At 33.0% G+C, this 144,179-nt stretch overlaps 2 protein-coding genes and 1 non-coding gene across 3 annotated transcripts; all 3 read right to left on the reverse strand.

The window, feature by feature from the left end:
* Positions 1-1,797: 1,797 nt before the first annotated feature.
* On the reverse strand, positions 1,798-55,541 carry LOC111055039 (solute carrier organic anion transporter family member 74D). Its single transcript, XM_039419634.1, has 13 exons — positions 54,654-55,541; positions 32,064-32,280; positions 29,455-29,688; positions 24,488-24,694; positions 21,032-21,172; positions 18,901-19,116; positions 15,839-16,003; positions 14,697-14,895; positions 10,023-10,170; positions 7,508-7,740; positions 5,269-5,372; positions 4,143-4,244; positions 1,798-2,178 (listed from the first exon to the last, which is right to left on the reverse strand). Exons 2-13 carry the CDS (start codon positions 32,254-32,256, stop codon positions 2,069-2,071), a joined length of 2,052 nt encoding a protein of 683 aa, XP_039275568.1. The 5' UTR covers positions 32,257-32,280; positions 54,654-55,541; the 3' UTR covers positions 1,798-2,068.
* On the reverse strand, positions 16,144-16,229 carry LOC120349540. The gene has a single exon (XR_005570380.1). It is a non-coding gene; the product is annotated as a small nucleolar RNA snoR27 (small nucleolar RNA).
* Positions 55,542-70,044: 14,503 nt separating the features above from the next.
* Positions 70,045-99,091, reverse strand: LOC111062458 (solute carrier organic anion transporter family member 74D). Its single transcript, XM_039419635.1, has 13 exons — positions 98,703-99,091; positions 93,864-94,777; positions 89,362-89,589; positions 87,754-87,945; positions 86,111-86,251; positions 83,709-83,879; positions 82,151-82,315; positions 80,714-80,909; positions 79,047-79,189; positions 76,005-76,242; positions 75,410-75,513; positions 73,181-73,282; positions 70,045-70,281 (listed from the first exon to the last, which is right to left on the reverse strand). The coding sequence occupies exons 2-13, from the start codon at positions 94,189-94,191 to the stop codon at positions 70,157-70,159; spliced, it is 2,133 nt and encodes a 710-aa protein (XP_039275569.1). The 5' UTR covers positions 94,192-94,777; positions 98,703-99,091; the 3' UTR covers positions 70,045-70,156.
* Between the last annotated feature and the right edge of the window lie 45,088 nt (positions 99,092-144,179).

Genomic DNA, 144,179 nt, shown 5'->3' on the forward strand with positions numbered 1-144,179 from the left:
CATTAGTCTCCGATTTATTTATCATATTCATGAACTAGGAACCAAAGCTGGTAGTTAAGTATTGTTCGTTAGTTCCTAAACCATAAGTTACAAGTCATCTACATTATCCAAGCCAATCTATTATACTGACTCCTATAGAATATACAGTAGACTTCTATAGACAGCTATGGCGAGTCTCACTGCAGATTGTCAGCATTGATTGGATAGGACACCTCTATTTTTTTATTACAATGGATGCTATCAAGATGGTAGGTAGATAGTTATTGAAAATCACTGCAGACAATTTGCAGGTTCCTCGACGAATGTTAAATTTCCATTTTCAACACTCAGTGTTTTTAAGTGGTTCTTGTGGCTGTAATGATGTTTTTTTCTGATTGAACTGAGAAAGATTTAACTAGGAAAAATGCTAAAGTTAATTTGAATGATGTATGATGATTGATGATGTTTATTCATTATAGGGATTCTATCATGTAGGATTGTTGAGCTTGGATTGTAATATGTTTTTCCTACAGTTACCTTGAAAAGTGGCCATTCCTGCACTGATTACAGAACGCAAAGAATAACTTTTCCGCTCTAGTGTGGGAAAAATTTTTTCTGCACTCCAGATTTGCAACATGGTAACGCAAAATAGTTAGTAGGTTATATGGAGCACCAGTGCAGCAAAATCAAAATGAAGTTGGTAACAGTGACTGTGGTATAGTGAGGTCCACGTTATAATAATATTGAGGACACCGAGTTCGTTGTCCACCACATCAGTGACAGCCGCCCCTTCATTCAAACACTACTACATTATTCTATTTGACGATAAATTAAGGTTTTTATTAATAACAACATCACACACACACAAACATTTGATAAATTTCAGGCAATTTTACCCATAATTACCCACTTTCCATATTCAATGGTAACTGTAGGAAAAATTTAATGTGAAATACGTGCGCAAAGTTCCTCTGCTGCGCTCAAGAAACCATTCCGCTTCCGTTTCTTTCGGTGCAGCAAACTGTCACTTTGCGCACTAGTTGCACAAATAACTATTGACATATCTTCTTAAAATAATATTGAATGAAATCAGGGCTACTCATTTTTATTTATAAAAAAGAATAATAGTACGGTACGGTACCCTGTTTTTGAAAATAATAAAATAATAGATTGAGAGTTCAAATTTTAACAACTGGTTTCAGTGTTCACACCATCTTCAGGTTTATATTTCAAATAAACGTTTTACTAATAGTTTATAACATGTATATAAGAAGCATGATATCATAACCTTAACTTTTGGAAAACATTAACATTTCATCAAAATCTTTGGAGAGAAATAGTACAGGCTCAGCCTAGTTTTTTCTCCAATGTCATAATTGTATTATGATTATAGTGTTTTATACAATAAATGAATAAATCTTGTAATTCAATAGATGAGAAAATTTTTAGATTTGTTTGAAATTGAAATTTTTTTCGTGTTAAATTTCTTCAGCTGTAATTCTTGAAAGAAGAATAAAATCTATCTTCCTTAGAATTTAAAGCAATCTGTTTATCTTTAGTTGTGGCTTAAGCTGGGTTTACACCAGAGTTATACAAAATGTTAATAACTTAATCCTTATAGATTCTATTAAATTGAACGGAACTTGACAAACACATAAGTTATGTTCATCATGTGTATGATAAGTTATGTTCAATCTAATAGAATCTATAAGGATTGAGTTATTAACATTCTGTTTATTGTTGGTGTAAACGCAGCTTCAGCCACCCAATTAACTAATGATTTTGTAGAATTCAGGATTAAATGGAGTGTCACACATCTTTGATAAATTAAATATATTTCATTACATATTGCAAACATTTTTCAAATCGGATCACACATATCCAAAGTGCCGTATGGTCTAATGTTAGATAATAAAACGATTATAACTATACACGATTTGATCATAAAACGATCAATCACTTAAAATTATCACTCATCACACAGAGTTGTTGTCATATCGCTTGTGAGGTAGCACACACAAGAGAAAGTTTCTTAAAATAAGATAGTTCTTGTACTATTGATGTTTATTTGAACTGCCTCGGATTTCTGTCACGTCTTGGCTTCAGGTTTTTGTTCAGCGTTGGCTTCTGTGTAGAGATCCAAATCTTTACCAAGATAGCAGACGACTCCATCAAGAACTGCTCCAATGAATGTCAATGCTGTGAATAAAATGAAATATTTTTGAGATAGTGTATGAATTATAGAGACAAATACATTTTTCAGGAAGGACGGCTTGAAATTGAAATGTTCAGAATTAAATTCTTGGTTGGTAACCTTGCCAATGAATATTATATTTTAGTGTTTATTTTTGGAGATAGTGTTTAAATCACAGAGACAAATGAATTTTTTAGAAAGGACTGTTTTTAATAGAAATTTTCAGAATTAAATTCTTGGTTGGGAACATTGGCAATGAATATTATATTTTTGTGTTTATTTTTGTGTTTATTTTTGGAGATATAGTGTTTAAATCACAGAGACAAATGAATTTTTTAGAAAGGACTGTTTTTAATAGAAATTTTCAGAATTAAATTCTTGGTTGGGAACCTTGCCAATGAATATTATAACTTTGTGTTTATTTTCGCAGTAGAATTACAGGAAACCTACTAGTTACATGAATTTAAAAACCTAAATCATGAAAATAATTGAGCTACAGTAAGGAAATATCAAGATCACATTAGTTCTGTGCTCTAGATTTAGTGGCCCTATATTTATTACCATACTTTTCCAGTGAAGACTAAATAACTAACAATAACAACAATAATCACGACATTGATCGTCCGTTCGTATTTTAATATGTGGATATTTCCTATTTTAGTGATAATAATTTGAAATATTTCTTTTATGTTTGGTTTTGAAGCATCTAAATTTAAAATTCACTTTGTGAAAATAATTAAAGACTGAAAATTTTGTGAAGTGAACAAATACAAGACGTACAGTAGGTATCCTATTTTGGACTAATGTGTAACCTTAGCCTATATAAATTTGGGAGAGGAATAGCACAAGGTTACCTTATTATTTTTTCTATTCCTATCATTTTGATGATGTACTTATTGTAAGAATTAATGAAATAAATGAAATAAAGCTTAAAAAACGAAGTCGTCAATCACAAAATTTATACTCTACTCTATAGTCTACTCTAATTTTAATATTCTATGTGATTTTGAGAAGCAGTCTTTACCATAGGTACATACCAAAAAATCCACAGAATTATTTATTCTATTAAATTTTATGTTAGTAAATTATGATTGATTATAGAAACTAGTCGTGTTTCATATAAAGACTATGTGAAACCTTATATAAATTTGGGAGAGGATTGCACAAGGTTACTTTATTTTTTCTCTTCCTATCATCTTGAAGATGTACGTATTGTAAGAATTAATGAAATCAATGAAATGAAGCTTGAAAAACGAAGTCGTCAATCAGAAAATTCATACTCTATAGTCTACTCTAATTTTAATATCCTCTGTGATTTTGAGAAGCAGTCTTCACCATAGGTACATACCAAAAAATCCATAGAATTATTTATTCTATTAAATTTAATGTTAGTGAATTGTGATTAATTATTATAGAAACTAGTCGTGTTTCATATAAAACAAGATAAAAAGGACTAGTGATTTTCTATGATAATTATAAAGATCCAAGTAGCCCTATTTGAATAATTAGGTTGATTAAATTGTGATATGCTTCCACCATCCATCATTGTAACAACTGAATTCTAACATTTAATTTTTTTGGAGCTTGAAAATGCATCATCCAATGTAAGCTTAATGCTAAATTCACTGCTCCATAGTGTTTTTCTAATCTTGAAGAAAATAAAGAACCTCAAACTTTTTTAGTGATTGAAATTCTCTAAAATTTTTAGTGATTGAATTTCTCACATATCAAATATGATTTAAGTTACAATTAATAAAAATATTAAGATAGCCCTACACAGGAACCCTTATTTTTAGTGGAGGCCTGTAAATAGATTACACATAGAACTATAAAGAGTATTAATAGTCCTACAGTAATACAGCAATTTGTTGGATTAGACATATACTGTTCTCGAATCCATCATTGAATATACTTGTTTCAAAAAATGACAATTTTCTATCTATAAATGTATACTTTGAATATCTCTTACCTGCAGCTGTGATATTGACTCTAAATCTAAAATCTTCCCTGTTGTACAACCAACAGTTGCCTCTCTCTCCACAGGTTTCATCCCATATAGTGCACGTTGAATCTGGAAATAAGAAAAGGTAGATTATCAGAAGTATAGATCACAGATAGATAGATAGATAGATGGGAAATAGATTTAACGAAATAATATAATATAGAGAGAATCTATTGCGAATGATGCCTATGAGAAATATGATTGACTTTAGAAGTAGCCACGCCCCCTCTGCCTTTCTTGCACATGCAACAGGTGGTTTTGTGAAAACAGATTTTTGATTTTAGCTTTGTCCACCTGGACCTTATTCTACTCTTGTATGATGGGATACTTTATACTTTATGTCTAGAATACCAGAGATATCTGTATTCTAGATAGCTTGCTTGATGCTAATCTAGCTCTATCTTTTGAGATGCTGACCATAACCAAAAATCATACCAGTTAAATTTTACAGGTGTTTTTATGAGAATCAGATATTTGTTTTTAGCCCCGCTTCCATTATGATTTTTTGCCTGTTCAAGTACACATAGGTTCAAAGATTACTCTTTATTGACCGAGCGAAGAGAGGTCTAAGATTCAAGTCGACGGTTTGGCATTACTCTCAATGTTTAAATGTTGCGCATTTACGGCGAAACGCGGTGATAGATTTTCATGAAACTTGACAGGTATGTTCCTTTTTTAATTGCGCGTCGACGTATATACAAGGCTTTTTAGAAATTTTGCATTTCAAGGATAATATAGAAGGAAAAAGGAGCCTCCTTCATACGCCAATATTAGAGTAAAAATCAGACTATAGAATTATTCATCATAAATCAGCTGACAAGTGATTACACAGATGTGTGGAGAAGCCAGTCTATTGCTGTATTTCCATAAGGTCTATAGTTTCAATCAGGTACTTGACGTGGATGAGAATACTGCGTGAGGTCCACTGTTCACAGAACTACTAGTGAATTCGCTCTAGATTTTACCCTTGAAAATCGTTATTCGATCTTGAAATTTATCCTATTCTAGATCAACACTTTAACAATATTTATCAATTCAATGAAAAATTTCAGGTTCATCATTCCGATTTGTAATTGAAAATTATGGTACTCACCTATGATGTAGCCATACAAAATGGGTCCAGGAATGAATGCCAGTAAGCTGATAAGTAGAAGTGATAAGCCTTGAGCAAAGGATTTATCCAACTCATCGACACATCTGTAAATTTAGATTTCAAATAAATGACAGGCTTCGAAACTGTGATACAGTAAAGTTTTTGAGTCGACCCCATTACATTACCTCAAGCAATAAACGCTCATTGAAAATAAATTGAAATTTAATTGAAAAATTCGTTATGAGGCGGAGTTAGGACTTTAAAATCCTCTCTACCACTCAGCCTTAATTCATTCAAATGTACAAGATCCTTTTCAAATTTCAAAGAAGAAAGGTGTATCAAAATAACTTTATTTTTGGAAATGAATTATTCATGATTCAAGTTCTCCAATAATTTATATTATTCAATTCAGTACATGATATGAGAGTGGCTGTTATTTTAGGGTACGAATTCATGTTTTAGGCTTGAATGGATAATATAAACCAATAGAATACCTACTATGAATGCTATTGTACTGCCTCTTTCAAGGAACTTCAATAGTTATTAGATAATAAATTCATATTATCTTACAGAATGTAAATAAGCGTATTGTAATAATTGAAGTAGAAGACGATAATTCAGCTTGAAGTAAGATGACGATGATTATAATTCAACTCAAATTTGGTTAACAAGAAATCAAAGTGTAGAGTTCTTCCAAGCCAAAATGTATTTCAAATTAGCTTGAAGAATGGAATGATTCAACATACAGTAGGCCTATATATACAGATACTTTCATCTAGAACCAGGAATATTACAGATTAATTTATTCTTGTTGATAATGGTGGAGCATTTTGAATTGAATATCACCTTTTTTTATAAGGGGTAAATGGTGCTTGCTATAAATAAATTTTAGCTCCTACAGCATGTGCTTGTCTTGATAAATTTTGATACTATATGCATCTATATATATAAAAGCGAAATGGCACTCACTGACTGACTGACTGACTGACTGACTCACTCACTCACTCACTCACTCACTCACTCACTCACTCGCATAACTAAAAATCTACCGGACCAAAAACGTTCAAATTTGGTAGGTATGTTCAGTTGGCCCTTTAGAGGCGCACTAAGAAATCTTTTGGCAATATTTTAACTCTAAGGGTTGTTCTTAAGGGTTTAAAGTTCGTCTTTTAACATGTATATTCTTCTTCTCCCAATCGCTTAATTATAATTGAAATTTCCATATCATATGTTACTATATAACTATAATCTAGATAGAGTACCTCTTCGAAACAGTTGTTAACTGGCAACTAAATTAATAATTTTGTCAGGTTGGCATTAAGTTGAGTTGACTTTGTTAGGTTGGCATCAAGTTGAAGATTTAAATACATTTATCGCGGAAAAATTGATTGGGCACTGCTACTTCAATCCTGGGAATATTATATTACTAGCCGTTAGGCTCGCTTCGCTCGCCATATCCGTTTAGCCAGACGTTTAGTCTGGACCTCCGACTGGATTGTCCTAACATATGATAAAAATGCTCAAATGAAAAATGCAGGCGAGCGAAGCGAGCCTGCTGATCTCATTCTTGGACGATCCAGTCGGGTGTCCAGGGGGCGAAGCCCCCTGGCTAGACGGATATGGCGAGCGAAGCGAGCCTGACGGCTAGTGATCTAATAACAACGAGAATAGAAAAAAGTTTTTCACATTCAATAACAGAAAGTTACTCAAATAAAAAATAAAAAACTGAAAAGAAATTTGCAACTTTTGGCAGATATTCCATTCTACTAGAAATCTATTATAATAAAATCAAGTTTTATTCAATGACAACATCTACATAACAAATTTCATTATACAAGTGATATTACATATAATTGAATACAATATTGTCTGAGAAAATTCTTGTCTAGTTAATCAAGGCTCCATTTTGATTAATTTCTGTATACACTCATGCCAGTACGTTGCACAAAAAAGCCAGTTAAATTTTTATCGTGATCAAATTTCTTGTAAATAAATCAGAGAAGCACTCTCTTCAAATAAGTCGAATTCAATCACGATTAAAGCTCAACAGGTTTTTGTGCAACCGGGCCTCACTCTATGTTCGATAACGCATAATCTCATCTTGAACTGTCATTTTAGCTCGAATGGGAGGAGTCCATGTTATTTGATAGGATTTCTGCCAGTTTGAAATGAATAAATAAATAAATTAAATTCAAATAAATTTAATAAATTAAATATTTTTAATAAATTAAATTCTCACCTGTAATTGACTAGAATGTTGCCAATCCTACCAGAGCTTCCCAGAAAGTGCATAATGCAAGTTATCGAAATGAAAATGACAAAACTTTTGTAGCAGTCATTATTGCACGGCCCGTTTTCCAGCGTGATGGTGGGGTCAACATTGCCGTGATAGACGTTGTTATCATTCACGTCTTTTTTCATCCCGTCAAATTCGAAGATTTCCTCATTGATGCAGCTACAGTTTCTGTATGTCTGAGAATAAAATATGTAATTGGAAAAAATTAGAATAGTTTTTAGATAGTGTCTCAATAGCTGAGATAAAGATAACATGAGGTGAGAGCAAGAAATATATAACATATAAGCACAGCCAAGGCTTCATGAGCAGTTTGGAATTGTAAAAGCCTGAGGCTAAACTTAAGCCAACATTTTGATTTATACTATAAAATATCGGGGCACCGAGCTTCGCTCGTTATTTATCTAATGACTTTTGATAAACCGAACACAATTCTTTAAAATGATTGGGGAAGTACTAAAAGGCAAAGCCCAAAACTGTTTCTTTCCCGAATTACACTATACACTATAAATAGTCCAGAAAGTACAGTAGGTTATGTTCCATACACTTGAATTCAGGTTCAATGTTTTGTTCAAACATTTGAAAACAAAAAAATTATAATTTAGATTATATACAAACCAAAGTGAATAACAAAATAACACTCACTAATCACTTAAAATTGTCAAATAATGATCAACTTTGAAAATTATGATAAATACTCCAGTCTAGGAGGATTATCATGTCATGTCAACAAATCAGATTATGTTGATCAAATCGATTAAAAATTGTCTAGCTAGATAAAATTTCTCGCTGATTGATTATGATTACACAGCTGGAAATAATTCTGTCTCTCTCCCACACAGGCACACGCATCTTCTGTTATCGAGAGACGACGAAATTATCATCTGTTTCCCAAGGATGAATTATCCTTTTAATGTTGTTCAGCGAGTTTACCAAAGAATGAGACATTGTGCAATCGAATCTTTATATCATAACCCTACTATGTTCCAAATTTCGTGAAAATTGTTAGAGCAGTTTTCGAGATCCGTAAAACATAAATAACCAGATATAAAAATAGCCAGTTATAAAAATAACCAGATATATACAGAAATTGCTATAATAGGATAAATCATAATGTTGGTATCATATTAAAAGAGTATTATGTTTGTTGTAAGGTATACATTTTTAAATCTGAACGTTTATCAGGCGGCCTGAGCTAAAAATGTGAACTTCTCATCCCAGTGTTACTTATGAGTAGCACTCGACATAAAATTGGCTACCATATACAATTTTAAAATATCATATATAATACCCATTTTTCATCATCATATTTTGTCCAGATACATAATATCTTGAGCATTTATATTCTCAATACTTATCCAATCCTCAGAAATGATATGAAAGGCTAAAATATAGTCAATACTCATCCAATTCTTAGGAATGATATGAATGAAAGGCTGAATCACCGAGGAAAGAACCTTATTCTTTTCTTCTGTGGCTGAATATAGGTACTCAATATTCATCCAACTCTAAAAAAGATATAAAATGCTAACTGCTTATTTAAGTGAGAATCGATTCTCACTTATTCATCCTCCTGGTACACACATACACTACTTTTCAAATGAATAGTTCTAGATTAGTCCATTTTGGCTGTTTTCACAGCAGTAAAAGGAACCTATCGATTTATTATTATTATTCATTTACATTACCAATGCACAAATCAATAAATAAATGATTAGAAAAGGACCAACAGGCCTAGCCCAAAACTGTTCCCTTTCCAAATTTTGATTTGATCCTGTTATTGATTGTTCTTCCTAGAAACTAAAATCATCACTGTGTATCTACGATTTATAATTTATTTATTTTTCACTTAGATTAAAAAGCACCAGCCAATTCCAACTCATTCTCACACTTTTATTTTTCGTATGAGATAAATAAATTTGAAAAAAAAACAAAGTGTAATATATTATCTGTTAGACTACTGTTGAATAATGTGACAAATCTTACGATTTTTCATATTTATTTAATTCTCCATTTGTAAAAACAACTTGTCATTTTATTATCTTATCAAAAGTGATGAAGAAATTTGAAAAAAAAAACAAAGTGTAATATCTGTTAGACTACTGCTGAATAATGTGACAAATCTTACGAATTTTCATATTTATTTAATTCTCCATTTGTAAAAACAACTTGTCATTTTATTATCTTATCAAACAGAATAGAGTGTCAAATAGAAATGCCTTTTTATTAATTTGAAAAACAAGGTCTACTACTCTCGGATACTGTCGAGAACAGCTCGTATATTTTCTTGTGAGGGGGATGCTTCAAGGCTTGTGCGTGGGTAATGAGATGGATGATGATGAGAGATGAGTTCTGTTACTGTTGAACCTTTAAAATCTGAAGATATTATCTAATTATTATATTATTGATTTGTAAAAAACAGTTATTATTCACTACTAAGCAGAGCAGAGTGATAACTTACCAACTTTTTGTGTTCATTGTTCTCAGCTAACGTACACCCTGCGTGACAAGCGCTGTAGAATGTGGTGCCCTGCTCCGGGAGGCACACCGGACTGTACTTGACTCCTTCACAGCCGCAATTCCTGTTGCACTCGTTTATGATTTGTATCCTGTAATTCGCATGATTTAAAATAGTATACACCGTACTAATTGTAGAATAGAGCCTTGAATACTTATAAATGTATTCTTGATGTTGCTTTCCATGACGAAACACTATATAATAACTCTGTTGTAGTTCAGACAGTGTGTTACTTGTAAATATTTTGAAAAAAAAACACTCTCTTTTCTTGGAGTATTGAGGAATGCATTTCACTCCTGAAGAAGAGCTTCATCAGCCTGACACCAGGGGCGCTTGCTCTTATGGGTTGGACTGTGTGGCCAAAATGTGGGAAAATATTACATTTGATTTGAAGTTAAGTTGATCATTTAATAAGTTAGATTTGTAATTTTTGAGGTGTTTAAAAATTTTGTATTGTTCTAGTGTGTTAAATCTCTGGCTTCTTTGAAGAATGTGTAGGATTTCAGTATCTGTTTGTATGTTTTTGTGAGTGTGTCCTGTGGCTATTAAATGTTCTGCATGATGTGGATTCTGAATTTGAAATTCAAAAATTTCCTCCCGTATTACTGCACTCTACTCCTTCCGTATTCCACACTCCTTCGTATTCAGGGGTAGCTAGTTTAAAGAAAAAGTGAGTGTAATAATTTGATTGTATGGTGAGATATGTTGTGGTAATTCGCCATATTTGAATTTCAAATTCAGAATCCACATATGCAGAACATTTAATAGCCACAGGACACACTCACAAAAAACATACAAACCGATATTGAAATCCTACACATTCTTCAAAAAAGCCAGAGACTTAACATACTAGAACAATACAAAATTTTCAAACACCTAAAAAATGGCAAATCCAATTTAATAAATGATCAGATAAACTTCAAATCAAATGTAATATTTTCCCACATTTTGGCCACACAGTCCAACCCATAAGAGCAAGCGCCCCTGGTGTCAGGCTGATGAAGCTCCTCTTCAGGAGTGAAATGCATTCCTCAATACTCCAACAAAAGTAAGTGTTTTTTCAAATATTTTTTAATATAGTAGCTTCGTCTATATTGAAAACGAATTTTTCCGAGAAATAAACCACTCAAACCCATAGAGGAAAGATGGACTGGCAAATATCTTCATGATAGATGGATTCTCATAATGTAGACTTAATTCTGAAAATTTTGTAGAAATATAGAAGACATAAGTTAACCTCATTTCGGACTTTTAATGTTATTACCTAAATTTGGGAGAGAAAAAGTACAAGATATTCTTAGTTGAATGAAAAAGACTAAGAAATTGTCAAAAAACCACTGATTTATTGATAATTAGAAAGACCGGTTTCGGTTATTACACCATTGTCAATCTCTGATAAACTAAAACTAGATAAAAGAGCAGCAGAATTTATACTAGTAGGCGAGTACTGCTATTGGTCGAGGGCATGAACGCCTGCCATTGGCCTAGCTAGACAGTCTCCTCCCACTCAACGGTGTGACAAAATGGCGGCTTAAGCATTATCAATAAATCAGTGGTTTTTTGACAATTTCTTAGTCTTTTTCATTCAATATGAATAATTAACACAATATCAACTTCTCAACTACACAAAAAATATTCTTAGTTTTTCTTTCCCGATCTGTGCTTCATTGTGAAAAGGAATTGATAAAGAATAAAATAATAAGACTCATGATCAGTATTCTAATATGAATAGGCTTCATTATTAAAAGGTGAAATATTTGAATTTCATCGTTGATTTGATTATTATAAAAATAAATACATTCTACCCTTTTTCAAATCTTGTTATCTAAAAAAGTCTATACTAGTTGTTCTGTGAACAGTAGACCTCACGCAGTATTCTCATCCACAAGTACCTGATTGAAACTATAGACCTTATGGAAATACAGCAATAGACTTGCTTCTCCACACATCTGTGTAATCACTTGTCAGCTGATTTATGATGAATAATTTTATAGTCTGATATTTACTCTAATATTGAAGTATGAAGGAGGCTCCTTTTTCCTTTTATATTATCCTTGAAATGAAAAATTTTCAAAAACCTTCTATTTACGTCGACGCGCAATTAAAAAAGGAACATACCTGTCAAATTTCATGAAAATCTATTAGCGCGTTTCGCCGTAAATGCGCAACATATAAACATTTAAGCAATTAAACATTTAAAAATTTAAACATTAAGAGGAATGCCAAACCGTAGACTTGAATCTTAGACCTCACTTCGCTCGGTCAATAAATCTATAATGTAGATTCATAGTTAGTATTCTAATATGAATAGGCTTCATAATTGAAAAGTGAATTATTTGAATTTCATCATTGATTTGATTATTATAAAAATAAATACATTATACCCTTTCCCAAATCTTGTTATCTAAAAACGTCTATATAAACACTACTAGTTTCAGCTTTCAAGACTTTTTTATATATAATTGTATATGTTGATTGAAGAGTTGAAAAACCTCTACTGAAATACATTGAACGTTGAAAGTGGAATAGAACGTGTAAACGATCTAATTAAAATCGTATCTTGATATTACATTGATCTTCCTTTTGTCCTTTTGATGTACCACAAAGTTATATGAGGATGTAATATTTTTGTGTTTTTGCACTTTGGAAACCCAAATCGAATGATCTTATCAAACCTCTCTTTGGAGTAATTCAATAGGAAAGAAATCCTGGAAATTCCAGTAGCCTACGATATTGTAAAGTATTTCAATCCACAAGAAGTCTTTTGAATGAGAATTTGTTTTTCGTCCCACTTGGATGTAATGAGCTGGTTTACGTGCGTCATATGGAGGCCGAAAGTGATTGTTTTCTGACCAGGCCGGTAAAATTTTTACGGCCCTAGGGCTGTAAAATAACCTTGAAGTCAGCTGATTCTGATTTGATGTGAACGTGTTTACAAAATAGTTTATGAAACGGAATCAGTTTATGCTTCTAGAATTGAATAAAGTATTTTGTAATAAGATACTATCATTCTATTTGGATAAATGAAATACAAATAAGATATTATAAACTATTCAAATTCAATTTTCAGAGTATAATAGAATCTAACCTCAAACCTCCTACTAAAGCGTTTATCACGGAACATGGTTGATAAACGGAATCATTTTATGCTTCTAGAATTCAATAAAGTATTCTGTAATAATATAGGCCTTCTATCATTTTATTTAAATGAATAAAATACAGATAAGATATATATTATCAACTATTCAAATAATTCGATTTTCAGAGAGGATAGAACTTCTAACCTAAACTTCCATTGACATTCAGATCACATCAAATTTGCCAAATTTAAAGTGTGCTAAAACAGCTGATCAAAAACTTTTTCAAGTGTGATAAACCAGCTGATCAAAAACTTTTCATTATTTGTGTTTATCATTCAATAATTAAAACATTTATAATAATATCATCTTATTGTCATTTGGAAGAATAAAAAGTATAAACTCAACCTCTTACATAATTGAACATAATCTTTTAGGTTATTTAGACAAATCAGAATAAAAAATAAAAATACTTGGACAATTTCTTGATATTCAGATTACCTCAGATTTGCTAGAGCTATGACCTTCCACTTTTGCTTTCGGAAGTGCTTATAATAGACAACGAGAATAATTATTATTCTCATAAATATATTGTTTATTTTTCTGTGTGGCGAAAAATAACGTTCTCACCATGGGCAAAAATGTTTTTCCGGCTCTCCGAGGCCTACGGCCTCGGACTTGAAAACCGATTTCGAGCCAGAAAAGTCTCATTTTCGGCCCTAGGTGCGAAATATACTATTTCGTCCCACTTGGATGTAATGAGCTGGTTTACGTGCATCATATGGAGGCCGAAAGTGAAAACGGCTCTAGGGCTGTAAAATAACCTTGAAGTCAGCTGATTCTGATTTGATGTGAACATGTTTACAAAATAGTTTATGAAACGGAATCAGTTTATGCTTCTGAATAAAGTATTTTGAAATAAGATACTATCATTTTATTTGGATGAATGAAATACAAATAAGATATTATAAACTATTCAAATTCGATTTTCAGAGTAGGATAGAACTTCTAACCTAAACTTCCCAAGTCGATGACAACAAGCATTGTTGACGATGATATTCAGATTGGCCAAATTTCAAGTGTGCTAAAACAGCTGATCAAACAACTTTTCATTATTTGTGTTTATTATTCAATAGGTCTAATTAAAACATTTATAATAATATCATCTTATTGTCATTTGAAAGAATAAAAAAGTATAAACTCAACCTCTCACATTATTGAACATAATCTTTTAGGTTATTTAGACAAATCAGAATAAAAAATAAAAATACTTGGACAATTTACTGATATTCAGATTACCTCAGATTTGCTAGAGCTATGACCTTCCACTTTTGCTTTCGGAAGTACTTGATGAATAATAATTCTCATATATATATTGTTTATTTTTCTGTGTGGCGAAAAATAGCGTTCGTACCACGGGCAAAAATGTTTTTCTGGCTCTCAATCTTTTCTAGTCCTCGGCATACGGCCTCGGACTTGAAAACCGATTTCGAGCCGGAAAAGTCTCATTTTCGGCCCTAGGTGCGAAATATACTATTACCTGTTTATATTGCTGCTGTCATATCCCATCAGACTGCTACTTTTACAGCTAATAAAAATGAATGCCAACTCGCCAATCACAAAGGAGATGCCGACAACAACATTCCATGACAAAAGGAAAACGGGCCTCGGTCTGAATTTCGATATGAGGAAGCCAGATCCTAGGAACGCTATTGTCATTGACAGAATTGTGGTTGGACCTGTAATAGAGAATTGTAATTTTTTTATCTTTTTTTCAAAAAGAGAATTAACATCTTACATGAAAACACATCCTTGAATACAGTAATTGTGAAATTGTAATATATTTGTGACTATTCAATTGATTCCATTCAATTTAAAAATATTAAACTCTATTACTTGCTCTATTTCTTCATTATTATCATCATCATCATCATCATAATTGAAAAAAATTCATAATTCTATCAATAAGGCCAAGAAAATTGATATTTTTTTTGCTTTTTATGTATGGAATAGAATAAATTATAGTACCTTTTTTCAAATTAATAAAATAATAGGTTACAAATACAAACCTTTAACAACTAGTTTCAGTGATCCACACCATCTTCAGGTTTAAAATTTATTAAAAAAAAATCACTAAAACTAGTTGTTAAAATTAGTATTTTCAATCTATTGTTTTATTGATTTCAAAAAAAGGTAGGCCTACTATGATTATATTATATAAATAAGAATAAGTAGCCCTGAATTCATAAATTTTAAGAAGATATTATTTTTTCTGTTCATTAAATAATTAGTTCTTCTAAAAAAATGTGGATAGGGTAATTTTACTGCTCATCAACATATTTCTATCATAGTGTTTTATTCTAAAAAGGGGTTCATTTCTTTCAAAACTTGAATATTAGTAATGAGCTACAGTACAAAAATGAAATTTATATAATAATTATAGACATGTATGCATATTGTTTTGAAGGAAAAAATAAACTATTGATTGTTTGATTGATTGAACGGTATACTAAATCAAAGAGATTATAATTTGCTTCCATAATACCATTGTAATGATATCTTACTGTTCAAAATAAAATACATTTATCACGGAATAATCTTCCTCCAGTTATAAAGCTTAGTGACTGAAGAAAAGTCTTTATTAGCTTACTTGTAAATTGAAAGTATTTATATTTTACTAACCAATAATGAAGCTAGCGTCGGCAGCAGAAATTTGGAATTGGATTTCTAAGTACTTGGTAATGTAAGTTATGTAGCCTGAGCCTCCAAGGATGTAGAAAACACCAGAGAAAATATTTATTATCAGTAACTTGTTCTTCAGTAATCGTGCTAAAGCGGCTGGGAAATCTGAAACGAAAAAACACTTGCTATAAAATAGCCCAGTGACAATAAAAAACCAATAATCTATCATTGATGAGACAATTCATGAGTCATTTCACTTATTCAATGACCTTTTTCATAGCTGATTCCTTTCTATTCATTATTAAATTGAATCTCATTCTCCTTTATTGTGATTTATAACTTCTACTTGGATATTTCAGAAAGAAAACGCCACAGAGATCCTGGATTCAAAATGTCTAAAAAGGAAATGCTTATATTTTCCTGGAGCCGGAATCCGTTACAAGTATTTTATATCAATAATTGAGTATTTTGATTGAAGATTGATCAATAAAATTGATTTCACTTACCGAAATTAAATTATTTATTATTTGAGTGTTGACAATACGCCTACTCATCTGCCGTTGAATTTTAATGAGTATAAAGTAGTAGTTACATATCTATGTAGGTGAAAAGAGAACTTTTTTTAATTAACACTATATAGGGGATACAAATAACTGGAAAGTATTAGGCACCTAACCCTTCTGCAATATATTAACCATTATTATCGTATTGTATAACCGTTTTTATTGTATTGTTTTCAATTTGATGAAATTTATTTGATTTTGATTATTGATCAATAATTTTTTTCAATTGAAACATTTCATTATTACAATATTATTGAAACATATAATTATTTCATCAATTGTAAATGTAGCTGGATTCGAACTGCCAAGACGGACGTGGGCGGCCCTCAACAGGGTTAGGACTGGCCACGGGAGATGCTGGGCTTTTCTTAATGACTGGGGCAGTTTACCTTCCCCTGTTTGTGATTGTAGAGAGGCTAGACAGACGATGAAGCACATCATCAGAGATTGTAATATACGTGCCTACCAAGGCGATTTGAATGATTTTATCTCGGCTTCTCCACAATCACAACACTACATTGACAACCTCGACATCAAAATGTAGTATATTTACTATATTTTATAACCTATGACAACGGTCTCATGACAGTGAAACACTAGTGTTTGTGTGCGTCTATACACATAGACGTCTATGTATATATGTGCCATACGCTAATAATATAATAATAATAATAATAATAATAATAATAATATAATAATAATAATAATAATAATATAATAATAATAATAATAATAATAATAATATAATAATAATAATAATAATAATATATAATAATAATAATAATAATAATAATTTTTCCTTTCCTTTTCCTTTTTCCTTCGTCCTGGTACCCCAGAAGAAGGGAGTTTATTATAGAAAATATAACAAACAAAAATGAAAAATACACTTATAAAAGAAATCTTACAACAAAACAAATGAAGAATAATAAAAAAAAGCAAGAATGACAAAAGATAAGAAGATTCCCTTTCAGTAGAACATTTCAAATATTATAAACCAGACGAATTATAAATTCTCCAAAACCTTCTAAAGAAGGTTTGACTGGAGGAGTCAAGTTTTACATTATATTAATATAATAATAATAATAATAATAATAATAATAATATATAATATAATAATAATAATATAATAATAATATAATAATAATAATAATAATAATAATAATAATAGAATAATATACAATGAAATATCCTTAGATTATTGAATTTTCCACTCTTTTATAATTTAATTGTAAATGTTTGCTCAGTAAATTAGATACAAATTTTATAAAGTGGAAAATATTAAATTCTTTCTGGACTAGTATATGAATCAAAATTCGGGGGAGAGCAGTTTTGAGCTGTGCCTGTTGGTCCTCCCCAATTATTAAAATGGATAATTACGTATCTTGAATCAATAAATGAATTATAAATTCTATCTTGATCTTCTCCTTAGTGTGTAGCTTCTATAGTCAGGTCCACACTATAATGGTAGTGTTTAATTAGCAATGGTATTACTATCCTTGTCTATCATTCAACAAAGCGGATAGCGCTATCTCTTTCTCGCTTAAATTTATATTAAATACTTAAATTTATTCTATATCAATACCTCCCTGAAAAAAATCCATTTTTAAAAATTTGTACACAATTACAGTTCGCCGAGTGCATGATGAGGTCCACGTTATAATGGCAGTGTTTGATTAGCAATGGCATTTCTATCCTTGTCTACCATTGATCAAAACGGATAGCGCTATCTCTTTCTCGCTTTGCAATGTTACCAGATCGTGTTTTAAGAATGTACATTTAATAATATATTAACAAAATATTTTATCTTAATTATGGAAATGCATTATCAAATTATTGAAAAATATAATAATTTCTTGATTAATAAAATATAATTGTTTATTTTAAACGAGAATTAACAGTAAATATTACATCAATAAACCTGTATCAGCTACCGTCTATAGAAGGCATCGACAAGACAGAGGATCGGCAACGTTGCTCTGCTATCTTTCTTCACTGCCATTATAACGTGGACCTCACTATAGAGTTTTTGGTAGAGGCAAGAGATTTGTGATACATTAAAATATCGATATCTGACAAATGAATACCGTTACACAAAAGGTTTATTCATTTTCCAATTTCACCTAGATACTTTCCAATTTGAATAAAAATATTTATTATTAATATTGTGCTGTCTTTACCAGCATATCAAACATTACAGAGGTGAATAATATACAGTTAATGATCCTCTATTGTTAAAGTATTGGAACGTACAATATATGTTTATTAATTTGAACTAATATACTGTAGGCCACATAATGTAGGCTATATATACTGTATAATATGCTATTATATAATATGCAATTGGTAATTTAATCGTTATTAAGCCTGAATGTTGGGAGAGGAAAATTGAAACGTGGTAGCTTTTACTGCATTTTAGATTTTGAAAAAATTAATCCTCCAAATATCAAGAACACGGTGATACAGCTTGGAATTTTTAGGATTGATTTTGAAAACTGTTACCTTTCAACTTTGGAGCCTTCTGTTTTTCCTCGGTTATTTGAAAGGCTTCAACAGGATCCAAATTTGGAACAGTTTTCTCTTGGTCCAGTGAAATCTTCTGATTTTTAACATTATTCACAGCAACTCCCACTTGCGTCTTCTTGGGTGGCAGCTTCTTAGGGAAGCAGGAGATCAGGATTGAGAATAACAACATCACTGATCCAAGAATCATCCAACCTGAAATTCAAAAGTAGAGAATTAGAAAGTTTTGTCCACTTTATAATTTGTCATATTGCCCAAATTATCCACCAAAAATATGAAAAAATGGATCCCAGTAATTAGGCTACTGCTCTTACTTTTAATGGATCATTCTTCCTCAACATTCAACTCTTACCGTCTGCAAATTTATCTATTGGTATGATTTTTTGTGAATTTATATTGACTCGTTTCTCAATAATGATTTATAATGATATCGATCAATAGAAATATGTATCATTTTCCGTAGGCCTATATTATGAGTGAAAGGACCAACGTTTCTATCTATTAATGCTGTCATAAAAACGTAAAAAATCTAGTTCCGTTTGATCTGATAGAATTCATAATGACGGTAATATCGTACGAATAAAGATCGATGTGTCTGTGTACTGGGTCTTTAACTGTAGTTTTGCTGGGAATTTTGAAGCGTTTTTGAGAGTGGTGGCACATTATAATAAATGCAAATTTTTATCTTTAAGTGATTGTAGATTTTAGATTAGCTTTGAATTTAGAAGGTGCATATGGTCATTAAGATTGATTTCATCTACTGACCTGTATAGTTTTGCTGGGAATGTTGAAGCGTTTTCTAGGAGTTTTCTATAGGAGTCATTATACTAAATGTGAACATATCAGTTTTAAAGTAATTGTAGATTATTAGATTAGCTTCAAACTTGGAAGATGCCTTCTGATCATTTAGTTTGACTATATCTGACCATTAGTTTTGAAGAAATGGATTTGAAACATTTCCTGCTTTAACATTAAATAGATCAATGTTTCTCAACATTCAAAATCTCTTTCTGACTAAAAATTCATTTATTGGTATGTATTTTTGTGTGAATTTGTATTGCATGATTCCCCAATGATGATTCATAATGATATCAATAGAAATATGTCTCATTTTCCGTCAATTATGAGTGGAAGAACCATAACGTTTCTATCTATTAATGCTGTCATAAAAACGTAAAAATTTGATCTCATAAATTTGATGGAAAGCATGCATTGATTCAGTTTAAGAGAGAAATAATCTACTTATATTTCGATTTGGTGCTTTACAGTTTACTTTCTGGTAAAAAATGTGGTTGATTACTTACGGTACTTTTTCAAAAAATACATGGTCAACTACTGAATTAAAAACTTGATATTTTGTTAAAATATTTCAAATGTTTATACTTGAATAAATTAATTCATTTAGTCGTATGGTCCAACGCCAACACTAGCCTTGAAATTCTTCTCAGGAAATAAAATAAATAATCAGGTCTTAGACCCTCGTCTCCAAAACATAAAATATCAGTTTCAGGCCTAGCCTGAAAATTAAAATATTCGGTTCTTCTTCCAGAGTCACTCACAGTTCTATTGTTAGCTGCTTTAACCAGTCTACAGCTCTGTTTGTGGCTTCATGCAGCTCTCTTAGGTCTCCCTCAAAATAATGGATTGAGCATTCAGCAGTTATGTGGCTCATGGTTTGTGTTTGGCCACACTCACACAAATCTTGAATAAATTGAAATGATTACTAGGCTTTTTTATCTCTTGAACCGAATATTCTAATGTATTTCCTGGGGTATTCGATGATTCCCTGAAAGTTGATGTGTGCATTCAGTGAATTAATAATGATTATTCTTTAGGGCTACTCTCCAATTATGCCATTTTATGGCCGAAGCATGTCTTGATTAAATAGTTCTAAAAAGGGTACTCAGATTCATATTTTCATTTTCATCTATATTCATTATATTTATCATAATACGGGCTCTCAAGTGGTCAGCTATCTTAGTAGGTGCTTAAGGTGTGGGCCTATAATAATATGATTTCCAAGGAATTTAACATATGAAATCAGCAGTCATAAAATGATGAAATCTTTCAGATAACTTAGTTTTGTGAAAATTAAAAACAAAATGATTACCTAGCCACCAAGCTCCAAGCCAGCGAGGATCTTTCTGATCAATGATCGGAGTCAAAGTTGGGTCGATGTACAGCTTCAAGCACAAATATCCAACAACAAATCCAAAAGCTGGGCCAATCGTTCTCAAAGATAGAGTAAGGCCTGAAAAAGAAGATATGAGAGAATCTATCATACATAATATTTGAATACCAGTGCGAATTGAAATTGAAAGGATTTTTTTAAAGGTGTTTAAGATAGTCTATAGAGATTTTAGATTTTGGATGTGAATTAGCATTCTCTTCAACAATTATTATAATTGAAATTATCATGATTGATCAATGATGTAGAATTATTGATTTTTCTCTTCAAATTGTTTCAATTCAACACTAACGAAATTATGCTACTAGCCTACAGAATAGCTACAGAGTTGCTACTATAGACAGACAGACAAACAAAAGTTTATTTGTTGTTGGTTATCCATCTTGTTTCCACTATTATTATCACTATTAAATTTTATAAAACTTTAAAGTGAAAAAGCACTCACATTAATTGATGTGGCGACGTCCGTTTCGTGCTGGTATTGCACATTTTCAAGCCAAACAGGAACTCAGGAACAGGAGTTCCTGTTTGGCTTGAAAATGTGCAATACCAGCACGAAACGGACGTCGCCACATCAAATAATCTGAGTGGCTTTTCACTTTAAAGTTTCATAAAATTTAATAGTAAAAGTTTATTTATTTCAAAAAATAAAACATACTGTGCTCATTCATTGTAATACAAAAAGAAACTTAATAACCATTGTGTTCCAACATCATCCTAGAACCCAAATTATTTAAAAATAAATTTTAAGTAAAGTGTCTAAAATAAATGAAAGTATTGATTTAAATTTCAAATTTGAGTTTTATAAATCTTAATGTGGCTTAGGTTTCAAGGAAAACGATGAGAAACATAATTATACACACTTTTTTTTATGTATTTGAAACGACATGCAGTCGTTTCCGAGAAAATCTCGAAAAACCCTGTTTTTGACAACATTTTCGCCATTTTAGCCGCCATCTTGAATTGCATTTGATCGAAATTGTTCGTGTCGGATCCTTATAGTGAAAGGACCTTAAGTTCCAAATTTCAAATCATTCCGTTAATTGAGAGATGAGATATCGTGTACACAGACGCACATACACTCATACACACACACACACACACACACCACACACACACACACACACACACACACACACACCACACACACACACACACCACACACACACACACACACACACCACACACACACACACACATACAGACCAATACCCAAAAACCAGTTTTTTGGACTCAGGGACCTTGAAACGTATAGAAATATAGAAAATGGGGTACCTACCTTAATTTTTTTCGGAAAGCAATACTTTCCTTACCTATGGTAATAGGGCAAGGAAAGTATTAAATTTCAAGTAAAGTGTCTAAAATGAAATGAAAGTATTGATTTAAATTTCAAATTTGAGTTTATAAATCTTAATGTGGCTTAGGTTTCAAGGAAAACGATGAGAAACATAATTATATTTAAGGAAATGAGCACAATGAATAATATGAAAATGGTCTGCATGGGCTAGATGCCTGTGCGCAGACCAGAGTTAATAAAACATGTTTTTATAGGGAGAGAATATAGTATCAGAAAAATTTAGAATTTATATTTTTTATTTATAATATTTTCCTTCCTTTCGTTACTAAATAAGCTAACTTTAATAAAAGAATGAAACTGCAGATAGTAGGTAGGTTCCCTTCAGCACAAAAAAAATCATCAGTGTTAGTTTTGATGGTGACTATTGTAATTAGTTGAAATAATATTTTCTGATTCATCTATTCCTAATTGTAGTAAGAAAATCTTTAATTTTAATTTGAAATCTGTTTTGAAATTAATAGTGCCACTGTAACTTCCAGTAGTTAAACAATTTTCACAATAGCAATCTTCACAACCAATTAGCCTATCATTTGTAAACTAAAATAATTTTAAGAATATACAATAATATTTCCCTGATTATTGTGTATTTCACATTACACATTACATTTTAGTGAGAAAAATGCGTTAGACTTAGTGAAATTTGAAACTTTTGTTCTAAAAATTCTGTTATTCAAGTGTGTAATGAGGAAGCAGATCATGTTGAAATATAAACTATTGAATATATATTTTCTTTCATTGATTTCCCTACAGGATTTGCTTTCTCATGACTATAATGTCCAGAATAAAATGTCGATAGTTCACTGAATTTGGAGCTTACTAAAATGTGGATTCGAATGAATAGAAATCTTCAACGCTGTTCTCCATCACGAACTGCTTATTATTAAATCACTTTTTGCTATTAGAAAAAACGACTAGCAGTCAGATATTTTACAATAAATGAATTAATCACTCACTGTGACAACGAGATCTTTCGGCAGGTCCGCCATCTTCTTGGTTGTACTCATAGACAAGTAGAAGGATAGGATGGCAATTTTTAGTGTGCTGTTGGTTGTCTATTGGTATCAATTTGATTACCTTCTCAGCCACAATAAACCCAATAAAAAAATACAGACACTAATTCAATATACACCAATAGCACACTAAAAATTGCCATCCTATCTTTCTACTTGTCTATGAGAACAACCAAGAAGATGGCGGACCTGCCAAAAGATCTCGTTGTCAAAGTGAGTGATTAATTCATTTATTGTAAAATATCTGACTGCTAGTCGTTTTTTCTAATAGCAAAAAGTGATTGAATAGAAATCTCCACATTCATTATAAATTGAAGTTAGATTGATGTTTTGAATCGTGATCATCTTATAAAATGTTGAAAAATAACAATTCCAATGCTACTGTGAATTCTATAGAAATTTCTCCACTTCAATTGAAGTTAGAACTAGCATTATTCGAATTATTTCTCGAGTATTCCTCCTCTTGAATTGTTGAACGTGATAGCTGGAATATTCTTTGTCGTTTCTCCTAGAAATGTTCTCAAAAATATCTCTCCAACTCCTGATTATAAATATAAATTATAAATATTGTCTCAATATAAATTAATATGGGCAAAGATGAAAAATTACATAGAGAATGCATTTATTCAAATGCTAATTAATATATAATTATTATTGAACGAAAATCCTAAATAAATGCTGCAAATCACCCGAAGACCTCTGCTACTGCAGACATTGACAACAGGGCTAACATCTAGATGGAAATTCGATGAGAACTACTATCCAAAAATTATCCCGGGCTGGCAACTAATTTTTGGATAGTAGTTCTCATCGAATTTCCATCTAGCTGTTAGCTCTGTTGTCAATGTCTGCAGTAGCAGAGGTCTTCGGGGTGATTTGCAGCATTTATTTAGGATTTTCGTTCAATAATAATTATATATTATTTAATATGGGCAAGTTTTGTAATCGTGGATCTTCCATGATATTCTCTATAAAAATAATAATCTCTAACCAAACAAAACGTTCACCTACCAAGCAGCATGGGTGTATTTTTCTTCTTAGTATTGTCGTCAATGTACGTCTGACCCAGCGAATAGTATAACGTTGTGCCAATTCCAAGGAAAAACTGCGAGAAGAAAACTAGAAGCGGAGGAACTGATGAGAATTCGCCAACACTGTCATTGACTTTGCAGTGTGACTCCTCCCTGTTCTCACTAGAGCACAATAATGCGTCATCCTCTTGGCACATGCAACAAAAAGACATATCAAACTGAAAAATATTGTCAAAATTCAATTTACAGAACAATAAATTCAACAAGAAATATGTAGCTGAAAGGTATTAGGTGTTGCAGAACAATATTCACTTTACAAAACATTGTATGAGACAATATCAGCTGTGCTGAATAGTTAGTTGTGTTTTTTCTGGCTCTAAATTTTGTAAAATTATTCAAAAAATTTCCAATTAATGGTGATTTGAATGTGATATTTTTGTTTTTTATTTCATTTTCAACCGTCAAAATTTAAAAATCTTAGTTTTTGTTGTTTTTGAGAGAAAATGGACTAAATTTTAGTAAAGTGAAATCATAACCCTATTTTGGACTTTTAAAATGTTATCTAAATTTGGGAGAGAAATAGTACAAGGAGTATCCTTAGTTTTTTTCTCCCAATCAGTGTTTCTTTGTAAAAAATAAATATCTATGAATTTTGGGAATCTATCTCATCTTAATATTTATCATCAAACTGAAAAATATTGTCAAAATTCAATTTACAGAACAATAAATGCAACAAGAAATATGGAACTGAAAGGTATCAGGAGTATCATCACAATATTCACTTTACAAAACCATGTATGAAACAGTAGAAGATACGAATTTTGGAAATCTATCTCATCATAATATTTACTCCATGAAACACTTTGGAACAAGACATACAAAACTGAAAAATAAATACTTTATTAAAATGAACTCCATAGAACAATAAATTAATGAGACAAAACTTACAGTACGGAACTGATGAATAAGCTTATTCATTGGTTTTCCAGTTCATCCAGAAATCCAAAACACTATATTCACTCCAAGAATGGCATGATTTAAGTATGGAGAGCCTTTCTCACGGTATATAGAAGAAGAATTTTGATCTAAATACCGTGGCCTTTCTTGTCTATGATTTATTCCACTGTTTAAATATATTCATAGGATATATCTATAAATGTATCATTTATGTATAGAACTCATTTTTTGTTGAAGTTTATTGTGACGTGTGTTCCGACTCCATATTAACTTCTGTGAAACGCTTTATTTTGTATTTTTCTGTGTGACTATTGTATGTTTTATGTTTACTGATGACTATGTCTATTGCACTGTGTGTTTAATGACAATAAAGAATTCTATTTTATCCTATTCCATCACAACATTCTCTTTATATTTGGCCATCACTTCATATTACACCATTGAGAAAAAACTATAATTCAAACTGAAAATATTGTCAGATTCATCAGAATTTACTTCATAAAAACTTTGCGGCAAAGCATTGTCAAACTGAAAAAAGTTACTTGAAAAAATTGTCTCAAATCTTGCTGTACGATTTGATTTTTGATTCAAATTCAAAATTTCTAGTTTATTTATTTCTGGACTGGAAAGCGGACTCAAATCAATTCAAGTGGATAGCATGACCTATAATTTTTATTCATTCATAACTCTACCTTCATTGTATTATCATTCATCCCATCATCATCACCTCGGCTTAAAATACTTCTAGAAAGTCGCCTTTATGAAATAATAAATAATAAATTTAGATGAGACTTTCACGCATTTCAATAGAGTGAAATAGAAATTAATACTGTTTGTCAAATAACAATAATAACAATTTTTCATAAAAAATGGTACTGTACTGTTTGGTACACAAAATTTCAATATAATATGATATGTATTTTTGTATAACAGCATTCATAGAGTTCCTTCCAGATATGAGATATTATTGCGAAAAATTTGAACTTTCTAAGTTTTTAGGATAAGTTATCCAGTGTAATTCAATCTGAACTGTTAGCATTGATCAAATGAGAAGATCTGTGGGTGAGTATAAATTGAGTCAGATAATATTAAGACTATTGGACTATATAGTCTCGTGAAGTCTCGTATAGTCTCGTATAGTCTCGTGTATTAATTAATATATAATACTATAGTATTAATATAAGACTATATTAATATTAAGACTATTAGACTGTATATTGGGATTAGTTCAAAATCTTTCTTTTTATAAGATTGAAACAATCTTTAAAAGATCACTTATCACATTTTTCTTTGAATGCTAATAAAAGTAATAGGGCATGGTACAGTACAAGACTGACATGATGAATCTCTCATTTGAATTGAATGCAATTTTCGGGAAAAGTTAAATTGTGCACAATGCTTTCAATTATGGGCGTTTTCTTGAATTAAATAGAATGGGCTGTTGTTGGTATAGTCTTCTGATTTTCTATAAGTTTCCTCACATCATTATATACTCTTGCGTTTAAATGGAATGGCATTAGTGTCCGAGACAAAATAATTTAAAAGTGTACTGAGATTTTTTCTATAAGAGAGTTTCTAGGGTCTGCAGCAGCTCCTCCATGCGTACAAGGAAGCTTCCCTTGCATGAGAGTATTTATTGTCAAGAGAATTAATATTTATATTTTTATTTATATTAAAAGTAGCAAAGGCAACTCTTGCGTTTGTTTCTAGTCTAGATTGGAAACTAGATTTTGCTATACTAGATGACTGGATATTATAAAAAATATTGTTTGAATTTTTAAAAATTATCCTTATAGCCTACTACATTCAGGAGAACGTTGACAAATTGCCAATAAAGTGGGGAGCTATTCAAGTGGACTGGTAGATGAATTAATGTTTTGAAGAAGTTGAAATAAAGTAATTGGTGAGAAACAATCAATCAATCAATCAATTAATTCATTTATTTCACAAACAAACATAATACAGAATAAAAAAGAAAGATTTTTCTCTTTAAACAATTTTTTCTCTCCATCCTGCGAAATCTGTTGAGTCTGATATTAAGTATTCTTCTATGAATGATGTTTTTATAATGATCCTATAGATGGTAGTTTTGGAATTATTAAGCTGGTGTTACTGCTGTTCATCCTACTTACTAACTGTGTCTCACACACAGAAAACTTGTGTTTCACCACTCATACAGCTTGAACTTCTAGTTCTATAAACTATGAAGTATTTGAACAATTCACATAGCTACCGTATCAAAAATTCATTATAATCTCGAAATATTATTGAACGAATAGGAATTACAGTAAACCACTTCACTTATTTGTGAAATTGAGTAGACTACTTTTTTACTTTCCTGCCCTATTACCATAGGTAAGAAAAGTATTGCTTTCCGAAAAAAGTTAAGGTACCCAATTTCTAAATTTCTATACGTTTCAAGGCTCCCTGAGTCCAAAAAAGTGGTTTTTGGGTATTGGTCTGTATGTGTATGAGTGTATGTGCGTCTGTGTACACGATATATCTCATCTCTCAATCAACGGAATAACTCGAAATTTGGAACTTAAGGCCCTTACAATATAAGGATCCGACACGAACAATTTCGATCTAATGCAATTCAAGAAGGCGGATAAAATTGCGAAAATGATGTCAGAAACAGGTTTTTTTCGCGATTTTCTCGAAAACGGCTCCAATGATTTTGATCAAATTTATACCTAAAATAGACATTGATAAGCTCTATCAACTGCTACAAGTCCCATATCTGTAAACATTTCAGGAGCTCCGCCACATCTATGCAAAGTTTGATTTTAGATTTCCAATTATCAGACTCCACATACAATTTAAACAAAAAATTTCATGTGGAAAATATTGAGACTGAATATCTCTACAATAATTGTTCAGTAACTTTTTTACCTAAAATTTAAAATAAGCTCGAAATTCGAGAAAATATTATTATTTCAATTGCGAACTGTTGGCAACTGTTGATTCTATTAAATCATTCACTATGAAGAGATAGCAGACTTCGTGTGTCTCCAGCGTTATTGTCCTGTCACCAGCTGGCTTGGATTTTTGAATAGTAGACTTGAGATGCACGTGAACACTAGCGTCAGGTGATACATTTTCATAACGGCAAGGAAAGTTGTGTGAGTGCACCACACCAGATTTTTTCTTGAAGCTCTCTAATCTTGTTTGTCATTTACAATAGCTGCTGAGACAATGCAAAGCCGAAAGTAACTCAAGTGAGATTTTAATGTGCCAGCATTGCTTGTAAGGGAATAATTGATGCTATCTATATAATAAGAGAGAGTAGGGTTGTGTTTGTTCGCATCAAAACATGTCAACTTGTGGATTGCATACCGGAAAAACGGGAATGATTTAGATTTCCGAATTTTGCACATAGATTCTAAAAATATCAATCTCGTGCACCTGGAAGCCCAAATTTTTATTTTCCTTTTAGATTTTTCAGAATTAATGTTTAAATTTCATTAATGGTACATTCGATTTCATTAAAAAATCACCAAATCATATGGTCGAAATTAAAAAAAGGTACATCTGTTTCTATATTGCTTTCTACCTGAAAAACATAGTTTTGAAACTTCGTTTTCCTGATGCAATGTTTAGGCCTACACGTGGCATGGATTATTAATTTTTCAGCTAGAACAATTTTTGAGACAAATGCAAAATAAACGTCTACAGTTTGATCAATGCTGTATCGGCAATATGTAAACGCATGCAATATGTCTTTCAATGAAGGTGTTGTTATTTACATAAAGAAATTATATTCTTCCAGTTTTATTCAATTAAAATTTCAAAATTATTCGAGCCCTGATAGAATGACTGACTCACTGTACATAGGCCTATTTTGAATTCTTCTAGATTTCATTACGTCAAGTTTTAAGAAAGACCCTTGCGAAGCACGGGTTACCTGCTAGTTGTTTATAAGGATTGAAGTGATTTTGAAGTGAATCTTCAATAGTATAAGATATGATAATGAATAAATTCTCCTCTTACTGTTGAACTTGGTGGAGTTCATATCAGGATGACTGGTGAGGAACTCCTTGGTGAGCGAGAGAGCGGTGCTCCCTGGGCCATACAGGAAGTGCGGCACGGCTAATATGAAGCAAGAGGCAGCCGAGAAGGCGACGCCCCACGCGATCCACAGCGGTCGGTTCCTCTGACCGCCGTAATAGGTCAGCAGCAGTGATAAAAGCACCTGACTTACCTCGTTACCGCTCATCATGAAACCTGCAAACAAGAAAAAATCATTTACACATATAAAAAAATTAATATAATTTTATTGCCGCTCAACATTACAATAGTTATGGACAACGAATAATATAGTGAGTTCCACGTTGTAATGAGAGTGGAGAAAGAGAGAAAGATAAGAGAGCAGCGTTGCCGATTCTCTCCCTTGCCTTCTATTAAAGCTAACACCGATAATATATCTGATGAAATATCAATTTTCATTCTTGTTGAAAATGATAAATTATATTTTATTCGGCAAGAAAATTATTTTGCAATGATCTAATAATAGATTTTTATAATTGAGATTGGAAATTCAATTTACAAAGAATGGCCAAAAATAACTCAACAAAAAGTTATTTTTGGTTATATTTAGTAAATTTGAAAACTTCCTCGAAAATTGATATTTTTAGAAAATTTTTGTTTTATTCAATCAACAATACCATGAAGAATTTATCATCTGAGTTTCATTGTGTTATCTCTTACCGAATTTGAAATGTTCTATCTCAAAAATTTAAACTTTAGGCGCTCATATCTCAAAAAGTAATAATCGAAAAATGTTTTCCTGAGAAAACTTTTTCATTTTGATAGCTTGATGATATACAAATCCGAAAATATAACAATATTTGAAATAGGCCTATATCACATATTAAAATGAAATAATATATCAATAATTGATATATTATTTCATTTGTGATATATTTATTGTGATATATATTTCAAATATTGATATATTTTCGGATTTGTATATCATCAAGCTATCAAAATGAAAAAGTTTTCTCAGGAAATTGATATATTTGAAATATATCACCAGTAGTAAGTTCATTTTTAGACTTTGCACAGCTTTAGTTGTATTTCTACATTGTTAAAAAGCTGATCTGGCAACGTTTCGGGCTAGAAAAGGATAGCGCTCTGTCAAGGGTAAAAAACCAATGTTGATCAAATACTGCTATTATAATTTGGACCTCACTATACAATTTTAGCTTAGACTAGCCACTATCAAAGACATGTGTGCACACACAAATGTTCATCATGCAATCACACATGTTCGCTGGCATGTTTTTCATTAGCGACAGGCTTCTAAAATCAACCAATAACAATACATAAACCACTGCAAAATTACAAATTACAATAATTGTAACCTCAAAAAAAGTAGTGAAGACAGAATAAACAACAAAACATGGAAGATTCAAACACCTTATATCAAAAACCTCGAATCCCATCTCCAATGACACAGATAGTATGACGAACATGTGTGTTCACAAATGTTCAACACACTTTTCCCTACGACATGGCCACCATGTGCGTAGATCCTGGGGGGGGGGGCACGGGGGACGGTTCCCCCCCAATATTTTTTGGTATAGGTTATGTCCCCCGGAAAAATTAATTGTTTTTAATTATGAAAACAAATTTTCATTAGTACATTTTTTTGCACAAGAATTTAGTATGATCATCTCATTTAAGGGGTTCCTCTATTATGTTACAGTTTTACCTAAGTATTTTGTATCTGAAACTCTCTTCAAACAAGGAAAGTTACAAGAGTTACAATCAGAGAGATTTAAGACTTTGTTTTGAAAAATGTAATTACTCATGAGAATTAATGTTGATCTTTCTAACACAGTTTTAGCTATTAAGTATAAATTAAAGCTTTGTATGGTTTGTGAGAGGTGAACATTTCTATGGTTATTCAGCTACCCTGCTTTGGTTGGTAATTAAAACAAACAATACAACTAATGCTGTTTTTTCGTAAATAATTTGTATTTAGTAAAACTTAAAACAATTAACTCAGAATTTTATTTACCACTGCCAAATAAGAGGATTTAAAACAGATAAGAAGTGGAATATGCTTCAAAAACAATCATTTTATTGAGCTATTTTTCAAAAAATCCAATGGGGCCTCCCACACCCCCCTCGACTGAGGGGCAAGCCCCCCACATCCCCTGTACGTAACCCCAATGTCAAACAGCTATCTACGCCAATGGTGGCCGTAGGAATTGGACTTCTATAGACATTAATAGTAAAAATTTACCGAACCTGAGCCAAAATTAAGCTGTAGTTTTTCTGGGAATCTTCAATGTTTCTCGAGAGTGGTGACACATTATAATAAACCCGGAAATATCTCAAAGTAATGTTTGTTTATTAGATTTAGTTTAAACATTGGATTAGGTTTGAACTTAGAAGGTTCATATGGCTATTAGTTTGACTACATCTAACCAGTAGTTTTGCTGGGAATCATGAATTGTTTCTCAAGAGTAGTGTCACATTATAATAAATGGGAACATGTCTTTACTTCATATCTTCTACACATCTTTACTTCAAGTGATTGTAGATTTTAGATTGGCTTTGAACTTAGTAGGTGCATATTAATTACATCTGACCTGTAGTTTTGCTAGGAATCTTGAACCGTTTCTCGAGCGTGGTGAGAGTGGAGACGAAGTAGATGAACGCCATGGACTGAATGGTGCCCAGTAGACCGTAGACGACCAGGAAGCAGCGCGCAGTCGCAAACCGCTGCAGCCATGTCGGCCGGAACAGCGATCCAAAGCCACATGAGCTGCTACTGATACTCATTGCATCGGGTGCGGTCAATCAACACTGCAAACGATAAAGTATTTAAATAATTCTTATACAATTTTTTGCTCAGTGGGATTACTAAGGACTATTTCGTTGGGAGTAATCTGCTACTGATTGTCCTAATTATAGAGTAGAATAATAAACTTAGGCTATCCATTCTTATAAAATGCTGTTCAGAACAGTAGCCTACTGCTGCCTATTGGCTGCAATCAGTCAACACCGCAAATGATGAATCATTGTAAAACTGTATACAAAAGTATCAGATAATCCTTTTATTCATTAGACTACTGAACCAGACTAGATACTTGATTCTTTCCCTTATCATATACCGTACTCTTATTTCTCTATCATATTCTTCAGCTTTATATTTTTTCTTCTGTTCCTTCTTATCTTCTTACCTTTTCATCTTCTTCTTATTCTTGATCTTGTTCCTGGTGTTGTTCGTGTTCTTGTTCTTCTTCCACTCCACCAATATTCTTCTTATCCTCAAGTCTTCTTCTTCTTCTTCTTCTCCTTCTCCTCTCCACCACCCCTCATCGCTGATTGGTTGACAGTATTCGAATTTCATGTAGGCTACAGCTGGTAGCTCTACTTGATTCTGCCACGAGGTGGCAGCTGCTATTGGGTTTCAACTATTGGCATTGCTATTGGCATTTCAACTCCGCCCACTCTCTCTGCTGATTGGTCAACGATTCTCAGTTCTGAGTATAGCCTATGCCAGTGGTTCTCAAACTTTTTACTTCAAGCCCCCCCCCTGCATAATTCAGCTGTAAGCCGGACCCCCTACATGTATAAGCATAGGCTACTATACATGTTGTACGTATACGTACGTATATACCTACATATTTTACACTCAATATTTATTTAGTTGAGTTTTGCACATTCTATACATAACCCAATGTTGCAATAGTTTCAATCACATATTAAAACAACAAATTCTAAACAAACAATAAATTATCATTTATTCAGGGACTACAGCTACTATAGTACATAGTTGTTATTTTTGTTCCTCATAAAAATTAACAATACAAAGAGCGACAGTGTAAAGGATGAGCTTGTTTTTTTCGCACAGAGTTTGTTGAGACGATGTGTCAGCTCCGATAACGCTACTCTAAGTTCCTGGGTCACATCCAGTCTTGGTCTATATTCACTTTTCATGGTAGCTAGAGCAGAAAACCCAGTTTCACACGGATAAATTGTAGCAAATGGAGTCTATATCTTCAATGCCTTTTTACTCAAAATTGGGTGTTCCTTTTGCACATCAATCCAGAAGGATGTAAGAGAATATTCTTCAAACTTCATTTTAAGCGCAAAGTCACCTTGGAGATCAATGAGGTTTTATTTTTCTATCATGTTGAGGGAGCACTTATTGATTGAGAATTTGAATTTGTCAATATAAATATTTTATGAGTAAAATTACTCACATGTAATTTTGAAAATAGAACGATTGCTTATCGTAATTATTTTAGAAGTAAATTAAAAACATTCTTCAACTAAGCTTTGCGCCCCCAACACTTTGAGAGCCACTGGCCTAAGCAATTCTGTTTTCAGAAACTAGGTGGCAGCTGTTATCCAATCTGTAGTTTTTTTTTTTTTTAATTCTGATACATTGTTGTTCACTATTATATTACATTTATTCTGGTTGGTGAGTAGCTCACCAAGAAGAAAAAGAAGAACATAGAACAAGGAGATGATGATGATGATGATGAAGAAAATAAGAATAAAACTAGAAAAAGACGATGACATTTCATTTTCAATATGCAATAATTCTATTACATTGTACTCTCACTTATTTAAAATAAAAGGCAGTCATTCTATTCTATTTAATTGCCAATTTTCTAATCAATTATTAATATATAATGAACTTACTATTTCTGCACTCTGACGAAATTCGAGCTACTTTTAATCAATGATTTGATCAATTTCAGATCGAACACATTGTCTCAATATTCTAATGTTTTGACTTTTCATTTTTGAACTTCTTTCAATGACGAAGACAATGTGGGTGATAGATAAAGATATATTTTTTGAAAACTTGAAACCTTGAAACACTAATAACTTTGAACCTCCGTCACTCAACCAAGAAAACATATCACCACTGTTCTTATCCTCACTCATGGTGACAGCCTTTAGATCTCTAATAAAAATTGAGATCTCTTTTTATAATTATAGATATAACACATATTGTTACGATAACTCGAGCTTACGCACAGGCCTTTGTTGCCTATGTAAGCTCTTTCCTATCTGATACAAGAATTTTATACATGAATAAAATTGTGATAGCTCAAGAGTTCTATTGTTTAGTATAGTTCTATATTTTGTTGTTTGTTTTTAGTAAGTATATTATATCATTTCTTGAATTGTATAAACTCTATTGCTCAAGATTCTATGTAACTGCTTTGAATTGTATTCAGAAGGAAAAAAATAAATTGAATGGAATTGAATTGGAAGAGTCACTATGTGCTAATTTTCGGAAAGTTGACGGGGTGGTGGGGTTATGACAAACCGGGGGATTTCCGGTTCAACATACTATCAGAGCTGGAACTTCAATGTATTCATGATTCCAAGATTCATCACTAGTTGAGATAAATCAATGGAACACTTTCAGAGTCGAAAAGGAAGGAATGATAGTTATAAAGCAGATAGTTGACCGAACGAAGTGAGGTCTAAGATTCAAGTCGACGGTTTGGCATTTCTCTTAATGTTTAAATGTTTATATGTTGCGTATTTACGGCGAAACGCGGTTATAGATTTTAATGAAATTTGACAGGTATGTTCCTTTTTTAATTGCGCGTCGACGTATATACAAGGTTTTTGGAAATTTTGCATTTCAAGGATAATATAAAGGAGAAAGGAACCTCCCTCATACGCCAATATTGGAGTAAAAATCAGACTATAGAATAATAATTATTCACCATAAATCAGCTGACAAGTGATTACACAGGTGTGTACAGAAGCCAGTCTATTGCTGTATTTCCATAAGGTCGATAGTTTCAATCAGTTACTTGTGGATGAGAATACTGCGTGAGGTCTACTGTTCACAGAGCTACTAGTTATCAGAAAGTATATACCGTTATCTCTTCGACAGAGAGAGCGGGATAAATAATGTGACTAGCAGTGATGACGTCACTACGTAAACAGTGTACGCTGGGCACAATCCATGTGACCATGGGCGCAATCCATGTATGTTTCCATTTGACCGCTGGGCGCAATCCGTGTATGTCCTGCACCACATGCAGCTTTGAACTTGAAGAGAGCGAAAATCATTTGTTTAGATTGGTCGGTCAGTGGGTGGAGAGGTAGTGGAGGTGAGGAGGGGAGGTGTGACAAAATGCAGTAATGAGGCGGAAGTAGGTCATAGAGATGCTGATAGTGTTCACTCTGACCGTTCTATGACCTCTCACTCTTCTACACTAGAAGACTAGACAACCAAATGCAACCTCTTCAACTCTACTGACTACTATTCTGATTTCACCGCATACTGTTATCAAGCTCTCTATCTCTAATACAATGGGGATTCTGTCACAGCCACTTATCACAGTCTCATATAGGCTACAATTCTAAAATAACTGGTTGCTTTTTGAATGAGACAATATCTTATTTCGCAATTCTGTGATTTAGTTGTAAGATCTTACACAATATTTGTAGCAGCTATCAATCTTCTAGTTTATTTGTGTTGAAAGAGATTCAACTTTTCCTAGACAGAAGTGATACGAACAGTTTAGTTTTAGGCTAGGCGCACACCAGTCAGTCAAGACAAGACAAGATATGATCAGACACGTTTAGTAACAATACTTCACATAGTTGCTTATGAAGACATGTCTAATTGCAATGACTTATCAGTGTCAGTTGCAAAATAAGCAAAAAAAAGAAGTCAATTCAATTCAATTCATTATTTTCTTCCTCAAAAAAAATCATACACATATCAGTTATACAAAATAACTAATAACAATAACAGTTATACAAAAACAAATCAAGGAAATATATTTCCCCACTTAGACTATAAATCCGTGTGTGGGGAGAGAATTCCTATCTAGAGAAGCCTTAAGAAATACAGGATAATCGAAATCATTTCTTGAAAAACTTTTAAATTTTACTTTTTTTTAAACAAAAAATAAACTTTAATTAAACAATAACTTCAAATGTAGAAAATAAAATAGGTTAAATCTATTACTGATATAGGTTGGTGCTATAAGGTCGGAAGAGTTAATAGAGCGCTGCATCAAAAACAAGAAACTAAACACAAGCAAGAAGAGAGAGAAAAAAAGGAAAAATAACGAAACACGGAAAAACTAATGGCTTATAACAAAATGAAAAATTGGAATATATGTAGACGAATATCTAAGACGAAACCTAGGTGTACGGTGAATTGAGAAGGGCCTCCGAAGCATCCCTGCCAATGTTGAATAGCCATTGGACTATTTTTCTTTTGTAAACAGGTACACTGCGCCCCTCAGCCTCCTGAATTGATCCAGGCAAATCTCGGTAGAGGAGGTGCACAATGTGGAATGAGGTGTTATTTGCTGGAGCTCTAGGAGTACCAAATCTGAAATTTAATCTATGTCTAGTTTGGTAATTGTGTGGTGATTCAGTAAATATTTCTGCTTTGTAGGATTTGGTAAAGGAGAGGAGGGTTTTTATGTATATTTGTCTGATATTAAGGACATGGAATTCGGAAAAAAGTTGTTGTGTAGGGTTTATTTGGAATTATTTTTATTAGGGTTCTCTGAGTGACAGTAAGAGGCCGCAACAACGCCGCCGAGACTCCACCACACGCCAACACACCGTGATTCAGAAAGAATACCACAACTTTGAAAATTGATAACTCTGCAAAGAATAAACGGAGAGTGGAGCACTATCCGTCATCGATTCGAGGAAGCTCTAAAGTTTTTTAGTTCCTCATTTGGAACACCATCCAATTGGCACTCATCTGCACATGCCTATTTGAATGAAAACTATCCGAGGCAATGGATCGGCCGCCAAGCAGCTCGAGACAGAGCACTTCATCACTGACCTCCAAGAAGCCCTGACCTCAACTCCTGCGATTTTCTCTATGGGGGTACGTTGAAGATAAGGTGTATCGACCGCCTCTACCAGCTAACATTGAGGAGCTCAAACAAGAAATAACAGCAGCTATACAAACTGTTACGCCCGATATGCTACTGAGGGTTTTGCAACGAGTTCGAGTATCGTATTGATATCACTCGAGTGTCTGGAGGGGGTCATATTGAACATTTGTGAACTTTTTGTGTAGTTGAGAAGTTGATATTGTGGTAATTATTCATATTGAATGAAAAAAGACTAAGAAATTGTCCGATAATCCAGTTTATCAGAGATTGACAATGGTGTAATAACCGAAACCGGTTTTTCTAATTATCAATAAATCAGTGGTTTTTTGACAATTTCTTAGACTTTTTCATTCAATTTGTGAACTTGTTTTCTAGTGGGGAAAACTTATTTTAATACTCTTCATTTTGATTTACAACCCAAGTTTCTATCATGTTTCCTTGATTGAATACAGATTTTCAAAGTTGTGGTATTCTTTTTGAATCACGGTGTATTGTGACTAAACATTTCTTGTCTTGTCTTCACTAACTGGTTTGCGCCTAGCCTTATTCTTAAACGCACACATCAATAGATGGACGAATCAAGGTAGATAATAGTTAATTTTGAATGTGACAATATCCTATTTCGCAATTCTGTGAGTTAGTTGTAACATCTTATACAATATCTTTCAACTATCAACCTTCCAATTGATTTGTGTTGAAAGAGATTCAAATTTTTTTTAGACAGAAGTGGTGAGAACAAATTGGTATTTTATTCTAGTCAAAAGAACACAGCAACAGATGCACGTATTCAGGCAGACGGAGGAAAAATCCCTCCACAGTTGTTTGAATGATACGACGCACAAAGACGTCTGTCTGTCTACATTGAATCTACTTGCATTTGGATGGAGATGTTTGATTTTTCTTCGTTTGTCTGCAGAAACGTCTGTCTGTTACTGATTGTGGTGGATTTGTAATGGGAAATCTGGACTCTGGAAATTTTTCTACTTGGTAAAAGTACTATCATTGTGTTGCAGTTTAGTTAGATTGTGATGTGATGCAAATATGAAAAAGGAGGGAAATGTAAATTATCTTCACATACTGTACCTATTCTGTTCAAGAATTTTTTATTGGTTTTCATTGGTTAAACATATATTATCTCTCATTGATGTTACACACAAAGAAAACATATACGTACTTCAAGAAGTTTATTCAAGTATTGGAAATTATTGATTGGAACGTAAAATAAATATATTTTTCTTCGAACCTAATTCTTCATACAATTGACTGGACAACACATAGTATACAATGATGAATGATATGAGCATATCTGATTTCTCTCAGTTTCAAATTAATAACGTAACGAACGCTCAGTACTTGAGATGGACGGAAGACCACTTGAAGCCAACTCGACCAATTATCATTTGAGTTGTGAGTTTTAAAGTCATTTCCTAAATCTGTAGGTGTAGGTCAATTTTTCTCTCATCAACATGATAGCTTCTATTTCCAAGCAAAAAAGCCTTTGGCTTCCGTAGAGATCACGCTCGGCAAAAAAATAATAAAGAATCTGGTGTGGCGCACTCACACAACTTTCCTTCAGTCCAGGCGCTGGCTTACATTGAGCATACATGAGAGAGGCAGATAATTTGACTTCGGATTATTGTTAGGGGGTCTTTAGTGTTTATGGAACTCGATGTCGTCACGTCCCAGGGTGGTCGACAGGTTGGGGGGAGGGGGTAAGTTGTAAAAAATGCGCGCTTATAAAATATCACCTGTCCTGCAGTTACTATTCATAGTACAGCTTTGACTTCTTCTGAATATTATCTAAATATAACTGGCTTTCAATATGGTCCTCTACATTTCTACGATAAACCGCATAGTTTTTCCGTGAAAAATAAAATATCTCGAAAAATGTATTTTTCATTATGGACTTTTTTATTTCTCGAATATTTGAATCGTTAGTCGACTTAGAGGAGAAGGTTCCCCATAAACGTTGTAGGCCGTTTCTTCCTGAATCCAATGATGTATATAGTTTAGGGGTTATGGTCATAGATACGGCGGTGGGAGGGGGATAAGTAGCACTGTTAAGCTGCGGCGCGGCCCACCCCTTTGATTAATGCCCGAAGCGGCCTGCCTATCGCATCGCTCCTACTAGTCTATGCATTCAAAATATGTATTTCAGGAACGCTGTCTTATGTATTTTCGGTCGCTGAACACGATTTTTCAACTCTCAAGCCTCAATAATTGATAACTCTCATCATATTCTACAAATTATGGTCAATATTACAATATTACATACTTGCCGTTATATGTGTCTCCAGCCTGAGAGTCGAGTTTTCGGAAATATAATTTAAAATTGATCAGCTGATGAGATCAATTCTGCTATCTCTTCCAGTGAAGTGGATGAATGATTTGATAGAATCAACCAAGGTACCAATGTATTCTAGATACATTGGAATCAACAGTTGCCTTTCACATTAAGTTTGCATTTGAAACAAATTTGCATCACATTCTCTCGAATTTCGAGCTTACTCTCAATTTTAGGTGAAAATGTTACGGAATAATATTATTGTAGAGATTTTCAGTCTCAATATTTTCCACATGGGATTTTTCGATTAAATTATATCTGAATTGGAAATCTAAAATGAAAGTTTGCATAGATGTGGCGGAGCTCCTGAAATTTTCACAGATATGGGACTTGTAGCAGTTGATAGAGTTTATCAATGACTATTTTAGGAATAAATTTGATCAAAATCGTTGGAGCCGTTTTTGAGAAAATCGCGAAAAAAATGTTTTTGACATAATTTTCGCCATTTTAGCCGCCTTCTTGACTGCATTTGAACGGAATAATTGTTCGTGTCGGATCCTTATACTGTAAGGACCTTATGAGTTCCAAATTTCAAATCATTTTGTTAATTGGGAGATGAGATATCGCTTACACAGACATAGACTCATACACACTTCAGACCAATGCCTAAAAACCGCTTTTTGGACTCAGGGGACATTGAAACTTATAGAAATTTGAAAATTGGGGTACCTTGATTTTTTTGTAAAAAAATACGTTCCTTACCTATGGTAATAGGGCAAGGGAAGTAAAACTCATATGAATTTATAGACCAATGCCCAAAAACCACTTTTTGGACTCAGGGGACATTGAAACGTATAGAAATTTGAAAATTGGGGTAAATTTTTTTTGAAAACAATACGTTCCTTACCTATGGTAATAGGGCAAGGGAATTAAAACTTATATGAATTTATAGACCAATGTCAAAAAACCACTTTTTGGACTCAGGGGACATTAAAACGTATAGAAATTTGAAAATTGGGGTACCTTAATTTTTTTTTTAGAAAACAGAACGTTCCTTACCTATGGTAATAGGGCAAGGGAAGTAAAACTTATATGACTTTATAACAATTACATGTTCTTGGATCGTAGACATATTTTAATAGTGCTGATAATGATTAATCGTCAGGAATGTAAAGATTGAATAACAATAAAGCCATATAATGGATGATAATTTAGCAATAAAATTCACATAATGACTCATGAATTTTTACTTTGACATTTTCAACTATGACCTTCATGGTATCCACACATTACAATAATTTATATTGATTGGATTGAATGATTACGGAGTATGGGTCATATAATGACAATGGTAAATTAATGAATACATTATTGATAAAGACGATTACATACAACTGTGATTGGTTAAATACATGTCGATTCGTGACTTTCTCCTACGAGATGAAACTGTTCTCTCACTCAGCTGAAATTGTAAACATTGAAGAACATTATACATATTTTACAATGAAAAGTTCATTAGTCCTCTTCAAAATTAATATTCTAGAATTAAATGCCCGCTACAGAAACAGCGATTACATTTACAAATTTACAGTTAACATTAAAATGGACAGCAATTCTAGAAAATGTACTCTCATATAATATTATTTTTCAACTTTTCTGCTTTTCGAACTGATATTTGGACCCTCAATTGAGTATCAGCTCTCTTGTATTCATGGTTGATGAACAATTTTTGGAAGTGCCTAAGGAATTTAGGCACTAAAAATGTAAAAGATAGGCACGAAACGAGTAAATCTAGGCATGAATTTAGGCACGAAAATTATTAATTTCTTTATATCATCAAACTCATATTTGGAACCTCAATGTTCTCAACTGAGTGTCAGCTCTTTTGTACTCATGGTTGACGAACACATTTTGGAAAAAATGTAAAAGATAAGCACGAAAATAAGTAAATTCAGGCATGAATTTAGGGATGAAAACTATTAATTTCTTTATAAACTGATATTTGGAACCTCAATGTCCTCAATTAAGTGTGAGATCTTTTGTATTCATGGTTGACGAACAAATTTTGGAAAAACATGTAAAAGATAGGCACGAAACAAGTAAATTCAGGCACGAAAATTATTAATTTCTTTATTTCATCAAACTCATATTTGGAAACTCAAAGTCCTCAATTGAGTATCAGCTCTTCTGTATTCATGGTTGATGAACACATTTTGGAAGTGCCTGAGAAATTTTGTATGATTATATTTTCTTAGTGCTGCATACCCTCTAGCTGAACTAATAACCCGTATGTTGAATAATATCTGTCTATGTTGAAACTCTAGTGCAAGTATTGTATTGTAAAAACGTTCACTAGTGTACGTAACGGTCTATTAGAATAGTTCTCATGAATGGACTCCAATAGTTTTTCATCCATTCCTTTACGAAATTTAAATGCTAGAAATTCATTCTTTCCCATACAATTTTCAATCTTATTGAAACACAACAATAGAACGGTATGTTATCTGCTTTTTTGCAAGAGTTAGAAAACAAATAATGTACTGGTGAACAATCGACTTTAACAATAACAATTTATCGACGATTGCGGTGCTGTTCTGTATTGGATCTTGAAGTCATATCACACGATAATGTCGATACTTGAGCACGATTCACAGGAATAATTATTGATTGCATGTTGGCTATAAAAGGCTACTAAGAGCCTATCTAACTAAGCTAACTTACAACTGTATGATTTATCATGAAATTGAGAAAAATACAACGGAATCAAATTTCATTTCTTCAATCAGAACTGGTATACTATTCATATAGTAATATAGCTTCTTCTTCTTCTTCTTCTTCTCTTCTTCTTCTTCTTCTTCTTCTTCTTCTTCTTCTTCTTCTTCTTCTTCTTCTTCTTCTTCTTCTTCTTCTTCCCTCCTCACCTCCTCAACTGATTAGTTGACAATATTCCAATTTCATGTAGCCTCCACCTGGCAAATCTCTCATTAGGTGGCAGCTGCTACTAGGTAGTGACATTTCAACTCCGCCCACTCTCTCTCCTGATTGGTCGACGATTCGAAGTTTCTCTTTTCACTTTTCAGCAACTAGGTGGCAGCACATACTGGGTCATAAGTTACAGTTCTTCTTCTTCCCAGGATTAGGCGTACACACCTGTTCCGTTTCAAAGTATATAACTACTTATTTTACCATCTTTAATTTCATCATTATCTCACCAATTTGAAGCTGTTGCGACTATAAAGAGAAGAAAATTGCAATATTTGGGCCATGTAATGAGGGGTGGAAATTATGAGCTGTTGAGACTTATATTGCAAGGAAGGATCATGGGAAAGAGGAGTGTGGGAAGAAGAAGGATATCCAGGCTGCTTAATTTAAGAGAATGGTATGGCTGCAACTCAAGGCAACTATTCAAGGCTGCAATCAATAAAGTGAAAATTGCCGTGATGATTTCCAACCTCCGATAGGAGAAGGAACCAGAAGAAGAAGAAGATCTCACCACCAATGAATATCTGTGAAATCAATTAAATAAATTAATTTCAGAAGAATCTAAAGGTGCGTACAGATTTACGCGCCGCGAACATGAGCAATTCACTTTTAATCAGCTGATGCCGAGCTTTTCATATCTGTATCTTACCGCTTCTGTAAAAAATACGAATATAGTCAGCTGATTAAAAGTGAATTGCTAATGTTCGCAGTGCGTATATCTGTACGCATCTTAAGAATTAACAATATATTATGGGGAATGGTGGTGAAGCTATTCCGCTAATAGCTGGTCATGGGTTCGAATTCCACCGGGTTTATCTCATGATATCACCCACGCACCTCCCATCAACCATGTACAAACTGTCATGAGAAATTGTTCTAAAAGTAGACTAAGGTGGTGGTGTAGTAGAGGAGAAAGAGGAGAGTGGGCGAATGAAGAGAGCAAAGGAGAGGAAAAATCATGTGGAAAATATAATGATAGATTTTCTTTTCTTGTAGACGTTTGGTGGGTGGAAGAGAGGGAGGGAAATTATGTAGTAGGAACGAACAAAAAAAGCAGAGGAAACAGTGACGCCATTTCACCAAGCTGCTGGGGGGGGGGCAAAAACCAAGATGTATGAGGGGGGGAAGGAATACCCCCAAAGGACAGAGGGTCCTGGGTTTTTCCCCATAAATGTTACATTTGAAGATGTTATTATATTCTTCATTTTTTCCTGTTTTATACAAACGTGGTTGAAGTATCAATACAAACATATACATTATTAGTTATTAAATAATGAAATATTCATTAGAAGTATAGGCCTACAGAGAAATATAGCCCTAAAGTAGGAATACACTGGAACAGATTTCTTAAAAATCATGAAAACAGATAAATTTTTCTTTTACAATGACAATTTCAACTATTTCTTTGGGATCATATTCTAACTGGAAAATAACTTTCAGTTAGAAAGCTGAAGAAACATTATGCTGTTCCCATAATTCTCACCAACTCTGTACATACATTTTTGATTGTCTGATTGTGCTTTTTTTTTGCGTTCACTGTGACATCTTGCAACTTGTTAATTTTCACGTTGAAATTTATGCCCCCTGCCCCCCGTAAATGGCGCCCTGAGAGGGGAGGAAAAACCATGTGGAAAATATAATGATAGAGTTTTCCTTCTTGTAGGTGGTTGGGAGTACCTGTTGTAACGTACGGTTGTGAATCTTGGACGTTAACAAAAGAAGACAAAAACCATTTAGGTATTTTTGAAAGGAAAATCCTAAGAAAGATTCATGGTCCAGTTAAAGAAGGAGAGGAGTGGAGGAGAAGAACTAATTCAGAGCTCGAGGCATTGATGAAAGGCCGAAATATTGTAAAATCTATAAAGGCACTGCGGCTTAGATGGTTTGGACATATCTGTAGAATGAACGAAAACAGAATGCCTAAAATAATATTCAAGGAGAGGCTACATTCAAGAAGAAAGATAGGAAGGCCGAGAATAAGATGGGAAGATGAAGTGAGAGACGATCTCCAAAAAATGGGATATAGATGATGGAGACAATTAACAGAGGACCGAGAAGCGTGGAGAGCTGTAGTGGAGGCGGCCAAAGCTCATATTGGGCTGTAGTGCTGAAGAAAAAAAAGGTGGTTGTGAGTAGAAGAGGGAGAGGAAAATGAAGTAGCAAAAAAGAGGTAGAAAAGATAAAAATAGATTTCCTTTTTGTGAAGAGAATGTTATACGAGTAGTTTAATAGATAGTTACCATCATAGAAAGAAGAATACACTTATATATTTTCTGTATAGGGCTACTTGTAATAAAAATAGAAAGAAAAATAAAAATATCAGTACCCTTTTTGAATTATTTAATCACAACATGATTCAACATTGATGCCATTTTCAAGAATACACTTAGCCTATATATTTCATAATATATAATTTATTTTGTGTTACCATTTAGAATCAAGATTTATCAGACACTTCTTGCACTGCATACGGCACTCAGTTCAATGAACTCGATTTCTATGCAGGTGAAAAAAGCCGACACAATAGTAGGCTACTTTGGTTCCTGCCTCTTGCAGTTGACATGCTAGCTCATACCTCCTCTTCATTAATGTAGCCTTTTCTCTACTAGATCGCTTGCAGGAATATGTCCTTAGTTCGGACTATTATCCTCCGTCAAAAGCCTTTGTTTAGGATCTCTCTTGAATGAAAGTATATACGCGCAATCGCGATATCCTTCCTATAACAATGCTACAGTTCTCTATTGTCAAAGCCATAGATAACGAGGATAAAGTGTTTTAGCATGTTGGGAGAAGTGGAGAATGAATTTTGGTTTCAATCACCATAAAAAAGTTGAATTAAATTTTCTCTTAACACCGAGTGCAACAAATGAGTGAGAGAATACGATAAAACAAAGATGAATCATACATGAAATTTATTATAAAAAGGCACTACTGGCAAGAGTGGAACTTATTTGCCAGCAGTGAGTGCGATTCAAATGTAGAAAATATTATAAGATGGAGCAAGACCAAAAGTAATCATATATATAATACCTTAAATTTAAGGTATACCCTATAAATTTATTTATTTAATTTAAAGTAATAAATACTTTAAATTCGGTACTTAATTGACCGAACGTGGTGAGGTCTATGTTTCAACTCAATTTGCTTTTGTCTGTCTGTATGCAACGCGATTACGGCCAAACGCGTTGATAAAATTCTATGAGATTTGGCAGGATTATTCCTTTTTCAACTGCGCGTCGATTTATGCACAAGGTTTTTTTGAAATTTTGCATTTTAAGGATAATATGAAAAGAAAAGGAATTCCTCCATAATCTGATACCACTATATATATCATTTTACTTCGAAGATAGGATCAATCAGACTATAGAATTATTCATAATCAATCAGTTGACAAATGGATTATTCAATTCATGCATTACTCAGATGTCTGGCCGTGTCTATTTCTATAAGGTGGGGTTTCAATATTTTCTATGAAGCGTGCCCATCAGTATCAATATTCTCACATTTGAAAAACAAATTTAATAGGTGATTCAAAATAAAATAAAAAAATATTCAATAAACTGAATAATGCAGAAGAAATTATAATATTCTTGATTGAAAAAAAAATTAAAATAGTTGAGAAATATTTTTATCAGATGGGAAGATTATTACGAAACTGGATAAATCATCATGTGGGATACAAATTCAAACGTGAACTGAGTTTATTAACATAAGTGGGTTTTTGATCTTGGAGAAAACAAATAACAGTTTTTAAGAGTTAATTATGATTCAACTGTGAATTGTGATTCAACTGAATCAACTAGGACAGGTGGCATCAGATACGTGTGGATGAGAAAACTGCGTGAGGTCTACTGTTCACAGAACTACTGGTACAAATTGTAACATATCACTAAGTAGGTGAGGTATTATGATAAATTGAATAATAAAATTGTTCTCATAGATAATATATTTCGATTTTTCATCGAGTTTACATGTTTCGATTTTTCAATTTCGTATTCCCATCAATAGACACTCCTATATTCTAGTTTCGTAAATATTGAGTCTCTTTCTCTCATAATCAGGAAAACCATTTTTTTAATCAACTTCCATTTGTGATCATTCTAATAAAATCGACAAGAATCATATAAATCATGTCCAATAAACTTTTATTTAGAAGCTCTGAATCACTTGAACGTTCTAATTGTAGGCATGAGTGTTCGAAGTTGTTATATCCACTTTAATATTTGTAAATACGTGACAAACGGTAATATGAGCGGAAAAATGAGAAATCCTATAAATGCAAATTGTGCTTCATATGAAAAAATGAGAAATCCAATCAATGCAATTTAAGCTTTATATGATAGAAAGCACAATTATTATTAAATTGTAAATCTATAGTTTCGAGGAACTTGGTTCCTCAACTTTACATTTGGAATAACAACTCCACAGTCACATATTGAATAGAATCTTGTTATCCTATACTATTAAACGAGAAATTTCTGTTTAGATGTTTATTTGTTTGTATTTTACCAGATCTCGAAAACGGCTCTAACGATTCTCACGAAATTCAGAGCATAGTAGGTTTATAATATAAAAATTCGATTGCACTAGGTCTCATCCCTGGGAAACCTCGCTAAAGGACATACGGATAATTACTATTATCCATCTTTGGAAAACAGCTGATAATAATTATTTCGTCGTCTGTTGGTGATGGAAGTGAGTGAGCGAGTTCAAGTGTATATTATGGGACTGTGTCAAAATTATGACTCAGCTGTTGAACTTTTGTAATCATTCAATCAGGTACTTGGTGCCGGTTGCAAAAAACCGGGTTATTTTCAATCCTGATTAATTCCAGTAGATCCATCTTTTTGAAATGTTCTTCTCTGATTTGGTTCACGTGAAATTAATCAGGATTATTAAAATAAAACCGGCTTTTGTACAACCGGGCCTTTGTGAGGAACATTTTTGCATTCCTCTGGAAATTAATCTCAATTCACTGTGATCAGATAGAACATTTCTGTATGAACTATGAATATTATTATAATTTCTTCTTTCGTAATATTTTTTTATGCTTTTGTACACCAGAGCGAAGCTCGGTCCCCGATATTTCGCATTATGTCTGAATCATAGCACATAGTTTAATCGAAGCATTTCTGCCATAATAGGAATTTCCAGTTGTGTCTGAGGATTCTGTACCCCATGTTGAATGCATTCCAATAACACATAAACTATGATATGCCTTGTTCAAGAATGGGATAACCTTCAGTAGATCATTATTTGGCAAGCTTCGTCTTGCAAAAGGGACAGCAAAAGAAACCTTCACCATGGAGAAGTCTACCAGAAATGGTTAGATGAGTATACAGGTATTCATGAGTTACATGTTGCTGGTCTCAGCATGGGACTCATCTTTTTGCCCTAAGCTTTTTGCAAACTCATTATTGCCCTTGAACTTTTTCCAAGTGGTTTTTAGTCTAGTCTTTTTATCCACATCCACTTGAACTTTTCTTGTATGTTGCCAAAACTGGTTTCAGGTGCAAATCTTCTACCCTGATTTAAATGTTTTGCTTTTGGCAGAGAGGAAATGTAGTTTAGTTCTCTCAACACTAGTCAGAGATCTGGGAATATTTAAATTCAATTTCAGCATATACGAAAGTTAGATCATCACTATTTATTGCGATTGGCGAATTTTTGACAACCGATAAATCGAGATATCTTAAGCTGGATTTTCCTTTGTGCGTAAATGCCGTCGTTGACCACGACAGGGCGAGGATCTCAGATTGGGTAGATTTCAATTTTTCTAAATAACCTGAAAGATTATGTTTTATTTTAATGGAAGAGGTTGAGTATATACTCTATACGTTCTAATACACGTTCTAAATGGCAATATGTTGATATTATTAGAAATGTTTGATTCTTGAATAATAAACACAAATAATGAAAAGTTATTTGATCAGCTGTTTTAGCGCACTTGAAATTTGAACAATATGAATGTTTACAATGCTTGTCGTCGTCGACTGCGGAAATTCACGCAGAAACGAAAATGCACCTTTATGGTGGGATGCGTTATTCTCATCATATAAAGTGAGGTCCACGTTATAATGGCAGTATTTGATTAACATTGGTGTTGCTATCCTTGTCTCTTATTCGACAAAGCAGGTAGCGCTATCTTTTCTTAGCTCCGCAACGTTTTCAGATCTTCTCTTAACAATGTAGAAATAAAATAAAATATATGTGTCTAAATATATTTTAGAGCTGTGAATAACAAATAGTGAGTAGGTTTTTGATTTTGTATTCGAATTTTTTAAATATGTGCAATATTTCTAAAGTTTATAATTTATTGTGATTCATTTAGAGTATAAAATCAACCTTCAAAATTTTAAATTTTAAATCATCATTTCTGGACCGAAAATCAAGTGACGAAGCAGTGTGTGACTATATAACCTTATCTTTTGGACAACATTAACATTTTATCAAAATTTTGGAGAGAAATAGTACAGGCTTAGCCTAGTTTTTCCTCCAATGTCATAATTGTATTATGATTATAGTATTTTATACAATAAATAAATAAAAGAAAAATCAATTAACCAAATATTATTTAAACTCAATATTATAATATGATTTTTCAATCATTGACGAATATAATTGGTTATTTTGAACAAGAATAGACATTACATCAGATATAGCAGTTATTTTATTTTTTATTTAGCGTATGGCTTTCAAGACGTATCAATCAGTATCCATTCCATTTTCAGGATCATCATTGGAATAATCCCTTGTCATATATCCAGTCCGTTTAAGTAAGCTATTGACTCTGGAGTTGCCATCAAGAAATCTTCTTCTGTTCCTCCTCTGAAGGCTGTGATTGCACACTCTTTCACTATATGGTCAATTGTTTGTTTTTCCCCACATTCACAGGAGGGCGATGGTATTTTGCCCCATTTTATACAACAAGTCACCACATCGACCGTGCTTGGTTCTAATTCTGTTTAGAGTCGACCAAGCTTTCCTTGGTAAGCCAAAACCTGGTGGCTTTTGGGAGAACCATGGGATTTGATCTCGCTGCTTCATAGTCCATTCCTGCTGCCATGCACTAAGCAAATTGAAGTTCTGTTCTGTAGCAGTATCGATTGCAGTTTTTGTTGGTGGCTTTCTTGATCGCAAGCGGGTTTTATTTGCATTTTCAATATCCTCATGTATTCTCAGGTCTGGTTATTTGAAATTTTTCAAATTCTCTGATGAGAGCATTTTACGACGCAGGTTTGGTGGTGGTATGTGGCTTAGAACTGGAAGCCATTCAGTAGGTGTTGATTTGATGACTCCACTAATCATTCTCATTGTATTGTTGAGTTGGGCATCTATTCTGTGTGTGTGAGGACTGTTTAGCCACACAGGTGCACAATATTCAGCAGCAGAAAATACAAGACTCAGAGCTGTTGAGCGCAGGGTTGAAGCTGAAGCCCCCCAGCTAGTTCCACAAAGCTTTTGAACAACATTATTCCTGGTCCTCAACTTTTCCGCTGTTTTTGTTAAGTGGGCTTTGAAGGAGAGAGTTCTATCGAGTGTTACGCCGAGGTATTTAGGAGTGCTGTTATGGAGGAGCAATGTGTTCTCAAATTGAATTTTGAGCAGTATCAGCTATCCTCTGGAAGGCAGTGGCAAGGCAGAGAAACGGCAACACTGTTCTCCTATCTTTCTCTACTGTAATTATAACGTGAGCCTCACTATAGGACAATAATTCTACTGTTTCTCAAACACGATTTTCGGAATAAGAGATTTATCAAAATCTCTTCAATAAATTCTTGGTGTGATATTCATGGAATATTTCAATACTGTACCTTAAAACACTTTTTGAACTTTCTGAATGGTTGATTCATTTATTTAATTCATAAACGTCTTCTAAAAATATTATGATTCACTATATGAATAGTAAGATAATATTGTTGCGATATTCCAATTGAAGTCCATACACATTCCTGCCGAAGTAGGTTACCCGACTTCGAGAAATTAGTCAAATTAATGAGTCATTTATCTTTCCGTCATGGAATTCTGTACGGAAATATATAAACATCGACCTATGTAAATTCGCAATCATAAGATCAGAAACAGTTGGATTAAATTGTTGAATGTTGGCGGTCCCTGCAAGTGTTGAAGTCTAGTGTAGGGGCCGAGATGAACTGAAATTTAATCATCGAAATCATTCTATTTTGTCTTGAAATCAAATCATTCGTGTTTTTGTGTTGGTTCAGAAGTCAATGATCAATTATATGATCAATATGATCAAATTATAGCAGTGGTTCTCAAACTTTTTATTTCTAGCCCCCCGCCCCTGAATAATTCAGCTGTAAGCCGGACCCCCTACATGTTTAAGCATAGACTACTATACATGTTGTACATATACGTATACGTACGTATATACCTACATATATTTTGCACTCAATATTTATTTAGTTGAGTTTTGCACATTCTATACATAACCCAATGTTTCAATAGTTTATATCATTATAAAACAACAAATTCTATACAAACAATAAATTATCATTTATTCAGGTACTACAGCTACTATAGTACATAGTTGTTATTTTTGTTTCTCATAGAAATTAACAATACAAAGAGCGTCAGTGTGAAGGATGAGCTTGTTTTTTCGCACAGAGTTTGTTTAAACGAGGTGTCAGCTCCGATAAGTTCCTGGGTCACATCCAGTCTTGGTCTATATTCACTTCTCATGGCAGCTAGAGCAGAAAACCCAGGTTCACACGGATAAATTGTAGCAAATGGAGTCTATATCTTCAATGCCTTTTTACTCAAAATTGGGTGTTCCTTTTGCACACCAATCCAGAAGGATGTAAGAGAATATTCTTCAAACTCCATTTTAAGCGCAAAGTCACCTTGGAGATCAATGAGGTTTTATTTTTCTATCATGTTGAGGGAGCAATTATTGAGAATTTGAATAATTTGACAATATGGTTGAGTAAAAATATTTTATGAGTAAAGATTACTCACATGTGATTCAAAAAATAGAAAGATTGCTTATCGTAATTATTTAGAAGTAAATTTAAAACATTTTCCAAGCAAGCTTTGCCCCCCTCCTCCCTGAGCATTCATCGCGCCCCCCTTGGGGGTCGCGCCCGACGCTTTGAGAACCACTGGATTATAGCAAAGCTCATTAGCTCATTTGTCAATAATAAATATCACAGCTGATAATGAATTGACTACCATGAATACACATCATAATACACATTCTAACAATTCATTCCAGTGACTGACGATCCCATGCGCTTCGAGATTGCTATCATTCATCTTCCTTATCTATTCAGTAAATAGAAATTCTATATTCTATTGCACAGTCAATACAAAAGTTATATAAATGCGAGCTTTATCAGCTAAAAAGCAAATCTTCCAAAGGTCAAGAGTTCAAAAAATTCAGATAGCTTACATTATGATCTCCACTTCCCATAACTACAGACAGCATTATTGAAGATTTTGTTTGTATACGATTATAGAGAAATTCATATTTGATCTCTGATACGATATTGACAAGTGGAGAAGAGTAGATGGGCAAATATTGGGAGATTTTCAAACATTTTTCTCCTTTATACTGTTTAGGGTTTCATTCTCTTTTCAGCTCTTTCCTCTTTGTGCCATGAGTCAATAATTTAAAAACGTTTATAGTAAGTGAAGTCGAACATGATTTCTATATAAACTGAAAAGTTAATTAACGAAAACAGTCAAATCAAACATAATTTATTATTCTAAGCATCAAGTAAATAACAATGCTAACTAGTAGTTCTGCGAACAGTAGACCTCACGCAGTATTCTAATCCACAAGTACCTGATTGAAATTATAGACCTTATATATGGAAATACAGCAATAGACTGGCTTCTCCACACATCTGTGTAATCACTTGTCAGCTGATTTATGATGAATAATTCTATAGTCTGTTTTTCACTCTAATATTGGCGTATGAAGGAGGCTCCTTTTCCCTTTTATAGGCCTATTATCCTTGAAATGCAAAATTTCCAAAAACCTTGTATATACGTCGACGCGCAATTAAAAAAGGAACATACCTGTCAAATTTCATGAGAATCTATTACCGCGTTTCGCCGTAAATGCGCAACATATAAACATTTAAAAATTTAAACATTCAAACATTTAAACATTCAAACATTTAAACATTCAAACATTTAAACATTCAAACATTAAAACATTTAAACATTTAAACATTAAGAGAAATGCCAAACCGTCGACTTGAATCTTAGACCTCACTTCGCTCGGTCAAATATTTTTCCCTTTGAATAATACAAGTACAAAACTTGTCATAATAAACCTCACATCACACACGCGCTTATCTCAGCAATCAACGTTTTTATAAATAATAAATATAGATGGCAATCATTGCAAACTGATGAAAATGATTTGTGATATGCGCCTATCAATCATGTATATGATTATTGTATTGATATGTATATGATTATTATAGGCCTACAACGATGTATATGATATACTAGTAGTTCTGTGAACAGTAGACCTCGCGTTCAGTGAGTTACATTGACCTGTTGTTATGTTTTCTCAAAAATTAATAAATCATTTATCAATTAAAAATGTCTAGAAAAAATCCTAAATAAACATATAGCTTTCTGTCCTATATCGTACCGTGACGTGTCGTCCCGGAATGTGAGTGAGCGCTGTTATCAGGTCTGGCTGCAACGTCTACAACGTTGATGGAATGATACAATTTTCAAGATATTCGATGTTTTTGAACGGGTAGTATTATAGTCAACTGTCTACTAACGTTAATGGGAAGATACATTTTCAAGATGTTCGATGTTTTTGAACGGGTAGTATTATAGTCCACTAGACAGCTGATTTATGATGAATAATTCTATAGTCTGATTTTTACGGTACTATTGGCGTATGAAGGAGGCTCCTTTTTCCTTTTATATTATCCTTGAAATGCAAAATTTCCAAAAACCTTTTATATACGTCGACGCGCAATTTAAAAAGGAACATACCTGTCAAATTTCATGAAAATCTATTACCGCGTTTCGCCGTAAATGCGCAACATAAAAACATATAAACATTTAAACATTCCAGCATTCAAAAATTTAAACATTTAAACATTAAGAGAAATGCCAAACCGTCGACTTGAATCTTGGACTTCACTTCGCTCGGTCAATGATTATTGTTTATGCTTTATGGTTTTGATGTCTTGGTCTATTCCAGCAACTTTCATTCTGATCAGAAAACTCAAAATTGATGACTGTTATAAATGCTTGATTGATGACACTAAACTGATAATTAAATCATCTGTATAAATACTCTTAATAAATTTAAAACTGTGATTATTATAAATATGCTTGATTGAAGACAATAAGCTGATAATTATTAGCTTATTGTATAAATACTCGTGCTTAATTAATTCATTGACCGAGCGAAGTGAGGTCTAAGATTCAAGTCGACGGTTTGGCATTTCTCTTAATGTTTAAATGTTTGAATGTTTAAATGTTTATATGTTTTTATGTTGCGCATTTACGGCGAAACGCGGTAATAGATTTTCATGAAATTTGACAGGTATGTTTCCTTTTCTAATTGCGCGTCGACGTATATACAAGGTTTTTGGGAATTTTGCATTTCAAGGATAATATAAAAGGAAAAAGGAGCCTCATTCATACGCCAATATTACCGTAAAAATCAGACTATAGAATTATTCATCATAAATCAGCTGACAAATGATTATACAGATGTGTGGAGAAGCCAGTCTATTGCTGTATTTCCATATTTTCAATCAGGTACTTGTGGATGAGAATACTGCGTGAGGTCTACTGTTCACAGAACTACTAGTTATTTCTATTGTTATAACTTAAATGCTTGATCAAAGACGCAAAACAGCCAATAATCTGTTAAAATCCTCAATTCATAACTGTAATATTATTGTTGTGAATTCTAGCTAGATCTTGACATCATTACACAGCGCTTAGCGCTAGACGCGGGCTTCGCGCTTTGCACTAGCCAAGCGTGGGGGACATGAGTTTGGACTTTTGACCTGGATAACAGCTGAGTGCTCCAAGACTGCTTCGCTCACCTGTGCAGAGAGACGCTGCCGAAGTTCTTCAACTGACCAAGAACCAGCAATGTTGATTGTACACATATATTGCAGATCCAGCTATGACAAACCATGTACTAACTAAACACACACACACAGCTGAATAGCAGTTGTTGAAAACTGTACCGGAGCGCACACACACACCGAGAAAGTTGCGAAGAATATTGTTTTATAAACAATACAGACGCGAACTGAGTGCAAAGAATTTTGTAGAATGGAGAATATAAGTTGCAAAGAATATTGTTTTATAAACAATACATACGCGAACTGAGTGTAAAGAATATTGTAGAATGAAGAATATAAGTTGCAAAGAATATTGTTTTATAAACAATACAGACGCGAACTGAATGCTAAGAAACTTGTAGAATGAAGAATATAAGTTGCAAAGAATATTGTTTTATAAACAATACAGACGTGAACTGAGTGTAAAGAATATTGTAGAATGAAGAATATAAGTTGCAAAGAATATTGTTTTATAAACAATACATACGCGAACTGAGTGCAAATAATATTGTAGAACAAAGAATATAAGTTGCAAAGAATATTGTTTTATAAACAATACATACGCGAACTGAGTGCAAATAATATTGTAGAACAAAGAATATAAGTTGCAAAGAATATTGTTTTATAAACAATACATACGCGAACTGAGTGCAAATAGTATTGTAGAACAAAGAATATAAGTTGCAAAGAGTATTTTATAAACAATACACACGCGAACTGAGAGTAAGCCGCGTTTGTGTCTGAGAATGAAACGAATGTGAACTGCGAACTAGGAGCTCAAGATTCTACTAACGTTGGAACGAACAACCTACAGTATCACCGGCGTCTGAACTCTGAGGAAGAGTCACCACTCCACGCTCCTGGCCTAGCTGTTTAGTTAGTTACTGCTATCCCCTCTTCGCCAAACGTCGTGCACGCTTATCAGATACAATCAGCTTCACTTTATATTGGCAGTACTGGTTCAATGGAAAGCAGAATTGTTTTGCATTGAGAATGATGACGGTTGAACAACTGGATTTCTACATATCAGTATCGGTGAACGAGACCGGTACAGTGGAAATATAATTCCAATAATTTTTAATGGGGCAATTTATTTTTATTTATTTTATTTATTTACTCGTTTATTGAATGAAGACATTAAACTGATAATTACATCATTTGTTTAAATACTCGTAATAAATTTATAACTGTGATTATTATTAAAATGCTTGACTGATGACAATAAGCTGATAATAATTGACATATTTCTGAATTTCTCAGCTTTATTTTTATTTATTTATTTATAATTTTTCCAAAGTAGCACTGATTGGGAGAGAAAAACTAAGGATAGGCTACTCCTTGTACTATTTCTCTTTAACAAGAAAAAGACATGTTCAAATTGAGTATAAAATTTAAGCTGAGGGGTGAAAATGTTGTTTATTTATTTGATTTATTCTATTTCTTTTATTTATTTTATTCACTTTATTTATTTTATTTATTCTATTTCTTTTATTCACTTTATTTATTTATTTATTTTATTTATTTTATTTATTTTATTTATTTATTTATTTTATTATTTTATTTATTTTATTATTTTATTTATTTTATTTATTTTATTTATTTATTTATTTATTTATTTTATTTATTTTATTTATTTTATTTATTTATTTATTTTATTTATTTTATTTATTTTATTTATTTTATTTATTTTATTATTTTATTTATTTTATTCATTTTAGGTAGAAGGTACTAGAATATTAATTATTTATTCTCACGATGTTGAGTAGTGGAACCTCTCAATTTGTGGCAATCTTAGGGCCAAGCCACTTGCAATGCATTTTTGAGGCAGGACAGGAAGCTCTCCGATTGGGTGATTATCAGCTGATTCCCGTACTTCAACCCTATCAGCCAATCGGAGAGCTTCCTGCCCTACCGACTTGTCTGAAAAACGTCTCATGTGGATTGACCCAAATCCTTTCCTGAGTAGCCACAAGAGTAGCCAAAAATTAAAATAGCAGAAATGATTAGAGAGGAGAACCGAAATTGATCAGCTTACAGCAATTTCCTGATGTGGTAGGAAGAAGAAAAATACAAGAATTACGTTTTTATTTGGATAGATTTTAATCCAGGATGCAGGTTTTACAAACACATATATTCTTCATTAACAGCATATCGAAATAACTGGTTAGCAATTTGTAGATGTCCATTGTCATGTTTTGTTTAGGCTTACAATATTTCTCCAAAACTTCAAGAATTGAGGTAACCGTTTCAATGTCTTTCTCCCCTGATAATGTGTTGTACAATTTAAGTCCATCAGGTCCCAGTAAGTTTTTCAATCTAGCTACTTGTATTTCTCGAGATTTCTTTACAGTCTCGGTAGCAGTCAAATAAATAATTGTTACTTCTTCTTTGAAGTTGGCAAAATTATTTGCGATATCCCCATGTATAACTAGCATACCTGGTTTGTTGAATTCCATTTTCAATATTGAGCTATCACTTCTCACTTGAACACTTAATAGTTCAATTATTTTATTATAACTTTCTTGTTTTATCTTATTTTCGACTGCGCCATGTTAGATGTTGAATAAATAATACTCTTCATATCAACCAACCATCTTTATTTCTTTAGTTAACTGGACTGTTGTTAACGTTCTGGTAACTAATGTATTGAAATCATATGATAATAAATTATTAATATCATCTGTAACAACTTGCATAATATATCGAATAATTTCTACTCTACATACGGACTGTGAGTCATAATATCAGAGCTACTCTCACATATAATTTTATTAGGGAAGTCGCGATCAAATTTACTATATTTTTAAGTGCCAATAAACTTAAGGTTCCACTTCAATAAAGGAGAACAAATTTGAAAGATCAGAGAAGTCTTGGAGTAGAAAATTAGTAATCCTATTTAGTGATATCATTCCTAAGGCATAACTTTGAACCATGATTATAACAATCTAAAGATTTTCGAGAAATTCTAGCAATACTACACTACATCCTTTGTGATCGTGCATCCTCCAAATTAGGAATTCGTTCACCACTCTACAGATTGCTATGAAACTACTAAGATATTGCATTTATTCAAATGCTGATGAATTTATATTTATTATTAAACGAAAATCCAAATTGAATGCTGCAAATCACCCCGAAGACTTCTGCAACTACGTACAATAATATTGAAAACAGAACTTCGTTTACCCTGTTGTCAATATTGCAGTTGCAGAAGTCTTCGGGGCGACTTGCAGCATTTAATTTGGATTTCTGTTTAATAATAATTATTTGTTCACCACTTGAGTGTGTGCTCACATGATTCAAGTGCACTATTAAACCATCACAAGTTCATAATAGTTTTGACTTTGATTCCCCAAAACAACTGACCCGCAATGTTCAATAATTCTCTATTGACTGTTCACTCTCAAATTCACAGTATTGTTCTGTAGGTACAAATTGACCCACTTTCACGCCGTGATGATTGTCCTGTGTGGCCAACTTCCAACTGATGCCAGCAAATCAACACAATTGTCTGCCAAAAGGAAACTGTTCATTTTCCGACTATGATTATCGCTACAACAAGCTTTTGAAAACACACTGTGAAATTCACTTTAAAAAGTCAGCATGGTTTGAATTGAAAGACTGAATGTTATTTTGCGAGAAATGATGACAGAGGATCTTAATATAGTGGCGTCGTTTTCCGTTCGTATTTCACTTCAAACTGTCAGCATTGTATGAATGGGAAGCATATTAATGTTATTATGAGGAATGCTGACAGAGGACCTAACCATATTATTTGTAAGGCTGTTTCCCATTGGTATTTCAATCATCACGAGCGATTGCATAATCGCCAATGTAAAGTCAGTTCGAAGGACATAGTGACCAAAGCTACGAATTATATCATAATCAACATCCATGTAATTGAATAATTCGATTATTTATGAGAGAAGACCCTTGATGAAGTGTCATTGGAATGAAGTGCTCCTGAGTACTCTATAATGGTTTAATAATTGTAACAATTTGATCAGGGATTATGATTCAATCTACCATTGACATTTGTAATGCAATTGATGTTCTCAATTAGCTGCTGCAATAAAGTATTTTGACTTGACTTGACTTGACTTGATTTCCTAATTCAATCGTACCGTAATTCGGCATATGCACCTTCAATGTTAAGGTGCGTACAGACTTATGCCCCACGAGCACGCGCGTTTCGCTCTTCATCAGCTGATGCTATGCTTGTTTTATAACGTATTATAATAAAAATTGTTATAATAATGTTTTTTCTTTCAAATCCCATTGCAATCTAGTCTAAAAAGACTAATGAGCAATTTTTTCCTAATATAATAATAAAAATGTGAAATATAGTTATAATAATGTGAAATATTTCTTCTATGTTTAGTTTTGAAGAATCTCAATTTGAAAATCTACTTTGTAAAAATACTTGAGAACTGAAATTTTGTGAATTGAAGAACTACAAGACTTAACCTATTTCGGACTATGTGTTATCTAAATTTGGGTGAGGAATAGCACAAGGTAACCTTATTTTTCCTCTCGATCCATATATCATTTTGATAATGTACTCATTGTATTAATGAATAAAGAATTAAAATGCTTATTATATCGAAGACTGGGCGTACACCGGTTAGTTAAGACAAGACTAGTCACGTTTAGTCACATTACTTCATTCACATAGTGGCTTATGGAGACATGTCTAATTGCAATGTCGAATCAGTTTGAGTTGCGTCATAAGCAACAATGTGAAGTATTGTGACTAAACGTGTCTGATGATGTTTTGTCTTGTCTTCAATAACCGGTGTAGGCCCAGCCCTACTGTTTCTGTAGAAATACAGTCTATACGCACCTTCATACGATCAATGCAGAGCATTGACCGAGCGAAGTGAGGTTTAAGATTCAAGTCGACGGTTTGGCATTTCTCTTAATGTTTAAATGTTTAAATGTTAAATGTTAAATGTTTAAATGTTTAAATGTTTAAATGTTTAAATGTTTAAATGTTTAATGTTTAAATGTTTAAATGTTTAAATGTTTAAATTTTAAATGTTTAAATGTTTAAATGTTTAAATGTTTAAATGTTTAAATGTTTAAATGTTTAAATGTTTAAATGTTTAAATGTTTAAATGTTTAAATGTTTAAATGTTAAATGTTTAAATGTTTAAATGTTTAAATGTTTAAATGTTTAATGTTTAAATGTTTAAATGTTTAAATGTTTAAATGTTTAAATGTTTAAATGTTTAAATTTTAAATGTTTAATGTTTAAATGTTTAAATGTTTAAATGTTTAAATGTTTGAATATTTAAATGTTTAAATGTTTAAATGTTTAAATGTTTAAATGTTTAAATGTTTAAATGTTAAATGTTTAATGTTTAATGTTTAATGTTTAAATGTTTAAATGTTTAAATGTTTAAATGTTTAAATGTTAAATGTTTAAATGTTTAAATGTTTAATGTTTAAATGTTTAAATGTTTAAATGTTTAAATGTTTAAATGTTTAAATGTTTAAATGTTTAAATGTTTAAATGTTTAAATGTTTAAATGTTAAATGTTTAAATGTTTAAATGTTTAAATGTTTAAATGTTTAAATGTTTAAATGTTTAAATGTTTAAATGTTTAAATGTTTAAATGTTTAAATGTTTAAATGTTTAAATGTTTAATGTTTAAATGTTTATATGTTTTTATGTTGCGCATTTACGGCGAAACGCGGTATAAGATTTTCATGAAATTTTACAGGTATGTTCCTTTTTAAATTGCGCATCGACGTATATACAAGGTTTTTGGAAATTTTGCATTTCAAGGATAATATAAAAGGAAAAAGGAGCCTCCTTCATACGCCAATATTACCGTAAAAATCAGACTATAGAATTATTAATCATAAATCAGCTGTCTAGTGGACTATAATACTACCCGTTCAAAAACATCGAACATCTCGAAAATTGTATCTTTCCATCAACGTTGTAGACAGTTGCAGCCAGACCTGATAACAGCGCTCACTCACATTCCGGGACGACACGTCACGGTACGATATAGGACAGAAAGCTCTATGTTTATTTAGGATTTTTTCTAGACATTTTAAATTGATAAATTATTTATTAATTTTTTGAGAAAACATAACAACAGGTCAATGTAACTCACTGAGCGCGAGGTCTACTGTTCACAAAACTACTAGTAATAGATCTACTAACGCTCATTGGCACCTTATTTTATTGTGTAGCTTATAACAAAACTAGTATTTATTTATTTGAATAGATTAAATAATTCTATGGTTCGAAATCCACCAGAAAACTGTAGCTCCACTCATCTTTCATGATCATCCGCCTCACTACCCACGCCCAAGCCTAGAGCTCATGTGGGCATTACCCTCAGAAAAATAACGATTCCCACTTACTATAACCTACTCTAGAACATGGTACGCCCTAGTGGAGTAGGTCAATCTCCACACAAAAAAACTAAACAAGTAGAGGACACATTATAAGATTCTTTGTAACCAACTATTGTATGTAATATTGTAATTTATCTAATTTTTGTGTAATTGATGTTGTAGTTTTAGTTTTTTGGGAAATAAACATTTATTTATTATTTTATTGTTTAATGGAGCAAAAATAAATGGTAAAAGCCGAGGTTGTGGTGTAAGTAGCCTACATAAATAAATAAATTTAGGGCTTATTGGTTGACGTTATTACTGTTACCGTACCTAACTATTGGTTGACTTGGACAGGAATATTAGAATGCTTGAGCCTTCTGCACACAGGGACTATACTGGCGTCTACTGGATCTAGACACAAGTGACAGCTACTGAGAATCCGTTCATTGTCCCAGTGAGGATGAGGTGTCAACGTGTCATAGCGTTGGCCACTAATAGCGGCCACTAGTGGACGCTACAATTGTCCCAGTGTGCAGAACGCTTTAACCCAACAGATTAACGCTACAGTAGAGTAGAATTGAATTGAAATTAAAATACTTCTGGAGCGTGTTACATTTTTAATTTAATTTCACCTTATACTATTGAAATAAAAATTATACCTTATTAAAACTTGACAGTGTAATTAAAATAAATCTTTTTCACATAAGAACTGAATTCAGTCACAAGATATCATGTAATTTATTATAAAATTACATTTACACTTTCACTGTATGATTCTTTTTATATTTTTCTTTATAAGAATGTAATTAGTTTGACTATTTCAACTGTGTAAATGCTTTTTCTTCTTCTTCTTCTGCTAGTGCCTATTCGTTCCGAATATTGGCGATCAGCCTGACTATGGATATCTTATTTACAGCCATCCTGAAAAGTTCTGTTGTAGTTTTGGAGAACCAGGTACGCAGGTTTTTCAGCCATGATATTCTCCTTCTTCCTGGTCCTCTTCTGCCATATATCTTTCCTTGTAGAACGGATTTCAGCAGGCCGTATTTTCCTTCATTACGCATTATATGGTCAAAATATGCAAGCTTCCTGCTCTTGATGATGTTCATCACTTCCAAATCCTTATCCATTCGCTCCAATACAGCTTTGTTGGTCACTCTGTCCATCCATGAAATTCTCAACACTCTTCTATACAGCCACATCTCAAAAGCCTCGAGTCTTTTTTCAGTTGACTTGGTCAATGTCCATGACTCCATCCCATAGAAGAGTATTGAGAAAATGTAGCAGTGGAGGAGTTTGATGTGCATATTAAGGTTGTGACTCTTGAAATGCTTTTTGCTTTCTTTTATTTTCTCTACTATATTACATAATGTATATAAGTTCAATGATTCAAAGATTCAATGATTTAATTTAAGCCAAAGTACATCAGTACATAAGCCTGGTCACATACAACATTCATTATTAATAAAATACAATATACAATGTCAGAATACAATGTCAGCTTTTAAAAAGTCCAGTGTCTTATTGTATTTTGTGATGACTATTTTCACTATGTCTAACTTATATTAATAATTGATTTCTTATTAAATTAGTCATCATAAATAAATAAATTAGTCATCACAAGTTAAATGTTTAAATGTTTAAATGTTTAAATGTTTAAATGTTTAAATGTTTAAATGTTTAAATGTTAAATGTTTAAATGTTTAAATGTTTAAATGTTTAAATGTTTAAATGTTTAAATGTTAAATGTTTAAGTTTAAATGTTTAAATGTTTAAATGTTTAAATGTTTAAATGTTTAAATGTTTAAATGTTTAAATGTTTAAATGTTTAAATGTTTAAATGTTTAAATGTTTAAATGTTTAAATGTTTAAATGTTTAAATGTTAAATGTTTAAAGTTTAAATGTTTAAATGTTTAAATGTTTAAATGTTTAAATGTTTAAATGTTTAAATGTTTAAATGTTTAAATGTTTAAATGTTTAAATGTTTAAATGTTTAAATGTTTAAATGTTTAAATGTTTAAATGTTAAATGTTTAAATGTTTAAATGTTTAAATGTTAAATGTTTAAATGTTTAAATGTTTAAATGTTTAAATGTTTAAATGTTTAAATGTTTAAATGTTAAATGTTTAAATGTTTAAATGTTTAAAGTTTAAATGTTTAAATGTTAAATGTTAAATGTTTAAATGTTTAAATGTTTAAATGTTTAAATGTTTAAATGTTTAATGTTAAATGTTTAAATGTTTAAATGTTTAAATGTTTAAATGTTTAAATGTTTAAATGTTTAAATGTTTAAATGTTTAAATGTTTAAATGTTTAAATGTTTAAATGTTTAAATGTTTAAATGTTTAAATGTTTAAATGTTTAAATGTTTAAATGTTTAATGTTTAAAGTTTAAATGTTTAAATGTTTAAATGTTAAATGTTTAAATGTAAATGTTTTAAATGCTTAAATGTTTATATGTTTTTATGTTGCGCATTTACGGCTAAACGCGGTAATAGATTTTCATGAAATTTTACAGGTATGTTCCTTTTTAAATTGCGCGTCGACGTATATACAAGGTTTTTGGAAATTTTGCATTTCAAGGATAATATAAAAGGAAAAAGGATTCTCCTTCATACGCCAATATTACCGTAAAAATCAGACTATAGAATTATTCATCATAAATCAGCTGTCTAGTGGACTATAATTCTACCCGTTCAAAAACATCGAACATCTTGAAAATGTATCTTCCCATTAACGTTAGTAGACAAGTTGACTATAATACTACCCGTTCAAAAACATCGAACATCTTGAAAATTGTATCTTTCCATCAACGTTGTAGACAGTTGCAGCCAGACCTGATAACAGCGCTCACACTCACATTCCGGGACGACACGTCACTGTACGATATAGGACAGAAAGCTCTATGTTTATTTAGGATTTTTTCTAGACATTTTTTAATTGATAAATTATTTATTAATTTTTGAGAAAACATAACAACAGGTCAATGTAACTCACTGAGCGCGAGGTCTACTGTTCACAGAACTACTAGTAATAGATCTACTAACGCTCATTGGCACCTTATTTTATTGTGTAGCTTATAACAAAACTAGTTTTTATTTATTTGAATAGATTAAATAATTCTATGGTTCAAAATCCACCAGGGAAATTGTAGCTCCACTCATCTTTCATGATCATCCGCCTCTCTACTCTCGCACAAGCCTAGACCTCATGTGGACATTATGCACAGAAAAATAACGATTCTCACTCACTATTTAAGAACATGGTACCTACAAGAACATAAGAACATAAGAACCTACTCTAGAACATGGTACGCCCTAGTGGAGTAGGTCAATCTCCACACAAAAAAACTAAACAAGTAGAGGACACATTATAAGATTCTTTGTAACCAACTATTGTATGTAATATTGTAATTTATCTAATTTTTGTGTAATTGATGTTGTAGTTTTAGTTTTTTGGGAAATAAACATTTATTTATTATTTCATTGTTTAATGGAGCAAAAATAAATGGTAAAAGCCGAGGTTGTGGTGTAAGTAGCCTACATAAATAAATAAATTTAGGGCTTATTGGTTGACGTTATTACTGTTACCGTACCTAACTATTGGTTGACTTGGACAGGAATATTAGAATGCTTGAGCCTTCTGCACACAGGGACTATACTGGCGTCTACTAGATCTAGACACTAGTGACGGCTACTGAGAATCCGTTCATTGTCCCAGTGAGGATGAGATGTCACCGTATCTTAGCGTTGGCCACTAATAGCGGGCACTAGTGGACGCTACAATTGTCCCAGTGTGCAGAACGCTTTAACCCAACAGATTAACGCTACAGTAGAGTAGAATTGAATTGAAATTAAAATACTTCTAGAGCGTGTAACATTTAATTTCACCTTATACTATTAAAATAAAAATTATACCTTATTAAAACTTGACAATGTAATAATTAAAATAAATCTTTTTCACATGAGTACTAGATTCAGTCCTCAGATATCATGTAATTTATTATAAAATTACATTTCCACTTTAACTGTATGATTCTTTTTACATTTTTCTTTATAAGAATTAAATTAGTTTGACTGTTTCAACTGTGTAAATGCTTTTTGCTTCCTTTTATTCTCTCTACTATATTACATAATGTATATAAGCTCAATGATTCAAAGATTCAATGATTTTATTCAAGCCAAAGTACATCAGTACATAAGCCAGGTCACATACAACATTCATTATAAATAAAATACAATATACAATGTCAGCTTTTAAAAAGTCCAGTGTCTAATTGTCTTTTTGTGATGACTATTTTCACTATGTCTAACTTATATTAATAATTAATATTTCTTATTAAATTAGTCATCATAAATAAATAAATTAGTCATAACAAGTTAAATTGTTGTTTCAGTTTCTTGTTTAAAAAAGGCTCTTCATGGATTTCTGTATGTAATGAAAATTAATGAAAAAATAAATAAATTAATAAATTAGTCATCACAAGTTAAATTGTTGTTTCAGTTTATTGTTTAAAAAAGGCTCTTCATGGATTTCTGTATGTAATGAAAATTAATGAAAATATAAAATAATTAATGATTGCAGTGAGAAATGAATAGAAACTATCAATATTAATCCAAACCTGATACATTCAATTTTATTTCAACAATTTTAGTCTCTCATTTCTGATATCCCCTAATATTACATCTATAATTTTATCATTAGTTTCTTTAGTTTTTCAAACCCGTTGTTCTTCTATCTATAATTTTATTATTACTGTAGTTTCTTTAGTTTTTCAAACCCGTTGTTCTTCTTTCTTCAATTGTTTAGTTGTTTTTCACCTTTTTTGTAATTTTATTGGTTGTATTTTCCAGAATAAAGTTCTATAATACCATTGCGCGCAGTTCCGACTCTCCTATATGGAAGTGAGAATTCGTAGAATGGACAGTCGAATTCAAGCTGCAGAAATGAGGTTTCTAAGGAGTGTATTTGGCTGCACTAGAGTTGATAGAATCAGGAATACTGATATAAGACAGGTTTTATTGGTTGCTCCTCTACATGAAAGAATTATTCAAAATAGACGCAACTGGTGCAGTCATTTGAATAGAATGCCACTTGAAGTCCAAAACTATAGACCTACTGGAAAAAGAGATGTAGGGAGGCCAAGAAAGAGATGGGTACCGGAACAGATTAATTAATAAACCTAATCCCTGAAGTGAAGATGATGGTGATTTTCTTAGGCTCATGATCAGACGGAAGTCTAGTGAGCCATTTGATTCTTTTTATATTTTGGTGATGTATACAAATTATTGTGTGTTTTCTCCAATTGTTGTGAAAGTGGAGAAGATTCAATAGCCTATTTTTTTCTCTCACTTCTTATATCGGTTTACCAACAAGAAACCTTATAAACTCATATTTCCATCAAAGTATGAAAAGAGCACATCCATTTTTCGTGCAATTCAGAACATTCCATTAAATAAGCTACTGCAGTCTTCAAGGCCAATACTCAATTCTAACGACTATAATTTTCTATTCATTCACTTCCAAATTGTCATTGAGATTGATGGTAGGCTGTGTTACCATCCTTGTTACATAATACCAACTTCTTTGCTTTATCATTCATCTAATGTGGTTTATTTCCTAAGATTTAGATAAATAATCGTGACAGCATTGTTGATGTATAGATTTTGATAAAAAACTAGATTCAGAATATGATACGGACTTATTATCATTTTGAATAATAATTATTAATAGTATTTGATTTGAAAATATAAATAATTATATTAGACCGAGCGAAGTGAGGTCTAAGATTCAAGTCGACGGTTTGGCATTTCTCTTAATGTTTATATGTTGCGCATTTACGGCGAAACGCGGTAATAGATTTTCATGAAATTTGACAGGTATGTTCCATTTTTAATTGCGCGTCGACGTATATACAAGGTTTTCGGAAATTTTACATTTCAAAGATAATATAAAAGGAAAGGAGCCTCCCTTATACGACAATATTAGAGAAAAAATCAGACAATAGAATATACTGTTACTAGTTCTGTGAACAGTAGACCTCACGCAGTATTCTCATTCACAAATACATGATTGAAACTATAATCCTTATGGAAATACAGTAATAGACTGGCTTCTCCACACATCTGTGTAATCACTTATCAGCTGATTTATGATGAATAATTCTATAGTCTGATTTTTACTCTAATATTGGCGTATGAAGGAGGCTCCTTTTTCCTTTTATTCTATCCTTGAAATGCAAAATTTCCAAAAACCTTCTATATATGTCGACGCGCAATTTAAAAAGGAACATACCTGTAAAATTTCATGAAAATCTATTACCGCGTTTCGCCGTAAATGCGCAACATATAAACATTTAAACATTAAGAGAAATGCCAAACCGTCGACTTGAATCTTAGACCTCACTTCGCTCGGTCAATAAATATATATCTCAGATGTATATCGATTCTCTAGTTAAGGGAATGAGAATGCAAGAATACATTATCAATTGAAATTTTCTTAAGAAATTGAATCTGTAGGTAATAATTTCATATCAATTTGATTGATAATCCAGAAAGCCACTCTGGTAGGGACTTTGTGATACTAGAGTCTTTGGTAGAGGCTAGAGATTAATTTGTGATACTATAGTGAGGTCCACGTTATAATGGTAGTGTTTGATTAGCAATGGTATTGCTATCCTTGTCTATCATTCAACAAAGCGGATAGCGCTATCTCTTTCTCGCTTTACTCTGTTGCCAGATCATCTTTTAACAATGTTGGATTAATAATTAATTAAAAATTCCAACTTAATTATGTGAATTGATTATGAAATTATTGAAAAATATAATTTATTGCTTAATAGAATATAATTGTTTATTTTAAACGAGAATGGGCAATTAATATTACATCAATCAGCTACCGTCCATAGAAGGTATTGACAAGACAGAGGTTCGGCAACGTTCTTCTCCTATCTTTCTCCACTGCCGTTATAACGTGGACCTCAATATAGAGTCTTTGGTAGAGGCTAGAGATTTGTGATACATTAAAATATCGATATCTGCCAGTGAACACCGTAACATAAAAAGTTGATTCATTTTCCAATTTCACCTAGATACTCTCCAATTTGAATAACAATATTTATTATCAAATCACTATTTGCTATTAGAAAATGTTCAGGTTGAATAACTATTCAATTACGAATTGAATATCATGTATATATGTATATATATAATATGTACAGTATATTATCAATTCAAATAAATAAAAATACAGTATGTTCCAATACTTCAACAATAGAGGATCATTAACTATATATTATTGTAATATCACCTCTGTAATGTTTGATATGCTGGTAAAGACAGCACAACATTTATAATAAATTCTTCAATGCTGTTTTCCATCACGAACTGCTTATTATTAAATCATCAGGAAGCTCCCCGTTACCTAGGAGTCAGACTTGATAGATCCCTCACATATCGACAACATCTGCAGGGGTTGAGAGATAAACTGAAGACAAGGCTAAATATCATCAGCAAACTTGCGGGAACAACCTGGGGTTGTGACATGAATGCCCTTCGAACATCAAGTCTTGCACTTCTGTACAGTACAGGGGAGTTCTGCTCTTCTGTCTGGGCTCGCAGCAGACATGTTGAGAAAATTGATACAGTTTTCAATGAAACTATGAGGAAGATTAGTGGGACATTGAGACCAACAGAGACTGAGTGGTTGCCTGTGCTTAGTAACATCATGCCTCCAGATCTCAGAAGGTTGGAGAAGAAGAACAAGTTCATTTCCCAGTTACAACACATTCATGAGGATCTCCCAGTCTCTAGAGATTTGGCTAACCCTCCACCAAGGCGCCTCAAGTCAAGAAGATACTTGAGACTTGATGAGCAGGAGGAAATTAGAAGTGCAAGGGAGTTATGGAGACTGAGATGGTTGCAGGGAGAGGTCAGGAACAAAGGCCTTGTGGATGACCCTAATAACATTGTTCCTGGCAACCAGCTGAGACGTAGAGAGTGGTGTGGCCTTAACCGGTTCAGGACGCAGGTGGGAAGGTGTGCTGAGCTGATGACAGCATGGGGATACACATCTGATCCTCTGTGCCAATGTGGACAAATCCAATCAATGAACCACCTAATATCTGAGTGTCCACAACACTGGAGGGCTGTCGGCCCTCCATGATGCTGGAGAAGATGCGTGTCAGTGGCTCCAGAACATTCTAAATTCTATTGGTATTTGGAATATTAAGTGTAAAATTATGTTTTTTTCTAATTTTGGCCTATGTATGCATATGCATATATATATATTAAATCATTTTTTGCTATTAGAAAAAAACGACTAGCATTCAGATATTTTACAATAAATGAAATAATTACTCACTGTGACAACGAGATGGTCACAGCCAAGAAGATGGCGGACCTGCCGAAAGATCTCGTTATCACAGTGAGTGATTAATTCATTTATTGTAAAATATCTGACTGCTAGTCGTTTTTTCTAATAGCAAAAAATGATTTAATAATAAGCAGTTCGAGATGGAAAACAACATTGAAGAATTTATTATAAATGTTTTGCTGTCTTTACCAGCATATCAAACATTACAGAGGTGATATTACAATAATATATAATTAATGATCCTCTATTGTTGAAGTATTGGAACATACTATATTTTTATTTATTTGAATTGATAATATACTGTACATATTATATATATATATACAAGCTATATATATAAATGAATATATATATAAATGATATTCAATACGTAATTGAATAGTTATTCAACCTGAACATTGAGAGATGAAAATTGAAGAGTGCATATCATGAGAGCAGAAATTCAACTGAATTTGTATTGGAGCATGGAATGTACCCTGAGATGTAATCAATATTAAGATAATACATACTAAATTTAGCTATATTTGGACTGGTTGTATAATTAGAATTGGAACCGTTTTGGGCCTATAAGCCTGTGGTACTTTTCTGAAAGTTTTGTAATTATGAATGATTAAATAATGAATAAAACACCAGAACTTGTATTAAAAAACTTGTATTTTATAAAAAAATAACATCAATGATACAATTAAATCTAAATTGTGAGAAAACCACATTGTCCATATTATTTTACACGTTCAGGATAATTTCATCACATTTTAGAAGACTTCTCTTTCTCTGACTTGGTGGCCTCTTCCTCATCATTGTCGAAAACTTTGAGATCTTTGACATAGAACCATACTCCTCCATCGAAGATTGTTCCAATGGTCACAAACACTGTAACATGGAGTAATAAATTGAGATAATATAATATTTTATTCAGCCTGGAATAGAATAGATTTACATTAATAAAAACAATATAAAACATCTTGAAGTGCCCTTTATTTTTTTTTAAAACTTCAAAATGGTTCAACAACTAGATTAGGTGATCACACCATTGTCAGGGTGAAAAAAAAGTTTTTTTAAAAAAAATGAAGGGTACTTCAAGATTTTTATATTGTTTTAAAAAGTAGCCCACGTGAATGAAGTGGTTTATAATAGATTTCCATTATATCCTGATTACGTATAGGCTACATAAAGATCAATCAACAACTTTGAAATATTTTTGTGTAGTTGAGAGGTTGATGTTGTGGTAATTATTCATATTGAATGAAAAAGACTAAGAAATTGTCAAAAACCACATATTTATTGATACTTAGAAAGACCGGTTTCGGTTATTACACCATTGTCAATCTCTGATAAATAGAATAAATAAGATTGTTAATAGATTAAAGAAATAAATCTCCGTTTATCAGAGATTGACAATGGTGTAATAACCGAAACCGGTCTTTCTAAGTATCAATAAATCTGTGGTTTTTGACAATTCCTTAGTCTTTTTTATTAGAAAGACCAGTTTCGGTTATTACACCATTGTCAATCTCTGATAAACAGAGATTTATTTCTTTAATCTATTAAAAATCTTATTTATTCTATTTATCAGAGATTGACAATGGTGTGATAACCGAAACCGGTCTTTCTAAGTATCAATAAATCTGTGGTTTTTGACAATTTCTTAGTCTTTTTTATTCAATTTTGAAATATTTCAAATGGCGTAATGTTCTGATAAGTAGCCTATAAGATACAATCTCTAGATACCATGCTAAAAAACTTCAATAAAAACTAAGAGCTTGACTAAATTACAATACAATGTCAATTCTCAAAATATGAGTAAAATCATAGCCACCTCTAATACAAGGCCACGGCCTACGACATTGCAACGTCGCAGTGTAGGCCTAGAATCTAATACATGATTGGTGAAAAAGATCAGCTGGTATTTTTAAAAATCTTCTTCACCAATCATGTATTAGATTCTAGGCCTACACTGCGACGTTGCAATATCGTAGGCCGGGGCCTTGTATTAGAGGTGGCTATGGTAAAATCCGTTAAAACTTCAAAGATATGGATTTTTATCCTTATTAAAAATGTGATTAGTAGTGAACTATTTAAAGTTGTATGTTTGTCATAATTGAACTTTATTTATTTTTTATTGATAATCTACTTATTTGTCTAACTTTTATCTGAATTCCCATTCCTCACTAAAACAAAACTTGGATCCTATTATTGATCATGTTGTTGGATCGATTTCCTAAACTCTTTCAAGAGTCTCCAGGAAGAAAATTCAATCAAATCAAATTGTAACAACAATTGAGACGCCCAGAACCATAAACGCATGCAAGAGAAACTTTGCAATAATACATTTCAATAAAGTATCAAAGTGCGATGATAAAACTTATATCTATTTGGTGAGAATGACTACTTCCCAAACATAATAAAGTGTCCAGTTGTTAATTTGGTTGTTATAGGTGATTTGGTTGCTGTATTTTGGTCTAGTTTTTATATGTAAGTGTCTATTTTGTTTCATTTTAATTGACCGAGCGAAGTGAGGTCTAAAGGTGCGTACAGATATACGCGCCGCGAACATGAGCAATTCACTTTTAATCAGCTGATGCCAAGCTTTTTATATCTATATCTTATACCGTTTCTGTAAAAATTCAGATATATTCAGCTGATTAAAAGTGAATTGCTCATGTTCGCGGCGCATATATATGTACGCAACTTAAGATTCAAATCGACGGTTTGGTATTTCTCTTGTTAAAATGTTTGAATGATTAAATGTTTATAACTTATGTTGCGCATTTACGGCGAAACGAGGTAATAGATTTTCATGAAATTTGACAGGTATTTTCCTTTTTTAATTGCGCGTCGCCGTATATACAAGGTTTTTTGGAAAATTTGGTATTTCTTAATGTTAAAATGTTTGAATGATTAAATGTTTATAACTTATGTTGCGCATTTACGGCGAAACGAGGTAATAGATTTTCATGAAATTTGACAGGTATTTTCCTTTTTTAATTGCGCGTCGCCGTATATACAAGTTTTTTGGAAAATTTGGTATTTCTTAATGTTAAAATGTTTGAATGATTAATGTTTATAACTTATGTTGCGCATTTACGGCGAAACGAGGTAATAGATTTTCATGAAATTTGACAGGTATTTTCCTTTTTTAATTGCGCGTCGCCGTATATACAAGGTTTTTTTGGAAATTTTGCATTTCAAGGATAATATGAAAGGAAAAAGGAGCCTCCTTCATACGCCAATTGGAGTAAAAATCAGACTATAGAATTTATACATCATAAAACAGCTGACAAGTGATTACAAAGATGTGTGGAGAAGCCAATCTATTGCTGTATTTCCATAAGGTCTAAATTTCAATAAGGTACTTATGGATGAGAATACTACGTGAGGTCAACTGTTCACAGAACTACTAGTTCAATAAAGTATCAAAATGCAATGTAAAGCTTATATCTATTTGGTGAGAATGACTACTTCCCCACCACAATAAAGTGTCCAGCTGTTCATGTGGTTGTTATAGGTGATTTGGTTGCTGTATTCGGTCCAGCTTTTATAGGTAAGTGTCTATTTTGTTCTATTTGAATATTAATTTAGTTTTAAGCGCCTCAATAGATAATGTTCCCAAATCCTCATCAGCTCAAAACATTCATGTCTGATCCTTGAAATGAGATTGCTCATTTCAACGTTCAAAGAGTTATGTAAATTTGAGAGAGATTTTTTACTATCAATTGTTTTGTTATCCAGGTTAATAATACACATAGTTTGTATTGTTGGGCCAACATACCAGCCGAAGTCACATTCAATATGTAACGTAATGACTCTCCATTATAGAGCCAGCAGTTTCCGGTTCCTGTGCAGGTTTTTCCCCAAATCAAGCAGGTCCGATCTAGAAACATACAATCAAAATTAGTTTCTATTATTTCAACAAACTGACGATGTGCCTACATCGAATGTCAACAAAGAAGATTTTTCAATAATTGGTTCAATATGAAAATTGTATTAAGTTAATTTAGCTTTTAAATTTGAAATTGTTTATTTTTCATTAAATGTGCTGCTTATAATGAATCACGATTATCGATGGGAAATAGTTCATAGGTAGGCCTATACAGAGTAGTTATCGGATGGGCACGTTAAATTGTCGGTCCCGGCTGAAGTATGACAGTCGTAAGGCCCATTGACGGCTTAAATTATATATTCAGGCGGTGGGACCTTCCCGCAAGGGACTCCCCACCAACAAAAGCCATACGAATTTACTTTTTTACAGAGTAGTTGTCTATGCACTACGTGCAGTCGGAGACTACTATATAGTGAGGTCCACGTTATAATGGCAGTGTTTGATTTGCAATGCTGTTGCTATCCTTGTCTATCATTCAACAAAGTAGGTAGCGCTATCTCTTTATCACTTTGCTCAGTTGCCAGATCGTCTTTTAACAATGTAAAATTAATAATTAATTAACAAAATATTTCATCTTAATTATGAAAATTTATTATGAAATTATTGAAAAATATCATTTATTGCTTGATAAAATATAATTGATTATTTTAAACGAGAATGAACAATTAATATAACATTAATAAACTTGTATCAGCTACCGTCTATGGAAGGCATACAAGACAGAACATCGGCAACGTTGATCTCCTATCTTTCTCCACTGCCATTATAACATGGACCTCACTATATACAGTAATGCACTCGGCGAACTGTAGTTGTGTACAACGTTTTAAATTAGTTATTTGTGCAACTAGTGCGCAAAGTGACAGTTTGCTGCACCGAAAGAAACGTTTACGCCCGAGCCGTAGTCGAGGGCGGAATGGTTTCTTGAGTGCAGCAAACGAACTTTGCACACGTATTTCACATTAAATTTTTCCTACAGTTACCATTGAATATGAAAAGTGGGTAATTATAGGTAAAATTCCCTGAAATCCATCAAATGTTTTCCTGTGTAATTTTATTATTAATATAAACCTTAATTTATTTTAAATTGAATAATAATAATTGAATTATAATGATTAGTAATTCAATTGAAAATTTATGTGACTGCTTGAAGGGGGTTCATGTTATGTAAGCATTGAAATGACTATAATCAAAGCACATAATGGCAAGGCAAAGCTGTTCTCCACTGCCATTATAACGTGGGCCTCACTATGAGTGTTACCAACTTAATTTTGATTTTGCTGCACTGGTGCTCCATATAACATACTAACTTTTTTGCGTTGTCATGCTGTAAATCTGGAGTACGCAAAGTACTCACTTTGCGCACTAGTGCGGAAAAGTGATTCTTTGCGGCCTGCAATCAGTGCACAAATGGTCAATTTTCAAGGTATCTGTAGGAAAATGTTTTTTTTCAGTGAGGTATATTGATATAGATTTTTCTTCTAGAAAATTCTTACTTTATGTTATAATTGAGTTCAAGACAATCCTTCTAATGATCTTGAATAAAATAAACAGTAAGAGAAATGATTGAATTGAATTGATTAATGTGTCATAGCTATCCAATACAGTAAGTTATTATTGTCTTATTACAATGTAAAATACAATTAAAAAGGAAATTCTTTACTGAAACGGGATCCAGCTTCATTTGATTCATAAAAACAAAATTATTAGATTAACTTCCATGACTTCAATTGATACACGAATGTATGGAAATATTTCATTATTCAGTTCTCAACAAAAATACTAGAACTATTCCATGATTGGAGATACTAATGCATAAAGTTACATATAATTATTTAAATAGAGAAACTTCGGTGGAAAATTGGCAATTAAAAAATGTAACTAGTATTCTAGTGAGAAAATTATAGACTTTTGAATATTTGTTTCCTTGAATAATAAATCATACGACATAACTTTTGAAAATCCAAAACTTGATCACATGACTTGTATGCAGTAACTTAGTCTAAATCGAGAAGAATGAAATTCACTAGAATTTTTTATAATCTTTGTTGTGATTTCTCATCTTATTCAGATATGAATTAATCGAAAATTGTAATGAATCAATCCTAAGTTACTAACCAATAAGATATCCGTAGAGGATTGGGGATGGAATGAATGAAAATAAACTGACTAGAGTCATTCCAATAGCTATTGCCACTGGCTTATCCTTCTCATCGACACATCTGAAAAACAATAGAAAAAATTACATCAAATAGAATAACATCCAGCCCAATCTGAATGAGACAGGCATAATATAGGTATATTTTGCCAAAATACAATGATAGGCCTACTGTATTTATGATGAGGATTGCTCAATGTCCTTGCTCTTTATCTCATCACAAATTATTATAAAATACTGCCAAAATAATGTTTATAGAGCATACATTGCAATATAATGAGGTGATAATTTTTAGGTATTCAGATACAAGTTCCCGACACAACTCTCAGGATAACAGTAGTATACAAGACAATGAATCACTTTTTGATCAGGATAAGATTGTTTGATGAGAGTTTTTTATATTTATTCATTCATTTTTTAGCAAGAGTAAGTTAATGATACTCTCATCCTTGCAAGTAAAAGTATGATCTTGATTCTTTGGAAACCGATTGAACTTACTCTGAACTTTAATATTGTTAAATACCTACTAATAAATTAATATTGAAACTAGCATACCTGACAGAAACAAGGAAGTTTGATACTCGTCCTGTAGCACTGCTAAACTTGATGATGCAGCAGACGGCGAGGAACATGTAGAATTGAGTGGAGCAATCAATGGGACAGGGACCAGCAACCACTGAGCCGAACATTGACGCTGACTCTGGTTTGGCTGACGAATAGTTACCATAGGAGCTCGTCAGCATGAAATTGTCTTCTTGATGTAGTGGTACGCAAGAACAGTTTGTGTACATCTGTAACATTGAATTATTGATAATATAACTGATTGAATAAAATCATGTGAAATGAATAATGAACTTCCAACTGGAGTATATATACCAAAAATCAAATTCCGTTTGATAATTTTTCTCAATTTTAAGCCTAACCGATATTATTCTTTAGTTCACAATCTTTTTATATAACGTCTAAATTATATTGCATTTATTATCCATTTCAAGGCAGTTTAGATAAATTAGATAATCGTTTCCAATATAATTGTCAAGATCATTATAAGTGTGAGAAAAAGTTGCAACTGAAAATTTTAAATGGTCTAATAAGCGTTGAATGGGTTGTTGAAGTGCTAACTCAGTTTTCTTTCCAGATCAAAAACGGTTTCGACTATATTAACAAAACTTCTCTTAAAAATTCAAAAAAATTATCCTTCCAAACTAAAACATTTTATTCCCCATATCGTTCATGAATAAAAAAAGTAATTTTTTTGTAAATTCGATAACTTGTCTATTTTGGCATAAATCGCGTAAAATCCATATCAGAACAAAGCCAATGATATACTGAATGTAATAAAAAAAATCCAATGGAAAATTCGAAACCGTTTATGATCTGGTAAGAAAACGGAGTTAGCACTTTCAACAACCCATAACTCGCTTATTAGACCGCTTAAAAATTTCAGTTGCCACTTTTTCTCACTCTTATGATGATCTTAACAATTATATTGAAAACGATTATCCAATTTGAATGAAAAAAGAGTACCGAACTGCCTTTATTGCAATACCTGCACTTGCTCTTTGATGCTGTGGGACTCCCTTATCAAGAACTAATTCAAATTCAAATTTATTTCACACTCATAAATACATACGGTATACAGAAATCAAATAGAGCCTAGCTTCACAAATACAATAATTTTATACTAGAATTCAATAATCAATTTCATTAATGAATCTCTTATGTAGTAGGAATATAGTAATGAATGTATTGATGAATATGTATTGTATCATGAAAAAAATATCAGAACTCTCATATTTATTAAAAACAGAAACTGAGATAATGGTGATGAATAATAACCATGACTAATGTAATTAAATAATACAACAATTTTTGGCATAATATATTGTGAGAAAAAACTTTTCACTTGAATGATGATGGATTTTCGCTACAAATTTTTGTTACCGAGCTGAATTATAAAGTAATGAGAGTACACTCTGAACCTCATGCTAATATCAACAAGGAAGTACTGTATAAGGAGTTAAACAATACGACTATCAATAAGAGACATTATTGTCTCAAGCTGTGGTGTTTCCTAATTCACATTATTTGAAAAGTCCTGATGACTCATAAATAAAAGTTTTGCGCCAATAAATATGTAGTTAAACTTATTGTGAGTTGGAAATATTGAATAATTTTGAATTCAGATTATTTAGATTGTCCTCATGAATAAAAGCTCTGCACTAATTATGTACCGGTAGTGTTTTAAACATTTAATTTTTCCTCCACCTACTGTCTAAAGTACTTACTTTACTCCCTAAAACCTAATACTAAAGTGTCACTTTTTCGCTCTCGGTAGTAAAAAACAGAAAAACTCCCTAGGGAGTAAAAGTGACTCAATTTAAATAACATGGGGAGCATCTCTATTTTGAAACTTACATTGTAATAGGTTAGAAGGTCTAAGCTCAGGTGAGAAAGCATAATAGAGTTGTCTGTCATTGAGTCAACTGAATTCAATACCACAACCAGAAATTTGATTAACTCATGAAATATATGTTTGTATGATAATTATTATATTCTTAATATTAGTAGACGATAAAAATTTATACAATTTTAAAAATATTTCATTCCATTCAAAATACCAGCCAACAAATATTTTTGATCTGCAATTCAAATCTGAACCGCGTGATCTGGAGTCAGCCATTTTTGGTAGCTGCTCAGCTGATATAATTGTTACAACTTTTGCCAATAGATAGCACAATCGGCAGTGCTAATCAGACGACCGGTTTTTAGGTTTTAGATTTAAGTTATGTTGTTAGCAATCATTGTCACCAATACGTAAGTTATTAGAATGATTTTATTTGCAGTTTCTATAAAAAAATGTAGATTGAGGAAAAATGTTGTGTACATCACGAGCGAAAAATACTTTTTCTCTCTCAGGAAAATTGCTGCCCTCGGCTTCGCCTCGGGCTTCAAACTTTTTTTCAACAGGGAGAAAAAGTCGTACTTTTCACTCTAGATATACTATTAAATATATAACTATTTCAATACACAATTTTTTTGAGTTGAGAATATGGTATAGTTTATTTCTATAAGTAGAGCAATACTTAAATAAAGTAGAAGTAGCTCTGTTGAAGTCAAGACACTTGACTCAAACTAACACTAATTATGCACAAATTAATGCACTCACTTTTTTGGTTGAGAAAACGTGAGGAGGGAGCTCCTCTAGGAGTGAGATGCACTCCATATTCCACAACCATGAAAATGAGTTTATTCAAATACTTTCTTTGGATCAAAGTGTCTCAACTTCAAAAGAGTTATCGAGTTATTAATATCAATGGCTACTTTTCAACAATAAAAAGGAAAGAAACATAAAACCCTTCCAACGCCTTTCACTCCTATTCTTGAAAAACACAGTAATTCCTCAAAATTACCTCAAAACCATTTGAAATTGTTAAACGGTGTTAAAATGGTACTCCTATTCTTCTATTTCTTCATTATTATCTTCTGTTTAGTCATGAAAAACTAAATCAATTTTGATTCACTCACACTCACTACTGTGCTGCGCACTTTAGAATAAAGTGTAGGTCTTCAATAGATGATCAATTTAATTACCTTTAGTATCATTTTTCAGCCTGGTCTTGTCTCGACAGCCAGCATGACAGGGTGAGATGTAAGTGCGATGGTTCGGAGCACACACTGGCGAGTACTTCACATAATCACAGTGGCAGTCTGCATTGCAAGGCATCGCCAGTTCCAGTCTGTTCGAAACATTTATAGAAATTCAAATTAGAAAAAATTGTTCTTATTTTTTCAAGTGGGAACATTCATTTAATAATTTCTTATTATTATTCACTTATACTGTATTTGATTGTAATCTTTAACAACTACACAATTATAAAGCTGAATAAGAAAGATACATTCTCATATTGGGATCCTGTATAATACAGATAATGCACAATAAACTGTAAAATAACAGATTAAATGCACATAGAAATGTACAGCCATTCACAAAATATTAAACAGTTCTTTAAAAATAAGTGTTAAATAAAAAATTGAGACATTTCAGTATTATTTTAAATTTTCCATCGCATTTTAGATAAACTTGGACAATTATAAATTCAATCATTCACATTTTCATCTTATTCTGAAAGTTTTATCTGATGCTACAGGTTTCTTTGGAATCAGTATGAAATTTGGATGAGTATTGATTGAGTGATTCTCAATAATTCAGGTGGAATGAAGAAATTTATATTTTCTACATGCTACTTGACGGTAGCTATTAATTAGAGTTTGGAATCTTCCTATAAATAAAAAAGGAATGACACATTTCATAAGAGCGTTCATTCTTGTTAATTGCTTATATAATGTTATGACTCATCATAAGCTGCTTTAAAAGAATTCAGAGAGAGTCTATTCTCAAATTGAGGATGATTCTGGTTTAGAAGAATTTATTTATTTTTAATTTTCCATTTCTCATTTTATAATTCCATTTTCTATTTATTTTGATGATTGAGGGATCATATTCATTGATGCATTTGTTGTAAAAATATGCTCCAGTATAGGGATAGATGTTAGATGATAATCCTATGGGTTATAGATGTTTGTTTTCAAAATATTATTCCTCATACTTGTTTCATCACACAATCAACATAATTCTTCCATTTTTTCAATTTTCCAGCTCTTATTTTATAATTAAATTTTCTATATAATTATTTTGATGACTGAGGGATCAAATACACTTGTTGAATTTGTTGATCACATAATCAACATAGTTCTTTCGTTTTTTGACAATTTCTTAGTCTTTTTCATTCAATATGAATAATTACAACAATATTAACTTCTCAACTACACAAAAAGTGAAAAAAATGCACAAAATATGTTAGTACCCAAGTTTATAGCGTGAATGTTGATGTTGTGGAACTTTTCCATAATTGAAGAGACTTGAAATGTTGTCAAAAATCCACTTTGAATAAAAATTAATATATTACAGGAACAGTAACTCACAGCTGATGATGTGTGAGCACACACGAAAGCATGCTCCTGTAAAAAATTAATTTTATTCAAATAAAAAGTGGATTTTTGACAACATTTCAAGTCTCTTCAAGTTAGTATCCAACTATTGGTTACCATTCCTTGTGAAGAGGCGCAATAGACACACAGGTGAACCTGCTATGATTATTGACTTGATATAAACTTTAGTACCCACTATTCTCTATTGGTTACCATTCCTTGTGAAGAGGTGCAATAGACCTGCTATGATTATTGACTTGATATAAACTTACTCGCCATTTGCAAGGATATCGAGATGATTGTCGTTGGCTGGACATCCCAAGAAAACGTAGGACGTAATTCCGAGGATGGAAATGACTCCTACCAGGACATTCCACGCTGCCATACACCTGGCGCTGGGTTTCAGTCTTGTAATTACTACACCGCTAACTAATATGCCAATAGCTGAGAATACTAGTCCCACAGTACCTGCAAAAATAATTTAAATATTGTAATAATCAACCCTGAAGTTTTAAATGGTTAAATATTAAAAACACTTTATTTCTTTGAGATAATTTATTGGAATTAATAAAACAATATAAAAATCACATTTTGCACATTTATTAAAATTTGGGTTGTTTATAAAAATATCTTATAATATTTAATCAATTAATAAAAACATGAAGTACCCTTTTTATTTAAAACTTTAAAACATTTCAACAACTAGTTTGCATTTAAACTTGAAAATGACCAAAGTAGGCTGAAACTAGTTGTTGAAATGTTCTAATAAAAGGATAGTTCATGTATTAATTGATTGAATATTATAAGATATTTTTATAAACAACCCTGGAGTTTCAAAATGGATAAATATTACGTACTGTACTACAAATAAGCAGTAACGTAGGCATAATGAATGAAGTTATCAGTATTGCTGGAAAAATGCTATTGGATGATGAAAAATGTGCATTAAAAAATAGGCTACTAAAATTTTTCATTGAAAGATTACCAATTCAAGTTTAAATCAAATAATATTCAATTGAAAAAATAAAATTGTACTAAATATTTTTTAAGTGGTAAGTTTACAGTATGCATAATAAAGCTATTATTATTGTTGCAATAATATGCTCTTATAATAATTATGATAATGAAAAGTGTTGACGAGACAAATGAATTTCAAGCTTCATATACAGTTGAATACGGTAATTTGATAAAATTTATCAACTACAGAATAATATTATTATATTTTGGCAGATGGTTTTTCTGAAAATAATAAGATGAGAATAAGAAGTACCTACCTACTAGTAAAAGCTAGCATACGGTATTTATTTCTATTTATTTATTTATTCACAATGCAAATAACATTGAAAGATAAAATGATAATTGTTATTCATCAAAAGAAAAATGTCAGTGTTTCACGAGGAACTATATTATTCTGAGTAGATTCAACCCTTTAAGACCTAGTCTTCTCAAATAATGATGACATTATGTTAGTCCTTTCTGAAGTTTTTGAACTTCATTAACTAGTCTTTTTTGCAGAGAATAAAATTTGATTTGAAATATCAATTTTATTTTCCTTGAAATAATATTGAAACATCCAAAGTAATGTGAGGCATTAATTATTGATTGATAAAAAATTATATATTTATCAGGATTAGAGAATTATGTTCACCAAGATCATAGATTGAAAGATTAAGAGAAATAAATTATAATATTGTATTTTATTGCCTTACCTGTTATCAAACTAGCGAAAGATGCTGACTGCTTGTACATTGTTTCAATGTATTTGGGTAGAAATATCCAATATGGAGTGTAGCCCATAAAATAGAATATACTTGCAAGATTATTGCATGTTAGAGTTTTATTCCTCATCACTCGTTTGAAAGTTACTATCAAGTCTGAAACAGAAACAGAACTGTTGTAAAATTCACACTAGGAAATTATATTTATAGGAAATATATTTTTATTTTCAATTTAATATTTTGTGAATTTTTTTGTTTTTATAAGAATATTATGATTTTCCCTCTTCCCATTTACCATGAAATGCGTGTTATATACCCTGTTACACTGTATTTATGGATCACTATATGAATAAGAGAGTACCATAGTTATATAGTATATTAAGATACTCGAGAGAATTTTTTAATTTTTTTGTTGTGAATTCTGTTTCGATTCCTCGTTTCAGAATTTACTATTCTGTAAAAATATTTGCTTCTGTGCTAAATTAATTTAAATCAGGTTAAGCGTATTATAATTTCATCTCCTACTCCCACTGGCGAACAAGAGTCATCTTATGCCAGTGGTTTTTTCACTTACCGTTTATTATTATTACACTTTGGTTGTATTGTATTGTCATGTTGAGCTTTGTTTGATTCATGTACGTATATGTATTTATGAGTGTGGAATAAATAATTTGAATTTGAATTTGAATATGTTGTGGAATTTTTCTATATTGAGGTGGAATGAAAGATATATTGTCAGTTCCAAATATACTATTTTAACTATGTAGGCCTACATATGAAACATAATTATTATAGTATACATCATTATTTTAACTGGCAATATATGTACATAAATTCTCATGAATTATGAGGAGCTGACAACATATATTTTTAATCATCTTACAATTTAATTCCATTTCACAGTCGGATTTTAAAAGGATGGATCATACGAGGCTTAATTTCATATTTTAAAGCTAAGATTTGCATTGTTGCTTGTGCTTTTCAATTTTTTAGCAATAGTTGAATGGATATAATAATATGAAATAATAAACACAGAGAGTGGTTCACAGAACTAGAAAAAATATATGAATTTAAATTTTTTTAAGTCTTACCCCATAACTCTTTCACATATAAATTGAATTCCTATATTTTTTTCTAGTTTTGTGAGCGAACCACTCTCTGTGTTTATTATTTCATATTATTACATCCATTCAACTATTGCTGAAAAATCTGTCAATATTCAAACGTATATAGTTGAACTAAGCTAGAATTCATTTTTAAAGCTATTGCATCTTTTACAAATGAATAATTTATTCGCGAAATCAATAGTTGGGACCCTCAAAACCCAGTGAATTCAGTGCACGTACACTCTTTGCCCCCCGGCAGTGTATACTACTTTGAATAAATTATTTATTGACGTGTAATGATTCATAATTATTTGGATGATCTGTCCTAGCAGAAGAAAAAACGATCAGGATACAGGATGACAGAAATTCATCACTAACGGTCGGACACTAGATTGTATATATAATTCAGATAGTTCATTGATATAATTTCTCTGGAAATTTACCTTTGAAAGAAGTTGGCATTTCACTTTCAATTTTTACATCCCCTCCAGGCTCTCCATTTTTCAACCGATCAAGTGCCAGAGCTCGTCTTGCGGCTGCGCGGGGCAGAGTTTTGGGAAACAATGCCAGAAAACTTGCTGCCACAAACAACATTGCTGCAAGCACTAACCAACCTGCAAAAATATGGAAATATCTGTAGCATATTTGTTAATTTAGGAAAGAGCTCATCTCATGTAAAGCGAAGGTACCTATGTGAATAGTTTAGTCACAAGAAAAGTAATGAACACCATTTATAATGGTTCAGTCACAAGAAAAAGCTTGAAATTGCAGCATCTTCATGAGAAGTCTTCAATTTCAGGGCCGCCTCAGTTTCAAGGTTTCCATTGTTACTGAACCATTTATAAATTATCTCTCATGACAAGATTTGCTATACCGTAAGGATTGCAAGGCCTTATACTAAGCTCCATGATACCATAGAGAAGCAATAGCATAAGTAGATATCCCATGGTATAGGGCGTTTATGTCGCAACTTTTACTGTTATCTCAAGCCGATAGTTCATGTATTTCTTTCCCGTGAAGCTTTATGATGCTGGTAGTCTCTCATATTGTGCTGTTCATACACTTTTACCCGGTCAAAACAGTAAATATCGACAATAATCTACAGTTATCGGCTTGAGATAACAGTAAAAGCTGCGACATAATCGCCCTATACCATGGGATATCTACTTATGCTATTGTTTCTCTATGATGATATTCATTTGGAAAGACAGTCTGATAATTTGTCAAATAATGTCAGTTGATTAAATTCTTGTTTATTGAATGCATTATAATTAGTTGTATAAATTGTACATAAAGACATAGAAAATTTTGTAAAGATAGCAATAGAGGTGATGTCATATGGACAAAGACGTACGGTACCTATTAATACAGAATGTGTTTTGAGTAGGGAAATTTAAGGCTACATTATAATATATGTCAACAATTTCATACATTTTGTAATAATTGACCGAGCGAAGTGAGGTCTAAGATTCAAGTCGACGGTTTGGCATTCCTCAAACATTTCCAAGTTTAAATGTTTTTATGTTGCGCATTTACGGCGAAACGCGGTAATAGATTTTCATGAAATTTGACAGGTATGTTTCTTTTTTAATTGCGCGTCGACGTACATACAAGGTTTTTGGAAATTTTGCATTTCAAGGATAATTGAAAAGGAAGAAGGAGCCTCCTTTATACGCCAATATAAGAGTAAAAATCAGACTATAGAATTATTCATCATAAATCAGCTGACAAGTGATTACACAGATGTGTGGAGAAGCCAGTTTATTGCTGTATTTCCATAACGTCTATAGTTTCAATCAGGTACTTGTGGATGAGAATACTACGTGAGGTCTACTGTTAACAGAACTACTAGTTAATAATCTTAACAAGTTATTGATTTTTGAATATGTAGAGTTCACATGTTTTAATTCATGGAAAGTGATTATTATTGCTAATAGCATATTTTACATTTGCATTCCAGTCCTTATAATAATATTATCCTGGGCAGACTTTTTTAGTCCTTTTTTGGACCTTTTCTATCCTAGGAGAGACCTTTTTCACTAAAATTTACTCCTTAGACCTTCTGAAAGTTAAATTCAGAATTCCTAAAATGAAGAGAATCAAAAAGCTGTCCACATACTAGACATGTGAAAAACTTTGTTATTTTTCCAGAATTCTACCATTGAATTTCCATGAGCCGGACTCCGACTTTCATGTATGAATATAAAAGTACTTTTTTCATATTTCATAGATTCACAAGAGGTTCATACAAATGCACCATAAGTGCTCATTAAGGCTTGTATGATTGTGAGTAGGTATTACCATAGAGAAACAATAGCGTAAGTATAAGTTGCGACATAAATGTCTTATATCATGGGATATCTACTTACGCTATGACTCCCCTTTCTGTGAGTGTGGAGCAGTCCAGACTGTGAGACACATAGTGGAGGAGTGTCCCAGATCAGCATACACGGGTGCACGTGAAGATTTCCTGGTGGCTAAACCAGCATCAATAGCCTACTTAAATACCCTGGAAGCATGCCTCTAATTTCCAGGTCAAAAGTGACTAAGATATTTTTATTCGTTTTATATATGAATTTTCTATTGTTTTCTTTTTTCGAATTTTGTAATCATAAATGTGTTGTGTATACTGCCATACGCTAAATAAATAAATACTTACGCTATTGTTTATCTATGGTATTACCCAACATTATCATAAGCATAACCAGTATGTAATTATTATTTATCACACACCTTACTATAATTTTCCTCTTATAAAGGTACTACTATTCTTTCATTTCAATTATTTATTACTTGTGATTACATATGGTATTATACACAGTTTTAGGTAGGCTACAATTCTTACCTAGCCACCATGCTCCAAGCCACCTTGGATCCGATGTGGTTATTGTTGGATGGAGAGATGGTGACACATATATCTTCAGGCAGAATGAGGCCAGCGAATATCCAATAGCTGGGCCCAGCATCCTCAAGAAATATGAAAAGCCTGAAAAAAGTTTATCAGTATCAAAAAACCAACTAAATAAACTGCATCAAATACATTAATCAGAGTCAGAACCACTCACTTGAATTGTTTTTTTTTTTAATATTTAAGAATTATGTTCAATCTTCAGAGATTTAATACAACTCTTGATTTAATCTAAGAGATATGTCTAAACACACAGACACATCAGTATTTATGTTGGCCGTTTCCTCATATTTTAATATAATTATTAACATATTATAATTTTGAATCTGTAAATATATAAGGTTTGGAATCTAGCAATAGATAGTATTGAAAAAAATGTAATTTTTATCAAAAAAATAAATAATATTATTATTAATATAGGTAATATTATTTTTATCAAAATGTAATTTTTATCAAATAAATGGAATAAAGTTTGATTTGATTGGACTTTAAAAACTTAAGACTTAATACAGGTGGGAGACATATTGATAATACATTGAAAATATGAATAATGAACAGATTATACTGTAGACTAGTCTTCTTTTTTCATTCAAGGTTTAGACTCTTGTCTGTTCTAACTTATAACAGTATATTATATCTTATACTGTAGACAAGTTTCAACCAACAATGGAATAGATACCTATCTCCCTCTACTACAGCTCTAAATCATTCATCTATCAAAAGAACGTTACCCATGTAAAATTTCTTCTTGTCTCTCCAGGAATTAAAACTACTTGTCTATGAGTAGCCTACAACCATAAAGATGACTGACTTGCCGAAAGATCTCGTTGTCACAGTAAGTGAATAAATTCATTCATTGAGGAGATTTGTCTGCTAGTCGTCAGGGGCGGCCTGGCTCAGCTGGGGGCCCTCGACTATGGCTGATTACGGGGCCTCCCATCAGGGGGTCAGGGGGTATCGAATAACCCCCAGCAAGAAGAGTGAGGGTCCGGGTTCCCTCCCCCGGAAAATTTTGTATAAATTGATGCCTAATAAACTGATTTTTACACCGTTTTGGAGTATATAATATGTCTGAAAATTAGTGGCATTTGGTAGCTTAATATTAAAAAATATTTATAGGTAATTTTTATGAGAAAATAGGTTTTTTTTTGAATTTGCAATTGGGAGTAACGAAAATTGAAATAGGTTTGTTGATAAAAAAACACATTTCATGGTTTATGCGCGCGCACAAGAACCTTTGTTTTGGTTTGGTTGTTCAGGATTGAATATCCCTTTACCTTCTTACTACGAAAAAACATATAAAGTCCAAGTGAATTTGCAAACGCAGGCCTTACATTTTGGGGGCCCCCTTCGGGGTCCTTGGCCTCGGGGCCCTCGGGGATCCCCACCAGCCGACCTGGCCAGACTGCCTCTGCTAGTCATTCTATTTGAAAACAAAAAATTGATTCAATAGTAAGCAGTTCGTGATGGAAAACAACATTGAAGAATTAATAAGTACCATCCTAATGTATATTTTATCTTTACCAATGAATAAATATACAAACAGAAATGAAAGAGGCAACCGATTGATATTCACTCACTTATAAGAGCAGGTGTTTTAGATTTTTTGATGTTGTCATCCATGTATGACACACCCAAGGTGAAGTACAGAGAGCCTCCCACTCCAGAAATTAGTTGAGCGATGAACAGAATGACCGCCGGAGCCATACTTCCATTGCTGCAGTCCACATCACCTGCCTCACTCTGGCACAGTGTTCTGCGGTTTTCTTTCTCTGTTCAAATATCAAAAACATTCCTGTTTAATCATATAACAATTATTAATCTCAACTCCATGTTAATTGCTATCAATGCTTGATAATATTTCTTTCATTTTTTACAATGAATTGTGTTGATTAGGGAGATTGGAATTCATCAAACAAAATTCTAGAATTATTGCTATCAAACCAATATCATATTTTTCATTTCAATATATTTTTCATTTTAATATATTTTTCATTTTAATATATTTTTCATTTCCAATATAGTTGTCACTTGTATTATGTACAATCTATGTCACTTGGAAAGAAATCGAATTCATCAAACAAAAATTCAGTATTATTGCTATCAATTCAATAACATATTTCTTCCATATGTTACTTGTAAAAGAAATTACTTAGTGTTTGTTTCATTACTGTTACTTGGAAAATTCAGGAAGAGTCTATTATGATATTCACGTAGGAACTTGCGAAGGATATTAAGTGGGGTATTCTAGTATGGAACCAGAAAAATTCAATATAGAGACCAGGGGCCTGTTTCATAAAAACTTAGAAGTCCTGTAATACAGGAACAGCTGATTTTATCGGCTATATTGAACATGTAATTGGAATGGTGATTCTCCTGTATTACAGGACTTGTAACTTTTATGAAACAGGCCCAATTTTTATGAAACAGGCCCCAGGTGTATAAGCTTGATGAGTTATTGTTGTTATTCTTTTCAATTTTCCAACTACTCTGTAGCTTATATCATATTTCTGTATTGAGTTTTGAATTTATACACTTTCTCAGTGAGGGCTACTCACTCGTATTTATGTAAGATTGAAAAAATCAAAGCACCCTCTTTAAACTTTATTGTATTTCTCACTACCTACATGTTTTGATTTATAAAGTCATTTAGTTATATTATTTATAAAATGTTCTAGAAGAAAACTCAAATTTCTTACAAGCTCTACATTCATTTTACTAAGAAAATATGGAAGGTTTTTTATGAAAACGGTGCTCAGCAAAGAAACCCCCAACGGATATACCGAAGTGGAGAAATCATTTTAGAATGGAAACAGAGAAGTGAAGATAGCATTGACGTACAAGACAAACTAGTTACTTTTTGCTTTTAGAAAAAACGACTAGCAGTCAGATATTTTACAATAAATGAACAAACTAGTTATTATTATAATAACAAACAAGTTACAACAAATAATAACAAACTAGTTATTATTTTCATCCTTTTCGATTTGTCAACTCATCCATAGCTTCAATTATGTTTCTGTATTTGTAAAATTTTAAATTTTATTCATTTATAAAAATGCAACATTCCAGTGTTAATGACAAACTGTGATGATTATGGTATTTCGAATCCGGATATGACATTGTATGTCTATGTCACCATTCTGTGAACTATTTGAATATATCAATATTACAGAATTATCACTCACCAAATACGCTGACACTCATGTTCGATTTGCTGCCGTACTCTTTGGTCAATAGGAGAGCGTCCTCCCCGGGTCCATAGAGTAGATGCGGCAGGGCATTCATGAGGCAAAAGACTACGACAGTGTAGATGCCCATGGCCACCCATCTGGGTCTGTGCCCTCTGCCTGCGTAGTAACTTAATAATATTGTTATAAAAAGTACTGATATGTCGTTTCCCACCATGATGATCCCTGGAAAAAAACATACAATGGTCAGGTTGATCTTGAAATACAAAAAAAAGAAAAACATAATTTTCAATGAATGTTGGACTCTATCAAAAACTGCAATGCATAGGTAAGGTATAAATTTGATGTATTTTAAGTGGAAAAAACATACAATGGTCAGGTTGATCTTGAAATACAAAAAAAACATAATTTTCAATGAATGATGGACTCTATCAAAAACTGCAATGCATAGGTATAAATTTGATGTATTTAAAGTGATATTTTTTTTATATTCTACAATGAGTTCACTGCAATTCTTGGTGAAAATAGTAGGCTAGCCTTATTTATCATAATTTTTTTGTCAAGAAATAATATTTCATTGATGAGAAGAATGAAATATCTATAGCTGTTTAATTGAATTCATTCAAAGAGATTCAATTGTATTCAGATACTTCTAAAAGATCCATTTGTACTTCTCAATCTTCATTTAAGTTACAGTACCAACCATTTTCTTTATTACTATTGATAAATCCATTACATTGTTTGTGATGAATAATTTGCATAGTCTCTGAACAACTTATTCCAAAAAGTCAATTATCTGATAATTGATGGAGTATGGGTATCAGATGAAACCATTAGGGTGTATCCTATTATTTAGCTATTATATTTGCAATTATAATTGACTGCATGTCGTGTTTAAATACATAAAAAAGTGTGTTAATACATAGCAGCTCAGAATGAATCATGAAACCATCACCTTTATTCCACTTAATTTAAGGAAGTCTTGGACGGATCGAGGTTGAGAAACCTAATTTACTGTATTGATAAATTATTGACTCTACTGTTGTAAGGCCTACTCCATGTACTGAAAGTTGACTCTTATTCTAAGCTGGTTTAAAGCTTCTAAGTTTCCACATTTACTCAATTCATCTCACATCCGAAATATTTCTCTCACAACTCAAATTGTATTCAAGAACTAATACAGGAAATTAAATTCACACTGTGATTCCGCAATTGATCAATAATGAAATTCGTCATTTTATGAAATATTCAAACTTGATTATGCAATATTACAACTCTTGATACAAAAATTATCTGATATAATTATCATAAGACTCTGCTGCATGATACAGTCGAAACATTACTGATATTCGACAAAACAATTTTTTTCAAAAAGTCAATTATCTGATAATTGATGGAGTATGGGTATCAGATGAAACTATTAGGGTGTATCCCATTATTTAGCTATTATATTTGCAATTATAATTGACTGCATGTCGTGTTTAAATACATAAAAAAGTGTGTTAATACATAGCAGCTCGGAATGGATTAAGAAACCATCACCTTTATTTTAATTAATTTAAGGAAGTCTTGGACGGATCGAGGTTGAGAAACCTAATTTACTGTATTGATAAATTATTGACTCTACTGTTGTAAGGCCTACTCCATGTACTGAAAGTTAACTCTTATTCTAAGCTGGTTTAAAGCTTCTAAGTTTCCACATTCTCTCAATTCATCTCACATCCGAAATCACAACTCAAATTGTATTCAAGAACTAATACAAGAAATTGAATTCACACTGTGAGTCCGCAATTCTTCAATACATTTTTCCAATAATGAAATTCGTCATTTTATGAAATACCGTATTCAAACTTGATTATGCAATATTACAACTCTTGATACAAAAATTATCTGATATAAACTACCATAAGACTCAGCTACATGATACAGTCGAAACATTACTGATATTCGACAAAAAAAATTTTTTTTCAAGATAATAATTTTGATAATTTACGGTCATTTAATAAGAGTTGACTGCATTGGATTAGGATGTAGAGTCAATTGGGGTTATCTCTCTATCAAATTATTTGTTGACATCATAAATAATAAATTGTCACTTTCATAATAGTCTGACATAGGTCATTACCTTCACATAAAATGTACACTATGTGGAATTGCCATCTCAATTTCTACATACATTGAAATTTCAGGGAACAAGACTATTTCAAGGTTATCCAACATGATTCTATTATATATATCATATCTAATGAGATAAAGCATGATACACATACGTCGATAATAAAGGAGTAGCCTACATTATGTTGATGACGGTAATAATTCTATGCAACCTATGATATTTAAGGCATTAAGGCAAATTCCCACACATAACAGTATCTGAATCAATGACTGGTACAGTAAGAATATAATCCTCATGGGTTCTAATGAAAATATTCTCACTCAGCCTGGCCGAGCGAGTATGAAAAGATCCATAAAAACTCATGGGAATAATGTTCTCAATTTACCGAAAACATTCACTGATAACTTATTAATTAGGAATTATTCTACCGTATATCGTCGGCGTACTGCAAAAAAAGTAACTTGGTCATAGTGACCAGTCACTTTTTTGCATTTTGAGAAAGCAGCGTTTGAAAATGTTCATTTGATAGAAGTGACCAAGTCGATAAAAGAAGACATGGTCATATGTGGGTATCATAATCAGCCTCCAATAATTGTCTAATAGAGAACAATCACTACGATACTAATAGATGGGACAATCCATCTGAGAATGGACATTTACAATGATTATTAACAAGTTATTGATTTAGAATCAATTGTGAAGGATTGTTGTGGAATAATATAAGAGAAGTTGGTTGGGATTAAATTGAAAAAAAAGGTTATTGATTTGGAAGTAGTCACCAAACGCGGGGAAAATGAAGTGAGTAGCCTAAGTAAGGAGAACGGCAGTGAGGAGGAAGGAGAAAAAACCAGAAACTGGAGAAAATTTATTCCCATTTCTTAAAACAATATTGAGATACAGATACATCAGATTTCTCAAAGAAAGTCCTATACTCTTTTGGAATAGGATCTGAATAAATCAATAATATGTCGACCCTCTTTCAAAAACATGTCAAATGAAAAGATTTATGCAATAAACTCGATTCGCAATATGCTTATCAGTTACTCTGTTTACAGCTTATGCTTCAATACCCGATAGGGATAAGTTATGACGAATGTGTGTTGTGTCTTGCTTAAGTTCGTTGCAAGCTTGATAAGCTCATCAATTCCAAGTGGACGAAGTTTGGTATCTGGTTGCAAATGCAGTATTCTAATCAGGGGAGAGTTGTGATATATTGGTCAGTTTTGAAGGGGGTTGCAATCGATTGCATAAATTGGATCTCACATTGTTTAAGATTTGGTTGATAACTTATCTGAGCGGCTAACAGAACTTCTGCAAGCTTCAAGATTGTTTATGACATGCGTTTTCATAATATTTTGTCATATAGGGTATATTACAAATAATCTTGAAATTATCATAGTGCTGTATATGGGAAAAACTAGGTAGTTTCAATTTTTCTCGAGACACTTCCAAACACTGAATAACATTTTCAAGATAATTTTATTTATTGAGAGTTGTTATGAATCCTGGATGTGCAGGCTGGAATTAAAATGATTTAATTGTTAATGATGCTCGTGAATTATTAGGGGAACTACAAAAATGTTAAATAGACCCAATCTAGTTCCAATTCTCTTGCAGTTATGCTACTTTGAAAGACTGAATAACATTTTCAAGATACTTTCATTTATTGAAAATTGTTAATTGTTATGAATCGTGGATGGGCTGGCTGGAATTAAAATGATTTAATTTTTAATGATGTGACCTTCATATATTGAAATGTGTTATGCAGTATTGATGTTCTAGCCTACATATTAATGAGTGAATGATGGAAAGGAACATAATTTATGAAGAGTTATTGCCTCAATGAATTTCAAATTCAAAACAATTGCTGATTCTGGAGTTCACAGGAGAATCTTCCTACAGAAATTACTCAAAAACTTCTTCTGTTGACGACTTTATAGCCATATTCTTGTATTTATTGATTCGAGGTGTCGATGAATATTTTACATCATTTACCGTATAATTGGATAAGAACAGTTTCAAAAATTGACCGTTATTTACGAAATCATATCTGAAATGTAGATAAATTCTTTAATTTCTTTGATCACTGGGAATTGGCATGCAATACACATAATATATGAGAGTATTTTCATCTAATTCTCGTGATTAGTTTTCCTCTATTCAATGTTATCCATTTTCCCATCATATAGGAAGTAACCAGGTTTTAGTAATTGAAGAATTGATTCCCAATCTCGCTATTCGATTGGTTGAAAATTGATATGGGAAAATCTCTGTTTCTAGGGTAAATTTTATCAAAAATGTATTGTTATCATTTTACTGACCCGATTCTAAAAGGACTGATACGATTCTACCTCACTACTCAAGAGTTAGAATGCTCACTAACCTGTGGTTTTCGATGATATCCTGAACCGTTTCTCGATAGTCGTGATGGTGCCATTGAGGTAAGAATAGCAGGCGGAGAATATGCAGCCGAGGATGCCGTACAAAATGACGAAGGCCTTCTTGTTTGCGAGCTTCTGTAGCAGAGGTCCACGGAAGCACCCGATGCCGCAAGCGGTCTCGTCAGTGATCGGCATGGAGGCGTAGTAGTCGGTGAGTCTGCGGCCCCCGGGGGCGGCGGGCGCGGTGGTCTGGCCTCCAAGCATGGCTTGAGCCTCCGCCTCCAAGGCACAACTGTCGCGGCGGTCCAAGCCGTTCATTTTGATGCTCATGTCCAGCTCGTATCAAGTTTAACCCATCACAACACTTAACCTTTGTTCACACTAGTTTCGTTGTTTCACAGTCCAAAGTACTCGCTTCGCTCACCTCAAGCGGCGTGAAAACCGCACAGCAAAAGATGCGACACACGAATTCGCGCTACTATTTATAAGGCAGCGTTTCTTCTAAGTCGGCGAAACAACCCAGCCAACCCAGACCACCCGATAATAATTCATATCGTCTAATCCACAGGCGACTCCGTCATAAATATCAGCGTTTATCAGTTGCTTGTTGCACAACGTGCCCAACTTCTGGCTCCACGAAAACTGTGTAAATACTCACGGTATGTTTCCACAAAATAATTGAGATAGAGAAATCAGGTCGAAATTGGACGAATTTAACTGCAACAATACAGCGTAGCTTAAACAGCAAGGACGTATGTTTCCACAAGAAAATCAATCAAAATAAATAAATGAAGATCGAGAAACCAGGTCTAAATTCCTATCTATAACAATACAGCGGAGCTTAAATAGCGAGGACGCGTGGTTTAGATTTGTCCTTGCACTGGCGCCTAGGCTCTGCTTTTACTCCGACTCACATCTGCAATTATGAGAAAAAATTCATTGAGATAAGAGCTACAATAATCACAGATGACAGTTGAGGAGTATACACTTATATACATGGAGGAAACAGAGCTCCTGCAATGTTATTTGAATAAACATATTCTATGTTTGGAAAAAGTTGGAGATAAACCTTATCTCACTGAATGTGTTTTGAATTTAAGAGTTTGTAGAATTTATCAACATTTTGTGATTGTTTTGAGTGGTCATAAATTGAATGAATGAATGAATGTTTAGAGAAAGTTTGAGATAAACTTATCTTGTCAGCGTTTATTGGAAGCTAAGAATATATTGACAGCATAATAGGTAGAAATGAATCAATACTATGGAATATGGAATTAATCAATGTTCCCAGAGGTGATTGACAGCATTCAATTTTGAAATTACTTTAATAATCATTACAGATCAATCAATATCAAATTAAAGAGTTTGTAGAATTTATCAACATTTTGTGATTGTTTTGAGTGGTCATAAATTGAATGAATGAATGTTTAGAGGAAGTTTGAGATAAACGATATACCGTATCTCGTCAGCGTTTATTGGAAGCTTAAAATACTAAGAATATATTGACAGCATAATAGGTAAAAATGAATCAATACTATGGAATATGGAATTTAGTATCAATGTTCCCAGAGGTGATTGACAGCATTCAATTTTGAAATTACTTTAATAATCATTACAGATCAATCAATATTAAGAATAGCAAGAAACCGACTCATGTTGAAAAATTCCAACTATGATGATAGTTGGTTGAAAATTGCTTGAAAAATTGATCAAACATTCAATTTTCATAATCCGAGCTACATGTATATTATTATTTAGTGATATTAGGCTACCATAGAGAAACAATAGCGTAAGTGGATATCTCATGGTATAGGGCATTTATGTCGCAACTTTTACTGTTATCTCAAGCCGATTGCTGTCGATTTTTACTGTTTTGACCGGGTAAGAGTGTATGAACGACACAATATGAGAGACTACCAGCGTCATAAAGCTTCACAGGAAAGAACTACGTGGACTATCAGCTTGAGATAACAGTAAAAGTTGCGACATAAACGCCCTATACCATGGGATATTATCTACTTACGCTATTGTTTCTCTATGATATTACTTAGTAATATTCTACATGTAACTCGAATTATCTTTCTCAAGATAATATTTTTATCAAGTCTTTATAAAGAGTGATGACTTTTCTTCCTTCGCCTATTCATCATAACAAATAAATATTACATGATCAATAATCTGAAATTAACGTTATATAACAGAGAGACTTAGGTTCACTTGACTAGTCAAAATAGTTATCAGCATCTGTCATTTCACTAGGAGAAGCACAAACGGTATTGTAATACTCCTTCATTTGTAACATATTCTGTTAATTCAATTCGAAATAACTGGAAATTGAGTATAAAATCGGGAATTTTACTGACTTACATTAGAGATATTAGTTTCAATAATGTTTCAGTATTCTTATTGGAAGCCTTCCTGAATCAAAGTCTAAACAACAAATCAGTTATTAGATAAGCTGAGCAAACCACTTCCTTCCTTTACAATCATCATATCAGTGTTTGTCAGATACTCATTCATTTAATTGACTCAATTGATAATCTCTGCTACATTATTAGTCAGATGAAATGTCTGATTCAAACTGAAGCCATTGTTTCAGCTTCCTTTGAGGTTTGAGAGCTTTCTTTTATATCTGTCATTGCTTATTTATCGCTAGAGTGCTGGATTCTAATCAATGAATATTGTTTTATAATTATAAATTAATATTGTTTCCAACAATGAATATTGTTTTGTTGCAGGATGATGCTCTTATGAACGTGCTTAGGTAATGGAAAAAATGAAAATGAAAAAATTCTTTACTCAGCGGAGTTATGACTTTTAAGTCTTCTCTACCCCTCAACCTCGAATGGAATGATAAGAGATGAGTGAACACAGCTCAAAGTGGGTTCCGAACCATCGAGAAGTGATCTCCAAACTCATGAATGATATTTAGCTGCCCTTGAGGAGGTCACCCATCCAACGGAAGTAACAGGTGGATTCATCTTAACTAATCTGAGCCATTATAGCTTATCAGCACGACCATGGAGAGCCAACTGCTTTTAAGCATATTATCAGAGACAAATGATACAGGTCATGATGAAATATATTCATTCTGAAATTTTTGTGTCAAAATGTGTAGAGATGTTGAAAACGTTTTACAATGACAGTTTCAAGAATAAAACAATATCTATGACTAGATTATATTAAGTTTTTTAAACCTAAAAAACGCAATTTTATTATTATTATTTATTATTTATTTCATTGACAAATCATATTTATAATATGATTGGGAGAAGACAACAGGCATAGCCCAAAACTGTCTTCTCCCAAATTCTTACAAATAAAGTTTCAAAAAAGAATGAGGTCAAGATTTCACTTTTCACTTCAAAAAGGCCAATTTCTACTTCAAAATAACGACTAAACTGAAAATGTTAAATTTTGATATTCAAAAACTAATTAAAAACAAAAATATTCCACTCAAATCTTTACAAATTGGAAATTTTTGAGTAATTTTGCAAAATTTTGAGCCAGAAAAGAAACACAACTTCACTATTTGGAAACCTACCACACGACTTTCAGTCAAACGTCAAAAAACCTATCAAATGCCATATCCAATTCAAGTAGAGATGTAGTCTCAAACTCCCTATAGAAGTAGATTAGAATTGAATGACTGCCTTCATTTTATACCTTCAAGTAGAAGTACTTTAAATATTGCAATGTCCTCAAACATTGAAAAATAGTTTGGAAAATATGAACTAGCTCGTCGACTTTGAAAATCTTTTTGATCTCTTTATTAGAAGCTCTATTTGAAAATACATTTGTATCATATCAGTTGTCCAGTCGTCGTCTCTTATGATACGAGTTTGAAAGATAATTTACAATCGTATACAATTATGCTTATGATGAATGTAACAGATCATTGTCATATAACTTCATAGATAACTTCATCCCACAATATTATTCTGAATACTTCAATTCCCGTTCATAGGTTGATAAACTATGAATATTTATGATTACACATTTTGTTCTTGTAGTTTATATATTTATTTATTCATTTTTCTCAGTCGTACAATTATTTTTACAGTTATATGAGGAGGCACAACAGGCTTATGCCCAAAACTGTCCCAAGTAAAGGGACAGTAAAGTAAAGTCTTATCAGACTTAGGGGAAATACATGTATTCACCATAGTAATGCATGTTAGAAAGCATATTGACATGCTGTTTGAATGCATTAATTTTAATTCTGTTAAGTCAATTCATGAGTCATTCGAAGAAGTGAGAGCACTACAATCACAGCATATTCTTATTGTAATTCTACTTTATTAACGCAGTATCCTCATTCTGAGCCGAACATAATTCGAAAAATTAAAGCTTTACAAAAACTTGAGTATTTAGTATCCTACTGTCTTATATCATTTGAGACAACATCTAACAAACTTCTTTTTTCCAATCAACGAAGTGTTGTGAATGAGATAACAGCTTAGAATAGTGATACCATAGAGATACAATAGCGTAAGTACATATCCCATGGTATAGGGAATTTAAGTCGCAACTTTTACTGTTATCTCAAGCCGTTTACTGTCGATTATTGTAAATTTTTACTGTTTTGTTGGTGTGATAGTGTATGAACGGCAAAATTTGAAAGACTACCAGCGTCACACAGCTGTATAGGAAAGAACTATGTGAACTATCGGATTGGGATAACAGTAAAACTTGCGACATAAACGCCCTATACCATGGGATATCTATTCTATCGTTTCTCTATGATGATACTATAAGAAATACAACATTGAATACTAAAAGATGCAGATCTTGTGATGGAATACAGAATTAAATTATTATAATAATTCATATTTTCTTACCAATTCAGCAGTTTTCCACTACTACAACGCAAGGAGTTTATGATGCAATCATCTTTCTGCAGTTCCATACCTGGGAAACCGCTCCGTTACTAAAAACAGTACTCGTTACTGCAGTGTACTCTTTTTAGCCAACTGCCCCTTCACTTTCAATACAGGAAACTCACGTCTGTTCAATTATCACTGAAACCAACCATCCCAGCAAACTTGGTTTTAAACTCCATAGAATATTGTTCTACATTGTTGAATTTATAATTTTCAACTGAACTAACTTATTTCACATGATAATTAGTGTTTCAAACTGAATTATTCGACTTAGAACACGACTTAGGTTGAGTTAAACCAGTTCAACTGAGCAGACCGATTGTACCGTCGATTTTTTCTCCTCAACTGTCGTTGACTTGCGAGTTGAAAAGAGATGGACGTGGGTGGTGACGTCTCCTGTGCTCTACATATGGTGGGTTTCACTTCAAATTGTCAGAATCGGTTGAATAGAATGGCCTTGATGCCCTTCATAAGGACTTGTGACAGTTAGAAGACAATCTAGACCGATTGGACTGCCACACAAATTGGCCCGACCTTCACTTTTCACTGTCAGCATTTCCCATGGATACTATCGATGCTTCTCATTGGACGTACACTGTCAGTTTGAGGTGAATTTGACCAGGGCTCATCTCTATTCGAGTCGCAGCTCAGCCGACAATTGGCTAATTCTTTACTGGCTAAGCTTCGTTGCTTCGTCTCGTTCTATGTCTTCTCAACCCTCTCACTCATCGACTTCGATTTGCAAACCTCTCTGGAACGTGTAACATTTTTACGAATCAGAGGTGGCAGTTGTTACACGGGAAATAATAATAGAAATACTCTAATACCAATAGTGATAGAAATGGCTCCAATCATGATCGAATCGAAATGATAAAATTGACGCTGTGCATGAGCAAAGAGAATTGAATACCAATTTCAAAAATCTGGTGTGGTACACTCACACAACTTTCCTTGCTCATTGATCTATAAGCCTCATTCTTAAAAGAGGATAATTTAGGGGAATAACATCATGCCGATTGGCGGCTAAATAATTAAAGCTATGATTATACTATTGTTATTGTTTTCAGAGTACATTTTCCTTTGTTTTAATTATGAAATTTGAGGATTTTTTTTAAGTTGTCAAAGCAGCTGTTCTACAAATAAAATATCGACATGTGTTCTTTTGAATAAACTGCTCTATCTACCTACCTCACGCACGAGAAGGAGGTTACAAAGTGAATTTCTCAGAGATGGGGTGGACCCCCTGTTAGTTTTCCAGGAAGGAGACTCATGCCAGTTGATAGAGCTGATAAACAACTATACAGGGTATGAATTTGAAAAAAATCGGTCGAGTCATTTTTGAGAAAATCGTGATAGAAATTCAACAAAATTCATTCTTCTCAGGAATATTACGGAGCTCCTGCAATTTTCCCAGAAATGACAATCATATCAGTTGATAGGGCTTAAAAATAGCTATCTAGGGTATAAATTTTAAGAAAATTGTCAGAGCCGTTTTCGAGAAAACCGTGAAAAATAAGGTTTTTCAGCCATTATGCGCCATTTTGAATTAAATCTTATTGAATTTCTTATTGTCGGATCCTCATGGTATAAGGACCTTAAGTTTAAAATTTCAAGTCAATCGGTTAATTAGGAATGGAGTTATCATGTTCACAGACACACACACACACACACCACATACACACACACACATACACACACACAGAATCACGTTTTTGGACTCAGGGGACTTTGAAATGTATAGAAAACATGAAATTGGGGTACCTTAAATTTTTTTGGAAATCAATACTTTCCTTAATTATGGTAATAGGGCAAGGAAAGTAAAAATCTATTGTATCAAATTCCAAACGTCTTTCAACGTCTATCTTGTTCTATTCAACGAGCAACTTCAGTTTATATATGTTTAGATGTCTGGATGTTTAGATGTTTGTATTTCACCGGATCTCGAAAACGGCTCTAACGATTCTCACGAAATTCAGAACATAGTAGGTTTTGTTTATAATATAAAGATTCGATTGCACTAGTTGCACTAGGTCTCATCTCTGGAAAAACTCTCTGAAGGACATTAAGAGGATAATAATTATTATTCATCCTTGGAAAAACAGATGAAAATAATTATTTCGTCGTCTGTTGGTGATGGAAGTGAGTGAGCGAGTTCATGTGTGTGGGACTGTGTCAAAATTATGACTCAGCTGTTTTGTTATCATTCAATCAGGTACTTAGTGCCGGTTGCGTTGTGTCAAAATTATGACTCAGCTGTTTTGTTATCATTCAATCAGGTACTTAGTGCCGGTTGCGTTGTGTCAAAATTATGACTCAGCTGTTTTGTTATCATTCAATCAGGTACTTAGTGCCGGTTGCAAAAAAGCCGGGTTATTTTCAATCCTGATTAATTCCAATAGATCTATCTTTTTTAAATGGTCTTCTCTGATTTGGTTCACGTGAAGTTGATCAGGATTAAAATTTAACCGGCTTTTGTGCAACTGGGCCTTCGTGAGGGAAATTTTTGCATTCCTCTGGGAATTAATCTCAATTTACTGTGATTACATAGAACTATTCTGTATCAATGTTATTATAATTTCTTCTCTCGTAATAAATTTTTTATGCTTTTGTACTCCAGAGCAAAGCCCGGTCCCCGATATTCAATGTAAATTAATTTCTTTCAATCATGATCTAAGGCTTGATTGGTCAACTTGAACAAATTGGTCACAAGAATGAACATGGTTATTCCCATTACCAAACATTACTGTACATCTAATTTGATCCAATATTGAATCATGATAATTCTATTTAATATTGGAATAATACGATTAATTGTTAAATTTGAACAATGGAGTAACTACATATCAGCTGATAGTTGCAGTGATAGTAGTTTTAATTTTTCTGCTCAAAATTTTCAAGTTTATTTCAATATTATTGAAACTTTCGGGTTGTTTAGTGTTATTTCCGGCTCTTATCAACCCTTCGAAATTCAAAATTCATCAGTCATATCTCGAATACGTATTCTCTGAGTGTTAATCTTTGGTGAAAACAGAAATTTTAAACTTAACCTCACTTTGGACTATTTATGTGCCAAAATCAAGGAATTGAAGAAGTTTTGGGCAATTGCCTATTTCTCTTTCCAAATATCGTGTTTGTGACTGTTCTAATAAATAAATAAATAAATAAATGAACTAGTTTGAGGGAGAACGGAGAGAACCATATCGAATCACTAATTTTAATTCACAAGACGTAAATAAATAAGTCATTATTTACAGTAGTTGTGTTTCATATTTTTCAACTAATAAGTAATTTTTGACAATACTGTACCCCATTTCTCTATCAATTCTAAATTACTATTCAGCAGGACTCTGGTCGAAATTTCATATATTTTACTAGTAACTATTGTGTGTTAAACAATTGAAAATTCATGAAAATGAATTGCAATACACATTGGTAACATTCTCAATTATGATTATTTCAAGCACGGCCACAATATTATTACACTTGTGAGTGACATGGAATGAGTCTGGTTTCTGCTTGCCTCGAGGGGAAAAGAGGTGACAAAAGGAGGTTCCTGGCTCGGGATCCCCATGTGAAAGACACAATTGGACTCAATGTACTTCGACAAAAAAACGTGAACACTGTTCAGTGTTCAAGTTGAACGTCTCCTATCGTGTGAAAGAGGCCTGACGGGTTGAACGCTATAAAAATGAAAATCAAACTGAACCATCAATAATTGTTCGATGAAACCGTACTGTTCCATTAATCACATCAATAATTACAGAATCATCAATCATATCCAATTAATGCTGAATTTGATGTTTTCATTCTTTCGCCCATTGAGGCATCCAGTAGGACAAAATAATGGGTAGAAAACAAACTGTTTTACAATTCTATCTGTAAACAGTTTTTTCCTTGAAACTGATTCTAAATCTGATCACTAGAGGGCAGAAGCAGTTGTGTAAGTTTCACTCACAATCGAACACACGCCTCCAAGTTCTTCCCCCACTCTCTCGTGATTGGTCGACAATTCACAAGTTTGACTCCAAAACTGGCCAATAGATAGCACCAAACAGTGCGCTGCCACGTCTCCAAGCTCCTCCCCCACTCTCTTCTGATTGGTCAACAATTCACTACAAGTTCAACTCTGAAACTGGCCAGTGGATAGCAGTAGCTACTGGATTAAGTTTACTCATTCTCCTACTGCCCATTGACATGCCTCTAAGCTCCGCCCGCTTGATTCTGATTGGTCGACAATCATAGCTTGTTATTTGGTAGGAACAAAACTATTGCCACCTTCAACCAGCGGATGGTAGTACCTGCTGTGTCATTCCTATGGATTGTGCAAAAAAATGGATTATCTGAGCAAATGATTTTTTTATTATCTGAGAAAATGATTGAATTATCTGAACAAATTAATGAGATCTACGATCCTAGTTGTTGGTTTTCTCAATAGAAATGTATTCCTGGTCGCCATGGTCTGTCTTATCATCTTATAGCCTTCTTGGTCATGATCTTGTCTCTTACCCACAGTGATCTATCTTTTTATCATTTACTACTTCTTTCTCCCATAATTTCTCCCATTAACAGAATCGCTATTCATAGTATTTGTTTATAGTCTTATGTACCACTAGCTATTTGAAATTTCATACAACATAGCAGACATTTTTGATAAATTATGGATGAATGAAGGAGCTATGAATGACGTAGCAAGTTAACATTTGTTTGGATTTTTCATTCCACTTGATAATAAAATGAATTTGGAATAAGGTTGGAATACATTGACAAATAATGTGATGCATAAAATATTGATAGAATTAAATATGATGAACAATAGAGCTCATTTCTTGTAAAAATTTAGTAAGAAATAGCAGGTAACCCGTGCTCCGCAAGGGTCCAATTAAAAACTTAACAAACTGAAAACTCGATCCACTGAAACCTTAAAAAATTCAAAATAGGCCCATAACGATCCTTGGTTAATTGATAATCTATATACAAAATTTCAAGTTAATCAGTCCAGTAGTTCAGACGTAATGATGCGTCGTGAATTCTCTTTCCCATACGTGTATAAACCAAATCTTTTCTTTATTAGGCTATAATTAAAGAAGATTGGATTGTGTTGTCTTCCGACCCTCCCATCCATCGACTTCATGAATAATCACATTGATTCCTTCCAGATTCATACTTGCTAGTTTTCCAAGTTTCTCGGTTTCAAATTCGAGACCTTGAGAAATTGAACTACCCCTAAAACCACTCACTACTGTATTGAGTTCCAAAAATAATAAAGCCATGGGTTACGTGTAATAATGAATATTACACAAACACACGGAAATACATCAAGTTCTTGAACTACAAAACAGAATGACAAGTGTAGGAAAGCAAAATAAAGAAGGATTGATTGATTGAGTACTTTATTTAAGTAGATTACATTACTGGTTCGAATCCCAGCCCGGGCAAGATATTTTTCTCGGGTCACTCCCGTGTTTCGGATGGACACGTTAAGTCGTCGGTCTCGGCTGCCTAAAAAGCAGTCGTTAGGTCATGTCAGAGGCCCTGAAATTGATCAGTTGCGACCTGAAAACTCTGACACCAGACCTGAGCCAACCAGGTCACACGATATCATTATTATTACTGCCTTATACATTTATATACAATAGCTTACAATGCAGCAAAGTTTTAGATGAATTCACATAATATAAACTAAAAAAATGATTATTGAAATTTATGATATAAAAAAACAATTTGTAACTACTATAGATAGTAATATTGTTATGCATCTACATAAATTGGCGGAGCTTTGGACATACCAATGTCTATTCTTTGGAAAGAATAAAATTCCTTGCCAGTGACTGTTCATCGAAGGAGAGAGATAGGGAAGAATGTCCAACCATGAATGAGTTCTACAATCATGAATTCTACACTCTATATTCGTGAATTTTCTTTCCCGTACGTGTATAAACCAAATCTTTTCTTTATTAGGCTATAATTAAAGAAGATTGGATTGTGTTGTCTTCCAACCCTCCCACCCATCGACTCCATGAATAATCACATTGATTCCTTCCAGATTCATACTTGCTAGTTTTCCAAGTTTCTCGGTTTCAAATTCGAGACCTTGAGAAATTGAACTTCCCCTAAAACTTCCCCACTACTGTATTGAGTTCCAAAAATAATAAAGCCATGGGTTACGTGTAATAAATGAATATTACACAAACACACAGGAATACATTAAGTTCTTGAACTACAAAACAGAATGACAAGGGTAGGAAAGCAAAATAAAGGATTGATTGATTGAGTACTTTATTTAAGTAGATTACATTACTGGTTCGAATCCCAGCCCGGGCAAGATATTTTTCTCGGGTCACTCCCGTGTTTCGGATGGACACGTTAAGTCGTCGGTCTCGGCTGCCTAAAAAGCAGTCGTTAGGTCATGTCAGAGGCCCTGAAATTGATCAGTTGCGACCTGAAAACTCTGACACCAGACCTGAGCCAACCAGGTCACACGATATCATTATTATTACTGCCTTATACATTTATATACAATAGCTTACAATGCAGCAAAGTTTTAGATGAATTCACATAATATAAACTAAAAAAATGATTATTGAAATTTATGATATAAAAACAATTTTTGTAACTACTATAGATAGTAATATTGTTATGCATCTACATAAATTGGCGGAGCTTTGAACATACCAATGTCTATTCTTTGGTAAGAATATTAAAACTATCCTTCCTAGTAACTCTAATAGTGAGATTGATTGATTGATTGAGTACAACAATATATACTGGCTTACACACTTATATACAATAGCTTACGATACATCAAAATTATAGATGAATTTACATAATATAGACTAAGAAAATTATTATTGAACTGTATATGATATGAAAAAAGCAATTTGTGATAACTATAGATAATATTGTTATGCATCTACATAAATTGGCGGAGCTTTGGACATATCAATGTCCATTCTTTGGAAAGAATATTCAAAATATCCTTCGCACTAACTCTCTACCAAAGTTGGGAGAGGAATAGCACAAGGTCACCTTATTAGTATTACATTTCTGAGTTAGTGGGAAGGATCCCACTAACTCAGAAAGAAAGATAGAGAATGAGAGAGGAAGATTAGATTAGATTAGATTCCTTTATTTATGTATGTCACAATATTCACTGGCTTATACACTAATTTACATTAAATGACGATAATGCTAGTTATTCAACGAATTTCTAGTATAAATAAGCTATTAAGTATAAATAATTAATCAATGAGAATAAATATAGAATGCAATTAGAATAACGATGATAAATAATAATGTGATGTAGCTTCATAAATCGGCGGTGTTTTCAAAAAATAATTGTCGATTCTTTTATCCTTCTCATTAACACACGACCGGGTTGTGATGAATTAGAGCTGTTGGGAATTATAACTCGAAGTAATGTTCAAATAAGAAACTCCACTTAATAAGTTAAAAACTTTTGTGTAGTTGAGAAGTTTTTCATTGAGAAGTCTTTTTCATTCAAGTCAAAAACTAGTTGATTTGAATCCTAGAATTATGGGATGAATGAATGAATGAAATATAGAATGATAGTGAATACAAGATTGCATTGTAAATTAAAATTAGATAAATGAAACAAAAGTTATAGGGTGGGATTTAATTGAAATTTCAGAAATTTATTGGGTAATATTAACAATATACAATACTAAAGAAAAGAAAATCTTGAGATTTTCTGAAGAGAGAGAGAGAGAGACAGGGAACAAGAAAACCATCGAAGTTCAAGCCAGAGGAGGTTTGAAAATGCGAAGGAGGATCATAATCGGTAGCAGTATCGGGATTAAAAGTACACAGGATATTGGAAATATTAACTAGATGCAAATGTAGGCAGACGGGCAGACAGCGTTTTTAAAATATGCATTAAAATAAAAGAGCGGACGTGTTGGGATGGAGGGGGTGATTGTAGGGGTAGAGGGGTGGGGGAAGTAGTCTTGGACCATAAATGAGTGAGCACGCCTCCCTTGCTTCTAATCCCGCCTGTTAAAAACGAGATTACTGCTATTGAAGAAGTATCGGAATTGTTGGCAAGGGCGCGTCTTGATATGCACGGCGGGATTAAACCGTCTTCGGGGCTTTTTCGCTGCTTACAAGGGCAGGCCAACCCCATCTCAAGGGCCGAACGGAAAGCTCTCCGTCGTTTGTTTGCAAAAAGGAAAAGAGCGCAACTCTTTCTTGGTTACAGAATCGTGAGACGTCTAAATAAAGAGGAGCGGTGGAGAATGAAGAAGCCTGTTTTTTGTGGAATACTTGATTTGTATTCCACAAAACATAAAACGTTGGGGAATCTTGTTCATTCCATGGAAAGATGGGAATGGTTTTGAAGTTTTTCGATCGTTCTCAATCGATTGCTCTAACATTCAAGATTTAGTCGACAGGAACTATTCAGTTTTTTTGTTAATGTTAATGAACAGGACTTTTAATGTTACCTAAATTTGGGAGAGAAATAGTACAAGATATTCTTAGTTTTTCTCTTCCGATCTGTTCTTAATTGTAGAAAAGAATTAATAAAATGAATAATAAAGTTTAATGATACAGTCACAATCAGATTAGTACTTAATAATACGTTATTCATTCAAGATGAACTACAATTAAAGACAAAGCATTTATCTCTATACTAGCCGTCAGGCTCGCTTCGCTCGCCATATTCGTCAAGCCAGGGGGCTCCGCCCCCTTGACCCCCGACTGGATCGTCCAAGAATGAAATCAGCAGGCTCACTTCACTCGCCTGCATTTTTCATTTGAGCATTTTTATCATATGTTAGGACAATCCAGTCGGGGGCCAGTCTACGTCTGGCTAAACGGATATGGCGAGTGAAGCGAGCCTGACGGCTAGTAATATAATTATCCCAGGATTGAAGTAGCAGTGCCCAATCAATTTTTCTGCGATAAATGCATTTAAATCTTCAACTTGGTGCCAACCTAACAAAGTCAACTCAACTTAATGCCAACCTGACAAATTATTAATCTAGTTGCCAGTTAACAACACTGTTCGAAGAGGTACTCAATCTAGATTATAGTTCTATAGTAACATATGATATGGAAATTTCAATTATAATTAAGAGATGGGAGAAGAAGAATATACATGCTAAAAGACGAACTTCAAACCCTTAAAAACAACCCTTAGAGTTAAAATATTGCCAAAAGATTTCTTAGTGCGCCTCTAAAGGGCAACTGAACATACCTACCAAATTTGAACGTTTTTGGTCCGGTAGATTTTTAGTACTGCGAGTGAGTGAGTCAGTCAGTGAGTGAGTGAGTGAGTGAGTCAGTCAGTCAGTCAGTGAGTGCCATTTCGCTTTTATATATATAGATAGAAGATGGAAGATCGTAGACTTCAGAATAAGAAGGTTCTAGTTTCATCCAATCAATTGCGGTTACTATCATATTACAGTATCCTATTATATCTGGCGAGCAATTTCTGTATATATCTGGTTATTTATGTTTTACGGATCTCGCAAACTGCTCTAACGATTTCCACAAAATTTGGAACATAGTAGGTTTATGATATAAAGATTCGATTGCACTAGGTCTCATTCTTTGACTTGAGACTTGAAGCTTTCCCAGACTCCAATGCTCGTCTAGTGGGGATCAATAAAGAAAACGGAAATATTAAGGGAGATGATACTTGTAATAGTGGAGGGGTAGGTTGTGATGCTGCGGGGGGGGGTCGTTACAATGGTGCTCTGTAATCAAGCCCTCCGAGTGCATCAAACATTAAATACCGCTAATAGTAATAAGGAAGAAATGCGCCTTCTCCAGTCGAAAGAAACCTTATGAAAGTAATTTCTTTTTGAACAAGAGTTTCGCTAAATAATGAGTCTTTTATGTGTAAGGATTTTTCAAAAGTTAAACTTAATCCCCGGACCAGCGTCTTGGTTGGCTAATTAAGCCGGGCCCATCAAAGGCTCAGAGCTCGCTGTATGCACAATTAATGGTTGCCATTACAATTCTGACCTCTTTTCTCCACAGTTCGCCTCGCTCACTAATCCTACCACTTCTTCTCCTTCTTCTTCCGCCTCGGAAAAAACCTACTTAATATTTCCCGTCGTTTTCCATCACAAAAGACTTTTAAACCCACCTTCTCAGTTTTCATAATTAGAAGCGTGACTCTATTTTTCATGGCAGATCATATTTTTAAAAGCGAAAAGAGCTTAAGCAGTCTATTAAAATACGGCTAGCGGTGGAAGCGATCAACTCGGCGAAAGAGGATTGACAACAATACCATCTTCCCTCGTCTGTCATCCCCCAGCGCGACTCTGATAAATTGCAACCCCCTCTGCAACATCGTAGCAGAAAAATCTGAACGTCTTGGCATTGTCGTTTCATCGCCAAGTCGTCAAAGCACAAAAACACGTCGGATCCGGTGAGCCGGTTGCTTCTCTTCTTTTCATAGTCAGCTCTCATTATTATATTGTCGAGCTCTTTGAAGCGCTGTATCCGTGATTTATCATTATAAGTATGCACCTCTCTCTCCTTCCATTAAGACATCTGAGAATTGCGATTTTTCATTGAGTTCTGCACGACCTCGATCACCCAACTACAGTGAGAATTTCCTTATACTGTTTGAATGAGGAGCGCTGATGTAATCTATAACAGATTCTGACAGTAAAAATGAAATGAAATGGAATGAAATAGTATATTTCGCACCTAGGGCCGAAAATGAGACTTTTCTGGCTCGAAATCGGTTTTCAAGTCCGAGGCCGTAGGCCGAGGACTAGAAAAGATTGAGAGCCGGAAAAACATTTTTGCCCATGGTGAGAACGTTATTTTTCGCCACACAGAAAAATAAACAATATACATATGAGAATAATTGTCTATTATAAGCACTTCCGAAAGCAAAAGTCATAGCTCTAGCAAAGGAAGGTCATAGCTCTAGCAAATCTGAGGTAATCTGAATATCAAGAAATTGTCCAAGTATTTTTATTTTTTATTATGATTTGTCTAAAAGATTATGTGAGAGGTGAGTTTATACTTTTATTCTTTCAAATGACAATAAGATGATATTATTATAATGTTTTAATTATTGAATGATAAACACAAATAATGAAAAGTTTTTGAATAGCTGTTTTAGCACACTTGAAATTTGGCCAATCTGAATGTCAACGGAAGTTTAGGTTAGAAGTTCTATCCTACTCTGAAAATCGAATTATTTGAATAGTTTATAATATATATCTTATCTGTATTTTATTCATCCAAATAAAATGATAGTATATTATTGCAGAGTACTTTATTGAATTCTAGAAGCATAAAATGATTCCGTTTATCCACCATGTTCCGTGATAACGCTGTACTAGGAGGTTTGAGGTTAGATTCTATTATACTCTGAAAATTGAATTTGAATAGTTTATATATCTCATTTGTATTTCATTCATCCAAATAAAATGATAGTATATTATTGCAGAGTACTTTATTGAATTCTAGAAGGATAAAATGATTCCGTTTATCCACCATGTTCCGTGATAAACGCTGTAACTAGGAGGTTTGAGGTTAGATCTATTATACTCTGAAAATTGAATTTAAATAGTTTATAATATCTCATTTGCATTCCTTCATCCAAATAAAATTATAGTATCTTATTGCAAAAACTTTATTCAATTCTAGAAGCATAAACTGATTCCGTTTCATAAACTATTTTGTAAACACGTTCACATCAAATCAGAATCAGCTGACTTCAAGGTTATTTTACAGCCCTAGGGCCGTAAAAATTTTACCGGCCTGGTCAGAAAACAATCACTTTCGGCCTCCATATGAGGCACGTAAACCAGCTCATTACATCCAAGTGGGGCGAAAAAGATTTTATTCATTCAAAAACTAGTACAATAACAGGAAAATCTGTTTCTTATCATCTAAACATAGAAATGTACAGTAATAATGATGTAACAAAAAATGATAAGATTCTTTTGTGAGAATGAATAAAACAAAAAACGCCCCGAGGCCTAGATAAAAGTAGATTCTCCAGCAAATTAAAAGAACAATAAACAAATAATTTTTAATCAACATGAACATTTTAAGCTGAAACTTTTATTTTTTCTCTCTTCAGTTTTAACATTTATCATTATAATAACTGTGTTACTATTCTTTAAATTCAATTATTATTCATAGTTTGTGATTTCCTTTATTATTGCTGGTGTTTTGCTTCCTGTCTGATAATTTGTGTCTCCTCCCTGCACTCGTACAAATCATCCATGTAGGGAGAATATTCATGTAATCCATGTGGCTCATAGGCACTATGTACATTTCGCGCTAATCCAGGTTCACATAAATATAAATGTTGGCATTTATTATGTGTTACAATCAGAGTTTAAACTAACAGCTGATCAATATCCGTTTAAACACATATGACCCTATTAGAACCTGGTATGTTAGGTAAACTAGTTGGTAGGCGTAGGCGTTGGTATCGATATCCGTTTAAACACATATGACCCAATTAGAACCTGGTATGTTAGGTAAACTAGTTGGTAGGCGTTCAGTGGAACGTAGAAGAGTGTCTTGGTTGGGAAACCTGAGGGAGGCATTCAACTGCACGTCACAGGACCTCATCCGAGCAGCAGTAAACAAAGTAAGAATTGTCATGATGGCAGTCAACCTCCATAATGGAGAAGGAGATGTAGAATACCTGAAGAAGAAGAACGGAGAAGAAGAAGAAGAAAAGAAGAAGAAGAAGAAGAAGAAGAAGAAGAAGAAGAAGAAGAAGAAGAGAAGAAGAAGAAGAAGAAGAAGAAGAAGAAGAAGAAGAAGAAGAAGAAGAAGAAGAAGAAGAAGAACAAGAAGAACAAGAACAAGAACAAGAACAAGAACAAGAAGAAGATGTAATGCACTGTGACTCATATAATTGTACAGTTTATGTGTATTTAGACTGCTCTAACTTATTCATATGTTTTAACCTTTCTACTACCAAGCGGGGTAATTGGACTACCCCAACCCACATTTTGTCTATTTTTTGTAGATAATGTTGATGTATTTCTAGCCCAGTCAATAAAGGTTTTTTCCGTCACAAAATTAGGAGAAAGCTGGATTTCTCACTATCGATAGAACCATCCCAGAGGGTCATTTTCCCAAAAGTCCCAAAGAATCCCGCTGGAGCTTTCCCCCCCAGCCCCCCCCAAAGTTCAGAAATGCAGGTTATCACGGGAAATCAATTATCTCGGTACCTATTTATCGGAAAACCTTTAATTATATGTTATTCGATTTGTAATATTATGGGCTACAATATTGGTCCTATTAATTTTTTCGATAAAATTGATAGATTTTTGAAAAAAACTATATATATATGTCTAAATTTCGGATTTTTCAAAGTCCACTTTTCAGTTTTTTCCGTTTAACTTTTTAGTAAGCCATTTTTTGTAGAAAATACCTGAAATAAAAAGTTTAGCCACTTTCATTGCGAATCCATTGATGTATATACTTATGCATTTACGATCTGAGCTGACGCAGTGGAAGGGGAAACAGCCGACGCGTTACGCCGCGGTCAAGTACCCTCATCACAGCCAACTACCGTTTCAGCATATCACTTCATTCATGTTCTTATACACGGCGCTCGGAATGATTCAATTTTTTTAATCCACCTTATGTTCCAACTTTCGCTGAATCCCAATTTCCATTTTTCAATCTTCCAAATACCTCAATTTCCATGCTAATAATAAAAATCAAACTTTATTATAGACTATCAATAATGAAAATAATAACAAACATCAACTAATTATTTCTTTTTTTGTTTTTACAGAATTCGATAATAGTTATGTATTGAATAACGTAAGAGTCTATTACTTATCCTGCGTTATTAAATACATTTGCCAGTTTTGGTTCGGGGGGATTATTATTTCCCTAACTCGTCATGCAAGAGCCACTCCATTATCCACCACCTATGGACCCGCCGTGTTCCGGACTGGCTGAACCGGCAGCTGTTGCCAATAATATTATAATCAAAACATCGTGATAAGAATTAAACAGCATCACGGACCCACCACCATCCCTTAAATTTTGTTTATTATTATTTACAACATGGATTTCTCTGAATATCTATCATCTTCTCTGTTTGTACTAGTAATTTGTTTGCTGTCAATTTGATTTACAGTGATGTCCATTTTATGTGTAAATTTTCACATATTTACAAATCCACATATTTACAAATCCACATATTTACAAATTCACATATTTACATGATCAGATATTTACAAATTCACATAATCACATGTTTTCATAATCACATATTCACTAATTAAGCTAAGCTTTGAACTTAATTACAGGTTTTGTTCAAACGGGTTCATATTAAACATTCATTTCATTATTCTGCATGTTGTCAATACCTTCTTCGTCATAGATTATTGAATTCGAGCATGAAAGTCCGTTGCAGTTCTCACACATTCCTGTACAAACCATGTCTACTTTTCTGCAGCCACAATACTTTCCACATTCTTGTTTACAAGCACATGACAATTGATGTATGATTTCATCGGGTGCGAATGGTTTCATCGAGATCACTGGCCTCAATGATTTTTTATTCATACCATGCTGCTTTACATATTCAATTTTCCAACCCCATTCAGATGGGGAGAGTCTGTTTCCCAACCAACTTTGAACTTGCAAGTAGACTCTCAGTAGATGTTGATGGCAAGCTTCTGTTGTTGGTGGCAGCTTGGCTAGATTGAAGTTACTCTTCAATGTACTCTTTTTTGTGAGACTAAGAAATCTGTAATAGCGAGCTTCATTCAACGTCAAGTATTTGTTCAGGTTATACAATTTTAGAACAAATCTCTCACCAGTTTTAGTCAATTCCTCCTTTGACGAACTTTCTTGAAGAAAAACTTCTACTGACTCTCGAATCTCTTGCGATTTCAGCATATCTATTGCTTTCAACTTTCCAATACCAAAAAATGAGGATGTGGTATTGCAGCCAGTCACGGCGTGAGCAAAAAGAGAGACTTCCTTGAATTTTCAAATTTTCAAAGTAATTTTTCCACTGAATAAGTTAGTACAACAGCCCCATTGTCTTTTTGAAAGAATATATTGCTTCCTGAAGCAGGTGTCAATGCGATTAAAAGGATCATGACATCCGTGTCAGAGCTAACTACCACTACTTTACCATCATTTCTAATTTCTTTTATTGCTGTAGTCACGATGTCTAAATCTGCATTGTCCAGATATTCAACCACTCTCAAACCTTTTTCTTGAAGTTCCAACTGCAGAGATTTTAAAAATCGTTTCTCATTGTTCTTGTTTGCTAGAAAGTTCTCCTTCGGAGTGACAAATTTAGTATTTCTCTCAAAAAGAATATCACATGACGAATTCTTTGATCTTCGATTTTGCTCCTCATTTCTTGTGGTGGGCTCATCAGGATACCCATCAAAAACAATCACAACATTACTTCCATACTTCTCCTTAATGTACAAGTAATAGTTCCTCAAAATTTCTCCATATGTCAAATTCTTTCTAAATCATCAAATTCTAAACCATCCAAAGTCTGTACATTGACATCAGCATTGTCGAAAACGTACTGGATGAAAGCGTCCTCCTTTATCTCTGGTGAACCTGCATTGATTAACGAATTCATGTAAATGGATATTTCACTATAAGATGCACAAACTCCCATTGCTGAAAGAAGATCAATCAGATGTTTGGATCCATATAATCGATGAATTGTTAGTCCAAAGGCGGTGAGTATTGGTGATATAAATGATCTTGGCCTTAAAGATGAAATTATCACGTGGTTCAACACTGTACATTTTCTTAGAAAATTTCTTTCACTCGCTGGCTTTTTCTTTTCCAAAAGTCGGGCCATGAAAGCTTGGAGACTAGCTGGAACTGAATCTTCCCCTCCAGATTTAATTTCTTCCGTGCTGGGATACTGTTCTGATTCGTAGTGCATTTTCTGAATATCTTCTTTTATTATTTCTGCCGCTGATAGAACAATTTTCAATCGTTCAGCTTCAGTATTTTCACGTATATCTTTGGTGGAGTTTGAAGAGCTAACAATGTTCACTTTCCCCTCGGTTTTTGAAAAATATATACGATTTTTGAAATGATCTTTTAAAAGTTTTTTGAAATATTTGTCACTAAAACGTTGCTCACTATTAGAGAAATCATCCATTCTACTTTGCAATTCATCCACGGTGAATTGACATTCATCGGTGCTCTCTATGTACTCACAGAGTTTGCTGAAGGAATCTCCGATAATGCTTGGTCTCCCTATACTTTTTTATCACTACTAGTAGTTCTGTAGAAATCAGTGAGACATTTCTTATGGTATCTAGCTTCAGGTGCCACAAGATCGGTAACGTTTAGAAGTTTACATTGAACTCGCTTACCCCAATCATCATTCCTTTCGTCGCATCTTTTTAAGAAATTTTCTTTTGCCTCCAAAGTAGAAACCAAATGCACAGATTCTCGTCGTTCATGCGGAGCTTTAGTGTTAGAAGCAGCACGTTCCTCACAAAGAAAACAATCATTTTTGAAATCGAACTTATTTTCCAAATCTCTTAAAGCTAAACTCGATGAACAATCACTTTCACAGTTCTCTTTTTCTTTCAAAACAGTTTGAATTCTCGAAGGGTGAGTATATTTCTGTCTGCAATTCTTGTGAACAGTTACACTGGTCTTTACTCCTAATTTACTATTAATACAGTCATTGAGTTGCAGGCTCACTTCTCTTATCCTTTCAAGTCCTTTTTTCACTAGAACTATATCGTCTTTGAGCTCTTTATCGCAAAAAACACGATGCACTAGAATGTTCATTCGACATTTTCTGAAAATTACTGAATCGAAGTAGAGCGAAAAATCATTACCGTACTTGATTTATAACTGAAATAAATCTATAATAACGAGAACTACCAACAAGTTCTATTACTTCAACACTGATGTATAAAATATAAATGAATCAAATACCCTTAAAACTTTAAAAAATATCATTCTCACATACATGTTCGGGTCTAAGCCCATTTTCAATGTGAATGCTAATACATTGAAAATTGGCTTAGACCCGAAACATGTATGTGAGAATAATATTTTTTAAAAGTTTTAAGGGTATTTGATTCATTTATATTTTATACATCAATTTTATAATAGCCCTAAGTAAAAAGTTCAATTACTTCAACACTGTACATACATCACTGCACTATACTGTATTTCAAAACACAGGACAAAACCGTACTGAATAAACTGAAGAACTTCTCTCTTCGAAAGCAACAGACGGACTGACTGTTATTTTGCTCGTTACAAGCAAAGTGGAGGGGATACAAATATTTTCAAAGGGAAGGAGTGTGAGAAAAATATTCTAAAATTCACAGAATTTTTCGGCGCCTCTGCTTGAGAACCGTGAGATTAGCAAACATCAAACGCTCCTGTTTTCCAAGAAATCGCTATTGTCAACAAACAGTAATCTGTACTATACAACGTATTATTTTACGTTGATTCACTATGCTGATGATATTATATATATTTGGGATTGTAGACGGAATTCAGACTGTTACATCAGTTAGACAACAAACGAGAGTTGAAACATAAAGTTTCAGTATGTGCTTGACCGCGGCGTAACGCGTCATCTCTTTCCCCTTCCACTGCGTCAGCTCGGATCGTAAATGCATAAGTATATACATCAATGGATTCGCAATGAAAGTGGCTAAATTTTTATTTCGGGTATTTTTTATAAAAAATGGCTTACTAAAAAGTTAAACGGAAAAACTGAATAGTGGACTTTGAAAAATCCGAAATTTAGACATATATATATAGTTTTTTTCAAAAATCTATCAATTTTATCGAAAAAATTAATAGGACCAATATTGTAGCCCATAATATTACAAATCGAATAACATATAATTAAAGGTTTTCCGATAAATAGGTACCGAGATAATTGATTTCCCGTGATAACCTGCATTTCGGAACTTTGGGGGGGCTGGGGGAAAAGCTCCAGCGGGATTCTTTGGGACTTTTGGGAAAATGACCCTCTGGGATGGTTCTATCGATGGTGAGAAATCCAGCTTTCTCCTAATTTTGTGACGGAAATCGCCTTTTTGGACCTTTATTGACTGGGCTATTCATTGAAATGTTGAATACTTGTTAAAAAAATATCACTTTAGTTATTTTATCTCTTAGAATCATTTCATTCCTCTTTTTTTTGAATTATTAGCAGATATATCCTGGGGGTAACTCTATTACCCCACTTGGTATTCCATGTCATGCAATTTTTCGGTATATCTCATCCATTATTTATTTATTTATTTATTCATTCGTTGATATAATTACAAATCATATGAATATGATCGGGATAGAACAACAGGCATAGCCCAAAACTATTCTGTTCCCAAATTTTGATAAATAATGAAGTGTCCGAAAAAATAGGTTAATAATTATGTTCTTACTGAGGAAATTTAAAGTTCAAAGTTCTGTCCAAGAATATATATTAGCTAGAAATTTTGAATTTAGAATGATTAAAATATCAAATTATAGTCAAATTTTGCACTTAATATCACCGCACTTTATCAGAATATGTAAGATATAAATTTTAATGTTCAATTTTCATTTTATTGCCAAACCTGATTCATGATGATCCCTTTAAATCTAAATTGGAAAAAATTGCTTCGCTATAAACATAATTTAATTATTTGACAACATTTCCTCTACAACAATATAATAGAATGCTCAATTCTGTCGGCCTGTCAGTTTTTAATTGAAAACCTATTTATCAACAGAAGAAACTTATTTTCAATCATTCTAATAGATTTTGTCTATTAGAATAGCGATATCAATCTGATTAATAGATATCAATAATATAAATCTGATTAAATAATTAGACAATTCATCAATCTAATATCATTTGATTTGATGAATTGATGGAAAAAATATAAAATAATTATATAAAACAGAAATCTTGTTGGGGTTACCCACTTACCCCACTTGGTATTTCGTGTATGTGAAAAACGTTGGTAGTAGAAGGGATATAAAAACCATAAAAATAGTGAGAATTAAAATTGAAATAAGATTGCTCCCCACTTTTCTCACGATGATGTTCAACTAGCTGAGAACTCACATTCACTTCCACCAAGTGCGCTAACAAAATGGCGGAAGATCCAGTTTAGGAAATACAATGAAGATTGCGATAGCAAACGCTTGTCCAGGATAAATTCTCCAGTCGCTGGTTGGTCGATCGCTGAAGAGTTCGATGTCGCTTAACGCTTTGATTTGTTCTCGACTGTCTGTTCCAGACAGGAAATGGCGTTTTATTAAATGTGCATTACCGATGTCTTCCCGCATGGAAATTGAACTTGAAAATTCGAAGGAAGGATGTATTTTACCGACTCAAAGAATTAGTTTCGCTGTTTTCTTATGCGATCACTGAAGTAAAACAGTTTAATTTCCCAGTTTCCTTAGGATTTTCACTTGGGTAACCCTGTTTTAGAAGATTGAGCGATGCGCTCGCCATTAGTGATGGCTTGTATGGATTCTCATCCACTATATCAGGCTGTCAACATTCCTTATTCCTTAAAATTTCCCCTCAAACAAATATTATTCCCTAAACATAATATAAGCCGTTCCTCCCAATGAATTGTTCCTTACAACACTGCATGTTCTTGACAATGAAGGATTATTGATAGTTGAAGAGACTTTTGACAGATTGGATAACATCAATTCTTCCAAGAGAGGCTTTAAGTGGTGCATTCAAGTAATGCTGACGGTTGAGAGTGAATCTCACAATGGAAGCCGTTAGTTTCCAAGATTTTCCTCGGGAAAATCGGTTGACCCGGCTTGTCTTCATCCCCGGATGTGTCCAGTCCTCCCTCCAGGCTCCAGCTTTTCCTCAAAAATGATCATGTCTTCACTTCTTTTAGTCGGCTAACGACTTAAATATTCCAGAAATAACAAAAAGTCCATAATAAAAAAATACATTTTTCGAGATATTTTATTTTTTTACGGAAAAACTATGCGGTTTATCCCAAAAATGTAGAGGACCATATTGAAAGCCAGTTATATTTAGATAATATTCAGAAGAAGTCAAAGCTGTACTATGAATAGTAACTGCAGGACAGGTGATTGTATAAGCGCACGTTTTTTACAACTTACCCCCCTCCCTCCCCCCTCCCTGCCAGGGTTGTGTGGCAGAGAGGACCAGGAGTCCTAATTCCGCCCTAATAAAGGCATATAATCAATCAATTAATCAATCAATCCCCAAGCTGTTGACTACCCTGGGACGTGACGACATCGAGTTTCATATACACTAAAGACCCCCTAACAATAAACCGAAGTCAAATTCTCTGCCTCTCTCATGTTTGCTATATTGTTGACTATATTGCTATATATGATTAATTGATACCATTATGAACCTTCAATAACGTTGTGAAGACATAATTTGACTTGTATGTGCCCAGCTACCACCAGTCGATACATAGCAATTGAAATTCGGGGAATTAATATATTCTTGAAGAAATAATAATGCCACAATGTTCTTCCCGCTCACTATGGAGCTTATACAAAATTCCGCTCCAATATGCTGCAATCTGGGTGTAGTTGATATCTCAACTATATACAGAGTGATTCATGATTATGGTAAAATAATTTAATACGTAATAGTTGAGGTAAAAATAAGAAAAAAAGTTCATATAAACATATATCCATAAACATATATCCATAAACATATATCCATATTTTATTTGCAATCAGCTACAACTTATGAGTTATTAGTTCTCTCCTCATAAAAAAGCAAATTTTTGTGGTGTGATGTACTACATAAGAATACATTTTATTCAACTTTTATTTGAATTTAGTTTACACAGCTTACATAATCCTTTTCAGAATTGAATTCTCTACAATTTTTATTGCGAAAAATTATATGTTTACTGGTCATTAAAGAAAGTTATTGGGCATCAAACGTAGAAGTCTGTGTTTTTCTACTTAGATTTTTTGCATATTTCAACTTTTTTCTCAAAAACTACTTACACTACAGCTTCCCGACTAGTTTTATTCAATTTTTCAGATATTTTTCCATATGAATCCAGCATAAGTTTTTCAAAAACTAGTCCCCAAACAATTCAGCATCGGTGTATTTCACCAGAGGAACTGAATTCCGGGCGAAATCTTTCACCCTGTATAGCTCGCTAATGAAGCGTTTATGGATATATGTTTATATGAACTTTTTTTCTTATTCTTACCTCTACTATCACGTATTAAAATATTTCACCATAATTATGAATCACCCTGTAGAGATATCTCGATATCTTTCAAAGGTGAATCAAAACATTGTTACATCTTTCAAAGGTGTATCAGAACATTGTTACAACGTTTAATAAATTTGACCTTGTTCTATGAAATCTTCTGACTTCAAATCGTTAATATTTCTGTTATAGTTTTAGTACAAAACTATAGCTGTAATATTAACAGAATATCACTATTATGTAGCTGGATTTAGAACTAGTATAGTTGTAATACCTCTTTCAACCTATACCTTTACTATATCGTAAAAGGTCTTTTTGGATTGGGTAATTAAAAAGCATTTGTGACATCCGAGTATGTGCTACCCGAATAAATTCATTTCCAATCCCATTTAGCGGTGAAAAGAGCAGAAAATCGGCTGCGGCCGGCCACACTTCAGAAAAGCCGAGACTGCCAAATTTTCGCAGCTTTATGTTACTTAATGAATTAGTTCTTTAGCTGGGTGGTTGGTAGATCGCTCGAGGTCAGTTGTTGGCTGGCGGAGTTTTTCACCGGTGCCAATTAATTAAGCTGGCACTGGTATCCGAGGAGGGAGTGATGGAGTGGGTGGAGGAGGAGGAGGCCGTCTGCCGGAATCAAAGGAGATGAGAGGCGGTTTGGCGTATGTGTGTGCAAACTTAAAAGCCGAGATGATTTAGAGGACTTTGCTTTGAAGGGTGGTGGCCGCTCGATCCTTGTCCAGCGCTTTGACATCAACAACCCCATAACTTGATTAACTTACCCCCTTTTTATGATGCATCCTGTCTACGCCGACCCCTATATCTGTGCAAACAATTTATTAATAAACATTCCATGTAACTGTGGACAAGGAGTGCACAAACAGCAGTTTCACTTCAGTATGTCACGAATGGCAAACATTGGTGTCATTCATAAGGAAATACTGTCACTTTGAAGTGAATCTCAACTAACCGACTTAGATTACTCGAAAGCAAGGCTGATGGGCAAATACACTTGTGGAGCCTACTACTGTAGAGCAACCTGTACCTCTAGGGCTCTACAGGCCTCAGCTTTGCTGGCATTTCCAGTCAAACGGTAGCCTACTGTTGGTCAACCAGGACAAATTTGACCCCTCACTCCTGTCACACTACTCCAGTTCACTCATAATATGATACAGACATAATTAATCGAAATAGATTACTTTGTGACAATTTTTCGGTAACGAATAATGTTATTATAGCATAAATTATTCTACCACAATGTGATAATTTGTGGGAAGTCTCATGTGTTACAAATCTCAATACTCATTCCCAAATCTATAAGTAGACTTTCTTCATCCTCAGTTTTCTCATTATTACTCAATAAAACAGACTTTTGTTTAGTTTGATTTCATAGGGTGGAATACGTGGTGATTTGAATGTTATCTAGTAACTCATTTTTTGTGATGTGGGCCTAATATAGATTCACAGAAAGTGGGATGAAAATTGATTTGCAGGAATATGATATGATTCTAGCGCTTTGATTCATCTACTGCAGAATGCTAAATTAATATTCAATTAACAGAATGTTAAATTCAATGTTTATCCAATGTTTTTTAACTGAAACTATTCTAGCGGAATGAAATGGAGTAAGACATTTTTTAATATGGCACTACTACTACACGTACAATTTATTCGATTTTTTAAAATTGATTGAAGTGGCAAACAGCCAAAGCATTAAAGTGATTTAAGATGACTTGGAAATCTAATGTTGATCAATGAATATGTAATCGTTTATTACATAATATTGGCAAATAAACTATTACAAGAACCTGATGACAAATATTAGTGTGAGAAAAAACTTGAAATTGAATACGCAAGTTGGTATCATCAATAATACTATACAGAAAAGAAACTATAAAGCTGCGTCTACACCAAAGTTATTAACAAAATGTTAATAACTTAATCCTTATAGATTCTATAAGATTGAACCAGGATGACCTAAATATTTAGGTAATTGGGTGGTCCTGATTGAACATAACTTATCATACAAATGAAGATCATTTATGTGTTTGTCAAGCTCCAAGTTATAAACATCTTGTTTAACTTTGGTGTAAACGCGGCTTAATGAAACAATAATGGAATATAATGCTAGCAATATTGTTGATATTCTCTACTTCTACAATATCTCTACTTCTACAAATCATTGAATAATAATAATTTATAATTTACAAACTATTCATTCTCTACCATCCACTACTCAATTGTTTTCCCTTATCAGAATATTTTCTCAAACCTAGAATTGAACCTATAATCGTTCATTACATAATATTGGCAGATAAACTATTACAAGAACTTGATGACAAATATTAGTGTGAGAAAAAACTTGAAATTGAATACGCAAGTTGGTATCATCAATACTACCTAACACATATCAATTCCTACCTAATACATATCATTCTGAGGAATTGCCCTACAGGAATAAATAACCCTTAAGGTTATTCTTTATCACAATATAAAAGAACCCTGGCTGATTGGCTATCTGGTCTAAGCCAGGGGGATTGCGGGCGTCTGCTTCGATCTGTTTATGTTTGACGTATCCTTGTGTGAATTGGATGGCTTTATGCATGGGGGAGCATTTTAATTAAAATCAAAAAATTAATAAATAAAAATAATAGCCTAATAAAAGAAACAATAAAAAAAATATTAAAAAAAAAATAAATAAAAAAAAAAATTAAAAAAAAAACCCACACATTCTATCAAGGCTTAGTTCATAATCATAAACTTTCTCAGTTGCATCATCTGTCGCTGGGTTCCGTTATGCATGAGGCTGTCCAGTTGGACCTGCACATAGATTATAATAATTATAGTTTCCTTAAAAAAAAAAATTCTTAAACCTTAGTGACTCCTTTAGCAGCTATCGTAGTGACTCCTGTAGTTCTCCTTCTCTTCTGTTATCCTCATCCTCGCGCGCGCGTGTGAGTACGCGTGTGTGTGTGTGTAGGTGTGTATGTGTGTGTGTGCGTGTGCGTGTGTGTGTGTGTGTGTGTGTGTGTGTGTGTGTGTGTGTGTGTGTGTGTGTGTGTGTGTTGTGTGTGTGTGGGTGGTGTGTGTTGTGTGTGTGTGGTGTGTGTGGTGTGGGTGTGTGTGTGGTGGTGTGTGTGTGTGTGTGTGTGGTGTGGTGTGTGTGTGTGTGTGTGTGTGTGTGGTGTGTGTGTGTGTGTTCGTGGTGTGTGTGTGTGAGTTATTGAATTTTAATTTACTAATTTGTTTAAAGATAAAATTATTATATAATATGTGGATGGTTCTTATAATCATTGGTACTGAGTTATTATTATTATAGTCAATAAATTCAACTACTGATTTATAACAAGCTGTTTTTTATTAGGTAAGATTCGATGTATTCTCTTCTTTTTTATTTTTGCTATAGTAACGTTTATATTATTGTATTACTTTATGATTGGCTACCTACTGTTACATCGACCCAAATACAGACCCTAGAGGTCCATATGGGCGATTATTGAAGTGATTGTAATACTTGTTTTGTTTTTTTGAATAAATAATTTGAATTTGAATTTGAATTTGAATTTAGAAATCAATTCGCCTGTGGTGAGTACATTTTGATGAGAGCACTTGATAATTATTTCCACATGCATTACAATTTTATTCAAGAATTGAAGAAAGAAAGAAGCATCAAAATCAGCATCAAGATGAATAATAATATTCTCAAGAAACTTTGAAATGAATAACACTGAAAAAACGTGGTAGAGAAGCAAATTCGAAAGAGTTAATCTCATCAAGTAATTGACCGGTTGGCTAGTTTCTCCTACTAGTTAATTCCGGAGAAGAGACAATCGTAAAGACGGAGTCTTAATATTGTGCAATTTTGCTTAGCGATTTGTCGTCCGACATTTTCCACGCCATAACACCGCAACCGCTGTCTCCCAATGATTCTGCTAATCTCCCAATTCAAAAGAAATTGCTTTCTTGCTCGACTCCAGCCGACGTAATTTATATTAATCTTCTAGAAGACGGCTTAAAACAAAACAATATTATTTTATTGTGATCAATGGGGAGAAAGAATTGTGCAGAAATAAATTGAGCGTGATCCGCAGTAATCTTGGAACTGTGGCGAGATTCTTCACTGGCAATCAACCCTCTTTCTTCAGTCTCCGGCTTATTCTTTCTCTTTCTACCCCATCAGTTGCTCGGAAAGTCAGGCCAAATCAAAATGGACGGTATGGATTTTCTTCTTGATAGACTGGGCGTGATTAAGCCTCTTTCTGCTTCCCGACTATCACGGGGTGACAGGAATCTTTAATTCGCATGAGGAATTTTCATTTTCTCAAATCTCATTCCGAGATCTTTCCCTCGTTGATTGTTTATTGTGCCTATTAGTATCATGACCTCAGAAATAATAATAATGATCTATAATAACTCTCTCTTCTAGATAATAACTCCTATATATAATATATAATATATATATATATATATATATATATATATATATATATATATATAAATAACTCCCCTTATAAACTCCATTAGCTATTCTTGGCTGACAAAGTGAATTAGTCTTGATTGAAATAATGTGTCTGGGAATAAACTTTGAGAAATAAAGTAGGTAATGCAATTAAATTAAAATCGAGATTATATTCATCACACTACCCAATCATTATATCTTTACCATCTATCTATACATGGAGATGACTATATCAGGTTGAAGATGTAACCTTATTGGAAGGAAATAAGGTTAATACTTAATCAGATTACGCTGTGATCTGTTGATGCATTGAATAAAAATATCTAATTTATCAGATGCAATATAAAAAAAAAAAGAAAAACATCAAATTTCTTGATTAACCTGTCTCTCTCTTAGTATTTTTCTTCTTTTCCTCTCAATAATATTTTTAACCGCTAATTCTGAGTTGTTGGTTTTTCCCAATTTCAATTTTAACTACTACCGTATTGAATTCTATATTTAGGACTCATATCTGCGCACAGGTTCAACGCCTATGCAGGTATTAATATTTTCCTTTGGAGTGTTCTGTACTTTTTGCATAGATTAACATTTATTATTATGTATTTTTTTTATATATACACTGTTTATAAATCTCTTTAGTGTTTCTCTATGCTGTAAAGTGTTGTATTATTATGTTTTGTTTTTGTTTATTTTTGGAAATAAATTTCATTTCATTTCAATGATAGCTGCTAAGAAAAGGCATCATCTGAGCTCCAAAATGAGTCAGTTCCTGCTTTAAGGCTACTGCTCCGGCGCAATCACATCGTTCGTGGTTTTCCACTTGACTACAATTCCCACGCAAATCGTCGCGACACTGTCTCATCTACTTGATCAAAAATTCACAACTGTACTGAGCAGTCCATCTCAATTCAACTGCATCGAAACTCATCTTTATTCGTCTTACTTGTTCGCAATATTCCAATGATCCATGACAGTCATTCATAATCTGAAGTCCTGGAAATCCAGTTTGGAGGTACTAGTTTGAAGATCGAAGCAGTAGAGCTGGATCTTCAAAGTCATGTGAACAGAAAATCATCGCTATTTCGATTTTGAGTTAATGGAAGCAATATCAGTCTAATGTCCAGTTCCTATGGGACACTCATGAATGATGAATACTGTAATTCAATATTAAGGCCAGGTTTCCGAGCTCGGGATTTGGCTAAGTTCTAGACTTTAAACAGCTGGAGTCAGAAAATTGGCTTTCCGAAACGGGGCGTAGTCGCAGTCATTGTCATAGTCACATTTGGATTAAATTTCGAAAAACTAGGAAATTGAACACAAAATAAAATAAAGAGAAGATAGTGTAAGGTTGCAACTATTTATGAATGTTTAATTCCGTCAAGGAAAAAGAATTGTGCAGAAATAAATTGAGCGTGATCCGCAGTAATCTTGGAACTGTGGCGAGATTCTTCACTGGCAATCAACCCTCTTTCTTCAGTCTCCGGCTTATTCTTTCTCTTTCTACCCCATCAGTTGCTCGGAAAGTCAGGCCAAATCAAAATGGACGGTATGGATTTTCTTCTTGATAGACTGGGCGTGATTAAGCCTCTTTCTGCTTCCCGACTATCACGGGGTGACAGGAATCTTTAATTCGCATGAGGAATTTTCATTTTCTCAAATCTCATTCCGAGATCTTTCCCTCGTTGATTGTTTATTGTGCCTATTAGTATCATGACCTCAGAAATAATAATAATGATCTATAATAACTCTCTCTTCTAGATAATAACTCCTATATATAAATATATAATATATATATATATATATATATATATTATATATATATATATATAATAAATAACTCCCCTTATAAACTCCATTAGCTATTCTTGGCTGACAAAGTGAATTAGTCTTGATTGAAATAATGTGTCTGGGAATAAACTTTGAGAAATAAAGTAGGTAATGCAATTAAATTAAAATCGAGATTATATTCATCACACTACCCAACCATTATATCTTTACCATCTATCTATACATGGAGATGACTATATCAGGTTGAAGATGTAACCTTATTGGAAGGAAATAAGGTTAATACTTAATCAGATTACGCTGTGATCTGTTTGATGCATTGAATAAAAATATCTAATTTATCAGATGCAATATTAAAAAAAAAAGAAAAACATCAAAATTTCTTGATTAACCTGTCTCTCTCTTAGTATTTTTCTTCTTTTCCTCTCAATTAATATTTTTAACCGCTAATTCTGAGTTGTTGGTTTTTCCCAATTTCAATTTTAACTACTACCGTATTGAATTCTATATTTAGGACTCATATCTGCGCACAGGTTCAACGCCTATGCAGGTATTAATATTTTCCTTTGGAGTGTTCTGTACTTTTTGCATAGATTAACATTTATTATTATGTATTTTTTTTATATATACACTGTTTATAAATCTCTTTAGTGTTTCTCTATGCTGTAAAGTGTTGTATTATTATGTTTTGTTTTTGTTTATTTTTGGGAAATAAATTTCATTTCATTTCAAATGATAGCTGCTAAGAAAAGGCATCATCTGAGCTCCAAAATGAGTCAGTTCCTGCTTTAAGGCTACTGCTCCGGCGCAATCACATCGTTCGTGGTTTTCCACTTGACTACAATTCCCACGCAAATCGTCGCGACACTGTCTCATCTACTTGATCAAAAATTCACAACTGTACTGAGCAGTCCATCTCAATTCAACTGCATCGAAACTCATCTTTATTCGTCTTACTTGTTCGCAATGATCCATGACAGTCATTCATAATCTGAAGTCCTGGAAATCCAGTTTGGAGGTACTAGTTTGAAGATCGAAGCAGTAGAGCTGGATCTTCAAAGTGATGTGAACAGAAAATCATCGCTATTTCGATTTTGAGTTAATGGAAGCAATATCAGTCTAATGTCCAGTTCCTATGGGACACTCATGAATGATGAATACTGTAATTCAATATTAAGGCCAGGTTTCCGAGCTCGGGATTTGGCTAAGTTCTAGACTTTAAACAGCTGGAGTCAGAAAATTGGCTTTCCGAAACGGGGCGTAGTCGCAGTCATTGTCATAGTCACATTTGGATTAAATTTCGAAAACCTAGGAAATTGAACACAAAATAAAATAAAGAGAAGATAGTGTAAGGTTGCAACTATTTATGAATGTTTAATTCCGTCAAGGAAAAACGTTCCGAATTATAGAAATCAAAATAATAAAAACTGATACTACTGTTATAAAATCTGCGACTACGCCCCGTTTTAGAAAACCAATTTACTGTCTCCAGCTGTTTAAAGTGTAGGAGTTGGCTAAATCCCGAGCTCGGAAACCGGCCCTTATCTAAACGTTGTATCATATAAGTTAACCAAACAATATCAATCAATTCGAATTTTCCTATATATGTAGCTTTTAAGCACAAGTATGACCAATATAAATAACTATCATAGGAAATTCATATCTTTCTTGCGTTGAAGCTATATCATTATTATTATTGAAAAACATTATCATTATTATTATTATATTGGGGTACTTAATTCCATTTCTTTGAATTAATCAATTGGGTTTGTAAGCCGTACTGATTCTTCCACGTAGGCTATATTATAGTGGAAAACCGAAGTTTGGAAATACAGAATTTGATGGAATCTGTCGAATGACTACAATTCCATGGGTATTGGAGTAATATTTTCAAGGAAAAAGACCGATTTCGAAATACCGAATTCTATGTGGTTTGTCTGATGGTTACTATTCCATGAATATTAAAGTGAGATTTTTAAGAGAAAATACTGATTTGGAAATAAAGAATTCTATGGGATTCGTTTACTAATCACAACCTCTGATTCCTTGTATTGAAGTAGAAATTTTAAGGAAGAAGACGGAGTTTTGAAATACAGAATTCTATGGGATTCGTTTACCGATCACTACCTCTGATTCCTTGTATTGAAGTAGAAAATTTAAGAAAAAAGACCGAGTTTGGAAGTACAGAATTCAATGAAATATTTGTCTACTGATTTTGTGAGTATTGAGATGAAGTTTTCAAGATAATGGTTGAAAAAAGAGTTCTCTGTTATTGATGCTCAATTAGACCGATCGATTTCTATTAACAATTTGAAAAATCTCATCTCTCCAAATAAGATCTTAAGTAGGGGAGCTCTGAGCCCGACGATGGATGGATAGCAAGAAGCAAGGGATGGGGCGCGAATTGGGGGAGGAAATATGCAAAAATGTTAAGAGCAGAAATTAAGTCCGGGATTAACTGGGAATTTTTAAAAATTGCTTCGCCGAGCAGGGTCTTCTGGGAAGACGGGTGTCGTTTTTCTTTAGAGTACACACGTACAAAAAAAGCAAAGAAGAAGACGAGCGAACGAATCGAAAAAGTTGATCCAGGCACGTAAATGAAAAATTACATTTTCTTGGTTAATACTTTGAGAACGCTAGTAACTTAGCGTGACCCGAGGATCGTAACTCGACAGGCGAGTTTGGTTTTAACATTTAAGACCCCTGCGACAGATCGCTTTTCTTTACCCCCTCCAACCTCCAACAACCCACCCCCCACTCCAACAACCCGCCCACTCGCAGCTTGCTCATCAAAAAACGAGCACACCACCCTCACAGAATTTTCCGCGGAAAATGATTGCCATCAAACTGTATCCACCTACCTACCGACTCTAGGCCACACCAAAACGTCAAATTGGTGATCACTCACTCACTCACTCACTCATTCACTATTTCTACATCGTATATCCTGCTTGTTTACAATCAATATTTCTATTTTTGATTGGTTGTTGACAAGAAGTATTTTGTAGTTCTGACCTGTGATGAACTTTAAGAATGGAGGGAAGGTAGAATATTTGTTGGTAAACATTTCCCACGTTTCATTTCCAGAATGGGTGTTAAATATAGTTGGAAATAGTTCCACTTCCAATATAGATAATGATGTTGATGCAATAGATTGAAAGAATGGATTATGATGAATTGTGGTGTAATAATAGATTGTAGACAAGAATTGAACATATCAAGAATTTTAAGATATTGGAGTCGAGAGAAAATCCTATTATATCAAGTGAGCAATTTTTGTATTTATATATCTGGTTATTTATGTTTAACGGATCTCGAAAACGGCTCTGAAGATTTTCACGAAATTTGAAACATAGTAGGTTTATAATATAAAAATTCGATTGCACTAGGTCTCATCCTTGGGAAAACTCGTTGAACGACATTAAAAGGATAATTCATCCTTGGCTGATTCAGTTGAGACTTTCGTCGTCTGTGGATAGTAAAAAAGTAGTGAGTGAGCGGGTGAGTATGTGAAAAATCAAAATATCGCATCCCCGAAATTCATAGGATGACGTACAGCCAGCTGTGAAATATAAACACGATCATTTTAGAGAATTGTGTTCTGTTTATCAATAAATAAAAATAACGAGCGAAGCTCGGTGCCCCGATATTTTGGTTTAATTAGAAAAGAAACTTCTTGACAAAAAATGGAAGCTATGAGCTCAGGTTGAGACCACCAAAACATAATCCGCAGATCTCTCCTAATAGTTTCTGATCAATTTCCGGCTCCTGTCTCCTTTATAGTTTGCCCACGGTTCATAGTTTGATTACTGTATTTTTAGCTGAATTTTTTTTTTATTTATTATCATTACTCTCATCCACTATCATTACAATTTACAATACTGCGGACCTCATCATTAATTCTATCTCACTAATAGGCCAACTAATATTAGTGAGATTATTACAAACTGTCATAGTTCACTATAAATAATAGCAATGATTCATATTAAACCAGCCATGCTGACATTTCAGATCAAATCTCACTATAGAGGAAAAATAAGAAAGCATTCTACTTTTCTTGCTGAGGGTGATGCTCAACCCAACTCTAGGCTTGTGCATGAGTGATGAAATGTATGGAGTCAAGTGGACTCATAGCTTGAGAATGATGAGCGATTTTTAAACTCATAAATAATTTTAGAAGAGTCGGCTTTCAAAATGGTTAACCTTACAAATGAAGTAGCAGCCGCATTCATCTTATCGATAGCTAATCAGCGCGATAACTTCCATGTGGAATAAAGTAGAGAAACTCTTCGTCTGACATGAATGTTCCACCTTATGAATTATCTTGTGAATAACTTATTGATATCGGGGCACCGAGCTTCGCTCGTTATTTATTTATTGACTTTTGATAAACCGAACACAATTTTTCAAAATGATTGGGGAAGTACTAACAGACACAGCCCAAAACTGTTTCTCCCGAATTTTGATTTATACACTATAAATAGTCCAGAAAGTAGGTTATGTTCCATAGACTTGAATTCTGGTTCAATTTTCTGTTCAAACATTTGAAAACAAAAAATTTAGAATCCAGATTATATACAAACCAAATTGAATAGCAAAATAACACTTACTAATCACTTGAAATTGTCAAATAATGATCAACTTTGAAAATTATGATATACTCTAGTTCAGGAGGATTATCATGTCATGTCAACAAATCAGATTATGTTGATCAAATAGATTGAAAATTGTCTAGCTAGATAAAATTTCTCGTTGATTGATTATGATTACACAGCTGGAAATAATTCTGTCTCTCTCCCACACAGGCACACGCATCTACTGTTATCGAGAGACGACGAAATTATCATCTGTTTTCCAAGGATGAATTATCCATTTAAATAACCGTGGTAAATTTCATGAGAGCCAACAAAAAAAAACGTCTTATAAGAAGGCCTTCTCTGATTGGTTCTCGTGAAATTAATCGCGGTTGAAATCTAAACGGCTTTTGTGCAACCGGGCCTTAGTTCGTGATATCAGGATACGGCGGTTGTGATTGATTGATTGGCTGCCTTCATTTTGGTTTGGAAGGAATTATCCGAAGCTCATCAAGCTCACATTGTCCATTCCACAAGTCTCCACAGTTTCAGAGCTGAAAAAAAATCAATCAGACTCTGGCGAGAGATGACTTTCAGAAGATCTCAAGAGAAAAAACTCCTGGCTCAGATGAGGAGGAATAATTCATTTTGCAATTTCCATCTTTGTCACTTGAGTTCCTCTCTAATAAAAAAGATCTGATTTATCAGTCCGTTTATAAAATATTGATAAAAAAGATCTGATTTATCAGTCCGTTGATAAAAATTGATAAAAAAATCTGATTTATCAGTCTGTTGATAAAAATTGATAAAAAAATCTGATTTATCAGTCCATTGATAAAAATTGATAAAAAAGATCTGATTAATCAGTCCGTTGATAAAAAAGATCTGATTAATCAGTCCGTTGATAAAAATTGATAAAAAAGATCTGATCTATCAGTCCGTTGATGAAAATTGATAAAAAAGATCTGATCTATCAGTCCATTGATAAAAGAGATCTGATTTATCAGTCCGTTGATAAAAAAGATCTGATTATCAGTCCGTTGATAAAAATTGATTAAAAAGGTCTGATCTATCAGTCCGTTGATAAAAAAGATCTGATTTATCAGTCTGTTGATAAAAATTGATTAAAAAGGTCTGATCTATCAGTCCATTGATGAAAATTGATAAAAAAGATCTGATCTATCAGTCCGTTGATAAAAAAGATCTGATCTATCAGACCATTGATAAAAGAGATCTGATTTATCAGTCCATTGATAAAAGAGATCTGATTTATCAGTCCGTTGTTAAAAGAGATTTGATTTATCAGTCCGTTGATAAAAAAGATCTGATTAATCAGTCCGTTGATAAAAATTGATAAAAAAGATCTGATCTATCAGTCCGTTGATAAAAAAGATCTGATTATCAGTCCGTTGATAAAAAAGATCTGATTTATCATTCCGTTGATTAAAAAGGTCTGATCTATCAGTCCGTTGATAAAAAAGATCTGATTAATCAGTCCGTTGATAAAAAAGATCTGATTTATCAGTCCTTTGATGAAAAAGATCTGATTTATCAGTCCTTTGATGAAAAAGATCTGATTTATCAGTCCGTTGATAAAAAAGATCTGATTTATCAGTCTGTTGATAAAAATTGATTAAAAAGGTCTGATCTATCAGTCCGTTGTTAAAAGAGATTTGATTTATCAGTCCGTTGATAAAAAAGATCTGATCTATCAGTCCATTGATAAAAGAGATCTGATTTATCATTCCGTTGATTAAAAAGGTCTGATCTATCAGTCCATTGATGAAAATTGATAAAAAAGATCTGATTAATCAGTCCGTTGATAAAAGAGATCTGATTTATCAGTCCATTGATGAAAATTGATAAAAAAATCTGATTTATCAGTCCTTTGATGAAAAAGATCTGATTTATCAGTTCATTGATGAAAATTGATAAAAAAGATCTGATTTATCATTCCGTTGATTAAAAAGGTCTGATCTATCAGTCCATTGATAAAAATTGATAAAAAAGATCTGATCTATCAGTCCGTTGATAAAAATTGATAAAAAAATCTGATTTATCAGTCCATTGATAAAAATTGATTAAAAAGATCTGATTTATCAGTCCGTTTATAAAATATTGATAAAAAAGATCTGATTTATCATTCCGTTGATTAAAAAGGTCTGATCTATCAGTCCATTGATAAAAGAGATCTGATTTATCAGTTCATTGATGAAAATTGATAAAAAAGATCTGATTTATCAGTCCGTTGATAAAAATTGATAAAAAAGATCTGATCTATCAGTCCGTTGTTAAAAGAGATTTGATTTATCAGTCCGTTGATGAAAATTGATAAAAAAGATCTGATTTATCAGTCCGTTGATAAAAATTGATAAAAAAGATCTGATCTATCAGTCCGTTGATAAAAGAGATCTGATTTATCAGTCTGTTGATAAAAGTTGATAAAAAAGATCTGATCTATCAGACCATTGATAAAAGAGATCTGATTTATCAGTCCAGTGATGAAAATTGATAAAAAAGATCTGATTAATCAGTCCGTTGATAAAAATTGATAAAAAAGATCTGATTTATCAGTCCGTTGATAAAAAAGATCTGATCTATCAGTCCATTGATAAAAGAGATCTGATTTATCAGTCCTTTGATGAAAATTGATAAAAAAGATCTGATTTATCAGTCCGTTGATAAAAATTGATAAAAAAGATCTGATCTATCAGTCCGTTGATAAGAATTGATAAAAAAGATCTGATTTATCAGTCCGTTGATAAAAAAGATCTGATCTATCAGTATGTTGATAAAAATTGATGAGAAAGATCTGATTTATCAGTCCGTTGATAAAAATTGATAAAAAAGATCTGATCTATCAGTCCGTTGATAAAAGAGATCTGATTCATCAGTCCTTTGATGAAAATTGATAAAAAAGATCTGATTTATCAGTCCGTTGATAAAAAAGATCTGATCTATCAGTACGTTGATAAAAATTGATGAGAAAGATCTGATTTATCAGTCTGTTGATGAAAATTGATAAAAAAGATCTGATTTATCAGTCCGTTAAAAAAAATTGATAAAAAAGATATGATTCATCAGTCCGTTGATAAAAAATATCTGATCCATCAGTCCGTTGATAAAAGAGATCCGATTTTTCAGTCCGTTGATGAAAATTGATAAAAAAATATCTGATCTATCAGTCCGTTGATAAAAGAGATCCGATTTATCAGTCCATTGATGAAAATTGATAAAAAAGATCTGATTTATCAGTCCGTTGAAAAAAAAGATCTGATTTATCAGTCCGTTGATAAAAAAGATCTGATTTATCAGTCCGTTAATAAAAATCGTTGAAAAAGATCTTATTTATCAGTCCGTTGATAAATAAGATCTGAATTATCAGTCCCTTGATAAAAAAGATCTGATTTATCAGTCCATTGATAAAAATTGATGAAAATAGCTTGACAATAGCTATCCCTCTCTATGGTTCACATCAGTGTTGAAATCTCCTTGCGCGGATCAAAAATCTCTCAAACACTCCTTCAAATTGTTGAGTCACTTAGCGAAGACGCATATCATCTTCGATGAGTGCAGAACAGAGTAGCGGGGTCTCAGTTTGGCAACCGTTCACGGCTCTAATCTTAGCGAGGTCTTTGCGAGAGAGACCAACCAGCCGGGAGCGAGAGAGACGTAAAAAAGGGGCGCTGCTCGAGGAGTAGGCTGAGTTCTTGAGGGAGTACCGTAGTTGGTTAAGTAGCAGATGAGCGGGGAAGTAAGATGGGGTTGGAGGGCGTTAAGGGTGAATATTCATACGGTTTTGTGCATCGAGCGACGACGGTATGGTAATCGACTCAGCCACTACTCCAAGCAAGATGTCTTAGCTGGACCACAATCCTCAGATCAAGTGGCCGCAGACCGACCTGAACACACTCAACCGCTACCGAAGCATCCACTGCTTCTAAACAGATCTAATCCTTTGGCCCGTCCTTTGTATCTCACCAAATATCTCCACCCCGGCCCGTCATCAATCTGCTTATACACAAATAAATAAGTCCGCTCGCAAGTAACTAACGGCTTCGGCCGAAACTTTGGCGGTTGCCGAAAGCCGGATGAAAAAGCTGGCAACTCCGTCGGATCGTAAGCTCCTGAGATAAGTGATTGTTAAGATTTGTCGCACAAACGTCTTCCTACCCGGGTTGTTCTAGATTCAGGACTTATCGATTCCGATCATGCAGGAATAATCTTGTCGACTCTGATAAAGATGAATAACATTATAAAATAAAAAAGAAGGAAAGAGAACTTCAATATCAGCTTAACATTATTAAAATACTATCAATATTACACTATACCCAGAAACATCTTCATGTATCAGATAGCTATGTAATAATCTGCAGAAAGTTGTCTTCTGCCTTCACCTTTTTATATCCACAGGGAGCCTATTAAACACGTTGGTACATCAGAGATTGACAATGGTGTAATAACCGAAACCGGTCTTTCTAATAATCAATAAATCAGTGGTTTTTTGACAATTTCTTAGTCTTTTTCATTCAATATGAATAATTACTACAATATCAACTTCTCAACTACACAAAAAGTGAAACACGTTGGTGCTAAAAAAGTGAAGAATTTCTTGAAAAATAAGTCCAAATAATGATAAATCAAATCCTCCAGACGGCACTCTGCCAAGGATAAAACACTGACAATAAAAATGTATCAACATTTACTTGATAACAGATGGAAATAGTAAATTTATATAGTAAAGCTCTCATCGAATTTCCATATAGCTGTTTACCCTATTGTCAATATTTGCAGTAGCAGAAGTCTTAGGGGTGATTTACAGCATTTAATTGGGATTTTCGTTTAATAATAATTATTTACTTGATTATTTTCAAAAATGTAATGAATTTCGTTCAATAAAAAGCCTTTATTAATTTGTTTATCTATAATTCTATTTAATAAATCAAATCAATTTTATTTTCAATGCATTACAAAGATAATACATAAGCTTAAAAAATATCACCCAATTCAATTGAGAAGATAACACAATTTAATGGAAAGAGATATTATCTAGAAGTGTTTGAGTAATAAGGGAGTTTCTCTGTTTGTGAATCCATGATAATTGTAACGGATGGAAATGCACGTTGTCCTAAACATTCATTTAGTCATCCAATCAACCAATAATAGGTAAAGGTACTAATGTACTGGATCAACTATTAAATCAACGGTTAACAATAATGGTTGAGAGAGAATCAAATCAAATATATTCTATAAAATTCTATTCTCTCCAGAAAAAAACATATCATGAAATAATGTGTAATGTGGTACGTGACACACAAAATGGTCAGTAGCAATACAATAATATTCCACAAACAAAAACATTTTATTACTATCACAAAGCAAGACAAGAAGCTTATCTTTCCCGAATTGATGACATTCAATTCAGAAAAAAAATCCTCGACAATACGTTCAATTACAATGTAGTAAATTGAGTACATTGGGTTGATTCAGTTGAATCAAGAGTGAGGTTTGACTGAGCAGTATTTGAATATTATTTTCACTAAACTTCGGTCCACATGAAATAAACCCAAAACTGCTCTGCTACAAATAATGTTGACAAGGATTGTGACTCTCAGACGTGACATGGGTACATGCATGGGATGAAACGTAAGATGAGAAATTAATTTCAAGCGAAATAAAGACACAGATAGACGGATAACACATGGATGGATTTGGAAGAGGAATGGAGAGCGACTAGCAAATAAAGTGAGTGGGATGATTTGATCCCCGGAGATCACCGCGGTTGACTGCAGCGTAGAAAAAGACGTTCAATTTAAGGCAGGGATCATACCGACATATGACTCAAGCCGCTCCTTACGTCGACGAAAACATCTTCCTCATCTTCACAATCACATTCATCTTCTGCTCCACTTTCATCTCGCTTTCTTATCCAGCGGCGTGTTGCTACCACTCTGAATAAGTACGCAATAAAACATCAAAAGACGTCTCATAAAGACATCCTCGCCTCGTCTTGCCTCGCCTCGCCTCGTCTTGCCTCGCCTAGCCACGCCTCGCCTCGTCTTGCCGCGCCTCGCCTCGTCTTGCCTCGCCTCGCTCGCTAACTCGTACAGCTTCATTTGCCAGCAGCGAGCATCTATCACCAACACATGGAGACGGTGAGGTGCGAGTAAATAAGCATTTCAACACGCCATACATACGCTCACCCACCCAGAATTGCGTTCGTTATCATTTCACCTATAAGCCTGGCAACAAATTATTGCAACCGTATTGTCATTCATGTGTGTCCTAATTCTGTTGAGAAGCTGTTATCGTTTGGATAGGAGCTGGTGTTACTTGATGTTTGTTGGTGAAAAATGTACAAATTATGTAGGTTTTTATCAATAATAATTTATGCAATTCATATGTCTGGTTGATACTTCTGCTCTTTGTACTGAATAAATTTGACTTTTTGTGTAGTTGAGAAGTTGATATTGTGGTAATAATTCATATAGAATGAAAAAGACTAAGAAATTGTCAAAAAACCACTGATTTATTGATAATTAGAAAGACCGGTTTCGGTTATTACACCATTGTCAATCTCTGATAAACCAATTTTACAAACTATGTAGGTTTTTATCAATAATAATTGATGCTATTCATATGTCTAATTGATACTTCTGCTCTTTGTACTGAATAAATTTAACTTTTTGTGTAGTTGAGAAGTTGATATTGTGGTAATAATTCATATAGAATGAAAAAGACTAAGAAATTGTCAAAAAACCACTGATTTATTGATAATTAGAAAGACCGGTTTCGGTTATTACACCATTGTCAATCTCTGATAAACCAAACCGAAACCGGTCTTTCTAATTATCAATAAATCAGTGGTTTTTTGACAATTTCTTAGTCTTTTTCATTCTATATGAATAAATTTAAATTGAATACATTTTTTTCTGATCACTCTGATACCAATAGACTATTATGTGTTTTCAACTATCATGTGTTGGACTATTATCGACTATATGTGTTTCAAACTGTGTATTTTATGACAATTAACACAATCTATAATTATTTGATTCATCCATATTTCTTGGACACTTGATAATGGCATTGACTGATCTGGTCGTTTCTTCGTAAAATGGATGGTACTAGTAAAAGAAGGACAATTTAAATAATTTATTGTATTTTATTCAATAGAACAAGAATCGAATCAACACAACCCAAAAATAATTCACCATGATTGTACCATACGTTTTTATTGTTTATTTTTTACCTTTGCTGCCCACATTTGTCCTGGCTTTGAGCTTGAGTAGTCATCTAATGAAGATGACTGCAGATGAATCAAAACTAACCAAGAAAGAGTAATATCTAAATTATGTGATGAAACGCCTACTAGAAACTCATTAAACTTGCATAATACATTTGCAATCGAAACATTTTGATTTGGACAGTATAGTAGAAATTGGAAATGGGACAGTTTTGGGCATGAGCCTGTTGTGCCTTTCCTCATGTTAAGTATTTGTACACAATGTGATAAATAAATAATAAAAAGTTTATAGTTTATAGTTTTATAATTAATTTTCTTAATACTCACCGACATGATACTCGCGTCATAACATTCGTGGGGAAATTGTAATTGATAACGTATTGAATCATGAGAGGAAGAGGGAGACGTGATGAGAGAGATGGTCAAATATGAAATACCTTACGAGAGATCATCAATTCACCTCTTTGTTAGGGCTACTCTCAAACATCAAGGAATGAAAAATCTTAAGTAACGCAATTGAAAATGACATTACTGTTAAAACATGTTGTGAGTAAAAAAAATTGAAAATTGCTCTTGGATTTTTTATTTTTTGTGTTCATTTCTTGATAACATTAAATTCAATATTCCTCATGCAGAACGATATCTGCGACTTCCTTCAGCGTCAAATTGCTTGACTTTTATTTTATTCTCTTCTATTCTATTCTCTTAGTGAGCTTTGTTATTGGAACTTCAGCATGTTGAGAGTGTAACTGGTGTAGCAGTCCACTCACTGCTCGGACGAAAAAAGTGGGATTGAGTAATAAGTAGTTTTTTCATCCACGATACCATAGAGGTGAGAAAAATATGATATTTTCGTCTAACCGCTATATAATGATAATTTCCCAATGCTAAAATCTTCAATGTTCCTAAATGAAGAGACAACAGATGTCAATGTTGCAGAGTAAAAGTGAGATTCAAACAAAACTCAAAGTGCACTTCATAAGGATTAATCATTTTGATTAGTTTCAGGAAATGAGTTGTGTTTATTCGAGTTTATGTTTTTTATTCATTTATTTATTCATTTCATTGACAATTACAAATCATAATTATAATAAATATAATATGATTGGGAGAAGACAACAGGCATAGCCCAAAACTGTCTTCTCCCAAATTTTTACAAATAAATGTTTCAAAAAGAATAAGGTTAAGATTACACTTTCACTTCAAAAAGTCCAATTTCCACTCCAAAACTAATGACTAAACTAAAAATTTTGAATTTTGATATTTAAAAACTGATTAAAAACAAAAATATTTCACTCAAATCTCTATAAATTGGAAATTTTTGAGTAATTTTGCAAAATTTTGAGCCAGAAAAGAAACACAACTTTTTATTGACTATCTATTATATTTTTTGAGTTAAAAATAATTTTAGTTTTTCAATGAAGATATATTATGATTTAATAAATATTTGTGTTCAGAGTGAGTAACATTAGGTAATATCCCAGAGTGATTATCTTGTTAATTGTCGCTTACCAAGTAAAGTCTTTTTCTATAAGTCTTATTTCGTAAGTTTAGTTAAGTCAGGTTAAGTTAATTAAATTTATGGTGCAATGGACAAAAGAGAACAATCAGTTACAAAAATGAAGAAATATAATCAGGTTAATTGAGAAATATAACTATTGTTTTTTTATTGTATGTAAAGGATTATTTTATAATATATCCCTCAAACAGCTTACAGCTAGAGAGATACTATCGCACTATTGTAATACTCAAATAATTAAATAAACATCAAAACGGATTCTACAGATACGTTTTCAGTTTTTAATTCTCAAGAATAATACATCATTATGATATTGCAATCAATCTGCATTGATCTTCAAGAATACCTGTCTTCACTCAACCCGCTAATACTATTGTCAAGTCGTTCACTTCACTGGAGTGGGTTCCAAGAGACAAGAGTTGGGAGCTTAGAGCTGAAGAAGGAGGCGAAAGACAGCACTGTGACGTCACCACCCTCGGAATAAGAGTTTAGGTAAGGAAAGGTGGATGCCGCAAGCGGATCAGCAAGACAGCAGCACTCAGAACTGTGAACTTGCCACTCCGAGTACTCAGTACTCATCTGAGTATTGAGCACAATTCATGAGCGCAAATTGGAGACCATCTTGTGCTCTTCTGCTTGGTCGCCTTCCCGGTAATCCTCTTTGACTCTCATTAACCTGTTCAAAACAACTTCAATAGCGAGCTTCAATATCGCAGTATATTTGCAGGTTACCTGGAATTAAACTTTGGTGACAAGTTGGTGAAAGTCCCAATCAATGATTAAAGATGTCTCCTCTTAATTGAAAGACTTGTGACTTGGAAGCTCAGCTACTTGAATCACCTTCCCGTGTTCCACAACAATCGAAATCTTACTCAGAGGACATTTTAGTTAATAGGAATACGAGTATTATTCGAGAAGTTGGGGAGTAATTCTATAACTAAGGAATTATAAGGTAGTTTACTGAGAAAATATATAATTATGATACTTCATGTACAATTAGATGATTTCTAAGAGTTAGAATCGATTTTGAGTTGAACGATTTTTTAAATTGATTATTGGTTGAAGTTGTTGAGACTAGTTAAAACTTCAATCATTTCAGTTGTCTATCCATGCCTCTCTGCTGCTTCAAACCATTGTTTGTACATTTACGAATGATGACGGTCTACAGCCTATACATTTACGAATGATAGGTTTCAGTTAAAGAGAATATTAATTTGTAAACCAGGGTAAATTTGGTTCACAGTCATGCTACACGGGGAAATGGAAACATAATCCTGCTCAGGGTGAGATTGGAAAGATCCAGGAGAAGCTTTCTCATATCTGGCATTTATAGATAAATAATCTATATTATGGCATTATCTGGCATAATTAGATTTTTCAATAGGCTACCTGATGGAATAGTAGAGCTGCCTCTGGTGAAGCGGGTCAAGTCATGGCTGGTCGCCAACCCATTCTATTCCATTCATGTGTTAGATGAGTCTGACCCAAGCACTATATAATTAGTAAATTGACAAAGTTGTAATTAGTAAAAAAGTAGTAAAGTGATAATAGTTTCTATGGTTTTAATTTGTCCACAATTTATTGTAAAAGTAGGTATAGATTATATATAATTAGTAAATTGACAAAGTTGCATTTGTAAAAAAAAGTAGTAAAGTGATAATAAATTCTATGGTTTTAATTTGTTCATAATAAATATTTAAAAGTAGGTATGGATTAAAATAGACTGTATAGACTGTGATAGAATAAGAGTTTGGTAATTGTTTATTGTTATTCCTGTATTTTTTATGGAAAACTGAAGCCTGCTTCAAAACTTTGAATCCTGCTCTTGCACTGCATGTTGTGTATTATCTTCAATTATATACATTATTGTTATTGTAATTCTGTTTGTGATTTCATTGTAATGACCTGGCCCAGTGTACTGTATGTATTTTTTGGCTGTAATAAAATCATTGAATCATATTCCCGTGTTCCACAACAATCGAAATCTTACTCAGAGGACATTCCAGTGGTATACGAGTGTTATTCTATTACAAAGGAATTATCAGTTTACTGAGAAAATATATGTTATTTTAATATGATACTCCATGTACAAGTAGATGATCCCTATACTAGAAATGGAATCGATGTGAACGATTTTGTAAGTGATTTTTGGTTGAAGTTCTTTATTGGCTAGTTGAAACATCAATAATTTCAGTTGTTTATCCATGTCCATCCGCTGCAGTTTGAATGTTCCGCCCACAATGGGCGTGTCTCTTGGCCCGGCCAATGAGACTTTCATTTGATAGATCAACCAACGACCAATCATAAGGCTATGTTCACAGTTCTGAATACTTCTGCTCTATTCGATATTCCAGTTTAGGCCTACTATAAATTGATCATGGTATGTAAATCGAAATCAGTTTTCGGAGGTTTTCAATAAGAAATTAGCTCTGACAATCACTGTAACTATAATTTCTTCCAATAATTTCCATTCATGGTTTAAGTGCTGTATATCCTATAATTCAGTAATATAGAGGAAATAAAAATTGAGAATGATGTTGATATTCATATCCGAGTTTGATGAAATTTAGAGGGAATAAAATATAATGCAGTACAATTCATCTAAATGTACAGAAGAGAGCAAGTCAGTAGAATCAATAGTCAATTCTTGAACGATTTCAGAGAATTCGTTTTTGATAAATATCACCTTACATATAGTAACAATCCCAATATTCAAATCAAATCAAGTTTTATTCAATGAGAAATAATTAAATTAAATAAATAAATTCAAGTGAATTTAAGTAAATAGTTCTCCCAGTAATCTCCAATCATATTTTATCAATTCTTGAACAATTCCTGAGAATTCTTTTCTGATGAAAATCACTCCACATATTTTAAAAATCCCAAAATTCTAGTGAATACTTTCCCCAGTTATCTCCAATCATATTTGTCTGAATCTGAATAAATTCTACATCCAGGCACAAATTTAAGTCCTGTTTATCTAGTCTATGATCCGGGTCTATCTAGATTTCAATTGTCTTGTGGGTAATATCATAGAGAAACAATAGCGTAAGTAGATATCCCATGGTATAGGGCGTTAATGTCGCAGATTTTACTGTTATCTCAAGCCGATTACTGTCGATTATTGTCGATTTTCACTGTTTTGACCGGGTAAGAGTGTATGAACGGCTCAATATGAGAGAGTACCAGCGCCATAAAGCTTCACGGGAAAGAACTACGTGGACTATCAGCTTGAGATAACAGTAACAGTTGTAAAAGTTGCGACATAAACCCAGTATACCATGGGATATCTACTTACGCTATTGCTTCTCTATGGTAATACCATAATACCAATCTACTTACGCTATTGTTTCTTTATGGTGTTACCAATAGAAGAAGTATAGAAGTATATTCTCATGATTCAATTATTTTACTATTTTAAAAATCTTCAACAAACTAGATTACCTGAGCATTCAAAACTTGTAGCAACAACTGAAGTCAATGGTAGTCAACGTACTAGGATTTCATTGATTGAAGACAACAAAAGACGAAAATGGAGCATCTGCAAATCTGGGTTGACGGCCAATTACGTTCCTAGCATCAAATCACGTACCACGTCTATTCGACACAGTTTAACCTCTACTTTGCTCTATACAACTGTTCTAAATTTAGATGCCACAAATCGTGCTCTTATCAGAAGAGCCCTTCAAGAGGTCCTCCAATAGTAGGTACAGAAGAAGGATCTTCAAATATTGTTGTTCTATCCCGATCATATTCATATTATTTATAATTATATCAACAAAAAAATGAATATTATATAATTTTATAAAGCTTATCTTTATCACACCCAATTGTTCTTTAAACTTTAACATCGAGATATTTTCTCCCAGAGATTAATAGGTATCATAATGGTGAAGAGTAGATTGATTGAACTTTGAGAAACTCTCCAAAAAATATACGCTCCTACAACTATTGTTCTTATGACAATACTGGCATTCATTTCGATTTTGTAAACGTCAACCTGCTTAGGGATAAATATTTCCTGATACGCAATTGAATAATGAATAGATGAAATTATTTTATGCATTGGCTATTTGATTCCAGTCTTATTTGTAAGTAGATAGAATGATTAATTTTGCATTTCTCGTTGAATTTTTTAGAGATCTGCTGATACGTTGCTCAAATGAAATTCGAATGTAATTCGAATTATTACTTAGTTACAGATTTACAATTTTCTATTAATACATTGTAGAGTTGTAGTAGTCTTGATACAAGATAACGTTATCAAAGAGTAAGTTGACCATTAATGCATAATAAATATGATTGCAGATAACAGAAAGTAGATTCCTCCATGAATACAAGATTTATACATGCATGAGTTGAGAAAAATAGTATATTATTTTAAAATATCCGTTGAAAGGAATCAAACTTTTGTTTTTCTCCGAATTTCACCAAGAAGTAGATCCGTTACAAGCAATCAAACCTATGTTTTTCTCCGAATTTCACCAAGAAGTAGATCCGTTACAAGCAATCAAACCTATGTTTTTCTCCGAATTTCACCAAGAAGTAGATGATAACTTATAAAACTACTAGCCGTCAGGCTCGCTTCGCTCGCCATATCCATCTAGCCAGGGGGCTCCGCCCCCTGGACCCCCGACTGGATGGTCCAAAAATGAGATAAGTGGGCTCGCTTCGCTCGCCTG

The sequence above is a fragment of the Nilaparvata lugens genome, chromosome 1, assembly GCF_014356525.2.
Source record: "Nilaparvata lugens isolate BPH chromosome 1, ASM1435652v1, whole genome shotgun sequence".
NCBI lineage: Eukaryota > Metazoa > Arthropoda > Insecta > Hemiptera > Delphacidae > Nilaparvata > Nilaparvata lugens.

Bases quoted from the DNA above. Each gene is read 5' to 3' on its own strand.
- LOC111055039 (XM_039419634.1), bottom strand. From the start codon at position 32,256: ATGAGTATCAGTAGCAGCTCATGTGGCTTTGGATCGCTGTTCCGGCCG. The intron at 19,117-21,031 runs GTAATCATTTTG...TTTGAATTTCAG, and splicing joins GCTTGGAGCTTGGTGGCTAG to GTTGGATGATTCTTGGATCA. The intron at 7,741-10,022 runs GTAAGTTATCAC...TTTTATTCTCAG, and splicing joins ACAATGAACACAAAAAGTTG to ACATACAGAAACTGTAGCTG.
- LOC111062458 (XM_039419635.1), bottom strand. From the start codon at position 94,191: ATGAGCATCAAAATGAACGGCTTGGACCGCCGCGACAGTTGTGCCTTG. The intron at 87,946-89,361 runs GTGAGTGATAAT...ATATTTGAACAG, and splicing joins CATGAGTGTCAGCGTATTTG to AGAAAGAAAACCGCAGAACA. The intron at 82,316-83,708 runs GTAAATTTCCAG...TTTCTGTTTCAG, and splicing joins AATGCCAACTTCTTTCAAAG to ACTTGATAGTAACTTTCAAA.